The 144179-nt window shown below is 34.0% G+C and overlaps 6 protein-coding genes and 1 long non-coding RNA gene across 13 annotated transcripts; 4 read left to right on the forward strand and 3 right to left on the reverse strand.

Annotated features, from left to right (window-relative positions):
• Positions 1-2238: 2238 nt before the first annotated feature.
• On the reverse strand, positions 2239-64789 carry hzg (CTD small phosphatase herzog). Of its 3 annotated transcripts, none has more exons than XM_070112032.1 (7): positions 64555-64789; positions 60394-61008; positions 5953-6188; positions 5610-5791; positions 5383-5536; positions 5056-5198; positions 2239-4324 (listed from the first exon to the last, which is right to left on the reverse strand). In XM_070112032.1, the coding sequence occupies exons 2-7, from the start codon at positions 60464-60466 to the stop codon at positions 3973-3975; spliced, it is 1140 nt and encodes a 379-aa protein (XP_069968133.1). In that variant the 5' UTR covers positions 60467-61008; positions 64555-64789; the 3' UTR covers positions 2239-3972. The 3 variants fall into 3 exon arrangements, with proteins under 3 accessions (XP_069968133.1, XP_069968134.1, XP_036214369.2); XM_070112033.1 differs by having other exon boundaries at positions 60394-61027; XM_036358476.2 differs by having other exon boundaries at positions 2239-4285; positions 64555-64788.
• Positions 62246-64560, forward strand: LOC138857917 (uncharacterized). The gene is made up of 2 exons (XR_011397130.1): positions 62246-62705; positions 62843-64560. It is a non-coding gene; the product is annotated as an uncharacterized lncRNA (long non-coding RNA).
• A 3389-nt stretch (positions 64790-68178) lies between the features above and the next one.
• Positions 68179-69423, forward strand: mRpS26 (mitochondrial ribosomal protein S26). Of its 3 annotated transcripts, none has more exons than XM_014242470.3 (4): positions 68179-68285; positions 68351-68440; positions 68547-68787; positions 68855-69423. In XM_014242470.3, the coding sequence occupies exons 3-4, from the start codon at positions 68579-68581 to the stop codon at positions 69348-69350; spliced, it is 705 nt and encodes a 234-aa protein (XP_014097945.2). In that variant the 5' UTR covers positions 68179-68285; positions 68351-68440; positions 68547-68578; the 3' UTR covers positions 69351-69423. The 3 variants fall into 3 exon arrangements, with proteins under 3 accessions (XP_014097945.2, XP_014097947.2, XP_014097946.2); XM_014242472.3 differs by having other exon boundaries at positions 68351-68432; XM_014242471.3 differs by lacking the exon at positions 68179-68285 and having other exon boundaries at positions 68292-68432.
• Positions 69424-69496: 73 nt separating this feature from the next.
• On the reverse strand, positions 69497-72065 carry Polr3D (RNA polymerase III subunit C53). 2 transcript variants are annotated; one of them, XM_014242466.3, is made up of 7 exons: positions 71644-72065; positions 71178-71575; positions 70715-70804; positions 70382-70530; positions 70252-70317; positions 69992-70186; positions 69497-69929 (listed from the first exon to the last, which is right to left on the reverse strand). In XM_014242466.3, exons 1-7 carry the CDS (start codon positions 71802-71804, stop codon positions 69783-69785), a joined length of 1206 nt encoding a protein of 401 aa, XP_014097941.3. In that variant the 5' UTR covers positions 71805-72065; the 3' UTR covers positions 69497-69782. The 2 variants fall into 2 exon arrangements, with proteins under 2 accessions (XP_014097941.3, XP_014097942.2); XM_014242467.3 differs by lacking the exon at positions 70715-70804 and having other exon boundaries at positions 71644-72063.
• Positions 72066-72541: 476 nt separating this feature from the next.
• Positions 72542-89759, reverse strand: ms(2)34Fe (male sterile (2) 34Fe). The gene is made up of 12 exons (XM_036358368.2): positions 89649-89759; positions 89425-89584; positions 89002-89372; positions 88833-88918; positions 84891-87147; positions 83856-84042; positions 83724-83791; positions 82975-83666; positions 80737-80891; positions 80456-80672; positions 73227-73334; positions 72542-73159 (listed from the first exon to the last, which is right to left on the reverse strand). The coding sequence occupies exons 1-12, from the start codon at positions 89676-89678 to the stop codon at positions 72679-72681; spliced, it is 4812 nt and encodes a 1603-aa protein (XP_036214261.2). The 5' UTR covers positions 89679-89759; the 3' UTR covers positions 72542-72678.
• LOC106626372 (uncharacterized) lies at positions 73776-76092 on the forward strand. 2 transcript variants are annotated; one of them, XM_036358470.2, is made up of 5 exons: positions 73776-74316; positions 74926-75094; positions 75160-75340; positions 75413-75468; positions 75540-76092. In XM_036358470.2, exons 1-5 carry the CDS (start codon positions 73913-73915, stop codon positions 75951-75953), a joined length of 1224 nt encoding a protein of 407 aa, XP_036214363.2. In that variant the 5' UTR covers positions 73776-73912; the 3' UTR covers positions 75954-76092. The 2 variants fall into 2 exon arrangements, with proteins under 2 accessions (XP_036214363.2, XP_036214359.2); XM_036358466.2 differs by having other exon boundaries at positions 73777-74316; positions 75160-75468.
• Positions 77543-79976, forward strand: LOC118680106 (uncharacterized). Its single transcript, XM_036358465.2, has 4 exons — positions 77543-78101; positions 78171-78339; positions 79139-79459; positions 79513-79976. The coding sequence occupies exons 1-4, from the start codon at positions 77689-77691 to the stop codon at positions 79930-79932; spliced, it is 1323 nt and encodes a 440-aa protein (XP_036214358.2). The 5' UTR covers positions 77543-77688; the 3' UTR covers positions 79933-79976.
• Positions 89760-144179: the final 54420 nt, after the last annotated feature.

Here is a 144179-nt window from a genome sequence, read left to right on the forward strand (position 1 = left end):
AATATTACTGAAATAATTTTGATGTATGCTACCGAATATTGAAGCCTGGTTAAATTGAAGTTATTCAAAAACAATTACGAAAACTTACCAATCCTTAATAATATATGAAATAAAACTAATATTTCCCCTCATCATATTTATTTTTTCTTATTATTCATTTTATTTGATCGTATAATAAAGTTAAATAGTTTTACACTTAATTATGCAATGAAGATAAAATTAAAAAATATACAGTATAGTTTTTTTTATGTTTTTAAGAAATACATACATATATATATGTATGTGTATGAGTTGCATTGCCTGTTACAAAACTGCAACTGAATAGCGGGTGCTAAAATAATCGTACAGCGTGCAGTGAAGGTTATCGATTATTTTTTGTAATCATGTCGAAAGGACAGAAATATGGAGTATTTATATAAAAATTATTATTTTTTGTTATCACACATTTTATCGCTAAATGAAGGGGTTTTTTAATAAAACGCTCCCACTATTCTCTTGCAGTATTGCACTTATATTTTGTTTCTGTCACTTTTCATATTTTCATATAATATGTGTGACTGTCAGTATTTTTTATTAAAGTTTATTTCATTTTTTTCAAATCATTAATGATCAATGATTTTGCTTACTATTTTTAAGCCTATGATATATTTTTTATATATTAATATTATGCTTTGGGATATATAAAGTATAATATAAAAAATAACGTTTACAACGTTTATACGCTTTTTTTTTATAAGTTTCTATTTTTTACAAAAATGTTTTTTTCATATTATGCAAGTTTATTTTTTATAACTTTTGCTTTAGGGTTTCTTTTCTAGTTTTTGTATATATTTCTTTCTACTGTTTTGGGCTGGATAAGTGTTTTTATTGATTTGTTGTGTTTTTTTTTTTGTTTTTTGTTTTACTTTTCTTTACATTTAGACTTTTGAGTTTTACTTTTATGTTAAATTCCTTAAATTGTCGCCATGCTAACCGATTAAAAATGTTGGCGCAGGAAATGTTTACATGCAAAAAATTTGTTAGTGTAAAATTAAGTGTTTGCGAGTGCGTTAAATGGTGTATTTCTTGTTAAATAAAAATGTAAATCGCATTGGCAAAAATATAGTAGTGTAGTACAAGGATGAATTTCTTTGTTTATTGAAATACATTTTATGTTTATTGTATAAGGATATAGGGAGATGGAGGTAGTGAGCGCAGCGAAGAGCTTTGATGTATATATGTATGTATTTAATATTAAATATTATATTTTACGAGTTTAGGTGGGCCGATGCATATTTACTTGCGCTGAAATTTATTCAGCATTTGCAGTTTTTTACAAATATGTATATGATATACATATATACTGTGTTGCCTATGTAACTCAGAGCAGTGTTGTGATATTACGCATTATTCCTTTATTTGAAAGTGGCAATATTTTTATTTTACAGTTTTATATATTTTTTTTTTGCAAATTTGTATAATTTGTTTGTGTGTTGGTTAACCTACTTCTAACATTTATAAAGCTAAAAAATTGTAGCAGTTACAGATATACATATGCACTTATACTAATTTTTACAATGCTGGTAGATTTTTTCCACGAAGCTGGCAAGCTGCGCTCGATTGCATTAAATAATATTCTTTATAAAAAAATTAATTAAAATATTGTTATTTTAAACTGCCAAAACACTCTTGTTAATCGACTTTGATCGATAGTTCGCTGAATGCTGTCATAGGTAAATAACGGAACCGGAAACACATCAGTGACAGAATTTATTACAGGAATAATTACCGCGTATTTTCATAGTTTCACTATAGTAAATTAAAAAAAAAAAACAATCAAGAATAAAGGCTTAATACAATATTGCGATTTATGCAGCAAAATAAGATCTTATAATTTGATTATAATAAGTATGTGGTGCTGATATGTGATGGAAAGTGTGTAAGTAGCATTTGTAAATCTTTATTTTAAACGAAACAAAGAAATATACTTCTTTTTAGTGTTTGGAATAATTCTTAAACAAAAACCCAAACTGTGTTTAAAGAATTGCCGTAGAAAAAACGTGTTTGTTAAATCCTGGTGATGACGAAAATATGCTTACTGCGAAAAGATAAAAATTTAAAAATAACGTATAAAACAAATAAATATTATGTGTTCACCTGTAATTGTAGTGTCAACACAAAATACGTAATAATATATGTATATAATAATAAAAATATATTTTCTTTTATTAAATATAATGCATACGAAATAAAAATTCGTTTTTTTTGTTTATTTAAGTTAATTTTTTATTGCATAAATTAAAAACAATTATTTTTTTTCGCTGGTTTGTTGTAAAATACAATATAAATTATTTAAAATTAAATTAAATTGGTTTACGTAAAAATTATTGTTACAATTTTTCTTTGTAGTGTGTAGTATTAAAAGTTTGCAGAGATATGGTGTCAAAATAAACTTAAAATTAAATGTGTAAAAATCGTTTCTTTAATGTACTTTATATATAAGTATGTATATTATAAAATTAAAACAAACAAAACTTGTGAAAGAAAAAGAAAAGTTAACATTAAACAATAAAAACAGTTAGAATACACTTTTCTTTAATTGCAACTATTAGCTAGTATAGAATACAAATGTGAGTAAGGGTAAACTGGTTGGTTGTACGGTGTGTAAGACACGGTGAGCGCGAAAATAGCAAAAAACATTGAAAAAGGTATGTCAAAAGCTATGTTGCATACATACATGATGAATGCGCGTTGCTATATATCCAAGCTGATTACGATTTGCTTGTTGTTGGTCTATGTTTGTATGAGCGGCAGGAGGGCGCCACTTTATAAGTAGTTAAAGTGTACCCTTATTTAACATTATTAGTATTTGTTCGATCTTGATTTTAGTGTTGCTTTATTTTTGCATTTTTCCGCAGATTTTCGCATACTCTTTATGTTTTTTTATTATGCAAATGTCGGTGTATGCTAGTTATATTTTAATAAAAAATTTAGATGCGCTCGAATTTACAGGCATTTACGCATTAATACATATGTATGCATATTTTTATTTTTGTTCGTCATTATACTTATATGTATGTATGTATGTATGTGTATGCTTACTTAACACTTCGTTTGCCAATCATTGCTCATACAATGTCGCTGATTATCTTTTTTAGTTTTAATTTTAATTTTTTTTGTTTGCATTCGTCTTTCATTTCGTTTTTTTCGCTTACACGCACACGTCTGCACTTTTCAAAGAGTTCGTTTCACACATTTCACACATTTCACACCTACAGCTATAATTTATTACACGCCGCTGATTCTACTTTGCCCTACTATCTATTACTTTTACTTTTTGCTGCTTCTGCTACTTTTGTTTGGTGGTTGTGGGTTACATTTGTATGCATTTGCCTGACTTATTACTTGTATGTATGTATGTAGTTATGTATGTATGTAATGCTTTACAGCTGCACTTAATAATAATTATAAACTTGTTCAGCATCTTCTGTTAATTTGTTGTTGGTATATAAGTATGTTGTATGTACTATGTTTAATGTGTTTGTATATGCAATTCTTTGCTACATACTTAGCCTACATGTGTGTGTTTGTATTATTTATAAATACATACATATACTCATTATAGCATATTTATATCTTCGATTTGTTTCACATTTGCATGTGTATATATGTATATATATAAGTAGTATTAATTCAATTTCTGTTTTTTTTTTTTGTTTTTTTCTTTTTTCTTAATAAAAAAAATTGCAGCAATTGTTATAGGAAAGTATTTCGCGGGGGAATAGGTAGCGCGTTAATTTGTTTATTTGTGTATTGTATAATTTCTTGTTTACATATAAATATATATGTATGTATATGTCTATATAATATTAATATTATATGTTTATTATATACATATTTTTTGTTTTGTATATATATGTATGTGTGTCTGCTAATTTATTTAAAAGCAAAAAACGTAAATTATATATTAATAAACATCAATTCCCACTGATGTTACGTTTTATTACTTAAATCGGGCGGATTTGGCGGACTACCTTCCAGCTGCTGCTGCTGGTTTGTTTGCAACTGATGATGTTGTTGTTGTTGCTGCTGTTGCAACTGATGTGGATGCTGTGTCGTCAGCAATGTCGGTACTGATATTGTAGTCGCTTGCGTAATTACCGTTGTTGCTGTGATCGTCTGTTGCACTCCTCCCTGCTGCTGATTCTGTGGATGTGCCGTTTGTATTTGCAATTGTTGCTGTTGTTGCATAGTTTGCTGCAACTGCGACTGCGGCATGGACATTTGCTGTTGATTCGTGTTGTTACTGTTTCGGTGGAAGAGCAGCGTAAAAATGTTGATAAGTCTTTATGAATTTTCAAAGGAACATTTTAAGATAAATATATTTAAAATTTTATTTAAAATTATATTTTTCATAGTAGTTTGCATTTTTTTTCAAATTATTGAAGAACTGAAAACAAATTTGATTAAAAATCATACGTCAGAAGCACTTGAGATAAGGTTAAGACGCTGATGCTTGCTAAATACTAGACCATCGGTTGGTCCAAAGTATCCTATACTGCTCTGATAATTGAGAAGAGAGCTAAAACGGAACGCTCTTTAACATGTGATCCCCAGCTGAATTTCGACCCCGGTGATGCGGTTAAGGATGAATTTAAAACAATCGGATTTTTTCATTTACTCGTATATAAAATGCCTATATTCGAAAATATTCTTTGGAAATTTGATGTTGCTCTGGCCATTAGTTTCGAAATTATGAGCGTATTGTTAACTTTTTTAACTTATGTTAATCGGCTCCCAAAACTTTAAACGTGTTTTTCGCGAAACGCTAGTTTCAGCGTCGGTGAGCTGCACCATCGCCTTAAAATTTTCACAATTTTGGTTTTTTAAACCGCAAGTGTAAATTTTGTTCAGAAAAAAAGATTTTTTTTGGGAAATTTTGACTTGTTCTTTGATCATTACCCTATAATGCAACACAAAGGGTTATTCTTCATTACCTGATTAAGAATAAGAATGGCGTCGAGTAAAACATTTTAAATTTTGAAAAAAAATAAAAAGCATTGCAAATGCACTTACATTTTCGCAACATTATTCAGCGGATTATTGGAATTGCACAGAACGCTATATACAGAATCGACTTTGCTGAGCTTTTCAAACAGCGGTATCAGTTCAAGCAACTCCGAATCGTTCGTGTCATCAAACCATGACTTTACAGGAACCTGCAACGGAAATGAAATGTTATTAATCAAATGTGTATATGTAGGTATGTACATATATTTGTATATTCACAATGGAAATTTTGACATTTTTTGTATACTAAAAGTAGCAAAAAGCTTTAAATGTAAATTGGTTATGAGCTTTGTGCTATTTTCTTTAACATTTTTCGCATTGTTGCCGCCTTACCGCATTATCTGGATGAAATATATAACTCGCTGGTGAATTATCAACAATGACAATTTTTTGTAAATCACGTCCAAGACGATTTAAATCCTTAATATAATTTCCCCTGTAATAAACGCACGATTCCCTAAACAGTCTTGCGCGAAACACATCCCATCTGCGAACAAAGAGGGAATTAATTATTTAATTAAATTGCATATGGTAGAAAAATTCATTTAAATCACACTTACTTGTCTAACAGATCGGCAACGGGATCCGCGTATTTGGCTAGTGATGCTGTAAATAAAACACACTCGTACAATTCGCCCATTTTTCGCAGGAACTCATCGACATAGGGCCGTTTGAGTACATAAACTTGATGGATGGTGCCATCAATTTCCACTGGTACAATAAAATCAGCATTTGGAATCGGCTGTAATTCACAGTGTGTAATAAAAAAGTGAAAATTATATAAATAAACAAAGTTAATTTTTAGGTCATAAAATATATTATACTTTTATACTTGTATGTATAATTTTAGGCGCTTAACACTTTTTAATTTTAGCATGTATGTATGTATATATTTACGCTTACCTTAAAACTACTGTGCACTAATGTCTCATCCAAATCGATGACCATGCATTTTTTATGCATATCCGAGTGCCTAACCTGAGGTAGTAGGTACCTTTGTTGGTCCGGTAATGGTGGCGGTGTTGTGGAACCATCGATTGATGTGCCATTTTGATTGGTTTTCGTACGATTACGTCGCCAGCAGCATAGAAACGATTGAAAGAAGCCGCGTTTTGGTGGTTTCAAACGTTCAACATCATCTGAAATATTTAAGAAGAATCGGTATAAGTTAAGGATTTTCAAAAATTCTGTCTTTTACTTAATGTTTGTACAATTTACATTTAATTAATAATCACTGTATCAGCTTTTAATTAGGAATATATAATATATATATATTTTTTCTTTTTTAAGATTCTGTTTGCACTTCTTCATATGTAATAGATCTGTTTTGTCTGTCAATTCTTTTAAATATAAAATTGTGGAATCGAATTTAAAATCAGTATGATATTTATTGAAGTAAACTTAACCTAATAATTGGTTTCAAAAGAACACAACTTCGCTATTTTCTCAAGAAAAAAATCGGAATCGATATCAAATTCAAAATAATATTTACTGAAATTTTTAAAATCATAACCTAATTTTTTCAGGAACACGATTGGAACATTTTCATCAAATAATTTTACCTGAATTTTCAAAAATCATAATATTAGTAACTTGCAAAATAAATCACATAACGAAATATTTGCTTTCAAAGAAACTTAACCTTACTTTTGTGTATACAATAAAAGAAAAAAAAAAAACAATTATATGAAAAACCGACCTTTCGTTACCGTGACAATCTAACCGTAACCTATATTTGACTAACTTGAAAGTAGTTGAAAGCAATACACTCAAACAATAACTTTATGAACCTAAAAAGTGTTTATTCTATCGCCGTTTTTAGCACGAATCATACTCTGCAGAATTGGTAGCCACTTGAGCTTGACTTTCGCGACAACTTCTCTGCATAACTTTACATATTTTTTTGCTGTTTTCAATTCGTTTTCATGCAAGTTGCAAGAATTTGCATTTCCTGTCCACGTCTCGCCGCTGCGAAAAAACAAACCGAGCGAACAGTCTTAATTGCTTTAATTGTCAATGACCTGTCGTTGGACGGTGAGGGCACAAGCCGTCGCACCCATTCGTACTGCAAGCTTTCGCTTTCGCTGAATTTGCGTTATTATGTAGTGGAAAAACGAAAAAAAGTATTGTTAATCCTATGCTAAAATGTTTTGTCTTTATATACTTGTATGTAAGAATAAGGTGGATTCGAATGGTTGCTAATGATATGCTGAGGTGAGTATGCCTAGTATTATGACTAGTGCAGAACTAGTACATACCATTACAAATGAAGGCTTATCGGTTTTAGACCCGAATAAAAGATATATTTAAATTAAATTTTTATACCGAAATTGAAAGTAATTTAATTAAAGTAGTATATACAAAGAAACCAAAGGAAAATGTTCAGTATAGTATCAACTTTGATTCTTATGGAGTGACTTGCCATGTTTTACTATTTACCCATCATATTTAGAGAGAATAATTTTATTGAAAAAAATTATTGGAGCATTTTAGTCTGTTTAAATGCCTTCTAATAGTTAAATAACTCCTACTTAATTTTTTTAATTGTTTGAAAAAAAAAACAGGATATAACAATACAATACAAAACAGTCGGTGTAGTTAAGAAATAATATTTCCTATTCAAAATAATATTACAACGTGGGAAGGTAAAAAAATTATTAGCCTTTCGAGCTTATTTTAGATGGAAAAAAGATTAGTAAAGTCCGAAAATGTATTTTTAGTTGTAATACTCTATTAAAAGCCAAATACTTTCTGTCTCCCCCCCTCGCTCTATTTCTCAAAAAATCGATTTGTTTTAAACTGTGAAAGTAGACGACCCCCTATTTCATTTTGTTACAAACATAGACGTTTACTTTAATATAGAATTATGGCGTTCTAAGAGATGAAACTACCCAACACTGGTTTTATAACCATTTTTCAAAATTATATTGCTCTGGTAACCCTCTTTCACGTTTAGAGGATATTTGTTCACACATGCAAAAAATTAGAAATATTTGAAAAAATTTATATTTTTCTAATTTTTATAATATTCAATTCAAATTGTTCCATAGGCTTACAAAAAATCCAAACCCAGAATAACTACTTTTCTGCTAACTAAGTATATCAATAACCAATGCTCTTTCTGAGTACCTTGCCAGAACTAACTGTGGTTTGTATAAAGCTTGTAGACAAATAAACACTTGTTGCTGCCGAAGCTCACCATTTTCGTCAAGACGCACAGAAAATTCAGTTCAAATGGTTCAATTGACCACAGGTTAGTAAACTCACACCTACAAAAATACGAACGTTTACTACACTTTTTCTTGGAAAGCAAAAGTTTTGTTGGCTATGAACCAAATTAGAAACAAATATAGACACTAACCTAGCAAAACTTTGACAACTATTGAATAAAGCATTTCCTGTTTTGGTATATATATTTTTTTGGAAAGCTATTCAAACATTGCTATCAACGTGTTATTTATTTATAGTTATTATGTATATATTATATATCAAGTATGTATTTATATACATTTGAACTTATGTATATAAACGCTTCTATACATATGTATATTCAAACCCTTTAAGCACTCAGGCAAAATTAATTTCCTGTTGGATAAACGACCTGCAACCAGCAATTTACATCCCTATATACATACAAACAAACATATATGTAGATGTGCATGTACTCGATTTGCACGAAAATATTGTTAAGTAATAAAAAAGTGTGCAGAATAGCGAACTCGTAAAATTAGCAAGAATACAAGCAAGTCGACTGGTTGACCCAATTTCGTCTGTGACCCGAGTAATTCAAACAAATGCATATAACAACAACAAAAACAGTTGTTGCATTTGTATATACACAAAATATATATGAATAGATATACATATGTATATATGCGTAAGTATATAAGTGTATGGAGGCACATACGTTATAAATAAGTCGAATTGTGTTGCAAGAGCAACAGTTGCCATTATACAGGGTGATGATATGATAGCGTAACTATTTTTATGATTTCAAAAATCGAATTTTTCGATTGCTCACCTACTAAAATGTAATCGCTCGGCTTCAACAGCTTAATCAGTTTATTTTTAAACGAATTTTTTCGAAACAGCATTTTTCAAATTTGCTGCAGTGTTTACGGAAGTTGACCTGATGTGTAATATCAAATGAAAGTACTAAGAGTCAATAATAATGATTCTTACGGGTCGTTTATCTGGGTTATATAAGTTAATAAATAGCAATATTGCGACGCAATAAAATGAATTTGAAATTGAAACCTCCTTCATTTGAGGTTAGGCTTGAAAAACATATCAGCTTTAAAACTGAACCTATTACCATAAGTAATGTAGTTAAACAAATATTAAATTTTCAAAAATTAAAGTTTTAGAATTTTTGGAATTTTTTTTCTATTTTACCATTTTTTTTATTGCAATTTTGTGCTTAAGTAGAATTTTTAGTCCACAAGAAATTCGACGCACTGTATATACAAATATGTCGATACAAATATACATACATATATGTATGTACAACATTAAGAAATAAATAAACATATATGCACAGTTAGGTATATAAATATATAACCTATAAATGTTTGTATCTATGTACTTTTATACATAAGTGCACAACTCACAAACACACACACACCTATTGCTAAAAAAGCGGAGTAACGTTTGTATATTCTACGGACCAATGCGACCTACATTGCGGATACGCGTTTATTAATTAATACATATGAACCACACATGTACCTAAACACATATGCGAGCATTTCGCGTCACTCATACGCAGCGTACACCAGTGGCTGCGGTTGAGATTTGAGAGTGCAACAGAGTAAATATAAAATAGAAAGGCAAAAATGCATACAAGACAAACATGTTATAGCAAAAAAAAAACAAAAACAATATATATTTATAAACATAGGTATACGTATATGTGTAATACATACATATCTGACATATGCACATACAAGCTTTTACTCAGCTCGGTAAAGCAGTCGAATTCGACATGCAAATGCATTTAATATTATTAATAAGTACATATGCCCCAATAAATGCATTCATGCATGCATACATCGCGCACTTACACACACACATATTTTTTTCTTTATGCGAGCACACACAGACGCCTGTAAGTACACTTTCACGTACCAACAAATATAATATAGGCATAAAATGGGTGCATAATGCTCATGTGTCTGTGTTGCAATGTGAAATTTACAATTTGTCTGGTTGCTGTTGTTGTTGTTGCATTGCTAGTGTTGCACACAGGGTGTTATATGTAAAGTATTCAATACGCATCCATCGCATAGGCTCATGCGAACATAACTGCAATACAAGCTCCATGCATATGCAATAAACGATGAATTGAGTACACGTCTCGACACACACACACGCATTAAATTATGAAATTGAAAGTTTTATGCGTTTAATTGATGTTGAAAGCGATGTCAACGCTGTTAACACTCTTGTTAGCGTAAAGTCATATTTAGCTAATGGCATTTGCAGTAATTAACAGAGAGGCGCGTATAAATTCATATAAATGTAGGCGAAAGAAATCAAGAATTATTGAAAGGAACTTATATTTAGTCAAAGAATATAACTGTTTGAAGGCTTCATTGAGAAAAAACAAGAAAATCATTGATCGGTCAGTTTGTGTGGCAGCTATATGCTATAGTGCCTCGATCTGAACTATTTCTTTGGAGATTGTACCGTTGCCTGAAGATGTCAAATGAAAAAGTTGTTCATACAAGCACTTGATTCCGATAGTTCAGTTTGTACGGCAGCTATATTTTATAGTGGTCCGATATCGGCGGTGCCGACAAGTGAGCAGATTCTTAGTGAGGATACGACGTGTAGAAAATTAGATAGATAGCTTAAAAACTGAGCGACTAGTTCCTATATATACAGACAAACGACAGACGGACATGGCTAAATCAACTCAGCTCCTCATGCTGATCATTTATGTATGTATGTATATATTTTTTAGGGTCTCCGACGTTTCCCCCTGGGTGTTACAAACTTCGTGGCAAACTTAATATAGACTTCATGTAAAAAAGAATTAGCCAACTTTTCTTAAAATCCTGTTCGGGCTTATAATCAAATCATTGTTAATGCCTTAGTATTATTCTGAAAATTGATAGCCTCTATTAAATAATTCCGGACAAAAGGACTTTTTTTAAATTTAGTGGTTCGGTTTTGACTACTAAGGTAATCATTTTCTATAATTACTTCGGCTCAGCACCCATCACATGACATAAAAATGCGAAAATCCACTCGACTAAGGTCACTGCTAAAGTAGACGATTAGAACACCATATGAACGATAAAGAAATTCATTATATATAAGTACGAAGTAGCCATGCATGCCTGTATTTATTAATTTACATCAAATAAGCATTATATATAAAGCAGACAGCAATAAACAGTCGTTAAAAGAGTAAAAGCATCAAAGCTCTAGCTTTTGTATATTTTATTTATTTTATATTACCATATAATTTTAAATGTCTTTATTGAACTTGAAGGCAATTTAAAAAATAATAAAATATAATTTTTGCACTTGAACTTGTGCCAAAGAAATAAAAACAAAAACCACAAAAATTTGCAAAATGCAAAAACAAAAACATCTATAAAGTACAGCAGAATACATACTACATTGTCAAAGGCAACGCTGGGGGCCAATTAAAGTATAGATATAATATTATATATTAATATATGGGAATATTAGTCACAATTTTTGGGTATTTCGGAATAACGCTTAGGATAGCTGCTTAGTCATTAGGAATCAAAAAAAAATATTGAGATTTAAACTTTTTAACCCCACACACACAGAGGTAATCAATATATAGGAAACTAGGACATTTATCTAGGAGAGATGAATACTTCATGAGCTTTTGAAAGATTAAAACCCAGTATGGGAATGATTTTGGAGAATATAATTAGAGAATTAGATTAATAGGCGGATTTTGGATCAGTCCAGGTATTTTTTTATAGTCCAAAAGGAATGCATTTATGTCTGCAGAATGACTATATTGACATCGGATAAAATTTGGTATCCGAAGTCATTGACATCGAGTATAATTTTAGGGGAATTGGCAATTTGACTGATCTATATCGATGCAAATTTTTTTATTGTTTCCATCTTTAATCCAAATTAAATAGAAGCTTTGAAAAATAAATATACGTAGTACTTAAAATCAAGACAAATACGTATGTTAGTTTGTATCTCTTGTGAGAAACAATAACAAAAATGCAATTTTCTGTACTATTTTCACTGCAAATTTAAAAATAATTGCTTTGCAGCTGCAACGAGTAGATTGACAGTTGTGGATAAAAGGCGAAACATTTTTCGGTGAATATGGATGGGAAGAAGTATTAATGTGCAAAGGCAATAATGAGCGTTCAAGCAAAAGGCAGCAAGGAATAGTATGAAAAACAAAAACATAAAATAAATTGACAGCACGGCAGGCAGCAGCAGCAAACATTAATTAAGCGTCTAACAACAGTCGACGATTTTTTGCGCAATTTTATCATTTAAAATTTTTGGCTGCATTTACATAAACGCGTTCAATTTTTTCTTTGCACTTACTTATGAAAACAATGAGCAATTTACTATATGGCGACTGTCGACAACATTAGTGGCAAGTGTTTGCGATAAAATTTGCTGGAGAAATAGAAAAAGGAGCGTTGTAAATAACTTTACGTGGCTATGTGTGGGTATGCACGTCTTTTGGGTTTAATGCGTTTGACGCTTTACTAACAACTGCGACGTTTTCGTGAAATTTTTTTTTTATTTTTTCACTTCCATTTTCCAGAGTGTTTACGGTACTAAATAGCTGCCATGGAAAAAAGAGTGTGGCTGAAAAATTTTTAGAGTGACATAAAAAGTGGCCAGAGCCGACGCATAGGCTGAGGCGAAATAATGAGAAGCTGCGTAGAAAATACACAGTGCAAGCGTGCTTGTGACTAATTGCTTGGGTTGTTAGAGAAAACATAAACATTTAATTTGCGGCGAAAATTACAAAATATTAAAGCTTGGAGCAATGCGAAATGTGAAAGTAAAATCATGCGCGGTTCAAACGGAAAGTATAGCAGAGAAATTCGTATTAACATTTTATGACAGCAAGGGTATATGGAGCGAGGTAATTCTTTAAGAGTGAATTGAGCAATTTACTCATTTCTTGCATTAAAAATAAATTCCGTAATTTAAAATTTTACACTAACTTTTTTAATTAAGTAATACTGAATAGCATAATAAGTGGGCGGGTAGGTGATTGTCTAATTGACAAGCGTTAACTTTGGTTGAACCGAAGCTATAATACCCTACACAGGTGCATTTCTTATATTTTTTATTTTTTATTTATTATTTATTATTTTTTTTATTATTTATAATTAAAAATTATCTTCTATTTTTACAATATTTGTTTACTAATTAATAATTTCGCACGCTCAAAACTTGTAACCAGCAACCCATGGGTCATTAAGGCTTGTAAAAATAGCAATTTCACAAACAAATACAACAATTAAGTGCCAAGGACAACTTCAACAAACAATTTCTTACCAAAAAAAAAGTTTTAATTTACGAATATCGCATGAACTTTTGACCAATGAACCTGCGCAGCAGCTAACCTACCACAATGTCCTATCGACGGAGTGTTGTCAGTTAATTACTTTTGGTCATAAGTAATTACACAGAAAATTATAAAATCCCACGCGTAAGCATGGCGTAACCACAACGCATTTACGAATAAGCAGACACGACGACGCACAAACCACAAATGGATCTAACTTTTCTCTATTTGTATATTTACAGAAAGTTAGCACAGCATTGAGTTGTGTAAATAAAAGCCCATACGCTTCGACGCCTATTTGTATGCTATATCTTTTTGATTTTTTTTGCTTGCGTTTTCGGTTGTTTTCCTTTTGCTTTTGCATGAAGCAACAAGTAGACATTGTGACGAGCCTAAAATATAGCGGCAACCACTATACACACATACATATCCAAAAGCGCTGGGTGTACATACATATATGTGTCGTATGGTGCTCTCGGTGCATGCCGCGAGCGGTGGCTCTGCAAATGTATTGCGTAGAAGTATGTGTGCATTTACATACGAGTGTGTGCGTATTTAGTTAGTTGTGTGTAGGTGACCCACCAGTAGTCACTACATTGAGATGTGTTGGGAGTACAGTCGCCGTAATGTCTGTAATTGTTGTTGCTGCCACATGTATGTACGCGTGTGCGAGTGTGCGACAAACAGCATCCTTATGTTTTCAAACAAAACAAATACAAAGCCTATGCTGATATGTGCATAACAATACGGCCATGAAATATGACAACTAGAGCAAAGAATAAAAACAAAAAATAGCGCCGAACCTAAAGAGTGGTTGTAAGCGGGTCACTAGCGTCACGCTGCAAAGCCTGAAAAATAGGTCTTTGCTATTATGACTTGCTTTTATAATATTTGTATTGTTGTTATTGCAGTGAGCTTGCACGTTTTACTCATTTTTATTTATTTTTTTCTAGCAACCTTGTATAAGCACTTGCATCTTCTATAAAGTATCTGTTTCCCTTTGATGGCAATCCCAAAAAGTTAGTTTTAACGTGGTCGTACGACAGTTTTTGATGAGCCACACTCAGGTGCCTGTAAACAGCTAACACAGAGTCTACGATATCTTATTTATACGTAACCGTTGCCATGGGAGAAAAAACTATCGAAGGAGTGGACTTCGGTTGCATGTTTTGGAACTAAAATATATCCATTTATGTATTTACATTTTCATAAATATTATTAAAGATATGCAAAGTTCGAGTCAACGAAATTAACTAATAAAGTCTTAAGCACTATTTTAGGTATTTTAAGTATTTTAACTGAAGCCGAAAATTAATGTTAAAAAATATCATAGTACACACTTCGAAATCAGGCAAACAAAACCAGTTAAGCTAATGAACTAATGGATAGTTTGGACCAACAAAAAAGGTGTGTGCTTTACACATGTCTCTTCATATTATTAAGTGATAGTGATAATCAATATCAATGTAAATAAAGCACTGTTATTGTTGTAGTAATTGACATTGTGCGCTTTCGATTTTTTGTTGTTATTTTTTACCATTTTATGTTATTGTTGTACCATTTTTTCGACATATTGCCGTTTATGCTTTTGTAACCGTTTAAAAATGCAACGAATCCAGCATGAAACATTTACTTAGAGCGATAAGATAAGTCATAATACGTTAAGCAAATTGTGTTGAACGTTGCGACATTTGAAAATGGCTTTGACTTTGCATGTAAAATATCAAATAAAGGCGAATCGAAAACAAAACAATAAGAAAGTAAAGTCAAAGATTTACAAATGTGTGGTAGAAAGTGCGATGGCATTAAGTATGTATAAGAAAGTATACAAGAAAATAGTATAAAAGATAATAAAAAAAACGAATAAAAAAATTTAGAAAATAATGGAAGATTGAAGCCACAAATAATACTGGCATTGACATTGCCAGACGACGTACAGACATACATATGTAAATATTAAAACAAGGATATGTGTGCACATGTGGCCGACAGCAAGCAGACAGTAGCAACGGCATTTAGACGCTCTGTGCGCTGCGTAGATACCCTCTTGGCCTTGTTTGGCATTTCGTTTTATGTTTAAGAATTATCTATAGAAACTCTTCGACTATGAATGACTCAGACGAGAGTTTACGGATGTGCTGTTGATGGTCGACAAATTTATGATAAATGTGGTAGAAAGAGGAAGGAAGGAAATCGTTTCAAGGTCGTGTAACTATTTGGAAAGATCAAGCGACAATTTGAGGGTCATTTCGAATTGAATATTTTTAGACATGCATAAATATACATATATAAATAAAATAGAAATGTATGCATAACATTAAGAAAATAATTTAATATGCGGAACAATTTCTTTTTACAAATTTATATATAGTTACATATACGAGTATATATTTGTTTTTGAAGGTTATTTTTAGGCTTATGATTTTGAAAAGTAAGGGTTGATTGTGGCAAGTATTTAGACGAAGATTAAGTCAAGTAATAACCATAGTTTACTAGTGAATTAAATATATCTTCAAGTAAATAAAATAGAAAAGTTTAACGGAGACTTTAACTTATGGTTAAAATTTAACCATAACTCCATATGTACTAGACGAATTTTATAATTTTTTTAATAATTTCCAAAAGAGATAACAAGCAGCACTCTTAACTAACGGTTGATGAAAGAATTTAACCACTGGTTATAACTCAATATACACACTTTTTGAACACATCATTAAGAGAATACCAGTGCTTTTATTTTTTGTTATAAAAATACATTTAAAATAATTTTTAAAATGATATATAAGATAGAGAGAACGCAAGTGGCAGTTGAAAATAACTTAAACCTTCAGCAGTAAACGGTGACTCAATAAACGCATTCTGAAAGGAAAATTTAAAATTTTTCAGTGAGTACGCAACAAGCTACCACGCAGTGTTGACTTATGCGCTGATTTTTAAATACAATTAGACTAATTTTCAAATAACTTAAATTAAATTTTAAACTTAATAAAAATAGAAAAGTGAAAATTAAATTGCAAAGCAAAAATTGTGTAGAAACATCCTACGTGACCACTACAACGAAAATAGTTTATAAACATGCCAACACTTTTCAAACTAATCAAATTAAGTTAACTGATAACAAGCGTAGGCGTAAAATTATTTACACACATAGTTTTCCGGCTCGCAGTGTACTGGCCAACACTATAATGAGTTCTTTTGAAATGCAATGAGGTGGAAATTTCACAGACTTCGCAAAAATAAAATAAAAAAATAAAAATAAATTAAAAGAGAATCCTAATAAAGTGTTAAAAGAAAAACTTTAAACACAACTAAATGCCTAACAACAGTTACGAAGCGTTGGAGTGGTGTTCAACTACGGCGAAACATGCTAAAAAAAGAAATCCTTTTATCCCTTGCAAAATGCTGGCAATACGTAAGGCGTTGAGAGCTATAGCTAACCCTGCTGGCTGGCTGTCAGGCTGATTGGCTGTCATAGCGGCCTTCAGCGCTTATAAAAACACTGTGCACATATGTTGGTATGTGTGTATTATACGCTATTCTATTTCATTTCAGCGTTAAGTTGGCAGTGAATTTAAAAATAGCACACAAGAGCAGCGTTTATGTATATAAAAGCAAAATATAGAGGTTCAAAGGAGCAGCAGCGAGTTGTGTGGCGATAAATTTGTCTGCTTAGGAAAAGAACTTGGTTATATGCGAAGTGAAAACACACATACCGTACGTACATACATTTGATATATTTCTAAAAATACCAGCACACTTTTGAGCTTAAGTATAACTGAAACACACCCATTTATGTGTGTATATGTGTTTGTGCGTGCTTTGTGGAAAGGACATTTAAAATTATGCGAGCATAAATAAACAGGAAATCAAGCAGACAGCTATTTGACCTTAGATGAGTTTCAAAACAATACTCGAATAAAGTTAAGACAACTAAAGCAGACATAATTCGTTGGAAAATTTAATTATAAAACAAATTCTTTGACGGCATGGATGTTTGTACATATGTCAAGTGCAAATATCTTAGTCGAAAATTTCAAAGATTTTTATTTTCAATTAAAATGCTAGTAATTCGAAAGGATATTATTAGATAGATAGTGGATACATCTTTAATCCATTAGTATTCTGCTCGTTTTGCGCTCTTTATATAAAAAACAGGTCATCGCGTTAAAATGAAGAGAAGCCAGTTTCTTTTTCATTATGTGAGACTATTAGATTTATGTCAGTTGCTCTATTCGCCACTCTCCAAGTTGATGACAAAGTAGCTGCTTTACCGCTACTCTAAAAATATTTAAGACGATCTTATCGATAGTACGAGTTTATGATATACGAAAGAGTTTTTGTATGATTTTGTGTCCGTCAACGAAACATGGATTCATTCATACACATCAGAGATCGAAAAACAGTCGAATCAGTGGAGTGGCTAGGACTTTCGGATCTGCGATTCACAAGGTGTGATCTACATTAGTTATGTGGAGAATGGTAAACCGGTCGCAGTGCTTTATTATACCGAGTTATTGGCTCGCATATTCTTAAATTGCAGAAAATGGCCCAATTCGCGAAAAAAGGTCATCGTCATATTCACGATATTCATTAGATTTAAAAAGTGCGCTTTGAAAGAGACAGTGTTAAAATAAGCTGTACGTAACGTGATTAAATATACGTATACAACAACAATATAGACAATAACAAAATATCCTTTGCAATTAATGGACTTTTCCGTTTGTATTATTAAATTTCCTAGCACAGCTTTGTATCGCGAACGAATTGAATGTAAAGGTGCAAAAGAGTATTTTCTGCAATATTTTACAGCTTTTTCCAATCACAGGAAAGATATGACGTAGAAGAGAAGCCTGCAATTACACACAGCCATATAAGCGAAGGTAATGGATTGCGACAATGTCCTACTTACAAGCGATATTGACCATACCAACAGGATATGATTGTTCCCTTTTAACATTATCATAAAAAAGTGAATTATCGACTTCCATTTGTGCGACCGCAAGTATTTGCTTTTGCACTTTGTTCGCATTGGCGAGTAGGTACTGCTCAATACATAGCGTTTACAATCTACATATTGCTAGTATTTGACCACATTTTTATTTCTTTTGCACCCAGACACCCAGCTCGAGTGGGTATGGCGAATTCATCACCTCTCTTCCAGTCCGCAACGCTTTACTTTACTGCTAAGTATTAGACTTTTTCCATAATATTCGTTTTTATTTCATTTCCTTTTAATATTTCCTATGGCCTTTTTGTGAGCGAGGATCTACAAAGTGCTAGCTTGTGTGCGTCTGTTTGTTTGTATAAAATTGATGGTAAATTAAATTATGCATGACAAAGCAGTAAAGCAAAGAGTAGTTCATAAGAAATCGGTGGTCGGCAGCGGCCATAACAGGAAGTTGCAACACTTTTAATGGAATGTGCGCATAAAAGCATATGAAATGCGGAAAATGTTGATGAAAATGAAAAATGAACTAAAAAAAATATTGCGCTGATTTCGCCATAGTAATACATATGTCGAGGTCAAAAGGCAAGTGAAAGAATATATTTAAAACACAACTCTTGTTTGAGTGTTTAAGTTTATTGGGCGCTTTAAGGGGCAGCCAAAGCAGGGCAAGGGAAGTAACTGATTGAGTACTGGAAAGGGTAGGTGAAAGAAGGATCCTGTTGCTCGAATATTGATTTTGGTGGAGAGCAATGTAGTAGGAGAGAGGTTACTAAAAGATATCGTTTGTTACTAAGTAAACTTTACACACGCTTACCACCAAGTAAAGTAATTTGATTAAAATTGTTCTAAAGAATTTACAACACTATGCCAAAGTATCTATAAATAAGTCAATATTAGCTATGAGTTAATATGAGTGTAAGTGTAAATGCTAACAAACTGAGTATAAGTAAAAATGCTAAGTACAGCTATACGTCGGAGAGAAAAACAGATACTGATTCCCGGCTTGAGTCCCAACATAAATATAATTTCCTTTAACTCCTGTTGGAGCATACGACCAAAAGAAAAATTATTATAGAATCACGGCTGAAGTTTTGGCGAAAGTGCAAGTCGAGCTGTATATAACATACATCGAAGAGGAGGATATGAGAAGATTCAGCGTTACCAGCTTAGGCTCTCAGATACATTTGAAATTGTATAACTAAAGTTTATAGCGACATCTTAAAGGAAAGAATGCGCAACAGCATACTGCGTCATAATATGGTTCATATAATCCGAAAATATTCATACTCATATTAATAATCAGCTTCTTTTTATTCTCAATGAATTGAAGAAATCATTCGTAGAAGTATAATTCGATTAATGATTTTTAAAAATTAAAGTTTTAATTAATCGATTAAGCGAAAATGTGAGAATTTGGTTTGCTATACATATGTATTGGTATATACTCATATTAATTTATAACTCAGTGATATTCTTGTTCACTCATAAATATTAACGATACTCATATTAAGATTGATACTCGCACTCATATTTATACTCATACTATCCAGTACATTAAATGGCTGGTAATAATATTGCAGGATGTTACAATGTATCTCATATGTTCTGTGATATAAGTACTTCTATAAAATTGTACTCGCATTACCACAGTCTGATATTCGGTGTTTATGGGCATAATATTTAATGTTATTTCACAAAATATTACAACTGTACAACATTGAGTTCACTTTATGACGCTTTCGAAACCACAAAAATGTGAAACTGTTCAGAAACAAACAGAGTACAATTAGCAATAAAAAATATTAGTAATTAATAATTAATATTAGAGCAGGTGAGAACAACACTTTAATTTCACGGTGTGATGGAAATGCCTGCAGAAAAGTAAGAAGCCAGACATTTATGTTGCAAAGGAAGTTTAGATAATAATTATTTGGAAAAATAAAGCGGTATACTGCTTCGAAAAGTTAAAAAAACACATAATCTCCCCATCTTACGGTCCGGTTATTGAAGGCCAACTATTTGGGTAGCACATCAAAAGAATACCTACTAAGTCGAGTGATGCATATTAGCATGAAATGATCTTTGTCATGCCTGCTACCTAGTAAAGAGTGGGGCCTAAATCCAGTCTCCTGCACCACTTTTTCTCATATTTCTAAAATTGTAATCTTTGACTCCAAAATATTGTTGCATGAAATGTAATCAAATTCTAATAAATATTGTAATTAAATCGAGAATTTTCAGGCATCGATAAAAGGAGCTACGATCACATTTAAATCGTTTCAAAGACATTCATATTAATCCAGAGTTTCTACGATAGCACATACTCTTACATAAGTTCTTAGAACCAGATTTGTGAACAATTCTAAGGCAACGAACAAATTACGCTTAATAGCGTTTTTTTTTAAAGGAATTCGATATGAATTAGATGTTTTTTATTAACATGCAAAGTGCCTTCGTCATATGCAAATATTGACTAAAAGAAACAATAATAATAAGAACAGCAAATATTTAAGTAATGCAAAGAACACATTCCATTGTAATAAAATTTCAAAGAATTTCGTTTAAATAGAATGTGACGGAGCTTTATAAATACACGTACATGCACATAAATGAGTACAGACAAAGCTTTTTAAACATGAAACAGGTTTTCGCTTCAATACTCAGTATTTTCAAAGCAAAGCGTGAGCGGCGCTAATGAATTGCGGCATTCCGAAATGTTATTGTTGTTTGCTCATGCTTTTTAAAAAAAAAAAAACATTTAACAAATTAACAAGGTCAACAGAGTTTGACAGCAGCATATGATGCACGAGAACAGAAAAAGGTCGACAAACATGCATTTCAAACTATGTATGTAGGTGTGTGTGTTTAATTTAAAAGTACATTGTGGAAATTAGCATAGCAGACCAATCGAAAAGTTTTTGAATTTTTTCATAAGTGCACGACCGCGGCAAAAGTGAATTGAACTCAAGAGCCGTGGTCAAAGCTAAGTTGTGCAAAAATCAGAGATTTGCATAAAAAAGAAGTGATGAAGTAAAAGATACAACTATATATATATACATAAATGTATATAGTGTATTTATAGATATGCAACAATAACAATATCTTTCACTTCGGCTGCACCAAAGCTATAATACGCCTCACACGTGAATTTCTTATAGCATAAAAGTATCTCGTGAATATATTTTGCCAAATAAAAAAGTTTTTCATACAAGAACTTAATTTTGATCGTTCAGTTTGTATGGCAGCTCTATGCTATACTTGTCCGATATCGGTGGTTACGACAAATAACAGTTTCTGAGGGACTAGTTTGTCTATATACAGACAGTCAGACAGACGGTTATGACTAAATCGACTCATCTCGTCACCCAGATCATTTCTACTTAGTACACTACTTTCAAGGCATAAAAAGTAAAGTAAAGTACTGGATTTCGACCGTCTAATGGTGTATACATAATAAATGACATCAATTTAGTTTATTTAACCTATTTAAAAGCAAAGTTTCCAACGACTAATTTGTCTAGTAAACAAAAAAAAAATATTGAGTTAATTGTGCTTGAAAAGAAAAACTATTCATCATGGACGATGAAATAAATGCAAAAGAATGACGTAGAGAAAGTAAAATGAGCCACAACAAAAATCCAAATAGTAACAAGAAAATTATTAAGCGCCGAGAAAACGATTATGTTTTTGTTTAAGCAGATAAACAACGATATTGCTGCTGGTTGTGGAACGTATTAAAAAAGAACAAAAAATTACAAATACAAACGGTTAAAGCAAACAGCTGTAAAAATCACAAAGGCAAAAATAAATGGCCCACAATTGTCAAGTGCCAAATTAGTTTCGAGGTCAGAAAGCAAAACTAGCAAGATATGTCATAGATAAAGAAATGTGAGGAAATAAAAATAAAAAAAAATTAAATAAATAACCAAAAAAAAAAAAAATGGATTTCGCAAAAGAACTAATTAAAAAGTAACAAAAAAATAATAATTAGGCAATTTAATTAATATTGCATTGCAAAGAAAGCTGAAATTTGAGATGTTGGCCGAGAGGCGAAATGTAAAACTTTTTAGCCTGGATAAGCGAAGTTTTTAACGAAAATATACAGACGGATTTTTTGTCGATTATAGTTCTTCTACCAGGGCAACAGCTGGTCAATTAAGAAGCTATTAAAATGAAATGTGCTATTTAAAAGCGATACGAAATCCAAGAAAACGATGGTATAAGGCTAGTTAAAGTTTTAAAGAAATAAAACGTTTTAATGTACAATAATAAAGCTAATTTTGTGCGTGTTAACATAGTATTTACTTTCGAAGATATATAAGATATTTTTATATTTAGATACTTCACTCCATGCCATATATCATGATTCTAACTACATTTGACACTTTTATATTTAGATACTTCACTCCATGCCATATATCATGATTCTAACTACATTTGACACTTTTAACTTTGCGCCTAAAAGCAGATTATGTTGAATTGGCCAATCTAAAGAATACATAATTTATTTGGATTATGCTTTGGCAATATGAAATTCAATCAATTAATTGGAAGATATATAGAGAAAATATGTTTAGATATTTAAACCGACGAGATTAAAGCATAAACGGTCTAAACTGGTCTAAATTAGGAGTTTGGCACTGTAGAGGATTACCTGCGAAAACCACCAAACATATAGCAAACACTTTCTGACCGTCAAACCTGATTTGCCCAACATTTACGCCGGTTGTTACAGTATCAAGATCATAAGCACCATTCACATTTTCAGTCGCTTGAATTTGGCCTTTATCAAAGGAAAATTATAAAAATAGGCGTATTTTATCTTTGCTAGTGATCATCTTTGACGCCTTTTAAAATAATACTGAGTTAAGCAATTCCAAAACTGTCCGAACAGTTTTGTTTTGGAACGAAATCTTATCGTCCTCACGCCATATAGCGTTACCCGATCTAAGTTAAGCAACACGAGATACAGATTACTAAACCCTTCTAAAAGAAAAATAATGTATTTCTTTTTTTTAGATCATAATCAATAATAGAAACAATATCCGTTATAAGCAAGTGATATTGCACATTCTCTAACATTTTTCCGCATACAATTAATAGCAATTACTGCTAAACTGATAAACGCCATAAATCTAAAGTCACTGCCAACAAATTTACCGTAAAAATTAGCACAGCAGCAAAAGAAAAAAAACGATGTCTAACCAGATATCTACTCATCGCATAATCAGGCGCTTCTTCACTTTTGCACTCGTAAAGACATAGGTTTATTAATATACGCTCAAGTATGACTAGCATCAACGCCAGCACGAATCTCAACGTCATTGAGGTCAATTGCAAAAAGGAAATAACATAAAATGCCATAATGAATGCAACAAAGTACTTTTGAGAGACATATGTAAAACTCATTTACTCATATCTATGTATATATGGAGGTATGCCATAGCATATGCAGTGCCAAGTGTGCGACTTATGTGGGCATTCCCCACATTCTTCGACAGAAAACTAAATAAACTGCTCCACCAAACAACAAGCCAACCAACGAACAAACCAAGCGACGAACCACAAACTAAATAAAAGTGCTTCCCACCCATAACACATTGTCTTACTGTGTGGCAAACACCCTGTATTTAACTGTAGCAGCTGCTACTTCTGCTGTTAAAACCATATTCACATTCCTAGTCAACTTTCAAAGCCTTTCTTTCAGCGTCGGCATTATGAATGTCATGCCCGGTACACGCTTATATGTCACACCATTGGCAAATTGACTGTCTGTCGTGCCGTCTCTCTGCGGTTTTTCAATGCGCGCGCTGGTGTGTATGTTTTTTTACGACTTGTTTATGGTTTTGGTTGTTTTTGTACATCTTTGTTCGCTTGCCGGCTGGCTACTTATTTTCTTGTATTCATTCATTACCCACTCATTTTGCTGCAGTTTTACAACCACCTCACCTCCGCACATGAATGCATAATGTAAGTGTAGATATGTGGGCGTGTGTGTGTGTGTACGTGTACCTTCTTCTCCTCCACCGAACAATATATTCTATTGCGCTGTCATTCGTGTTCCGGCGCTTAAGTATGTATTTTGTAGGCGCCAGTTTGCGATTTTTTTCTTATTTCGTTTATTGTTGCAATTGTAATTAGTGTCAACCTGTACATATATACGTATGTACTTGTAAATATTAAATATTCAGACTTACATATGCATATAAGTTACAATTATTTATTATTATAATTTGCAAGCTTTTATACCCTGAACCCCACGCAAACTAGATAGTTCCTCAGTTTTTGAGATATCAATCTGAAATTTTTCCCACGCCCTTTTCTCCATAAGAAGCTGTCTATTTGTCGGAACCGCCGATATCGGACAACTATAGCAACTGATCGAACAAAATCAAGTCTTTGTATGGAAAACTTTTTTATTCGACAAACTATCTTCACGAAATTTTGCATGGATTATTGCCCAAGACAGTGTTACAATCTCCGATTATACTGTTCAGATCGGATCACTATAGCATATAGCTGGCATACAAACTGGCAGATAAAAATCGGGATACAGATTTTTGTATACCCTTTTATACACGAGTGAAGGGTATTATAGCTTCAATATAGCCGAAGTTAACGCTTTTTCCTTGTATTTGTTTTTCTTTTTTTGCTTTTTTACTTTTTTAATACAGGGTTGCCATTGTAATTTTATTTGCTACTGTCACTGTGACTATCATCAATGCCTGTACCATATAATTAAATTCACCACATGAGTACTGTTCACACACACACAAATGTAGATATATCGCTGTAATTAAAATAGCGGGTCCACAAGGTCACACGATTAGTTCGCTAGCTGAACCGCGTAGCAAATTAAGTTTGAATGATCGCCTAGCGGAAAATGTGTAACTATTGTAATATATTAAATATGGATATTTATGACAAGACAAACAACACTTGACAAATATATATGTATACGGCTATTATTTACAACATTTAATATATAAACATATTTTTTTTCCCTTAAACAATGTTCTCAATGGCACTCGATAAATATTAATTTTTTCCGATGTTCTCAATAAATTCAGTAATTACGATTGTAGCCAGGGTGCTACAGCAATCGTGCCAGTCATCTAGTTCTGGAGCTAATCGAATATAAAGCTTTCTATACAAAACGCCCTTTTAGGCAAATAAAATTACGTAATATAGCTCCAGATCTCAAAAAAATCGTTTTCTTTTTGAAACTTAGAGCCCTTAAACACTATTCAATTTGTAAGAAAAAGAAAATATATTCTCAGGACCAAACCTCTGTGGTGTCGAAGCGCTTGAGTCAGCCAGCTTCAGGACGTAAAACTTTAAATCTTCTACTCGAAACTGCCTAATTCAAATTGGTCGACGATGGCACTCGCTATAAATAAAAATTTAGACCTTGGGCTAGACTAGTCTAGTCCCTTAACACTATTGTTCAAGATTACAAAAGAGATATCGATTTCAACGTGTGAATACTTTTTTTAAAATATGGACACAAACTCTCTGAGTGGTATCAAAGTGTATAATTGCAATTCTGGTATAGACTACGCAGAAGAAGCTATTGAAAATAACTTTCATTTGGCTTAAAAGACATTACAAATATGTAGGGAGTCCACAATATATATTAGCTCATTTATCCAGACATTAGCCTACCATTAAAATGTATCAATATTTTCGAAATATCGTTCAACGTTGCATCTTATAAATAACAAATTTATCAATTCGCCACGATAACTCAAAAATACGTATGGAACATTTGTCTCTTTACTCAAAACTTGAATAAATTACGTTCCCCTTGAAATGGCTGTTATTTTTCTATATGTTGATTTATACTGAAAAAAATGATTTCAAATTGCTAACATTTATAGATTTTCGTACACTGTATTCGTGCATATGTACATATATCAAATTTCTATACGAACCCTTACGCCTTTTATTTATATTCCAAAATATTACCTGAAAGAGACAGAAAATTATTATTTTAGTATTTTACTTTTAAGATATTTTTTAATATATTATATTATTATAACATAAAAAAATACAATTATAAATTTTAAAATAAACAAAATATTAAATAGGTAGTTATTGCACAATTTTAGTTAGACCCTATAAAGTCGATGTACAAATATACGTTGTTGAAATAAATTATAAAAGTTGGCTTATTTCACGAATTATTTGGTCAACAACATACATATGTAAAAGTAATAAGTAAATAGAAGAAGTCTTTATTAGTGGCTAGGCTTATGAATATTTTCACAAAAATCTACCAGTAGTTTGCGCAGAAACTGCAAAAAAAAACTTTTACGGTGCAATTTGGTTTTTGATATATACGGGTAGGTGTATGGTATGTATATATTATATATATTTTTAATTTTGCAATTTTTCAAAAATATACGGTTTGAAAAGCAAATTTACAAAGCTCATTAATCGTACAGAGTCTAGCACAAAATCAGCCGAGTATTAAGGACATCAAATAAGTAGATCGTTCACAACGCGGTTCCAAACGCCCAGGGAATTTAGAAATTGCATGAAAGAACAGAGAAGAAGCTTTTTTGGCTACTAATACAGGACATAACATTTAATATTAATAGGTTAAGTTCATCATATGACATTTGCTCATGTAATTCTAGTGCCAAAGGTTAGGTGAAACAAAATCAAAGAGATTTAGCGCTTGAGTTGAGCCTGCTCAAACACTAGGACTTAAACGCTGATCGCTTTTTAGCCAGTTGAGACGGAGTAGTATACCAAACACACCGCACACAAAGCGCTCAAATATTTCAAGTGAAACTACATCACTCATACGCACTGTCTCACCCTTTTTTGTTTTGTTTACACAAATTTAAATGCATTAAAAATAATGCCACACACTAATTGAATTGTAATCCGCTTTTCATACACGATACGTGTAATTTATTTATTATATGTAATTGCATTACTTCACAAGCGCATTAAGCATACTTTGCCCTTTCATTTAATTGGCTTCCGATATAGTTCGAGCCACTTAAAAATGCATAAATTTAACAAATTGATACGTATATAGAACAACACGTGTGGTGGCGCACTTATGATTTTGAAAAACAAAAAAAAAATACAGACACCACAAAATTTAATTATACACATGAACACGCATGTGTACAAATCAAAATGAAACCTGCATTGCATAAAAATTTGTATAACAGGTTTGAACAAATTCATGGTCGACACATATTTTTTCGTACAACAATACCTAGGGTTTAAGCTAAGACAACAACAAATATCGAACGATTATTAACGCTTTCGCTGCTTGACCCGCGCCAACAGCTTTAATAAGCGATTTTCCTACGAGCTTGCGGTACTAATAAACAATCCACTTGAAATGACAGCGTGTGGCAATCAGACAGGCAGGCAGGCTGGAGGCAGCGACTTGCTGCATGCAACGAAAATCAGCGAGGCAAATAAGCAAGTGCCTTGCGGAGCGGTGGTAAAATACGGTGGTTTGCCGGCACCGCCGCTGCTGTAACGCCACACACACATCAAAGGCCTTTAAAATTATTTAATCTCTTTGCGGAACAATAGTGTTGCAACGGCGTGTGGCTGGCGTAGCCGAAAACAAAAATTGCAAGCTGGAAAGGAAAATATGAATATGTAATATGCGAGTAAAGTGGTAAAAAAAAATAAATAACCAAAACAAAGCCAAAAAGCAAAAGCAAAATAATGACATGTTAGGCGCGCATTGTATCTGTAACACCAGCTAGTAAGCAAATACATATTTATGTAACACGCTTCACTTTGTTTCTCTTCTTTCTGTTGTTGGCATTGACGGCTAAGTCGATTGCATATTGTCAGCTGGGGATTTGACATAATTTCATGAAAGCGGTAAGGTTGCCTAGCAATGAGCGCAAGTGTAGTGTTTATGAATATTCATTTGTGGCGGAAAATATTGCGGCTTTTAGGTTTCCAGGTTGACGGCTGTTACGAAACAGCTGCGTGTATGTAGAAATATATATAGCTATATATGATTTTTCATGGTTTAGAGGAAGTAGATATCTACAAAAGGATTCGTGGCAATTCTTGCAAATTTCAAACGATTTCTGGTGTGTCGAAATGAAATTGAAATAACTATTTAACTAAAGAGAAGTAAAAAATGCCTGAAAAAATTAGCTTATGTATTTTGAATGAATGTATTCTTCGAAAATTGTGTTGACTACGTTTTGTTTTTTTGTTTTCAAAATATACAAATATTTACAAAATAACTTTCTTGTTTTCGAAAATGAGGAAACCGATGATATTTAAGTAAGTCAAAAAGTATAGAACTGAGGATTGACATAATTGTATTAAATCTTAGATAAATAGTTTTGTAGAAGACGAAATCAATATTGTGTTTTTGTTTGAAGATTTTTAAAGCCACCCTGAAATTTTTTTTACAAAAAACTTTTTTTAGTTGTCAAAAATCAAAATTTAAACTATTCCTTTGATAATTAACTGTATTTATCTACAATAATAATATAATTTCGATTTTTGGATTTGAGATAATTTTAAGCAGAAAAATCTTCCTCAATGCCAGACACTTTTTTGTGTGGTGCACCTGGAGATCGACTACGTGATCAAGTGAATTTTCCAAAAGTCTATCAAATAAAATGTCACTTTGAAAAAATTCACAAAAGAACACACTATAAATAATAATATAATATTGTGCAAAACATAAATTATTTCTTCTTGTAAAAAATATATTCCCACTGAAATTATTCTGTCCAAAAAACCTCAACCCCTTGCATAACTTAATAGAAATACGTTCAAGAAATAACAAACCGTGGACTGCCTGCCAAAATTTGCGGGATCGCTGCCAATTTTATTTCTATCCTTTCAAGCTAAATGTTTTCTAAGCCTCGCTTTTGAACACTTTTCAGCAAAAACTTTGAACTTCAACTTGAAGTATTATGTTGTTTGGCGAATTTTTTTTCGTTCGCAAACATTAATTTCCAACCACTAGCGAACATATGTACGCACTTAAGATTAGAAGTGTAGCAGCAACCCACATTCAGCCCACTTCATAAATTCAGTGACTATGCGGCTAGAAAATTATTCACATGTGCATACTTACATATATTATATAATATTATATATTTATTTAAGTATATATACAAATACCTTCACATATATTTGCGGAGTTCTATTATTATGATTTTTACAATTTTTTTCGCTTACAATATCTGCTGCGAGGCGTTAATTTATCTATAGCACGCTCGAAAGAGCTGACGTCATGTGAAGAACGCGCAAAATTTATATAGAAATGCATATAAGTGTATATATTCACATATATAAACATACCATATACATTTTTATGCACGACAGAATGTAATGAACGCAACGGAATTGCAAAAAATAAGCAACAAAAAAGTGGAAGCAATATTAAAACAAAATAAATGTTTTATATGGAAGCATTGAAATCACTGGTGAGGCGCACAATAAAAACAAATGATAAGTGAAAATACGTAAATAAAAAGTCATTGGGAAAGAGAATGGAAGGTGGGAAGAGAAAATAAAAACAAAAACAGTTGAAATTGTATAAATGAACAAATTAGAACAAAATTTAAAAAATAATTTTGGACAAAAATTAAATTATATAAAAATTTACATAAACTTTGGCAAGTGTGTTTATACATTATAAATCTCAATAGGCACAGATCTGTTAAGCGTATGGGAACATAATAATAAACTGTTTTAAAACTAATCTACAGGCATGTGGAAACACTGTCAATATTGTAGCTCTCAAAAAACATATGTTATTTGTGAGCAAATTAACTATTTAACTAATTAGGTTAATTAATTAAATATTTGAGTTGGAAAACACAACTGATGTGTAAAGTGTACGAGTTGAGTCTAGATAAGCGAAGCGATTGCCCCTTAAGGGGTTATATCCACTTACGAGTTAAAAAAAAGGTAGGTTTACAGCAAATCTCATGAACGAAAACCATTTTTTGTAAAAGATAAAAATAAATAAAAATTTATAATGTAAAAAATTTTAAATCATAAAAGGGTTGAAAAAATTTAATTTTGCACAAAAACACCAGCAATTTTTGACAATGAGCAAGAAACATTTTTTTTTAAATTTAAAACGTTTGTTTAATATTTTTTTTTATCTCTTAAAATGTGTGAAAAGATTAAAGTCAAACATTCTAGTTAAGTACGCGTGCGATATTGTAAAGAGCCAAAATATAACAAAATAAACAAAGTGGCATGGTTCCCACTGGTTTGGTTTATATGTAATAATAAACATTTTAGTGTAGTTGTTGAACATGAAATGTGTTAAGAAAAACTAAAACAATGAGAGATTATGGAAAAAATTACAAATAATATGAAAACAAGGAAAAATATGAAGAAACTATGAAACAAAATAATATAAAAAAAAACGAAAATAAAATAATAAAAACAAAAGCAAGGTAAGCAAGAAAAAAATAAGTAAAGTCAACCAGCAACACTGCCCCTCAGTTAGTCTGTCCGTCACTGCTGTTTTGCAAAAGTTGGCTACAAGAATATTATATTATTGTTTACATGACTTTTGTTGTGTATTTCACATGCTCGATACAGTAATACAAACACAAAACCAGCATTAATGGTTACATACATATGTACATACATACATAAAGAGATGTATAGAATAAGAAAATATGAATTAAAATAAAACACGTTTATTTGTTTAGTTTTTTTGCTAAAAATCTGCCGAGTGGTTTGCGAGGTTGGGAAACTGTGAGCGACAATTAAGCGAAGCCACAGTCGAAGGGGCGGGCGTATGAGTGACGGATACCATGGCAAAAATATAAAAGCATTCATATTTACAGCAATAAAAATTCGGATGCCATAGATATGCCAGCAAAGTCATTTACAGTTGCCAAACAAGCTGGACGCTTGCGAGCAAAATGTAAACATACGCAGACAGACGTGTAGACCAGGCGCTCAGTTGAAAATAATATATATGGATACATTTATATATATATATATATGTATTTTTGTATGTATGTAGGCATGTAAGTGGTCGCATGAGTGTGTTTGCACTTCGTAGGCGTGTGGGTCAGTGCTGTTCAAGTATATAAATTCATATAGGCAAGGCATGAGCTAGTATGTATATATGTAAGCACATGTGCTAGTGGGTTAAAAGAAGAGTAAATGTAAAAATAATAAATCATAAAAGAAGAAAAATATATTAAAAATTAATATTGCAAGATTCAATTAAATAAAATGTAGTAAAATAAACACACATGAATAGACATTAAAATTCTAATGGAATTAAATAATATACAATATTATTCAAATAATATTGAATTGTGAAAGACATGAAATTAAAACAAGTAAGGAAGGGCTAAGTTCGGATGTAACCGAACATTTTATACTCTCGCAAAGTCAAATGGTATACTCGTTTGAGATTTCTGTGTGGATTGACTGATATTTTCGGTAGAAGGTCAACTATAGGCACTGGGGTCCACATATTTAGTACTTAGGGGTTTGAACAGTTTTGGTTCGATTTAGACAATTTTTGGCCGCAAGGTGGCATACTTTAATTGCATTATTCACGTAAAGTTTTACCCAGATATAATCATTGTTACCTGATTTGCATAGTGGAAAGTGAAAGAATCAGATGGAATTTAAAATGGTGTTACATGGGAAGTAAGCGTGGTTGTAGTCCGATTTCGCCCATTTTCGCACAATGACATAGAAACATAAAAAGAACGTTATACACCGAATTTGGTTGAAATCGGTTGAGCAGATCTCAAGATATGGGTTTTCACCTAAAAGTGGGCTGTGCCACGCCCACTGTCTAATTTTGAACGCGGTTCCTATAAAGTCATCTTATACCATCTCAGAGATAAAATTTAATGTCTCTGGCGTGTTTAGTGCTTGATTTATCGCGCTTTTAGTAGTTTTTAACAGTACCGTTATATGGGGAGTGGGCGGAGTTGCCACCCGATTTCAACTATTTTCACACCGTCAATAGAAGTGCTAAAAACATTTGCTTCTAGTGAATTTTGTTATTATAGCATTAGCGGTTTAGGAGATATGCACATTAAACCTATTAGAGGCGGGCAGATGCCCCTCTCTAATGTGATCCTGTGTACCAAATAACAGTCTTGTATCTTATTGCGGAGCTTAGTTATGGCAAGTTATTTGTTTTTGATTAATGGCGTTTTGTGGGCGTGGCAGTGGTCCGATTACGCCCATCTGCAATACCAACCGTCTCACGGTACCAAGAAACATGTCTACCAAGTTTCATAAAGATATCTCAATTTTTACTCAAGTTAGAGCTTGCACGGACGGACGGACGGACGGACGGACGGACAGACAGTCACCCGGATTTCAACTCGTCTCTTCATCCTGATCATTTATATATATATAACCCTATATCTAACTCGATTAGTTTTAGGTGATACAAACAACCGTTAGGTGAACAAAACTATTATACTCTGTAGCAACAGGTTGCGAGAGTATAAAAATATTTGGCATTTATTTACGAACTATCCCCTAACACTTTTACTCGAGGATAGTCATAAAAAATAAGAGGTTTCCCTTCTAGGGGGCATCTATGTAACAGCAAAAGCTTTATTACTGCTTTAACAACTCTGAGATACACAAATATAATAACTTTCATAATAAAACAGACAGAAAATGGAATAACTGTCTCGAAAAAAATCAAAAAGTATTTTACAAAAAAAAAATCATAAAAACCAGTAAAATGTGTCTCTTTCTTTATAGAGTTCACAAGGCAAGTTATTATATTTCCATGGGTATTTTTTCAGTTACTTCAAATTAGTAAATATTGTTAACCAACAAGCAAGAAGTTAGTTCTCTTCACTATTACAACCACTTTCATACTATTACGAAATCTTATTTACGCACATCTATGAATTATTAAGATTAAGAGCGTAATTTCGTACACCCAGCATAGTAGTGAATCGAATAGTAGAATCTTCTAGTAGATTAATTAATTAATTAAATTAATTTTTTTCGACCGTAGGTTATTGTATAGACAATATCTTTTAGTATAACATTTTTTTAGGTTTTCTCCATGGAGAAAGCCGGGATCACAGCAGTGGAAGACTGTTAGCCGAATTTGATGAAGCTTTGAAATCAACCTTTTATTCGATACTTTTAATTTTGTTAAAATTCTTCTGAACCATACACATTTAGTTTATAAATTTTAAGCTACATAATTGTAAACAAATTCAGTATGTTAAAAATATTTAAATCAAAAACAAGCACAGTAAATAAATAGAAATGAAATTCTTCCTAAACTTCATAGTAACAAAATCTCACCCAACTCTCAGAAAACATGTCTATATCAAAATATTCAAACAATACGAATCATAATTACATTGCGTTTTGAGATTCACATGATTATAACCTCACTTAATTCGAGTACAATACAATTCATCACAGTTGACATATACTCCCACCGACTGTCGCAAGTCAAATCTCTATATGAATGCAAATATTTTCGGGAAAACATTCGTCACTGTAGTATTTTGTCATTAATAAGCGAATAAAGTGGTTGCGAAAATGTTTACGCTTTGCGCACGTACTCAAATACAAGTACGAACGTGTATAAGTACACGCGCATTTCAGCTGCGGCGAGTGTATGCGCGAGTGATTTGACAATCGTCTGCCTTACCATTTGCAATATCCCACCATAAATACTGTACGTAATAACGTAATTGTTAAAAATGGAAAATGGAAAACAGAATTTATGAAAACATTATCTGTGTAATGATGCTGTTGATACTGAAATATTTTCACTGAAATAGCGATAATTAATTACAATAAAATTACGATTTATCAGCAACAACAATGGGGTTTGCACCATTGAAGGTGAAAAGTGGCAAATGAAAATATTTTTATTAAATTGAGCGCTGATAAATTACCTTTCATACATGTGGTATAATGGCACCACATTTACACAATTTAATATTGAAAGCCAAACAGGCAGGTTACTACACCGGCAAAATGTGTCAATCAAAGGCACTGCAGTTGTGAATACCCTCTGCGACTTGAACACTAAGTGTTGCTTTTATAATAGAGTTGACAGCAGGTATGCTATAGTATAATGACAAGGAGGTAAACAGGCATCTGCGTCATTACGCTCTACTTTACCGAACTTAAGTCAACTTTGAAGTAATTTTTAAGCTATTAAAATTTATATACATTGACATTTTATAGAGAAAATGCAGTCAAAATGCTCTATAAGTGGGTCATTACTCAATACTAACTGTGAGCGTGCGGTTGGGGTACCACTAAAATTGAACTGATAGCTGAGCAGTTGCAACCCCAAGCGTGACTGTACGCTGTGCCTCGTGTGACACATAAAAGTGCGTGGAGTGGGGTGGTAGACCAGACCTGCCGTTGTGGGAGTCGAAGTGCAAGCTTTCAATTTTTTAGGTTAAATCCCCAAGTAGTGAGCGTAATGTTGGCGAAAGTACAATACATTTTTTATTATAGACCTAAAATTGATACAGTGTGCACACGTTAAAATGGATAAAAAAAATCAAGAAAATAAAAAAAAGTTTGTTTGTAAAAAGAGGTGATTCGGAAGATTGGCTTGGTAGCCTTTATTTTGTATTAAAATGTCAATATACCTATAACTTTTTTAGACATGTAAACACATTTAATTTGTTTAATAAGGCCTAAAAGAGAGAAATTCGATTAATTTTACTTTTTAAAGTTAGGTCTCTTTAGGACTTTAGACTGGCCTAATCTAACTTAATAGACTCATATTCTGATAATTTACCTTTTTTTCATATATGAACGCAAAGTCTACAAATCTAATTTATTAATACTATAAAATAGATGAGAACTGCAAAACTGCGCGAAAAAATTAAACGAAGTTCTAAGCCAAGAGTCATTTTGAAATATTTTCCTTTACAAATAAATTTGTTTAATAAAATTTCGCATCACACTCCATTACCAAGCAACCCTGTACATACGAATCACTACACAAAACATGTACTTACAAGCACTTGCTCAGAGCCAGCGTAAGTAAGTTGTGCTCAATCCTCCTGTTAGCCCCATTCACGCTAACAATTTTGCTAAAGCATTAGTTGGCACACAGTTTGTTGTAGTTGTAGCTTTGTAAATAATTATTGTTATTGCTTTTACATTCCCTGTGCTCAACTACAGACGCACACATATTTGAGAGCTACAAAATATACACACATTAACTTGGCAGCGGAAAGTTATCAGGTCAGACCAAGCAGACAGGCTTGTTTCAAGGGGTAAAGTGATGTCGTCTTCGCCTGTTACTTTGACTCATGATTGCTAACGGTGCGCGAAATGTGTCGTAGCAAATCAATAATTTACCAAGCTACCTGCACATCTTCCAATACATTTACTATGCTTGCGCGCCTTCAAGTATGCTACACTGAATTGTTGGAGCTTACGGTTGATGGCTTGCAAATATCGGCTACATCCACCTCCCCGAATTCATACTGAAGTATAGACTTTTTATGACCAAAAGTGTATCAGTAAACTGCTTACAAGTAGCAGTAGTCGCCGAAAACCGACCGCCAATCAATCGTTTGACCAATTGTCTGTCTAATAATCAACTGGCCTGAAATCGCCTCTGCAATATCGTACACTTGAATGGACAAATGTGTAGTAATGGAAACGCTATGTTATGATATTGCTTTCGACAAGTGCATAAATGTTTATTATTATACCCTAAGAATATATGGATGAGTGCGTTTATGTGTACATGTATGTATGTGTGCGTACGCCACTCGCATTTCCCTACTGTACGAGCTGTTTGCGGTTGCCTCCATCGATTGGCGCGTGCAGAAAGGACGATGTTTAATGCTAACGGTAATCTGTGTTTCGGTCAACCGAGCATTATGTGGAAGCGTGTGTTGGTATACATATATATATAATATGTATGTATATATTTTGCACTTCTCGTAACAGTTGTTCATTATATTATCTTGTTGTTGTGGGCTATGTTGTTGGTTTATTCTACGTATTCGTCCTTGATAGATTTCCTTGCATATCATTAGGCGCGTGTTGCCGTTATAAAAGAAATAATGATTTGTTTATTTTATTGTTTAGCTTAAATTGTGCAAATGCTACTCTTTTTGCGGTTCAATACATTTTTGGTTTTGACAAGGTTGAATTCTTTTGAAAATGTGTAACAATAATGAATTGATTTCAAGTGAAAGAAGCATTGAAATTTGAAAAGAAGAGTTAGATTGACAAATATGTAAATTGTTGTTTTATAATTTGATTAGCAGATGACCGTATGCCATTATAGCAGTAATTTATTGGAATTGAATAGATGGAAAGGAATTATTTGTTGTTAAAGAGTTGAAAGGAGCTAATCAATTGAAAAATGTTTGAAATAATTTTGAGAATTGAATAATGGCTAATTTGTGTCTTTTTATTTTTTAATATTCTGCCGAAAAGTAAGATTAAAAGTATGATATGCAAACAAAAGTATAAGCTGTTATTAATTCACTGATAGCATCTGATAAATCGTCTAGAACTTGATCGGTTAGTTTGGGAAACACAATTGACTACAACTTAAATATTTTTAATCAGTAAAGACAATCAGAAAGCACAAGAAAATGTAGGACATCCATTGAAACAATATACTCCGGTAAATTATTAATATTACCATACTTAGGAAAATATCTGTCGACAATAGACGCTATATTAACTCTGGATGCTCTATTACCAAGTAACTTCATTACCAAAGAATATAAAAAAGCGCCATGTTTAATTATTATAAGATTTTGAGATGACAAATCTAGTGGACAAACCTTAGTATTTTGGTAAATCAGCATGATTATCGCCCAAAAAAATTATGTGTAACAACTTTAGGAAACCCTGTCCTCCTCCGGTGTAAACGGCAGTTTAGAAAATTTGTATTCATTTTTCGTGGAATATAAACAGCGGGAAAATTAGTGGAAATATGTAGATAATGAAGTCCCACTCTGTTCTTAAGTCTCTTTCCACTAATCATAAAGGTATAACAAAAAAACTCTCCCGCTAAAAACACCCTTCTTATATGTATATGGGAGAGACTTTGAAGCGCTCTGTCGATCTTTTGAACGGTAACTAATAAACGGTTAGGCAAAACTGGAATTCTTCTATTTGGATTAAACGTGCATTAAAACATAAAATTTTATATAAATTATTAATTAGCAGTTATGAGAAATACTTTTAAAAAGCTTTGCTCCTCACCAGGGTCAAGTAAAGGTATTAAAGAAATAGCGTGCTGCAAATGAGACTCGTCAATAGTATAATATAATATATACATATATGTATGTATGTGTGTATATATCGCAATTTGACCGTTATATACGAAGCTTATGACCTAGCAAATTGCGACGCATAAAATCGCATGTCAAGATTTCCCTTAATTCTTCCTTCGCAAAGTCAATAGTGAAATTGAAAGATCCATAAAAGGAATAGAATGAAGTTTCCGCAAAAACAAACACATAATAGAAACTTAGCTAAACTTAAGCACAAAACGGAAAAAAAAGAAAGTGAAAAATAAGAATCAAAATAATAAAAAGAAAAGGGAAATTGAAGTTCATACTTAAATATGCTTGACGCCGGCTTTAGCAGCAAATGGGCGCTGCAGGCCGGATGTGGTGTAGCGCACACTGTAACCATGCACATACATGTGTGTGTGTGTGTGTGAAAATAAGGTCGACCACTGCCGGTGGCTAAATACCGCAAACTACATGCTATTAGTAAGCAGCAGCGAATGAAATAATAATAAAAAAAGGCAGCAATATTAGCATACGAGTCGATTATTGCAGCAAAAGAACAACAACGAAAACAGCAATCAATCGAAAAGAGGGCAAGTCGGATTATGGGTTGGAGCAAAAGCGCTAAAGTAGAAGTGAACGCCTACTGTGGTCGGCGGCAATATTTTCTTCCGTCACTTCAACTTTTTAACTGCTGTGCTTCCTTCCTGCCACACATTGAGAACCATACAAACGAGTATGTGCATATATGTATGTCTGCATATGTGAAGTATGCCTGAAGTTGCATGCAAGGCGACAACATCGAAGGAGTAGCAGCTTGTAAATATAAATGCTCTAAGGTCACGGAAATGAGGTCACTTTTACCTTAGGTTTCACAGGTTTCGATTTCAACACATCGTTTGCTGCCAACAAAACATTCTTATTTTTTATAATTTTTTTTTTTTTTATTAAAATACATATTAGTGTAAACTTATATGTTCGTATGTGTCTGAAGGAAACAAAAATCGGCTTTGAGCGCAATTTTTTCACCAGTCAATATTGTTTGGTTAAGTATGACAGGTGTCAGTGATGGGCGGTGTCAAAATCGCTGTTTGTGTATGTGTTCGTGGAAGACTAACATCGCCGAAATGACGTCAAATTAATTTGGCATGAAAAGTTGTCGATATTGCATATTTGCGCTAAAGTTTGAAAATTGAATTACACTGAAAGCAAAAGTTGGGAAAGCATTATGTACATATTAAAGTGCTATTAAAAGTGATTGAAGCAGTATTTGAGCTTCCAGTCAGTTTTGCAGTATGAGCATCGTGCTACTTGTTTAAGGCGCACACCTAGTATGACAGCCTTCAAAAGGGTATATTTGTATATATTTTAAGAATACACAGCAAATTTTTTGAAGTAAAAACTTTAATATTTTTTGAGTTACACCCGATCTTCGAAGGCGCTCCGTGAATGAAACTTAAAAAAAAAAAGCTTGACTTGAATATATTGCCTCTACAACGAAAAGGTCGAAAAGAAATCAAATAGTGACAAAATGACGGCGTTAGAAAAGAGGAATTTTTGAGATATCGATTTAAAGTTCTAGTAGAATCTATCGAAGTAAAACAAGATCGATGTTTTTCTTAAGTTTCCACCACTAGATGTGCCTCTTAATTTTAGGTTAGGTTTCGAGGATAATATAAGAAAACTAAATGGCAAGATCAAATATGCACAAAAATAAGTTTTGTTATTACTTGCTGCCATTTTGAAGGCGGTTTCGTAATGCCACTCTCACAAAAAACCTCGTCACTATTTTCGAAAAAAAATTGGATATTCGATTCTCACAAGCCTCTCTTGAGGCAAACTTTAAATTTTTTAATTAATTTTCTGGTGCCACATCCGGACTATAAGGTAGATGAGAGCCTCCAACCAACCTACTGGAACTTCTGGTGAGTCACTATCAAGGTGTGTGGCCTGGCGTTGTCCTGATAGAACCCGATTTTTTTAATATTGAACAAAGCTGGCATCTTTTAGGCGAGCTCTTTCTTTTGACGTTCCAATTGTGGTACAGGTCCATTATTAAAAGTTTGGCCGCAATAGAGCAGTAGAGCAATAGTCGTAGCTGATTCCCTGACAATCCTACCAAACACATGACAAAACCTTCCTGACCGTCAACCCTGACTTGGTCACTCTTTGCGCCGGCTACGATCGCGATTGCTTCGCTTCACGTTGTGGGTAGTGGCTTATTTTTCAACCATATTTTTCTTTTTACTAGACCTCATGCATACATTTTGCTAATAGCATTGGTGTCTTCCCAAAACAAAGTCAAAAATTGTAAAGCTTTTACTTAAATATATGTGAAAATTATTCTCAAAGTTTCAATAAATTATATTAATTTTTTATACTCAAAAAATTAAATTAAATTTAGAAATTGTTAGGTTATTTTTACTGGAGAATATTACACATATGTATATTTTGCTTCTTAAAATTTGAATGATTTGTCAGTAAGCTTCAAAATAATATATATATTATAGAAAATTAAATATATTTATACAGTTAATACGTCATATGCCTGGCTTAAATTTAGACAAAAGTTCACTTAACAATAGGTATGTATGCAATTTGTGCGCATTTCTGCTTTGCTATATTTTCGTAAAATCATATGGTACATACATACTGGCATCCAGTCGCCTGAGAAACAATCAATTTCCATTGACCAGCACGCATGCAAAATTTTCATACGTAAGCCAGTCACACCATCAGCTTAAAGCGTGGCACAGCTTTTAAATGTCAAATGTCAAATGATGACGCACAGAGTGGTAGCTGACGCCAGCAGAAACATATACCTACATACATACATACACATAAGCTCTTTTCGGGTGGCAACGCCGAAACTCAATCAAAACACAACCACTACCTTCCGCAAGCGAAATTAAATCGCCATAGAAAAAGTCAACATCAAAGCCATAAATGTAAACAAAAATAGCCAAACACGAATAGGAAAATGGCATGGTTCGTGCCGTGACGTGTGAAGTTTTTCAACGCTGGCTGTGTGTGTATATATATCTGGTGTTTGAGTGATGATACAAATAAAAAAATCCGCTTGTGGCACTTACAGTCAGTTGATTGTGCAAAAAACAACAACAACAACACTTCGAAAACGAACTCAAACTGCAATTACAAGAACACTTGAATGCGCACAGCTTTGCCGTTTTCATTTGGCACTCAAAAAATCGTTAATTTTGTTATGTGTATTTCGCAAAAAATGTCACACGCAACACAAGTTCGTAGTAGCAAAGGTCAAAATAATTGATAGTTTGGAAAACCAAACACTTAAGTGACGGCAACAAATGTGCGTCATAAATTCCACATAGGTGATTTCACCGCAAACAGCTCTGGTGTGTTGCGAAAATGCCGTTGATATACATATACATATACATATGTATTTAAGTATGTAAATTAATTACGTAGAAATGTGTACGACATTTTCTGCTTTTTGCCGAAATATTCGACTCAACTTTTGCTAACGGAAGTACATAGTTGCATTTGGCGCTGCATGTGACAGCACTATGGATTTTTACTAACCAAAAATAGCAAACACATGAATGTAGCATTGTTTAAAGCAGAGTAACATTTGCATGATAGTATTTCCTATTTTTCATTTAATGAATGCCGGATACAGTTAAACAATGGATGTCTAATGGAAGTTAAAAATTTTACGACTCAAATGGCGCACGAAAGTAACAGGCAATGCGGTTGAGTTTGGAGCAATGACGCCACATATGATTTCCAGTGTGATATGGATTTCTGTTTAGATATTATATTTAAACACTAATGAGTCAATTAAACCGCTTAAGGGCGATGTAATGTCACATTAAAAATTAAAGCGTAATATTGGGGCTCGCTGCCGTCAATGTACGTTTATATCGCTGGCAGGCCAATTGTCGAAAATATTGTTAAAGTAATGAAAATCGTCGGGTTGTCATCATTAAAGCACTGTTTTGATTGCCCAGGAGCTAAACATTGCGCAAACACTCATATGGAATCATTTAAATACGGCTTAATACACAAAGAAGATCGATGCATGGGTGCCACATGAGTTAATGCAAAAATACAACCACATGGACGGAATTTCCAGACGAGTCGAACAAAATAGTGCATATTTGACCTAAATCAGATAATGCTAACTATGCTCAATGAAACCTTTAATTTAATTTAAAAATAATGGATATATTTTTACTTGATCTTAGACAATTCATTCACAATACTTTAGATATAATGATTTTTGTTCAAATAGAAATAAAAAAAATATTTTGTATTTAAATTTATTATAATACATACACATGTATATTTTATTCTTTGTGGTATTTTAATTGCATTGATTAATTTATAAAATTTTTAATTAGCAAAAATTGCCAAAAAGTAAATTTATTGGATTTTTTCACGTTTTTTTCAAGCGATTTAGGTATTAGAGGAAATAGTTTGCATATCTTTTTGATATCACGTTTCAAGCAAATTCCTTTTATAATTAGCTACCCCATAAAATGACAAAAAAGAAATAATATAACAACCTGTAGCTGTGCCAGAGTTCCGGCTGAGAACCATTGAATCAAAGTATTTAAATATGCTGTGTACTTGCCTAAACTCATTTTAATGTGAATAATATTCGCAGCACGCTGGCGAATTGGTTGCAAAGGCGTCAAACGTAAGCGACAGCAAATACAGCTAAGCAAACAGCAAATTTAGGCAAAACGAGAAGAGGAAGCAGTAGGCGAAAATTGAAGACCTGTCAGCGGGTAGCGATAGATGAGATAGAGATGTCAAAAAAAAATTTAAATATATATGGACGAGTATTTACTCTAAATGCTTACTCATTTCGACTTTAAGACAAACTGCCAAATAAAAAATATTAAAAATTTACCTTTATGCAGCCAAAAAGTGGTGAATTTTGAGTATTGTCAAGAGTTGCTATTTTATAATAAAAAATATCTCGCTTATGCATTGCATATGTAAATACATCTACATATACAATATAGAGCGAAGACTTAATTGGTGCCATATTGTCTTTGAATGACAACGAGTATATTGGTCGGAACGGGCGACAAGTGACGACAAGTGAAGCAATGCGTATAGAATGGCAAAATTAGACGTTGATGAAGGCAAAAGCAGTTGCCAATGGCGTTCGTTTCGTCGTGGGTGATGAGAGAGAGTTGGCAAGGCTGATAACGGTAATATGGTGATGGTGTCGGTGATGACCGGATAACTAACCAAAAGTAACACTTACACACACATGTAGCACACACCAGAGCAAGTAACGATGACATGAACCAAACTGACAAAAATAAACAAACCTACAGAAGATAATATAATAAAATAAATAAAAATGAGCAGCAAAAAAAGTGAAATAAATGAGAAACAGCTGAACGAACAACTGAAAAGCTAAAATTGTCAAGTGAGCTAACGAAATCGTCACGACAGGCAACAACAGTACGAGCAGCTGCAACAGCACAGCTAGTAAGCCAGTCAGTCACTCAGTCAACTAGTCAGACAGGCAAGCGGCGAAGGCAAACGTCAGTCAACAGCCAAGAGCCTCGACAACAGTCAACGCTGACGCTGGGAACTATGCTGCATTGTTGTTGCGGCCGAGGTGAGATGCGCAGACAGACAAAAGAGAAATAGTAAAGGAAATGAGTAAAATTGTTTGCCGCACTGTTGGGGGAAAAGTTCAATGAATTTTTGGTGTCAGTGGCTCTGAGCCGCTGCACAACGAATACAAACGTACAGCGGTATATGTATGCCTGTGTGGGTATTATTAATGTTAATGTGTATGAATTTGAGCATTTCAAATATATTTCAAGCGCGACAGATGCACATCAGTGGGTGGACGTAAATAGCATTCGACATAAAGGCACAAGGGACGGTAAATAAACGCGTAGATATGTTTGTGTGTATGTATGTAAGTGCAATAGTAAATATATAGATAGATCAACGGATAAATAGGTGGATGTTGCTGATGTTAAGCGATGGGGCACTTTGATGTTGAACTGAATGATAGACGACTAAAGCCACGTCTGGATGAGGAGTATGGGAAAAAGTGAGTGAGTGAATGAGGCAAATGAAGATGAGTGAATTGAAAAGAAAATAAAGTGAAGTAAAAATAATTTTAAAATACGCACGAACCCCAAACGCGTAGTGAAAATAGAAAATTATGAAGTAGGGTAAGAAAAGGAAGCCAGGGTATGTAATACATACATATGTATGTATATACACAAAAATAGACTTAATAGCGTACCAGATGTACGCGTAAGATTTTCGAAGCCCAAGTATAAAAATAAATTACGAGCGCAAAATCAGTTGGCAGCGCAGCAATAAAATGGCACTACTTATTTCCCTACTGACGAGACAACAAAATTCGTAACGAAAGGTATTAAATGAATGCAGCCGGCAAGTGGCACATAAAACAAGAAAAAAACACGTTAACTTCAAATGCATTTGGATAAAAATATATGCCAATTTTCATGAAAATACCTTGACAAATAAAATAGTTTTCTATATAAGGATTTCTATCGGTCCGATCTGAACAATATGTTCGGAGATTGCGGTGTTGATTTGGGACAATAATTTATTCCAAATTTTGTGAATATAATTCGTCAAATAAAAATGTTTTCCATATATGGACTTAATTTTAATCGGTCAGTTGGTATGGCAGCAACATCATATAGTTGTCCGATCTAAACAATATGTTAAGGGATTGTAGGCTTGCCTTGGACAATAATCTATGCCAAATTCCGTGAGGTGCTATAGTGGTTCGATATTTCGAATACTATATCCAAAATTTCCATATAAGGAGTTAATTTTTATCTCCGACTTTTCCTTCTGGGTGTTTGTCTTTGTGGTAAACTTAATAGACTCTGTTGAGGGTATAAATATATGCATATACATATGTATGTACAAACAAACACACAAATGCTGTCATGAGTGTGTAGGTGTGCTTATGTATGAGTAAAATATACGCTAGACAATCGGTTCGCAAGTGAGCCATGTGTTTCTATGCCGTTATTTATAGCTTTAAGAGCAAACAATAACAACCAAACGCAATTATTAGTGCAATAAAACGCACAAATTGAAGATGTGCACACAGCAATTACATGTGTGTATGTACACATCTAAGCAACAATAATGGCCCAACGCCAAATAGCCCGGGGTACCTAAAGTAGCCGATAGGCAACAGCGTATTTACTTAGATAGGTGTTTGAAGCTTATAATCATATGCACCCACCCACATTTAGACCAGCAATAATCTCCACACATATATACATACGCAATAACGCAGCCAATGCATGGCAGTCACTTAAGGAGTGGCCATTTTTATTGCCTAACAAAAGTGACAAACATGTCAACTGCGTTGAGGCAGCAGTCAATCGCATTGCACAGACAAACCGCAAGCTGGAGAGACGATGCGGTTGAGGTTATGTATGTATGTATTTAAGGAAGTTGTTGTTTGTGCAAATATGCGGTCACCCGCAGTAACAACAACACAAACAAAATGACAGTATGAGGATGTCAGCGTGTGTCAGACATACATACATACATACATATATGAAGTAGCGAAACTTTGAAGCGCTGCAAAGTGGTATCTCTGCGAGCGTCTCAAAAGGAAATGACAGCAAACGACATTGGCTTTTTTCGTGTAGCCTGAAAACGAACGGAGACATTATGGAAATTTGAGGCAGCAGCAAACTTCCAACACAACTTCCGTTTCCCCTTTGGCTAAGAATCACAATTTTTGGCTTATCAAAAAATGTTTTTGACAAGCTCACTTTGATTGCGCAAATTTGTTTTGGTTTGTTTTGTGGGTAGCATTGTTTTTCTTTGAGATTTCAGTAAAAACGACAAGTCACTTAATAAAATGGAAATCACAATCGGAGCAAAGAAATGGGGAAAAAAAATTACTTTTAAAATTCTAGGATTCGCTAACAGTTAAACTCGTTGAGGTATTTAAGAAGAGAGTTTTTTGCCAAGTAGCACATTTTTGCTAAAAACAAAAAAAAACTAAAAATCTTAAGCAAATAAATACACATGTTAAGATAAAATGAGGTAGCCGATATTTTCAATTATTTCAAATACAAATTTTACTTGTTTCGATTTCAACTCAGGATTCTAGTTAAAAAAAGGTGCAAACTTTTATTAATTGAAAAACTTTCCTTGTTAAATGTTAGGCCAAAAGGGGTTTCTAACTTTAATCGCCATAATTTTGACGTTTTCCAGCTTTCGAAAACAAAATAAAACTCCTGATATACTATAAGCACATTTTCCGTACAAGCTCGCTAAGGAAAAAATTACAAAAATGTATAAAAAAAAACATTACGAAACTACAAAAAAAAAAAATAAATAAAAATATCAAAAAAAGAACAAAATTAAGACAACAAAATAACAAAAATGAAAATAACAAAATTCAAATAATACAAAGAAACCAAAAATATCAAAACAAAAACAAAAAATTTGATTTAAAAAAACTTGCAATTGGCTGTCCATAACGCTGCTAAAACAATGCAAACACCACGCCTACCAACACATTCCACCACTCTGCCAGTGAGCGCGTTTTTAGAGAACAATAACCAACTAATCTAACTATGAATTTAGCTCGCGGCATATTCTTGGCCGCCTGATACATAGTATATTGTGGCATGACTTTGTCACCAGTTGACACTTCATTTTCCTAGCGAACGGTTTATTTATGTTTAGTCTGCACTTTTGCCAATTTTAAATGCTTTTGTACCGCTACGCAGGCTGCCTGTGTTGGTACAGCGACAGTGCAGTGCAATAAATCAATTTGTAAATTTTTATAGTAAATTTCAAAGTCAAGTTACCATGTGTCATATTTCGAATTTCATGAAAGCCGCAATTATCTTATTCTAGCGCAAATCTCTAAAGTTTTCTGCTGACTGCAGGAAATTAGTCATACCAGTAAGCACAGACATTGGGAGGTCTTTAGAGAAGGCTTGCGAATTTACTTTTTAACAACTTCGAAATAGCAGCTGTCAAGAATGTTAAATGTGATAAGAGGCTAAATGTGTGTGTTTAATGACAATAAAACAAAAAAATTCCACAAAAATCTGTGACTTGCTACATTTTTGTTGTAGCGAAGTACATGTACACCTAAGATATGTCAACTTTTCAATAACACAAGCGTCTTTGATAACATTTAATATTTTTCGATGGCGCTACAAGTTACGTACATACATATATATATTATATGAGAAAAAATTGCTTATCTGTGACATTAATCACCTGTTAAGTAGCGCTGCCAGTCAACTGTACTGTTCGCGTTATCTGCTGTTGTTTTAATTTGGCTTAACAGCGGATATTTTGGTTGGTCAGCATACCATATGTTGTTTATCTTAAGAAAATATACAAAGAGGTTTGTTGTCAAGGTGAATATAGGTAAATATATATTTTTTAGTACATGTCATCATCGGCAACTTATACCATGCTTCTAGCTATGTATATTTCTATGAAGAAAAAGTAACTCATTAAAACAAGTAGCCGTGCGGAATCGGATTCAAACTAATCCCTCCATTTTTTGGATAAATCTGCATAATTTGAAGACGATAATACATTTTTGTATTAAAATACGTCTAGATTTTTTTTTTTTGACAGTCCGGGTCATATTTGATCTGATGGTAGATATTTATATTTACCAACTGAAGGAAATTTCACAAATAGAAAACAAATAGTAGATATGGATCGTCAAATTATTTAATAACGATACAATAAATAGGTTTAACAGTTTAATATCTCGATGAGTCTACCACATGAGAAACACATAGGAACAAAACGTCATAAATTAAAGTAATAATTCATAATTTACACTTATATCCTTTCATTAAAACAACTTCACACTACTTGTACTAAGTGACTTTCTATTTCATTTGTCGGTGACAGTGCACTTGTCATTTCTGTTTTATTATGACTGCAACACTTGTTACAAAGCTTCGACTACGACGCTCGCAGTTGTATGGCTGCTTTGCTCGTGTTGCCATTGTTTGCGCAGACAACTGTATTTGTATAAAAAAAAGTTTGTTTTTGTATTATTATTTATTGGCAAATGAGTTGACATCAGTTGATAGATTGGTTTTCATTGACTTGCTTAGCAACCTGCGCGGTTCAAATGTGTGCATGAGCGTACTTGAAAGTACTTGCATGGATGTTTGTGAACACGTAAGAAAAAAGAAATAAAGTGACGTTGTGCACACAAGCACGTGCAATGGCACTTTAGAAATGAGGCGATATTGTGGAAGGGGATCACAGGTCACCGACAACGACAACTTGCTGCAAATTTGTAAACAATAATGGCGTATGATGGCCGTATGCATGTATTTACGTGCAAATGAATGTCGGCTGATAAGATATAGCGACGAAAATAAAATGTCAGACACGATTGGCAAATTCAAAGGAAATGATAGAAAGAGAAAATTCGTAAAAAATGTACAAAAAGGTACATACAGTGATGACACTTCACAATAAAGTAGCTCTATTCAGCACTGCAATACATGGAGAGGGTTAAATTAATGTAGACACTTTTTTTTTTTTTTTTTTTACCATGCATGCACTTTCAGGTGCTATACGAGTTTGAGCAGGTGATTGACCGTTTATATATTCATGTCCTTTCCTTGAATGGCATGTAAAAAGCAAAATAAAAATAGCAAAAACAAGCAAGTAAGAGCAATAGCTTTCAGAGAACAGCAAAAGTGCACTAAAATAAGCTTGTGCGAAAAACAAAAAAAAAAACCTAGGCAGCTACTAATACTTTTCTATTTACGTGAACAAAGCGAGATGTCACAAGTAACTGCTTGTTGCAGCGCAGAGCGCATTAGGTTCATGCTTGCTTTTGGAGTGTTTAAGTGCACGCCCCAGTTCAAATACCGCCGACTTTGCCGCACCCACAACAGCCCACCTAGCGATAGACCTAAAGGCATGTGCCTCTCTGCAACATGCGTAATAATGTGTTAGCATTTTCCCTATTATTGTTGTTGCACGCCATTTTGCATTTGAGCATTCATACATCAACATGTAGCGCTTAATAATAGCAACTAAACAGTCATAACTGTAGCAAATCAGTGACAGCAGTATACTAGATACATACTTGTATATTATATTGCAAGGCAACAAATGTAATCGGAGAGTAAAAGAGGGGAAAAACATGTTGCAGCAACATTAATGTCAACAGTGCTACTACTGAAAAATATGAAACAACAAAAGAGCTGTCAACGATATTTAGTGTAAGTAAAAAATTTAAACAAAAACCAAACAAAAAAGTACGAAAATGGAAAAATCACAGAAATGCATTAGTTTTGTACTTGTTGGTTGTTATTTCTATGTTTATGCAAATTAATCAGTTGGCTTGGGGTAACAGTAAAATGTCAGATGCAATGTATGAATATAGCGCACAAAAACTATGAAATTAAAACAAATGAAGTTGAATAGCAAACCATACAAAAACATAGTTAACGAGTGCTTTAAAATATCTTTAAACTCGGTTACAACTATTTAAATATAAATATAAAAAATATTTGAGATAGCTGTTCTACGAATTGCAAAAATGTTTATTAGTTTTTGAGGATGTAGTTATGCCTTATCGTTTCTTATAAAGGAGTGGAAAAAAATACTCGGTAAAATAAAAAAAATGCTTTAAAACGATATTAAAAAAGAAAATGGAAGAGAAAACTAAAATATACAAGAAACTAGTAAATGAAAGGGGAAAAATCAAAATATGAATATATATAAATGAATTCAAAAAAATTAAATATATAATAAAAATAATAATACTAAAATGAAAAAAGGCAAATTAAAATAAATTAATTACAAAAATAAAGCAAAACTTACAAAAAAAAAACAAATTACATAAATTTAAAAACAACAAAATGAAAGGAATAAAAACATTAAAATATGAATAAAATTAAATTAATTGAAAACACATTAAAAAAATAGAATATAAAAAAAAAAATTATTTAAAAACATAAAAAAAAATAAATAATATTACTATTACAATAAATTTAAAAACAATAAACCAATTTATCACAAAAAACAAATAAATGAATGAATAATCTAACATAATAAGTAGTTCCAAGGCAAAGAAACATAAATTAAGAGGCTGCCAGAACTTGAAACGCATTTTTCTCTGGCTGAACCGATCGACTTGAAATCTTCACATGAGCTTCTTAGAAATATTTGTCAGGTAACGTAACAATACATTTATATTGGTTTTTGAATTTGTAAAAATGTTAAGTAGAAAAGTTTTCACGCCGCCAGACACCTTTTTCAGAAGACTTTCTGAAGATCAGCTACGGGATCAAGTGAATCCAAAATTTAAAAAAAAAAAAAATAATCGCCGATTAATAAAGTACATGAAATTCTGAATTCACCAAAAGGTGCGTTTTTCTGAGTTGTAAGTGGATATAACCTCTCAATGATTAAAAGCAAAGAAACAAAAATTAAAGCCACTTTAAACTACTTGTTGTCGAACAGAGCATTTTTGGTATATAATCATTAATTTTGCTCTACAAAATTTAATTTTCACAAAACTGTAAAAATCTACATTTGACATATAAGTCACCCTGTACCCACTATATTACTGGTGTTAAGGTCAGTTGCTGAAATGGTCTCAATTTAAAGCACTTTTGCGGTAAAATAAACACGGGAAATACAAATTAAATATTTTTATTGAAAAAAATGTTATAAAGAGATTTACAACATGACTAGAAAAGGAACTATAGGTATGTAATACATACTTTCATGTTATAACGGATTTAAAAGCGTTAAGTGTGGCAAGAAGTGTACCATATTAAAACAAAAACGATGAACTACTGACACACTAAACACATTAAAATTAAGCAAAAATGTCTGTGCAATCACACACAAATAAAAGCGGACAACAGAATTCGCATAGCGACAAAACTGAAAAAAACAATTAAAACATAATAGTTATTATTATTTCTAGGAGCTTAGAGACAGTGTATGCTTATGCTATTTCTCCAAAGACACTCCCCAAATTCACTCCACACAAAACAGTGCTTGATGCCGAATAGTGTGTGTGCTCGGCTACTGAACGCTGTTAGCGTTAGGGCAATTTAAAGGCACATGTGCAGTCGGGAAAAGATTAATTTTTGCGATAGTGTCAGCGAAATAACAACCTATACAGACGCACACAATTTCAAAAGTGTAGTCTGCAACTGTATGCATGCATACACACATATATGTATGTGAACTTTTTTGTATTATTATTTTTGTAGATTTCCAACAATAAATCGCGAACGGTGCTCGCAGTGTATGCGAAAATTATACTACTGACAGTTTTAAATTAAACAAAAAAAAATAAACAAACCGAAATGTGTGTAGTATCAGCATTTTTGGCTCGTGTGTGGGTTGTATTTATAGCACAGGCGACACTGATTTTCCCGCACAACAACAGAAACAACAAAAAGTGATGAGCCATGTACAAGGAAAAATATGAAAACATTTTGCGAATATTTATAAAAAAAAAATGTAATGATTCCTAATTAAAATGCAGCTAGTAGAAGAGTGCAATAATTTTTAATGTGAAATGCGTTTGGAAAATCCGTTAATGCTTAATCTTTTTATATTTATAACTTTTAATTAATATCCGGATAATTTTTTAAAAATAATTTTGCAACTTAATTGCAGTGAAATTTCCGTAAAATGTTTGAATATTTTCCCACTCAAACTACCAAGTCAGCGTCTCTACTATATACATATGTATGTATGTGTATAAGCTTTTCTGGGCTGTTCAGCTTTGCTTTGATATTCCAACTCTGTGTGCATGCAAATCTGAGTACCGTGCCAATGTTTATATTCGCAAATGTCTGGGCTATTTTATTTTGAATTTCAAACAAAACATTCGCCCATTTAAATCGGTGGCTTCAGGTGTTGGGAAAACTATATATTAAAAAATGTTGCTAAAGAATTCAACATCCATTGTTGGACAAAACCGAGTGGGTTACAATCAAATTTGTATATCATTCACTTATGGATCATAGGCATGTAGCAACATGTTGCAAGAGTATAAAAAGGCCAATTAAAATGAAAGCTTTCCGTATTATATAAATATGTATGTATATAATATATTTCAGAACATAAAAAGTGGTCAATTAAGTGAAAGATTAAATTGCTTACGTATAATAATACAATGAAAATAAGAATCAAATCAGTCAAGTAGAAGAAATTCCTTAAAATACATAATAACATGAAAAAAGGTGAACTTCGCCTACACCGAAGCTATAATACCTTTCACATGTGCGTTTCTTATAGCATAAATAGGTATAAAGAGATCTTTGTCTTGATTTTGATCATTCAGTTTGTACGGCAGCTATATGCTATAGTGGTCCGATATCGACGACTGCTTCTTGAAGAGTAAGGGACGTGTGCAAAATATCGAATCAATATCTTGAAAACTGAGAGACTAGCTCGCGCATATAAAGACAGACAGACGGTAATAGCTAAATCGACTCAGCTCGCCACGCTGATCATTTATATATACTTTGTAGGGTCTCCAACTTTTCCTTTTGGATGTTACAAACATCGTGGCAAACTTAATCACCCTGTTCAGGGTATAAAAATACTTACAACGTAGTACGTCTGCTGCCCTACATATTCAGAAGACAGAGTGGCTCAAATGCACAAAATATTATATACTATTACTTTCAGTGCGTGTATGTAAGAAATGAAGACTAGAAGAAATCATAAAAGCAAATGCGGTTAATTTAAGCACCAAAAAATGCGAAATTTAACAAAAAGTCAGAAACAAAAAAAAAAAAACAAAAAAAACGACGAACAAGATAAAAATGTGAATGTAAAAATAATATAAAAATCAAAAAAAAAGATTGCAACAAGAATGTGCGCTCAATAAACAGCTCCTTGCCGACAACGACGACGATGACAGGCATACCAAATATTCGCCGCTAGCCATCGACTAAAATTTTTTTCATGCGCAAACATAAAAAGTAAAGTGGAAGAAGTCATAAAAAACAAATAAATACATATGGAATTTTTCTACAAGAAGAGAATTAAATAATGAAAAGAGGACCTTAGGCACGCAAAGACAAAAAAGTATAAAAAAAAATTAAATAAAAATTTAAGAAATAAATTTCGTGTGCTAAAGAGCATATGGCAAATAATCGGGCTTACTTATGTGCGCTAAATGAAAATTTCTGAAGTATATGTATGTATACAAGCAGGCAACAAGTGAGAGTGAGTTGTGGGTATACTTGACTGAACCGGAATGGAACATGTAGACAAGACGCAAACTAAACTGGCCGCATAGCTGATTAAAATGCCATTAATAGAATATATACATACATACATATATTAGCACCTGTAGGGCTAGAAATGATGCCTGAATATGCTGAATATATGAAAATAAAAAAGTAAAACGCTATATCTGTATTAGTATATATAAATACGAGTATATATAAATACATACACACACATGCTGTTAATGTTTCTATGTAAATTCGTCAAAAATGAATGAAAATATTTGTCAATTAGAAGCAGACCGCAAACGAAATAATTTTAGTGTTATAGAGCATACAAAAGTACAAACAATATTTCAAAGGTGTGTAAAAAACGACAAACAATTTTAATATAAGTTTTGAGCTATTCAATCACATTACATAGTTCATGAGCAGCAATATACAAATATGATTTATGTATTTTTTTTTTCAAAAAATTAGGCAGCAATAAATACGTGACATGTAAGTTATGATATTACATAGTGTCTTAGGTCATCGCAAGCGTTAATTTGAAGTGCTAATAAAACCTGATATAATGTTTTTTACACCATTAAACCTGATTTTGATCGGTTTGTTTGTATGGCAGTTATATGCTGTATTGCTCTGATCTGAACAATTTCTTCTAAGGTTGTAGCGTTGCCTTGGATAATAATTTATGTAAAAATTCGTTAAAATATGAAAAAAGTTTTGCTGCTAGTAGTGCGTCTTCCAGGGATGGTGGAAGACCCAACGAGGGCAAGGTATGCGGAGAAGCGTGTATATTAGATTTCAGGTCTTTCAAATCGGCAAGACCCGTTACAGCAGTCCCAGCTACATAATAACCTGGTCAACAAGCATTCTTAAAGGGGCGTTGCAATTCCCTCGTTATGGAGGAAAGTCAAGATAATATATATAAAACAAAAACCTCGCGGTCACATATTAGTCTAAAGGGTGTCAGACCAATTAGTCTTTCTTCATTCCTCTTAAAGCCGTTGGAAAGACTAATAGAATTACACATAAGAAACAACTTAAGCAAATGACAATATATTTTTTTTTATTCTACGGGTATATGAGAGCACTATAAATAAGCAAATACGATATGATTACAGGAAAAAAAACTATAAATCATTTCGATTATTAAAAAAATACACGATTCATTTTATGTGCAATATATACTGCTACTTTAATCAATGTCAATAAATAAAATTTTCTTTAAAAAAAATTATAAATACCAAATACGTGTTTGAAAAAGTTAATTGAATGACATTAAATATGCAAACAATGCAGGAAACAACAAAGGTAATTCAAAAATCGATAACTCTGCAAACTGTCACTTGCGACACTTCACTTATAATGGGTGCAGACTTTCATTTACAACGTAAATAATTATATAGAAATATAAGAAATAACGTGTGAACTTTTACAAGCAATGACGTTCTGGACTAGTTTAATTATATAATAGAGATAGTGAAAAATACCTGGAGTAAATAAAACGACATGGAAACCATTCACGTTGGAGAGTAAAAAATCCATATTAAGCATGGTTGGTTTTTAGATATAAAAACTTACGCAAAAGAACAATAAATTCTGTAGAAAATTTAATGAGAGGATATTCCATATATTTTGAAAAAAAGATCCCACATAATTTAAGTCGGATGTGGTATCTTAGAAAATCGGTACTACGTAGCAAAAACAAAAAAAAACACGAGTAAATAAAACAATATTAACAATTTTAACAGGTTGAAGAGTATAAAATCCATATCCAACATGATGGTTTTTAAATATCTGAAACATTCGCAAACGCACAAAAAATTCTGTGGAAGATTTAATGAGAGGTAATCTCATAAGTTTAATCGGACTTGATATCATAGAAAAACGCTTGAAAGCAATATTTGAAAATATAATAGATACATATACTTGTATACCCCGACTTACAACGTAGTATGTACAAAAAAATTCATATAAAATAAATAAGTCACTGTTTTCAGCCGAAAAACTCACAGAGACTTACTATGTACATATTTATAATAATAAAGTAAAAACAAGTAAAGAATGGCTAAGTTCGGGCGAAACGAACATTTCATACTCAAATTAGCAAAACCATATATTAAAAAATGTTGCGAAAGAATTCAACATTCATTGTTCGACGAAATCGTAAATGAATTACAATCAAATTTGTATCTTATTATCTTATAGCAAAAAGTTAGTCATAGGCTCTGTGATCCACATTGACAATTTTTACACCTGAAATAAGATACCTTAACGGCACTATTCGGGCAATGTTTTAACCCGATGTATTAATTGGTGCGGGCGGTGCAACTCGTTATTGCAATTCGTTGTATCAAATTACAGTTTTGTATCTTAATTTGTAGTTTAGTATGGTTTTCGATTAATGGCGTCTTTAAGGCGTGGCAGTGGTCCGATTACGTCTATCTACGAACTCGCCCTCCCTTTTTTGCCAAGGAACACCTGTACATTTTTACTCAAGTTTTAGCTTGCACAGACAGACAGACGAATGGACGGGCAGGCAGACATTCGGATTTCAACTCGTCTCGTCATCCAGATCATTTATATATAGTATATATGTATATAATCTCGATAAGTTTTGGATGATACAAACAGCTTTTAGGTGAACAAAACTTTACACTCTGTAGCAACATGTTGCAGGAGTATAAAAATCACTCCTTTTATAAAAATCAATAGAATATAAAATCGCTAAGTGCTACCCAAATATCGATAACGAACACTAAAGAATTCCAAATAAAAATGGCAAGAAATGATTAGAGATGCGAGGCGGTACACGCCAATATTTGCTGTCCATAGATATCTGAAGGCAAGCTCACCTGCGCAAATACTCTTACATTTTTTTGAAGAAGCACATTTGTAGAGCATGCATGTCTGTGTATGGTATAAAAACTGATTTCTAAGGTGCGGTGAAGCTTAACTAGTTCAAATCGAACGTAGATACTTGTGTTAACTGCGCAATGATATTTTTTACCGCTGATAGCATTATTGATACAGCTTTCAGAGCGAATGTATTTTTGCTGTCATTTGATTGTTTACCTTTTTCGCATTGTTGTTTTTTTTTCTAACCTCATATGTACATATGTATGTTGAAGCATATGCGGTTTTTATTGTGCATAAAAAGACAAAACAAGTTCAAAACAACTTTTTTTTAATACAAGTATACAAATACATATGTATGTTCATACATATGGGTACATATGTGAATTAAATACGAAATAGAATGCAATTTATAAACATCAAAAGATGGCAGACACCACCAAGCCTCCCAGAAAATTATTTTAGTCAGAGTCTTTCACAATTCGAATTCAGTGAGAAATTGTGTAGACTGTGGAATCATCCAGTGCGTACAAGAGCAAGCGTAGCTTGACAGCGTTTGAATGAGAGTACAACTTAAAGAGCGTGTGATTGTGAAATTATAATTTTTATTGCATATGATTATAAAACTCGTATTTATATGCGATGTAACTGAATTAGCTTGCACACATTTGCATTTAATAATTTTGTTGATTTGCATAATTCTCAGAATTATTTAATGTGAGTTGGCATTTATTTCAAACTAAAAGCGCCTAAACATTTGTAGCTTCCTAAACAGAGTTGCAAATTTCTAATTTAAAAAATGTTGCATTAAAAATGTAAATTTTAACATTTAATTCTTATTTTGAAAAATGTTTATATTTTATCAGCTATTAATTTTGATTTTTGGAATTATAATTAAAAATTAAATTTTCAGTTTTTAATTCAAATTTTGAGAACCTTTTTTATTTGTTTAATTTTTAATTTTGATTTTTGGATTAAAATCTAAATTCGATTTTGGAACTAAAATTTAAATTTTTATTTCTAATTTCAATTTTTGGGAATTTTTTTTACTGAATAAACTTTTAGTTCTCATTTTGGGATTTAAAATTAAATTTTCATTGCCAAATTTCTAATATTGGAATTAAAAATTTATAAAATATTTTTTAATTTAAAAATTGGAGTAACAAAAAATAAAATATAAAAAAAAAATAATATACAATAAAAAAAAATATAATATACAATAAAAAAAAAAGTATATTGAAAAATAAATTTTTTACCGCCGTCGCAGATCGTTGTGTAACTAAAAAAATATTAATTTTTTTTTTCTCAAAAATTTAAATGAGTATTTTCTAAATATGTACATACATATGTATATCATTTAAACTTTAAAACCATTTATATAGTGACTTTTGTATTTCCGAAGTCGGCTTTTTGAGGCCCCTTAATTAATTTTAAATGCGCTGGTTTGCTGCTTTGGGTAAAGTTATGTACATTTATATAAATTACGCATAACTTTGAAACATACATAATTTGAAAATAGTGGAAAACACTGCTTGTTATTAATTTTAATTTTCATTCATCAGAAAGAAATCGCGTTAACAATGTGTAATTGAAAATTATTTATTATAAATCCTAATTAATATTTTTATGTGCATTTTACTATACTTTCAAATCACAGCCAATCAACGTCGCAAGCGAGTAGAGAATTTTAAAGCGCGTTTCACCCTAAACTGAAACGTGCTCGGCACTAATGCTACTCGTGATATGTGTGACCGAGTGCATGCCTGGGCTTGACTGATGGCCGGTGCAATGTGAAAGGGGTGCAACAAATTATAAAAATGCATTGCGCCCTATTATTGCGTTTTGGTGCTGTTGTTGTTGTTTTTTGATATAGGCTATTTACAATTCCATTTCATTTGCACTGCAATGGCGGTAAAGCAATGTGTAAGTGCAATTAATTGGAAAATAAATTGGTAATAGAAAAACACACGAACGCGAACGCACCAGCAACAACAACAACTGCAAAATGAAGGAATTCATTTAGAGCGGCAGTAACATGCCTTTACACTTTACTTAAATGGTTAAATGACAGGAAAATAAATATATAAATGGTGAACAAAAACAAAAAAAAATTGAACAACAATTTTGAAAGCAGTGCTTGAATGACAGTGTGCTGAGCGAAGCAAGTGGTAAAATGACGAACAGGCGAACGACCTGCAGTTGAAACGAACGACTAGTAAAGACGACGCGTTCCATATAGGTTTACCAGCGATAATGTTTGAAAAAAATAAAAATCGAAGAAAAAAATGCACAAAAAAGTAATAAAAATTATAAATTATCAAGTAATGAAATAAAAAGAGAAGAAGGCATTGCCTAAGTACGCGTGGATTGGAGTTACAAAAGCGGCGTTTGCAAGTTGTGATAGGAAAAAGAAATGAGCTGGAAATTGTTGTAAGCCTAAATGGATATCGGAGAAAGTAAATGCATATAAGAAACTATATAGGTTTATAAATATATTTTGGTTTTGGTCGAATTTAATCACGTTTTTTTTTTTAATTTGTAGGCATGGCTGCTAAAAATTCACAGTAAATAACGCTTGATCTGGAAGACAAAAATTCTTTTGATTTTAGTTTTTTATTTTACATTTTTTCATTATTTTTTAAAACTTTATTATTTTCTTTGCGATTACCACATCTATATATAAACAGCCAAAATGTGGAAAATGCAGCGAAAAAAGTTCAATGTCCTTGAGTAGCGAAAACAAACGCAACTCAAATCATCCCCGTTTTGCCGCTGACAAGCTGTACAAATGAAAGAAAAAAGCAGATCGAAGGTGAAATGTGTTGCAATCGGCACGGTGGAGATGCGAATGTGCGCAAACAAATAAAATAAATAAATAAACATAAAACCAACATAAACCTGCTATAGCGTCGGTATTACTGCATACTTGGACTGTTCAATTTAAGCTGATTTGAGGTATGCACAGTGTGTAAATTACAACAATTAAATTGGCAAAAAAAAAAAAATTAAACTAAGATAAAACTTTAACTTGCGCTACATCACAGCTATAACCCTTCGCAGGTGCATGTTTTATAAAGATCTTTATCGTAATTTTGATCGGCGAGTTTGTATGACAGCCCTACGCTATAGTCGTTCGATCTATACAAGTGTATGCGAGATTCCAACGTTGTCTTCGAAAGTTATCTATGCAGAATTTTATGAAGAGATCTTCTCAAATAGAAAAGTTTGATCTAGCAGAACTTGATTTTGATCGGTTGTTATTGTTGTTGTTGTAGCGGCAGAAAACATTCCTGAAGTAATTTCGAGGAATGGTGCCGAGTTGACAGTCCTTGGCCGGATAAAAATCCGTGTCCGTTCCGGTTACTTAGGCCTGACTGTCGTGGGAACGGTTTGTATGGCAGCTATATGCTATAGTGGGCCAATCTGAACAATTTATTAGGAGATTGTAGCATTGTCCTTTACAATAATCCACGATTTTCATCGATGAGTTTGTATGCAGCTATATGTATATATTAATTAATTTTGTCTAAACGTAATCAGTTTTTGAGACGATGTTTGACTAAATCTATTTCATAAATAAACATATCTACATATATGTAAATACGCCTATTTAATAAATAAATTCTACAACAAAAACAATATAAATATATTTTTATTAACAAAAAATAAATGTTTTCAACACCACCGAGTACACAATTATCTCACATATCCTTGTAACCATTGCCTTGGCAGTTGCTACATATGTGCATATATTGACATTGTACTACGCGAAGTTGGTTGTTCAACACACAGACGTAGAGTTGCCGATGACTCATTTTGTATGTCTGGCAAAAAGAAAAAAAGGGCATACATACACCCATGTACATATGTATATGCAGCATATTAAATGAAAAGAGGAGCATGCAACCAGTACAACAACCCGACAGGCAACTAACTCGTCCAAACAAATCAGGCTTCCCACTTGCATTTGTTGCTCCCCTTTCAATGACGACGATGACGACGACAATGGCAACGCTGCCTTTGGCAATGGCGTTGATGGTGATGATGGGAAAACGCTGTTGCTGTGTTGCGGCTAACAGCCAGCGCGCGCATGTCGCGTCTTTATATACACTGGCCGACTAAATAACTGCCACTGCCAACCCACTTGTATTAACCAACAAACAAGCAAGCAGCCTGCCTAACAGCCAACTTGTCACATCTACACTTCCTTTGTTCCTTGCATACATACAAGTAGCTTGAAATATGTAAGCATGAATATTATATTCATATGTAACTGCTTTATTTCGTTTGTTTGACTTTATTTGATATTTGCCAAAGTTCTTAAGATAATACTAATTCGTGCTAATAAAAAAGTTTTTCATGTTTTCGTATTAAATTTTGTTTTGTTCTTATTTATTTTATTTTGATTTTTCATTATCTAAAAATGTAAATATGCATATATTTTTGACTTATATTATGTGCTGTGTTTGTATTTTACTTTATTTTTATTTTCGTTTGACTCACCTTTCTCATTTGGACACACGTTTAAGTGCTCATCGTCGCGTGAGACTTGTGTGATTATTGATGTTGCATCCATTTAAGCATAAATTTTTTACTTCCCTCTCGGTAGGCAAATATAAGAGTTTGCCTGCCGCCGCCGTCGTTTTGTGTGTTCGTGTTTAAAACAACAACAAAAATTGGCAAACAAAATTTTTTTTGCACGTACAAAATATAAATAAAAAAACTAAAATCTTATTCAAAGATATGTTTCACACACACGTTTATTAATTTATGTATTAATAATATTTTTTATGTATGGCTCTTTGAATTTCGTTTCACTTATCGGCTTTTGCTGCTTTGCGCGTGTCGTCGTTAAATATAAATTATTATTATATATATTTTATTTTACTTTTTTGTTTGTTAAAAAGGCGTTTCGCTTTACGGCGAAATTATGCAATAATCTTTAATCTTGTTTTGTAGAAATATCACTTTGTAAACGCAAACGCTTTCTCTGTTCTGTGACTACAAAAATACTGTTGTTGTTTGTGTAAAATTATGTTAAATAAACTTTTATATATTTTTAAAATGTATTTTTCAGCTCAAAGGAACCACAGCAAACTTGGAGAACAGAGACAAAACCTGAAAATTAAAGTTAAAACTGTTTTAATTATTTGATATAATAGTCTTTGTATTGCATAAACAACAAAATCTATTCATTAAATATTTATTTAATAATTTACATAATTTATTTGCAATGAATAAATGAATATATAATACCCTTCCCATACTAGAACTTTATATTGATCGGTCAGTTTATATGGGAGCTATATGTTGTAGTGGTCCGATCTAAAATTTTTGTTGGGAAATTGTACCGTTACCTTGGACAATAAATAATGTCAAATTTCGTAAAGTATCTTGTCAAATATTAAAATTTCCCATATAAGGACTTTATTTCGAGCGATCAGTTTGTATGGGAGCTACATATGTACATATATGCTATAGTGGTCCGATATTGACAGTTCCTGCAAACCAGCAGCTTCTTGGAGAGAAAAGATCGGGTGCGAATTTTCAGATCGATATCTCAAAAACTGATGTTGATGGCATCTTGGCTGAATTTGTATATATATTTTATAGGGTCTTCGACGGGTCCTTCTTTGTGGCAAACTTAATATATCATGTTTGGGGTATAATAATTTTAATGACAATCAGGGGAAACTAACAAACGAAAACTGTTCCAGCGACTTAGACCCTGTATATGTCCGTTCATATAAAAGTCGGGTTTACGTAACCGGAACTGATCCAGATTGTTTCGGGCCAAGGACAGTCAACTCGGCAAAATTCTGCCGCTACAACAACCCTGTATATGTATGTATTTATATTCACATTCGGGCAGACATAACCCGATTAGTTTCAGGCCAAGGACTGGCAGCTCGGCCGATTTCCTCAAAATTATTTGATAATGTATTTTACCGTTACAAAAATAACAACAATCGATTGTTTGAGGTTATATATTTAATATATATAAATATCGAGGCACATAAATACATACATGCATATGTACTATGTATATGCGTAAATATTTTCAAAGCAGTCTACAGTTAAAAATTTATAATCTGTAATCTTATCTTTTCCATTGAGCGTATGACAACTACTTTACTATAGCCAAGGTGATTGATTGTGTATTATACCAAAAAGGGTATAGGTAATATTTTTTATAATTTAATTATTAAAATTATTGAAAATTATAATAAATAGTACTAATGTAAATAACCTAACATAAAAAATGTGTACGAAAAGTCTATGATATATTAAAATTTTTTTAAGTTGAATCAGTAAAGGCTAATATAACGGATTGCGCAGATAGCAAAACGCTTTACACAATTCATAACAATCACGCACACATGCAAACTTTTTCACATAAATACACATCGGGCAAATTGCGAAAGAGTTCGTCAAAATGCCTATCTGCGACGAAGCACGAGATGCAGCGCTGCCTCAGCCACTGCTGACGAGCAAGTGGCACTTGCGCAGCGCAACTTCGTATCAACACGCATTGACTGAACAGCAGCGCAGTCAAATACAGTGTACCACCAGAGAAAATAAATGAATGTTGTTTTAAGTTCTCTGGTACAACTGACTTCGCACGATGGCTTACGAAGTAGCAGCATAGCAATGCAATGACGTTGTAGTTGACGTTGAGTATGACTGCAGCAACTGACAACTCGTTTTGAATTTAAATTTTTTCGAACTTGACGTAGGAATATAGCAAAGAGGAATACCAAGCAATGATAAATCTAAAACAGAATGACAATAAACTAACTAAACAAAGGAAAAAAGTTCGTATAATAGTAGTGTTAGACGCCAAATAAAACTAAATATTTAACATAGATAGTAGATATGTGAATTACTTTGCATGATTGCTGCCCCTTGAGCCCACTCTTTACCGCAACAACTTACAAAAACTTCATTTCAGCACACTCAAGTCACTTTGATTGCCGTCGTCAGCAGCTTTGCAACCACTTCACCCGATTCACTTGACTTCATCAGCGTCGCGGACAAAGCAAAGTAGCGCAGCGCGGCATAGTATAGCAATGCGTATGATTTGCATATAAAACAAGACGACGCGTGCTCATTTGCAGTAAAATGAAATTGTTTTATGTACTACTTCGCTAAGACAAGCAAATATGTACATATGTAGTTGATGATACTAAAAGTTAATATATACATATATATATAGTAAACAACTGGGTACAGAAATCGCAATATGCACGATAGCGACCATTTTGCTGTGCTTGTGCAGTGTTGGCTACCACAACGGCAACGGCAACGGCGGCGACGGCTGTAGAAGTCCCCTCAGACATTTTATGCTCTGGGGCTATGTGTTTGTTAGCTTATTTTTGTCACTTCCCTTTGCGGTTTACATTAAGCTGCTAGTTATATTAATAAAAATTTATGCACTCGTCTATTTTCAGACACAAAACGAGGTTGTGTTTATTTCTTGCGGTTTTAAGTGGAATAATTTATTACATAGAATTCATTAATATAAAATTTTTATACAGAATCATTAACATATTGTAAATAATATTATGTTATAAACCTATTGAAAAAATAACTGAAATTAATTTGCACGATTGATCAAACATACTGCCCCAAAAAACCTAATATAGATTCAAAGGCAAGAATACAGAAGAGCAGACATTTACGATGCTGCTAGCGTTGGGTACGTTGACGCCAACGTCGACGCGGAAACACTATTGTTATGCTGCTTTAATTATAATTCATTTTTGATTGTTATCGCTCCCGCTGTTAACCTTACACTACATTTGAGTATTTGAACAAGTACTTTACTCGAAATGCACATTTATTTATTTATTTATGGTGATTTTTCAAATAATTGCGTATTTATGATTTAGGTGGTCAAAGACTAAACAAGTGTTAAATAAGAATGACGTTGTAAAACTTGGAAAAATTGTCTATCAAACAAAAGTTAACTGTATCGAAATATATGCGCTTATACTCAATATATTTATGCATAAATAACTCATATATAATGTCTGCACACAACTTTTATGCAACTCTTTTTCCGCAAATAATTTTTATATGCAATATTTTTTGCCGCGACTCCGTTCCTTTTCATTTCGCATATTATTCCTGTCTCACTGTGAGAAAACTCTATATTTCTAATAAAAGCATAAGCATTTTACATATATACACGTATTATTTTCTATTCCTTTCTACAGCCACTTTTATCTGCTTTTGTTGCTGCTTCGTCTTTTATCTCATAACACTCAGTCACCGTCTTCGCTTCCGTCTCCATCTACACAAATGTCTGCTGCTACCTATGTATTTACACTTTTATTGTTTTTGCTTTTGATCGCGTTCAACAGCAGTCGCTGCCGGCGTCACCGCTATTGTCGATTCTGCTTCTGGCACCGCGCTCGTCGCCGTTCAGTGACTGCTTTTGGCTACCAGCCACTTTTAAGGTGTGCGCAACAGTTCGGAAAGCGGAACGCACACAAATATATGTATATAAGAGTCAAATACACACATACACTCATTACCGCTGCACACAAAGGAATTTTTGGAGGCGACGATTGAATGAACTAATACGCTTACACTCTCTATTACATGCATACATATATACGAAAAATATTGTAAAAATATAGTGAATTTGAAAATATTTACACTTCACTTTATGCGTTTTCCACTTTAACACGTCTATGCTTTATAGCCGGTCCTTTAAGATTCGTTTTATTTCGACACTAACTAGTGTGTTTGATGATTATCGCACTCGTTTCGTTTCAAATTTTTATATAGTAGAAAAAAATAAAAACAAAAAATTTCCGCCATATGCAATCGTACGCGTTTAAACCGTATAACACAACACCTTTTCTCCTTGTAGTCTAAAAGAAACTGAACAAATTACGAACAATTTATGAAAATAGAACCAGTGAACAAAAGTGTGCACAATTTTATTCAAGAATCACGAACTAAAGCAGAGATGTGAATAGAGTTGCCAACTGCTCCTATCACTGAATTGGCAGTACTGAAAAAATACAATGAAGAGAATGTAAAATCAGAGAATGTTGATGAGTAGAGAAGGAGCAAATGTTAAATGAAAACTTTTTGAGTACTAATTTGTAATTCCACAAGAGGGAACATCGAAAAGTATAACTTCGAAAAAGAAAAATACACCACACAATATGCGAAATGCTATAAATAGACACAACGAATATTCCTATATGAAAAATCGTTGCGCATACCTATTTAGATTTATGTTTTCAATTTCTATGATATGACAAATTTATAATTATGAAAAGCCTTCTGAATTAAAAATCTGTATTACCGGTAAAAACCCCAGAATTCATAATAAAATAAACATTTAATAAGCTAGTTTTCTAACTTATGTATGTGCGTTGCGTAAGCAATATACTTATTAAACAAATGATAATAATAAAACGGTGGCTAAGCGGCCACGTTTCCACTTTTGTGGTGGCTTAGGTCGTAAGCGCGAAGAAGTTAAGCTCATTCCGAATACGAGCATATACGTTCGAATCGTAATATACATAAAATTAATATTGTATTTTATTTTTTTATTTTATTAATTGGAATCTAAGCATATCATAATTCAATTACTTTAATAGCATATTTTACTTCCTGATATAATTAAAATATATCAGGAGAATATGTTCATATGTTTAGGTTTATTGAATATTTCCTTATTATGCGTATTTACACAAATGTGATAATCACACATACATTCTTAAATACACGTACGCTGAAGCTTGCTTCTTCTTGCTCCGCACAAGCAATGACTTTTGTCTACACTTTTTGCTTTTTGCGAGAAACAAGTTGAACGTACATAAGCAAGAAGGGCTCAGGGGCGCACTGCCACATAATTATATCAGATATATATTTTATTTATCGAATTTAAACGAAAAACGATTATAGGTTTAAATTTATTGGTATTTATATTTTTACATATATATTAATTATATTAAGAAAATAAATCATTAATGCATTAGTACTTTTCAATACAAATTAAGCAACATATTAATATATTATGAATCCTCACTTGACACGCCTCTGTGCATGGTGGCAAGCCAAGAAAATAACGGCGAGTTCGCGCGGACATTATGTTGAAAAAAACGAAAAGACGACTTTGTCGACAATCATACATATTCACATACATGCATACGAGCTCGCATACATATTGACACCGAATATGGCGCATCGTGGCGGAGTTGGCAAAATTTGTATCAATCGACAATTTTGCGACAATGTCGATCGGCTATGTTGTCTCGTTTGTCCTTTTTGCAGGGCTTTGCTGTTGAAAATTGACTTATGCTCTTTTGAAATGCTACGATTAACGATTGGTCTGCATTTTCATAACGTCGTTTTTAGATAAAGTGGGCTAAATCGACAAACTATGAAATAATGATAATAAGTAAACATATAAAAGTACTATATGGACTGTGCTTAGAATATATAGAAGTAGTTAATGATTTCATATGAATGGCAATTTAATTTAAATTTTGTAATTTAATGCCATAAATAGTGCATAATATGCAAAAATATAAATATTATTTAAACTCTCTAAGAGGTCATGTTGCCAATTCTCCTTTTTGAAGTGAACATCAGACAAATTCTTCAATTTCTGATTTTTAGCAATTGTTGTGAGGAAGCAGCTTGTGGACATACAAATGCGAGGGGGATGGTAGGATTTTCAGTGGTGGCTGTCAAATTGTAAAATTGAAATTTTCTCGTTTTACTCAATTTCATTCATTTATTTCGCATATGCGTAGGAATTCTATATGAAAACCAAATGTGGCTTACCAGGCGCACAGAAAAAATAGCGCGGCGCAGAGTTATGAACGAGCGCACCTTGCTTTGAAGCAGACGCACGTTCCTTATGAATGAATTTGTTGTCGTTGTAATATGAAATACTTAGAAAATAAGCCGCGAGTTCGCTTGAATATTATTGGCCGATGATGGTGCGTCCAGAGAACTTAAAACAATGAGAAGGTGCAAATTGAATTTTGTATGATGCTCGATTGGTTGGCTGAAAATTTGAGATCAAGGAGTTCACCACTTTCTGTACAGTTTTGCTGTTATTTAACAGAAATGAGAATGTTAACAACGTTCTCTGACAAAATACGTATCTACCAATATAAAGAGAAAAATGAAATGAAATGAATGAGAAAACAAGAAATACAAGTGCCACTTCACATATGCATGATTATTTTTTGCCACATAAACACAATTCTGTACTTTTATGACTCCATAATGGTATCAAGTACAATTAATGAATTATTTTAAGAAATATATCAAAATACTTTATTAGTAATAATTTAAAAGTATTTTGAAATATTTCTCATAATAAAGTAAAAATGAATTAACATAAAATAATTTAAAAAATAATAAATAATAGTTCAATAAAAGGGAATATATTTCAAATGGCATATCAATATTCCCAGTTTGGCATACACATTATATTCTCTTCAATATTCGCCGTTTGGTTATGTTAAGAGAGCGTATGTTTACAGATTCACCGCTGTTATAAAAGCGAGAAATGTTATTTGTTTCTCGTGCATGTGTGGTGAAATCCTTGATAAATTCCTACAAAATGTTCGCTGTCGAACCTGCACCTTCTCATTGTTTTAAGTTCTCTGTATGAACATTGAAGCAAGTAAACAACAATAGCCGTTTGAGTTCACAGATTAGACATAAGAGTTTGAATATTGTCTGTGGTGCTGCTTGTATAGCAGACTTCTTTATTGCAACGTGAAATATTTTGCCTAAGTTCAAATCCAATCATATATTATATAGTCCTTTTTTATTTTTATAACCCTTTTTTATGAATTGATATTTGAATTCTATTTTAATATTATTTCCCTGATTATTAAATTTTCCTGTCAGAAGTCAATTTCTTTCGTTTTTATTATTTCAATTTTTGTTTATGCGCATATCAAAGAACATCTGTGCATATGTATGTATATACATTTTGCTTATAGAGTGGTGTAGTTCGTTGCGTAAATTGACAGCTGTGGTGACATTTTATTTTCGAACTTGCGCGTTTTCGATGTTCCTTCTTAGCAATTAACATTTTAGTACTGCTAACATTTGCTCCTTCTCTACTCATCAACATTCTCTGGCAAAACTATACAGAAAGTGGTGAACTCCTTGATCTCAAATTTTCAGCCAACCAATCGAGCATCATACAAAATTCAATTTGCACCTTCTCATTGTTTTAAGTTCTCTGCCTGCACCTTCTCGTTGTTTTAAGTTCTCTGATTTTACATTCTCTGCCATCTGTGTTCCAATTTTCATTATATTCCTTTTGTCACATGAGTTTAGCAATTATACTATTTTGTTATTTTCAGCCACATGCAGTGAAATTAATATTTAGAACTAAAGTAAACAGCTGAAACTTGAGATTTATCTAACATTAAAATATTAATTAATGCTTTTATTTGTACAGCATTGTTCCACGCATATTTGTAGCCGCGAATGTGATATTATCATCGAGTTAACAGTGTGAAAATTGTTAAATTGCTGAAGCGGTAAACATGTAATTATATAATAACAGTGTTATTTATTATATATTAGACTTAATTCCTGACAAACTCAAATATTTTTGAATTAATTATTATAATAATCTATTTTTTTTGTTATAGCGTAATTATATAGCTGGCAACTGTACGCCATAATGCTACGTACCACAACCGACGTTTTATCAAGGCTCACAATTAATGAGTCGAAAACTAGCAGCTCCGCTTTTGCATTGGAATTCGTGCGTTGGCGCCGAAAGCCACGTTGGTTACCAGTGGCAAAGAGTAAACTATATCGCGTGCCCGAACGTAAGGAACAAAATGCGGAGGAAAAAGTAGAACTCATGCGTTTGCATAATAATTACAAGTATGCACATATGCACATATATTTAATGTTTTTTATATTGTAAATATGTTTTTCTTTGCATTAATAGGCTGCAAATGCGCTCTTTACGACAGTATCTACGTGAAGAGGTTTTACGTTTGAATGTAACATCCACGGCTGATCACATTGTGCTTACGCCGGAGCAAGAAGAAGCCGAATTCGCACGTTGTATGCAAGAGAACGAAGCATGGAATCACAAAATTTCGGTCGAAAGAAATGAACGTTTGTTGAAGGAGCGTGCGCAACAAGCAGCCAAAATACGTGAACGTTTAGAAGCGGCACGTGTGCGTGAAGAGGAGCGCATGGAACGTATTGAGGAAATAGTTAGGCGTGAAAAAGAATTAGCGAAAACATTTATAACCCACGAAAATCTTGAAACTGCTATTGAACAGGCCTTAGCCAATACAGTTGACTATAATTTCTCTATAGATTTACAGGGTAATATCTATCGAGGACGCACCACTCTGCCAGATGGAAAAGGTACGCCAGCCAACAGTGGCGTGCCAGATAATGAAGTCCGACAAACAATTGAAGCTAGTAATTAGTCAGTTAATGCTTTAAAATTATGTTCAATTAATAAAGTGGAAAATATATTGGCCATTGTCTTACAAGTAGAAATTCGTGAAAATTTTAATTTCAACTTTTTTCGACCTTTGTTTAAATTTAGCTTAAGTGTTAAAATAATGAGATGTTTTTCTCACTTTGTTCTAACTCACAGTTTAGCTTTATTTATTACACATGTACATGACATGTACAATACATATGTTTTTCAAAGTAAACAATTACCTTTTAACTTTTTATTTTACAAAAAAAGGTATCAATTGCTGATAATTTCTTAACGCCTTCCCAATATTAATTTCACAAAATTAGCTTCAGGGAGCGCTTTCTCGGCTTAAACTACAGTAACTTAGAAATAGTCGCCGAATTAACATATAATTTATAACTAAATTTATATAAAAGTTATAATGTTCGCAACGCTATGCAGGTTTTGAACGCTGCCGTCGATCTTCTTGTTCCATTAAATGCTCCCAGTCGGGCGTGACTGTCAGTTTCGCTTGTATGGAACCGAGATTAATCATATTGCCACTACGTTCTTCTCGGTTGGTATTGATGGACATGAGGTCCTGAAATATGTAAACGTAGTTTATTAAAAAATACCAAATATTTTTCAACTAAAACTACGTACTTGTAGGAAACCAGTTTCAATGCCCATATTTAAATCGAAATACGTATTGCCTAAAACCAGCTTTACTTTCCCCGACTTGTAGCGTAGTAATCTACCAATTTTACCCTCTTCCAAATCTTTCATCGATGTACGCTTCGTTGGTGGTTTTGTAGCAGGTGGATTTTGTGATGTAGAGGGTGTGTCTGCAGTAATGTTCTAAAAATAAGAATACATTTGTTATTAATAACTTTTCTAATTATAAAATTAATAATTTCAAAAACCTTTTCATGATGTGGCTTTTCGATAACTTCCTCCACATCGTCTTCACAAGGCAACACATTTGGCAGCTAAACAAAAAATTTGCAATCTTAAGTAAAAATTTGATTTAAATACTTGTGTTTAGCCACGCACCTGCAATAATAATAGCTGTGATTGTGTTCGGTCTAGCAGTTCAGCAACGGACTCTGGATATCGCTCCAAGGCACCGTTTGTGCGTTGTTGCTGCTGCTCTTCTCTTACAACCTGCGTTTGCAAATTTTGTGCAATAGCGACAGCGGATTCTATGCAACAAATAAAATTAAAAAGATGTTAATAAAATAAAAATAATATAAATTATAATTACTACTAATCTTAGTTACTATATGGTATGATAGGGTTCAATAAATTTTCTTGTAAACAGTGCGAATTTGTTGCTGTTTTATTTTCCTCTTTAAATATTGTTTGCAATTATTCTTGCCCACTCACCGATATCTTCACAAATTTCAGCAGCTTCATCTTTTACTCCAGGCTCTACTTTCTCTTGCTTAACTTCAATTTTTATAGGCTTCCACTTGGCTAACGGGCGCAAGTGTAAGTGTATGATTGTTTACGTTTGCATGTATGAATGTGTGCAGAGGGTGAAAAGTGTATAAGACAACCCAAAAAAAAGTAAACATTAAAAAAATGTAAATTGATTAGGGTGCTGCGGCAGACTTTTTCAAACGTCAAACGAAAGCAGTTAATAGTCGTAATCTTCGCCCTTGGCGCACAATGAACAAATGGCTTACTTAAGCGCATTGTGTCACCTTTGTTTTTATACAAGCTCGCAATATTGCTAATATACCAAATGAACTTGTCCAAATCGAGTATATACACATGTATGTATATTTCGACTTTTCACACCTTTGGTTTCCACAAAATGTTATTTCACAATTTCAAAAATACTTACCATTACTGAGTTTGACCGGCATCATTTCTAAATCAGTCTTTTCATTTACTAAATCATCTTCATCTGTATCACCAAGTAGTTCACGCAGTTGCTCTTCATCAGCTTTCGTATCAATTTTTTTCAAATGTTCCTGTTTTATTATTGTTGGCCGACGCATTTGTGAGGCGGCATCATCGACATTTCGACTGCCGAAACCTGAGCCGCCTGAGCTCGCTTTCCGTATGTTTATAGCACCAGCACCTTCTGAAAACACACCAGTAGTTTGTATGAGCGATGAATTGGCACCGCCAGCAGCACCACCACGTCCACCTCGCGTTCCACTGCCGGCACCACGTCCACCTCGCGCACCGCGTCCACGACCACCGCGGACTGTAGTGTCCTTTGATGTTTTGACATTGCTAAAAAAAGTATTGATTACAACTAATTAATAAATTTACACAATTTACTTTCATCCTTTACAACTCACGTGTTCTTGTTGCGCACCACATTGAGGTTGGGCGTGAATACCTTTTTTGCTGCATTAGGACCGGCATTGCCACCACGTCCACCCAATGTCAAATCACGAGCCGGTTTTAAAGAAGTTAATTTGTGTAGTGTTGGTGTAGTTGCTGACGAGCTGCCGTTCATGCTTTTTCTTTCGGTTGTTATCTTTAGTGTGTGTAATACGTTTAGTAACAACCGCTTTATTGTTGCCGGGATCCAGTTTTTATGATGTGCGATATAAAGCTACCGTTCGTTTTTGCTGCAACTAATTCTGCTTTTTGGTCAGATGTCTCTTAAATACTTGTTTTGATTCTAATTTGATGCACATTCTCATTCTCAGCGGACATGTGGCAAATAAATAGCACCAGATCTGTAATGTTTGTGGTTTTTGTTGTTACTTTGATTACCTTCTTCGCTATGTGTCAAATTCTTATAAACTTTGCCGACATTCACAATAGGTTATTTTTCTTTCGTCTTATAAACGTTTACTGTTGAAAACAGTAATTTCAATCTTGTGTTATTAATTATTAAATAAAATTAATACATGAAATAATCTTTATACTTGTTTTTTTTGTAAACTTAATCCAATACTCAAGTCGAGAGTTTTAATATGCGAGGACAAAATCACATTGATATGTTTCGATAACGATAACACAAAGTTCAACTTTCTTCGTTTATAGTAACTGAGAAGAAATTAAGAAGAAGAGCGCTTCAATTTTAAATGAAATTATACTTGTAAGCCGGAAGTAAATGATTCCGTAAATTCAATCCAACGATATCTGTTTTGCAGGGATAATGACATTACAAAAGTTTGAAACATTCATAACCATACCTACGTATTCTCTAAGAAAGAAAAGTTATATTTAAATGAAATAAGTAACTTGCGTTATTGAAAGACTCAAATCTACGATTGAGGTAATTCCGAGTTTTACGATTTAATTCCATATGTACATACATGTATACATATATACTCGTATACACATAGTCTATAATTGTATGTGTATAAACAAAATTGTTTTTATTCATCTAATTGATCAGTGATATGCGTTAATGTTGTTATACATTTGGGTGGTGTTCGGCCACGATATTTTGCCATTGAATGTCTCAACTGTAAACCACCTTCGGTGAATTTTTGTTTTGGAGGAGAAGAGGGCCCCATAGGTGGTGGTTTTTCGGTACTTGCTCTCGGCTCCGTTGCAAAACGCACTTTTTCTGTAGTTTCTTCAGTCTTACCTGCTTCAGTTACTTCGGGTTTATAGCAGCGCAGTATTACAAATTTGAAGAAATCAATATCCTTGACATGACCGTAAAAGTCCTCCCGGAATTGCCAATATTTGGGGTAGACCTGATGACGCAACATTGCCGTATACAGTACAGTGCGTTGTTGTTCGCGAAATATACGACGTTTATGATCTTCTAGCTTGATTTTCCAATTATTTTCACTCCAAAGTTGAGCCAAAGCGATACGTATACGTGGTCGTAAATAATATTCGATAGCACTACGTGTTGAGGAAAAAGAAGAAGGTTATGAAGGAAATATTTTATATTAAAAAGTCGTTTAATTACTCGCGTAGGTGTTGTTGTGTCCTCTTAAATGTGTAATCTTCAATGGGCTCCACGAATTTATGTATCTCTGCCGTGTTGCATAAAGCTTTTGGAATCTTGACATACGTGCTGACATACATGAAATATATGGTTAAGGTAAAGGGTTAAAAGCATACAAAAAAAAAATTCTATTGAAATTTTGGCTTAAATTTGTATTTGGTGCGGTCAGAAGAACGTGCTGTGTATGATATTATTTCGACAACAACTCGTCAAATTAAAGCGAGCGTTTGCCGAAAAAATTCCCGGAATTTTTTACTGTCGAACTCAGCAGGATTTCTAAAATGGTTTCCAACCGATCAAAAAGTTTAGAAGTTGAACGTCAAAAAGAAGACTTTATTACATGCCTTTGAGAAATAAACTATACATGTACATATGTATATGTATCATATGTATTAAACCCATGCAAACAGTTCAGTTATCGCTGACACACAATTCTGAAAGCTTCCAAAAGCTCAGTCTATTTCACCATTGTTTATTGCAAAAATTGAACATTTAAATGCGCCAACTACTTGTCGAGTCTCTCACAGCATATTTGGTGTTAAGTGCATACGACGACGGCGGATAAACTTACGACGTACAAAAAAAAAAAACAACAGCAATTAAGCACCATAATTTAATAACAATAACAATAAAAGCAAAAAACAAATATGACCACTGAAATCAACGATGTTAGCGTCTATCCCGACTATTTGCGCGAAAAGTACTTCAATCAAATATTGTTACAGTTATTTGGTGAAACGGTAAAATTACGTGATTTACAAGTGATACCACAGAAATCATTCGGCAACTATTGCAGTGATATCTATCGTGTTGCATTGAAATATGCACTGAATGATAACAAACGTAAGGACGGGGAAGTGGTTGCGATGAAAGACGAGTCCAATGCACAAAATGCAGTTACAAGAGCGGAGGAGTGCGTGTTGAATGTGCTCGTCAAAGACTTATTTGAGAATTTGTCTTCGATTTCAAATGAGCAATTCATGTACGCACAGGTGCTGCCCGAAATCAATAAGATGCTGCTTAGCTGTCGACGCAAACCGGTGTCACCGACGTGAGTATTGTAATACTCTCTTTTTCGGATTCGCGAAACTTCGTGCTGCATGCTGCAATATGCCATACTCCTACTTAACTATAATCGACCCGGATATACCGAATCCATGCCATGCATGCAAAGACTCTCCGCGTGACACTAACCACCTTTTAACCTGATCCATCAAACAAACTCATATAACACTCGTTTCCATATGGTTTTACTACATAGAAACAAGTTGTTGTTGTGGTTGCGGCGACAGAAACCGTCTTAAAGTAATTTGGAGGAATGCTGCCGAGTTGACAGTCCTTGGCCAGAGACCGTTCCGGTGATGTCTACCCGACTGTCGTGGAAACGGTTCGAAAGAAGTCGTTTCCCGGGCTTTTTGCTAGATGACTTCGATGGCAATCAACTTGTGCCCCCAAGGAGTGTCTAGATACTTTGCTACAACCACAATTCTATCCTTTTCGAAAAATTCATAGCTTTATGAGAACCCACCTTATAACAATACATAACTGCGGAAATGTGTTTTAAAAAAATGTTTTTCATATCCCTTATAAGCAGATTACCAAACTTATTGTGAACCACTCTACAAGCTCACGTTTCTATATAATATTTTTTTCGTTTCAGTGTATATCACGCTATTAAAAATAACCGAGAAACACATTTCTTCGAAGATCTAACACCACGTGGCTATGTTATACAGCCACGCACTACTGGGTACAACGAGGACGAGACACGTCTCTTATTTAAACGCTTGGGAGAATATCATGCGGCATCGCTCATCTTCAAAGAATCGGTAAGTACCAACCCAACAGAATTTGTTTTTCCCAAAAAAGCACTAATAAAATTGATTACCGTTAGCACCCTGGGATTGAGGGTAAAATGCGTGAATTCTATGCAGTCAGCGATCCAGCTCTAGAACTTTTCATTGAGAATCAAATGTACGACAACATAGAGTATGTCGTTAAGATTATAGAAACCTGGCCGGGTTATGAGAGCATCATCGCGAAAATGCGTACAAATACACGAGAAGTGTTTAGCGGTAAATTCTTGCCATTATTTGATCGGACGCAGTCTAAATTGAATTTGGTCTTACATGGTGATATGTGGATAGCCAATCTACTGCTGAAGTATAATAGCGACGACGGCAGCGCAGAAGATGCAGTCTTCGTAAGTGGCTAATGCCAAAAATGTGTGTGTGTATATAATTATATCGATAATTGTTCCCTCTCCTCTTCTAGTTGGACTATCAGAACAGCAACTGCGGCAGTCCAGCCTTCGATATACACAATCTTTTCATGACGAGCGTGCAATTGCCGGTGATGGCGCAGAGTTATGATGATATCATTGTCGATTATTATGTCGCCTTTCGTTCAACTCTACTTGCGCTCAAATATTCTGCCGAGCGTGTGCCAGTTTTGCAGTGCATTCTTGATGAACTTCGTCGCACCGATTACTTCAATTACTATTTACTTATATTTCCATTCGCTCAGACGATGCTCGGCGATGAATTGGTAAAAGGCATGAATTTCAATACTCTCCATGATGAAAAACGTATGGAAGCCAATCGTGCCAATATCTATAGCAACGAGCGCGTCCTGGAGACCTATAAATATATGCTGAAGGCGTTCGATGAGAGAGGCTTGCTGGACTGATGTGATGTACTTATATGAGATGAAATCTCTTATTTTCATGACAAAAACACTATGCGTGTATTACAATTACAAATTTTTTAAGCAAAATTAAATTTTTAATAAATTATTAATATAGGCCAACGAAATATATTTCATAGCAGTGGGAGTTCTTTTACCTCCTAGCTTTAACTACTCATCATATATGTATTAAGCAATGCTTTTCTGTAAAGTAGGTCTCAGTGGTGGTGATAACATACTCATTGCTCTCATATTTTGCCCATGTGAATGAATATTTCAAGTTTGGATACAAAAATAAGTCGCAAAGATCAAAAACTGGAGAATACGGTGGATGGAGAAGCAGTTTCTAGACTATATTGATCAGTTTGGCCGTAGATCACATCTTTTGAATCACAGAAAATAGAGGCCTTTATCTTTCTGAGCGTGATCCGAGTTCATGCATCTATTATGTGTCTGACGTTTTTGGGAGTCCAGCTTACAGTTAAATATAAAAAAGCTCAGTATTCTCGCTCTAGGTAAACGCTATTATAATGCCCATTCATTCTATTATTATTAGTATACACTCTAATATTAAGTACCTATTTATATTGACAAGATAAGGTTGCAATGAAAATGCATGTGTCATAAGCTTAATAAATCAATATAAAGATTTATCAGTCGTACATAAGTATGTACAATATATATATTCACTTTAAAGGAACAAAGAAGTTTAAATAAAAACACAACTATTTGTGATATTGTATTTAAAAAAATAGTAGTCTGAATAACTCACATTTTGAAAAATTCTATCTTACCTTCTAAGAGGTACAGTTGAGTCTATAAAGCTGGTGTCTGGTGTCAGTTGACGTCGGAAGGTCTAAGGTAAGTCGTATATCATATGTTGGGATTCCGAAGCCTATCTTATGATCCTAGGGTCTGTTCAAAAACGATGTGAATAGTTGTTAAATGACCTCCCGATCATCTTCTTTATGTCGCGCTGATGATGATGGGACCCTAGATAGGCTTGATGATAAATGGCTTATTTAGGTGATTTCTGAATATGCTTTATGCAATATTCCTCTAACGGTATAAAATTTAATTTAACTAGATCTTAGAGATATCTACAAGGATCACCCTTAAATACTTCGGAACTTATCTAGTAGATGCGCTTTTATTATGGAACCAGCTATGCTGTTGGTAGTTGGGGTAGAAAAAGATGATCCTCGCGTTAGTATCTTAATTTCATCAACTTGTGAATATTTGCGTTTTCGATAACAGTGTATAGTACGATTTCCAAAGCTCTAAATCCATACTTATTTCAATTCATACTAAATAAGTATTTTTTTTTTCAAAAAGTATTCGTTTTTGACGCGAAATTGTTTGATAATATTTGATAATATAATATTTTCAATTAAACAAAGTCGCAATAGACTTTTGAATTAAAAAAAGTAGAAGTGTGGGCGCGCTTATCTCAATTTCACAATCCCAAGCATATAGTGAGAAGAGAGCGATAATGACTGTTTATAAAAGCTTCGCTAAAAAGCTCTTCCCATAGCTATGTACAAATATACAAGTATACACATATATAGGGTTTGGGATGAGCACCTGCAATATTTGAAATCAGTTGGAAGCTCACTCGTGCACCGGTGGTATTGTGAGCGAACGTTGAACGGTAGTTTGGAAGAGCGTTTGCTAAAACATATATAGTAATATATATAGTAACAAACACGACGTTTAGTGCGTAAGTAACTATTTAAAAATGTCCACAAAGCAAACCGAAGCGACATTAATATCGCCCTACCTCAATGCGGACTTTATTAAACATGCACTGGAACGTCATTTTAATGGCGCGCTAGATGGCAGCAATCAGGATAAAATCGAAATGTTGGAATGCCAATTTGAACGTGCCACAGCAGAGGGTGAAAACTTTTGTAGCGTCATCTATCGTGCAAAAGTACAATTTCGTTTGCAAAGCGCAGGTGCGGAAAATTCGAATGAAAAGCGCGAAATAACGGTTATTGTGAAAGATGTATTGGGAGAAATAGCCGAACTCGGTTCGAATGAGTTGGCTATGTATAAACATGTGCTGCCGGAAATGCAGAAGATACTTGACCAAGCCGCCGAGAAGCATAAGATTGGTGATGCGGTTGCGACGCAGAAATTTTATGCCAAGTAGGTGTAGTAGTATATCAAAATAATAACAGCAAATTTGAATTTTTCATGTGTTTTTTGTTAATTTAGTTGCTACTTTTGTGAGCGTAAGCCACGTGAGATTTATGTTTTAGAAGATCTGAATGACGCCGAATATCGCAGTATGAACCGTTACGTTGGTCTGGATTTAGAGGAGACGAAAGTCGTTCTGAAAAAGCTTGCAATATTCCATGCCGCCTCAATGAAGTATATAGAAAAGGTAAGTGCAGAATGCAGAGAGCAGAGAAGCGTAAGCTTACGTAACATACATGGTCACAGCAGAAGCTTAAAGCTATGCAGCTAATGACTTTAGTGGAGGGGTAGCCATACAATTTCCGTGAAGTAGCCATAAAGTAACAAGGTGTTAAGGACTAGCAGAAGGGATTTTTGATTCCGAAAGCGCGATAAGTTTTGAATTTGGGTTTCGAAGTGGGAAATTAATAAAAAATAAGACACTTACTAAAAAAATTGTAGACTGTCACTGAACTATATATTTATATGCCGGACAATATCCTACTTAATGGACCCCAATGGCATATATTAGAGTTGTCCACAACATTCCTTTCCTTAGTAGAAGACGTTGTACTGTATGACTAGGAAAGAGGTTATTACCAAGGTTCGAAAGATTCTGTCTACCCTCATACGTGTTTATGCTAGACCAGTGTTCATTGAGTAGCTGCAATGTCCATCTCTTTCGAAGAAGACAATACTTCGGTCGAGTAGTAAAATTTATACACAGCAAATCGACAGTGGCCACAACGCTTTCTACAATGTGGTATACACTTCCGATCTAACTAAACAAATGATTAAATATTTAGTTTATAGAATTTTTTCCATCTAGATTAATCCTATTCTCGAATCCCGAAGAATACATAAATGTTCTCGAATCTCGTTTAAATTGAAGACATCTATATTCATAAGAAAGTATTATAAACACAAAACCTCGGGTTTAACACAAAGATTGTGTTCCATCCCTACCGGATCATTTTTTCTCGACTTAACCTTACACTTTCTTTCAGTTCCCCACAGAATCGGCTGCGCTAATGCCTTCAACATTTACGGTAACGGCTAACGGTAAGAACGAGGATGTCTTCTCCAATGCTATTTTTGTGGGTGGCATAACAGCGGCGACGAAAATTGTGGCAGAATGGAAAGATTTTGAAGAGATCGCAATGAAAATGCGCACATTTGTCGAAAAATTCGACGCATGCGCCAAGCGTGTAATGCGACCGGAACGTTGCCGCTTTAACGTGATTACGCATGGCGATCTCTGGGCAAATAATATACTAATGAAATATGCGTCAGTAGATGGGAAGCAAGTGCCACACGATGCAGTATTTGTAAGTGGTTAACAGATCAGCTTTCAAGTTTATCAATTGAAGTAATTTTTCAGGTCGATTTTCAAATGGATTTTGTTGGCAGCTGTGGTTACGATCTCAATTTCTTTCTAAACACAAGCGTTCAATTGGATGTCTTGAAGTTACATCGCTATGAGTTACTGCGCCATTATTACACACATCTAAAGGATACACTGAAAATCTTGGGTACCGAAGAATCGGACATACCCAGTGTGCAAGTGGTTATGGAGGAAGTGCGTGATTTGGAATTGGTTAGTTACTATGCGTTGGCATGTGAATTGCCGATATGCTGCATGGATCGTGAGGGTTCAGTAGGTCTGACTTTGCATAGCTTGATTGATCCGACAATCAAAGAAGAAACACATAAGAAGATGTTTGCCAACAAGCGTGTATTAGATATGTTGCGTTACGGATTGGATCGCTTGAACGAACTGGGTGTTTTAGATTTATTATGAATAGTTTCAAAATAAATACAAAATTCTTATGAATTTTTACAGAATTTTCATGCAGTGTATGGTATGTTAAGAAATTCGTTTTGCCCTCTGACATTATATGAACCGGACGAAATTGCAGTCATGTTTGGACTGATGATGAAAGTCTTCAGTTTCGTTATTAAAATAAAATTACTACCAAGTCGAAAGATTTTATCAATTCGAACTCCCATAAAGCATTTCCCTTATAAGGTTAGATGTGCTAAGATGACGAGCGGACCTCGTAAGAAGTAAGCCCTCAGTAGTTTTTGATGCTGCGAAAGTAGATGTATGTACTTGTATATATCGACCTTATCCAGCTAAGATTATATAGTATGGATTTAATAACTTCAAGTAGGGTTTAAAAACATCTTTCTTGTTTGAAAAATGTACAATAAAAGCGCTATATAGAGTAAAAACCTTACGAAAAAAGATCGGTTTTTAGAATAAAACCCGAAGACCCAAATGTCTACACACATACTATTTTTGCATGCCATCTACTACTTACTTGGCAAGCAAAACGAATGGAAAAGTGTCGTTTATCGGTGGCGTACGTTCTCGTTTCGAAGGGAAACGCGGAAACTTCTTCATATCTCTCTCGAACCAAGGATAATCATTTGTCATTAGTTCCTTGACGTTCTTAAGTTGTCTCAGTTCCGTAAAAGTGTTGCCAGCGGAGAAATTATATTCCAATGGTGGCGGTAGCTTACAAAGGAAGTGGTATCCTGGTATTAAAGAAGGGATATAAGAAATATATAGTTTGAAAATGAAAATACTTAAATCAGTCACCTGTTGTGTGACACTCTTCATTTTGATGCTCCAAAAAATACAATTCACATGATTTAGGCTTTTGATAGTTTTTGAAATTCGATATACGATCAACAAAATATTGAAAGAGATCGGTAATATTTTGCTTAAACTCGAAACGCATTTCCAAGGTGTCGCTGTAATGAAAAAAAAATAAAAAATATTTTATTAGCTAATTAAAATAACAATTAAAAATTAAAACTGCTAGTTTATTAAATTAAAAAATCCTACACATATTCGTATATAATTTTTTTTTATAATTAATGTAGTTCGAGCGTTCGTTGTCTAATATCAACTATACCGCAGCAATTTTCCAGTTGATAAAGCATTTTCATTTGCATAGTAGTAATAATAATAAACGCAAATAATATAGACGGTTGTATGTATGTTTAATAATGATAATAATGCTATGAAGGCAACTACGCAGTGAAAAGGAATAGCAAGCTTCAAGCTCAATGTTGCATGAGCCATGCAGTGCATTATAGCTTGCTTGCACATTCACCTATATTTAAAGTACCCTGCAGGAAATCTAACATTACTCAAACTGGTATATTTTTGCAAAATGTGTACTAATTGGGGACGGAAAGGTAAGAGCAGAGGATATATATCGATTGGATTCATTGTGGGAAGAGGGCTTTGTATGCAGAAGTTTGAAAGTTCGGGTTGCACTGCCACTCTCAAAATTATAAATATGGAGTAATTAATAACAAGCAAAAAATTTAACTTCCGCTGCATAGAAGCTATATACCCTTTGCAGGTGCATTTTTACAGTATACAAATATGTTCATTCTGATTTTAATTGGTCAGTTTATATGGCAGCTGTATGCTGGTTGGATATTAATCTCTGTAAAATTTCATGACTATACCTCGCCAAATGAAAAAAAGTTTTGCATCCTCCACTTAATTCCTATCCGTTTGTATGGCAACTATATGCTATAACTAAAACTATCAGCTTTTTTATGAAAGCGAGCTTTTGACACTTTTTGATGTCTTACATTGCAACTAGTTCGCAAGTTCGCAAGTGCGCATTTTCCTACAGGGTAAACTTATGCATACATTCATTCTGTGATAGCACTAATCATAAATGCAAAGTACCTACACATCACTAGTATTATCGACGACGTTGCACATCTTCTTAGCTACGAGTACTATGTTCAGCTGTCTATTACGTTTGCGAGTGGGCGCTTGGTGCGGGTTTGGTATGTCAAAAAGCTATTGGACTGAGTTATACGGAAACGTAGTTGCAGTTGAGTGAGGAAATGTCTATGCCAATGTCATTGCATCGTTAACGAGTGAAAGGGTTTAAGCTGCATGTGTATGAAGTTTGCGAAAGGGAGTTCAAGTGGTGTCTTCTAGCCGATTAGAAATTCTACAGCGTAGTGCTCAACCAATTCGTGTGTAAAAATCTTGAAATTTCTTTTATTGAAGAGTTTGCAAGTGTGGCTTTTGTTGACTGTTATCTAGTCATTTGCACGCAATTTTGCGGTGGAAGCTCTAGTTCAGTGAAGATAAGTAAAAGTAGATTGAGAAATTTAAACATTATTTTTGCGCTAAGATATCCTATATGCTTTTTAACGGTACGTTGCAAAGAATGGACGTGACTAGGTAAGTAATGTCTAGAAGTGGGATTAAGTTTAAGTTAATACTATAGTAGAAGGGTTTTGAGTATTACTCTATAAAAATTTCTAGAGCTTTATTTCCGAATATTTTTTGAGAATTGTTGATGTAGATTCTTCGTTCTCAATAAATTAGCGTTCGCAATTTGAAAATCTTAATCTAACAAAAGGTCGTCAGGTATAGACAACTCTGTTCTGTAGAGGTACTTATCTTCAAAATTCGAGAAAGTTTGCCACTATGTCACAGTTTGGACTATCTTGTAGGCATTTCAAACGTCCTAGTGATTGTTGTGAGTCTTTCTAACAACTTATGTTCCTCCAAAGCTACTTCCTGTAAGACGCATCGAACTGGACTTTGTTAATTTGTTGGTGTTGTATGCACAAATCCTCGAGTTTATTCCATCTTGTAATAGAGTTCAGCTCCAACTTGAGGTCGAAAGAAATTTCGTTCCTCAAATGACGGATGTTTTCATAGGTTTTCATAATGAACTTATGTATATTTCCTCTTAATCAGGATCCGATTAAGCTATTTTTTTGATACTTATGACTTTCTAACTTTTGAAGTCTTCATAGACTTGCACAAGATTACGCTTATCAAACTTACCGCACGTTGTTATTCTCCTCATCATAACGCTCCAACTCCAAGCCGAGTTCACACGCTTCTTCTGTCGTTGATATATTCAAAGCATTACCGAAACTCACTTTTACTACCGTCTGCACGATAATTTCCTCCTCAATCGTATATTTGCCCGAATCAGACATACGCGGTTCACTGCCAGCTGTATAAATTGAACTGCTCTTAGTAGTTGCAGTATTCTTGTGGGTTGTAGTTCCCGCTACATTTTCACCCCCTGTGGCTCGAAAATTTGGTACTTGGTCCTTGTATTGGTCCAAATTCAAATTTTCAATTGTGGGTAATACTTTGTAGATATATGCCGATATACCATCAATGGCCATTAGAGTGATGACAATATTATTCACCGGCACTTCGTACAAGTCGATTTGAACTTCGGCATACTTTTTATGTAACATATGAAAGCTACTATAGCGGCTAGTCACATATGAAGGATCATCATATTTACGTGTCTCTTCACCTTCGCCAGAGATAAAATAGTGAGACATTGTAGATAAAACACGTGAGTGTGGGGATGGCGATTTGACATCGGACACTTCACGTTTAAGCTTTTTACCAGCTTTATTGGATGGTGAAGTCTTTGCAGTGAGGCTCTTATGGGTTTGCTTGTGCGTAGGTGAAGTGCTCTGCGAACGGTGGCCAGCTTTTAGATTACGGCTAGTCTAAAGTGAGGGGGAAAACAGTTAGAAGAGTTAAGTAAAAAAATAACAGCGTCTTACTGACAAACTGTCGGAGTATTCGCCATAATCCTCATCCATATGCGAAGAACTCAATGTGACAGCAGTGTCTGAAACATAAAATTCAGATTTGCGAACCGACATCCAATGACAATAAAAATTTCATGCACTTACCAGCGTCGAAACCGAATGATTCAATCTTCTCCTCTATCTTTGTTAATAAAACGGTGCCATCTTTGTGATAACACTTCAGAGAGTCCGCAGTCCAAATCATGCGTACACCATCACCGCGTTCTGCATAGCTTTCGTTCGCAAAATAGTCGTGCCATTCTATAGTAGGCTTAGAGCGACCTTTGTAGACCTGGAATAAGGTAAAGTATAATTTATTAAAGCAAAAACTGAGGGTTCCTCCAAATATGTTAAAGAAGAAAAGCTCAAGTTGAAGATACATTCCCCCAATTGGAATAAGAACCTTCGCATATCTGATCTTATTCAATTCAAATCCATTTCCTTTGATGTTAACGTTTTTCTAAATTTATACATTGTCTTTTCGACCTGCGACATGTATTGTAGTATTAATAATTGGAAAACTGAAAAGTTTTAGGGAAGTAGAAGATTCTAACCCACAACAAATCTTGTGTCCTTTAATCCCATCCATAGGCAGATAGAGCCAATCTGGTTACAGATGCTCTTGGTATTTTCAGGTTATTTGCGGCTAATCAACTATATAAGTGGGTTTAACAGGTAGAAGGAACCCCCAAAAACTTTGTCCAAGATAAGTGAGTTTTTGGCACCTTAGCAGTATTACATATTTTCCAATATTTACTGTAGGCCTTCCTGAATAGTTAAAAACCTGCTTCTGTCGACATGAAATCCGACATAGTTGGTCTTATTCCTCGGGACTATTGAGTTCTTTATCTTCGTTTTGCTCACTCATAATGTTGTTCTTAAGTATATATGTATGTAGTTTTGAGCCGCCTTCGAAAGACAGATCGAGTTTAAGAAAAGCTGCCGAGCAGCGATGTTAAAAATATTTCTCTATAATTTTTGAACTCATCGGTACTGTTAACCTACTTTTAACTGACACTTAAAGATTTGAATAAAATTTAGCCTTACAAGATGGCCCTACAAGTTATAAGCCGGGGTTAAAATCAGGTGCTGTTTAAACTCCACAGTAAGGACCACAGTAAGGACAACTACTCTACTCACCTTACCGCGATGTGTGAGATTCACGATATTTCCATTTGAGGTAGTTACAATTAGATGCAAGTACTTGAGCGAATACTTTTGTGTGAGTTCGTTGAGAAATCTCAATTCGTTGTCGATTGATTCAATAAGTAATTCCTTACGCGTTTTGCGTTGAGGATTTCCGAAAGCCACTGATTTATGCGATGAGGCCTTAGAACGTGCTGAGGCTTTGACTGAAACTTTATCTTTCGGATTTTCTCCTTTTTCTTTTTCTTTTAGCTTAACTTTCTTTTTGCTTTTATCTTCACCCTTTACTTTCTCATCATCCAAATCTTTATCTCTTTTCGTATCGCGTTTTGTAAGTCGCGCTGTGTCTTTAGTTGCAGTGCTATCGATTTGTTCGATTTTTAGCGATGAATCTAATTCTTCAGTCATTTCTTGGAAGGCTTCTTCCTCACCCTCCGGAAACTCATACTGATATAAGCGATAAACTTCGCCATTATAACGCATCACCGTTATGAGTTCGTCGTTTTGGTAGTGCACAACAACAGCACCTTCGGTAATACACAAACGACTCTTTTCTCTATTGAACGAGTCTAGTATATGCCATACCTGTTCGACTTGATGCTCATTGTGATAGATGGTCAAACCATTGGGATAGTTTATAACAATTTTAGCGCATTCGTCCACAGTGTTTAGTATACGCAATGAGACATTATTTTTATTAGTGAAACGTAGACATGATGAGACTGAGGTGTTCCAAAAACGTGGTCGAAATATATTGAACAAAATGTCATTTGCATTTAACAATAGGTTTTTATTCATATCGGTGAAGCACCAACGTTCCTCGTACAATTCTACGCGGCCCTCTTCGAAATAGTATTTGGAGCTTTTTATCTGTATCTCCTGACGTACATCTTCGAGATTGTACCCTTGCAGTAAAGGATGATTGTAAGGTAGTCCAGGCGCACCTTCCATATGTGAAGACTTCCTTTGCACGGACAACTCTGTCGGTCTCAACTGTGGCAGTAGTGGTATTTGGCTGCCAACAGCTTGACTCAAGTGTGTTTCCATGTAAGCTTTGAACTTTTTCCATTTCAATGATGTCGGTCTTATAAATATCGACATATCTATGCCTTGATTATCCTTGTCCTTTTTACCTTTTTTCATTAAACTTTGCATGGACATATAGCTTTGCTCGTACTGTGCCTGTATCATTTCGGGCGTGACTAAGGCATCAATGAACTCTTCCATTTGAAAGAGCGTAAAATCGCGAAAGCACAGAGGCGATGGCAAAACCACAACCTGTTGCTCTTCATTTACTTCATTATAGGCGCGTTTGAAGTGATACAATTTGCAGCCGGGCATAATTTCATCCACTTCGCAGGTGTTATATTCGTTGACCCATCTTTGTAAATGTTGCTTCACTATATTCTCGCCGAAGTACATTTTCGCATAATATGGCAACTGAAAGAAGTCTCTGTCCGATAATTCATGGTATTCTTGTACCTGGAAGATGTTTTTCAAACAACCGTTATCTATGTACGAACGCATCAAATTATATTCCAAACTCGTATAGTGCACCGTTTCGAATGAATCGATATTCGTGTAGAGCAGCAGTTCGTGCAGCAGCAAGTTATTGGCGGCAACGCATAAACGTTCAAAGTGTCGCACCTTCAAAATACTATCGAAAGCTGTCGCATAAACATCGCGTAGTTCTTGATTCAAGTCTATGGCGCTCGCCTGTTTGTAGGGCAAGGTGCTGATTTGTGCCTGTTGCGGCGTCAGCTTGCGCACGCGCTCCGCAATTTGATTGAGCAGCCCGTCAAAGTAGATGGCAACCGTTGCCACGTCGCTGGCTATAGCAGGCAGTGGCGCGGTTAAATAGGTTCCCTGCAAATCTAACGATTCGGCGGCCTCTTGTAGCGCCTCCACATTCACTTTCAATGGCATTTCGACATCTATGGTTTGGAATGGCTTTCTATAGTACTGTTCATATTGCTGCAACAGCACTTCGATGTCGAACAAATAATGACAGAGTTGTTCATAGATCTGGTTTGAGTACTTCTCAGCGAGGCAACGTGATATAACGGGTAAATAATGTTGCATATAACCCACTGGTTTTGTTAATGCCAATGCGCGCATTTCAAAGATATCCACCTGTATCTGCTCGATAATGCTCGCAAGTTGTTCTTTGGCTTCCGGATGTGGTAGCAACATGTCGTAGCCGCACTCCTCGGGCAGAAAATGTATGATAGCTTGGAGTGGTTCGCGAGCGCTACGTGGAAGAAACAAAACGAAAATTTGTATACTTGAAAGAATCGGTGGAGTTTAAAACTGTATTATATTGCAAGTAGGCGTAGTTTCCTTCTGATTTCACCTAAATTTCATCCTCATCTTTTACCTAATTATGCTCGTATATGTATAAATATAATTTTCTAAGATAGTCGCTGTGCGAGTATAGAGAGATTGCTAAAAATATGTGCATCAACTGACATTTAGGTTGTTTTTAGAGATAAGAAATTTCCTCGAGGGATAGTTGTCAAACTAGGTGTCAATAATGTTCAGTAAACTTTGGTAAATTTCTATGCATAGGCTTACATTTCCACAGTGTTTAAAAATCGTGGATATTTGTTTTCAAAATTCAGGATAAATCCTGAAGAGACTATCTTGAATTCCGAAAGAGTTAGAATCTAAGTTTGTAGCACGTCTAGGAATTTATTTGAATTTATTTGAATATGTAGAAAAATTCCAATACCTCGAAAGTAAACACCCTGTATGCCACTAGGTTATCAACATTATAACAAACTAACTTCCTTACCGTTATTGGATATACTACACACAACTGAAAGCCGAAAGATATGCAAATGCGAAAGTGTGACTATAATACCGGCACTTACGAGTAGTATATGCAAATCGCGTTAAGCTGCCTCAAGTTCTACGTTCAAGTAAGTAAGTAAATGCGTAGATACCGATATTACATTGCTTACATCCAACAAATAGTTCTACGCACATGTCGGTATGCCTTTCGGGTTGCTTGCGTATGTATGTGTGAATGTTTTGCAACTTGGAAATACCATAAATTCGAATGGTGCTACTGCAATTTTATATTGCACTTAAGCATGATGCATGTGTTGCAAGCTTTTTGATAAACTCTATACATCTTCCCAAACGAGTCTTAATAGTATATTGTACATACTTGGCATACTCTTGGTATTTATACTCGAGTTTCCTTATAAGTTTGTAACAAGTTAAGAAATTGTTTGTGTGTTGCAAGTAATGTTAGAACCGCTTGGAAATGGTTATTTGAATGAGTAAGGAAAACAGTAGCGCCGTTAGAGAAAATTTATCGGTTTAATTTTTTATGGGTTCTTGCTATTACAAGCAGAGGTGATATCTCTATTTTCGATAGCAAAGCCTTTTGGGGCCCTCGTTATTTAGATCCTAGAGAAAAAATATAGTGAAAAAAGTGGAGCTCTTCATCAAGTTTTAGAAAAACCGAACTTTTTTTCAATAAATCCTTTACAAAGAAAATTTGACTTTGTTTCAAAGACCATAGGATATCAAAGATCTTGTATCGGGTTGTTTTTGTTGGAAAAATATTTTTGGAAGGAAATTGTACGAAACACCCCTCTCTCCTGTACCACTGCTTGTGTTTTGTTTAAGAAACAGCTAACAGTGTCTAAGAATCGATTAATGTGTGAGAGTGCAGTGGGTATTATTGACGGCATTTAAAGTGCAATTTATTGTTTTGCAAGTGTAACATTTGCATTTCCTCGCAGCTGACACATGAGCTTAAAATTAGTCCTAAAACTGTTTCAAAAGCTTGCAAGCGACTGTCAATGCCATTTGTGCGTTTAAACTTGTAAATCGTGCAATGCGTACTAGTAAACAAAAAAAAAATAAACTAATAAAATTATATAAATAATGTAAGATTTTCTAATTTGAAAAAGTTTCACATACCTCAAGAGTTTCACATAGAAGTCATTGTCCATATCGCCAATGAGGACTATGAAAATTTTCGAATATTCCGGTTCGTCTTGTATGTACTGCAAGAAACACAGACAGAGAGCGAAAGAGAGAAAGAGCTCAGTTAATTTTAAATATTACTCCCTGCCTTGCCCAGTTTTACCTTCCTTTTGGACAACGGCTCAGGCCGTCCAACTGTGTTGTGTTGCTTCGGCGTCAAATGTGGACATGTTGGAAATGATAACACGGACTTTTTCTTTTCCATCTCCACTCGTGACAACTTTGACGCTTTTGTTTGCTTCGGTGGTGATTTCGGTAAAACAGGTGTCTTTCTGGATGCCCTCTTGTTCGACTTACGCTGCTCTTTGAGTAATGTTGCACCGGTGGGCACATTTAGGTTATCCATCCAATAATCGATTAAACTGAATTTCTTCTCTTCGGCAATTATATGAGACGTACGGCGGTATTCGGCTAAACACTCTTCGATGGCCTCCATAGCGACGGTGTAATTGTCAAATCGTTTCGTATTGCGTACTAATTGCAGAAGATTGAAGGTTGTAAGTTTTCACAAGCAATTCAAACTCACCTTTTAGTGCCAGCTGCTTCGCTTCTTCTTCGAGATCAATTATGAAGATACGCCTGCGTAGGCCCGACTGCACGCGCTTTTTGAATTCTTCACATATTGAGTTTAAAGAATTCGTTTGAAAATTAATCGCATATAGCTTGTAGTCATGGAATTTATTTGGCTGCACCGGTAAAAAAAAATTTTAATTGAAAATGGTAATTGAAATCGAATTAAGGCTAACCAACCGATTGCGAATGGGTAAATCTCGTGGACATTTCACGTTTGTATAAAGAATTATTAGAAAAAATTGGTTGAAAATATATTTTTATATTTATTTTTTTAGTCTCTCAATTTCTGATGTTTTCAAAAGCTCTAAAAATATTTGATATTTATATTCAACACAAAATCAACACTAATATTACAGGGTTTCGATTCTCAAAAATAATGTGATAAGTCTATGTCTGTATATCTCTTAGATAATTTAAATATAATTTGTTTTTAAAGAGAGCTGCTGTTCTTCTGGAAACTATAACCAGACGTTGGCCATAATTAGAAAATAGTCCAAACAGCTATTTTCATTCCGATACAACAATTAATATGTATACTATATATCTGGGCCACCGAAATCTAACCATCGTGTTTGACTCGTAAAAAGTTTAACTTTAGATTCCTTTTTGATTTTAGACAGTCCCTGATAAAAAAAGCCTCGCTTATAGTACTCGTAATAGCTGACTACTATTCAACACGCTCAGAGTGTGATGTTTTGCTTAGGAGAGAGAGGAAAAGTGAGAGAGAGAAAGCGAACGAGAGAGAGAGAGAGAAACTGTGATAGAGAAATAGTGAGGTAGTGAGAAAAATAGCGTGCTGTCACTCGACTTTTTTCTCATTGTATTTCTTGTTTTCATTGAAGGCAAGAAATAAGTTTGTAATTCACCACTGGTTTCTTTTAAATCTCTTCTAGAAATATAGTTTGGAAATTGACATTTCTTGGTTTAGGCGCGATTTTAGTATAACTTGTGGCTTGTGCAGTGGTTGAACAGATGGTTTCTGTAGAAAGCTAACAGTTTTAAGCTGTCCATGAGCTCTTCATGGATTTCATGAAAAGATTTCTTTCAGAATTCTCATAATTCTTTTAATGGAAAATAAATGCAAAAAACTCCTAAAATCAAATACGAGACTTCTCACTCACCAATAACTAAGAAGCGAGCAAAATGCATTTGAAAGAGATAGGCTGACAGATAGACAACTAAATAAATATGTAAACAACGTATTTTGAATCAAGAGCCCAAGCAAAAAAGCATTAAAAAGCTTGAAGCAAATCAACACAAACAAACCATAGTCATATATCGAAGTTGAAAGAGTATAACGGGGTTGTCGAAGATTGGAGATTGGAGGAGGAACAGTGCCGAACAAACAAATCAAAGATATGCAAAAATGCTTTGCGGGCAATAATTGCATTTTACTGCAACACAACACTCAGATTGCACTTTCAATTAGACGTAGCAAGCGGAAGTTGAGTGTTATGCCACCACCTGCCCACCCTGAACGCCTGTCATATATTCTGCACTGGTACTATTTGTCTTGTCTACTGCCGTAGCCGTCAGCGTAGAATACTGCAGGCGCTATGGTGCGCTGAGGTGTTCCGATAGACGAAAGCGCGCCAAAGTAACAGAGCGGAAGTTTCGGCGTGGTAGATGCGGGGATGCAAGCAACTGCTTGGAACGGAAATGAGTAGCAACAGCATTTTAATTGAAAGGTGATGCCATATCAAATATTGCAAAACAACAAATGCGCTTATGGAAAGTGGGAAACAGTGGGAGGGAAGCAAAGAAACTGCTGCAGGGGAGTAATATTTGGATACTTGGATGTATGTGTTTGGCATTTAAATGCACTTTGAAACCTTAGAAGTTTCGGTTGCAATACTGCTTAAAAGTTTCGTGGTATAGCTTCTGCTGCAGATTGTGTGGGGAGAGATGTTGCTTTACGTGAGTGTGCTGAAAGAAAATTTTACTATTAACTAAGGCACCGTTTGTTGTGTTTGTTTACAGTAAGGTTAATGCATTTCAAAATTGATTTATGACTTTTGCGACTATTTCTTTAGCTTAGAAGAGACAAAGCGGAGTAAAAGTTAATATTAATCATGCTTTTGAGTCACGTTGTGGGTTGAGTATAAGTCAAAGGTTTAATTACAGAATGCTGATGAGTTGGTAAATTAGGTATTTGGGAAAATGCAGTTTAATGTGAAGGATGAGACAGTTGTGCGAGGCAAGTAAAGCAAAGTTGTAGTTGGGAATTGAGGGATAAGTCATAAATATCGTTGTGAAAAAGATATTTACTTTTCAATAATTCGGCGTATATGGTAAGATTATGAAAGTAATGACGTTATTTGCATTTTGGGAATTAAAGACTTTTCGAAAAGATAAGACCAAGTTAACTGCAGTTTGACAGAAAGCTTCTCATACGACTAACGCCTGGATCGGCCAGTTTATATGGCAGCTATATGTTCTAGTAATTCGATCTGAACAGTATGAAAAATAATCTGTGCCAATTTCGCAATTGCTGCTGTGAAGCAGAGTATCGAAGAATATCAGAATTGTTTAAAAAAAAAACAGCCTTTACTTTATATGGTCTCTGACGTTTCCTTCTGGCTGTTACAAACTTCGTGGCAAATTTAATATACTCTGTTCAGGGCATAAGAAGAGGAGAATTTCAACCAAAGACGTAAAAGTTACTAATATTATACTTTGTAAACTGAAACCCCACTGGGGCTCCCACAAAACTTATACCGGTTCGAACACCATAAAGAGAATTTGTTTATACAAGTAAATGCCGAATTTACCGAACCAATTCCCCAAATCGAGGTGACTTCGCTGTGTCGAGGACGAGTTGAAATATTTCTCGACAAAGTATACAGATTCTCCAATATTTTGGCTTCCAAGTTATTGCTAATGGTTAAAACTTAGTAGTTGCAGATAATTTCGCCTACTTTTGATTCAAAACCGAAATTTTTTTAATTCAGCAAAATGAGAACTAAATCCGTTTCAGACAATCAAATCTTACATTACATACGGCTCTGCATGATGGTTATTCGAAAGATTTGTAGAGGTTTCCGCCTTGACAACGGCGAATATCGCTTCAGATGGAATAAAGATTTATGATGATATCAACAATTGGTGAGGATAGAAAGAGCGCGAGGCTTTAGAAGTAAACCCAATATATATTTTTATCATATGTATTCCTAGTGATTGCAACTAAAAGCGAAGCAATTCCTTTTGCTTCTTCCACTTAATACTAATTACATCGCAAAGAGTTGTAGTACCATCCAAACCTGCTTGAATGGTAGCCATTAGGTCTGAAAGCCACTTACACTTATTACGGTTACGCGTGTAGCCTACATATCTACACAGTCACCATAAAGTAATTGTACGAATGCCGGCGGGATTTACATTTGCGTAGGCAAATAAATGTCAGGGTATGCATGATATTCAGTCTAACCACATATCCCATTTCTAACACAACTCTTATATCATCAACAATCTGGATGCGCATCTTGAGCGTAATTTAAACAACAACAACTCAAAGTGCTGTAGTAGTGCATGAAAAATGTGTGCGTTGCACAATTATGCGTATTGCCTTGCCGCCAACTAGTGCAGTAGTTAAGGACGCTGGTTCATATGCGAGCATGTAAATAGGTTTGCGTACCCAGGATCATTAATGAGCCACTAAACTTACCAGCAATTGAGTACTTTGCAAATAATTACGCAAGACTTATTAACTATGTGTGCATGAATTGAAGGAGTGAAATTGGGGTGGAGCAGTAGGCTTAACTAAGTATGTTCGGGAAAAATTGCAAGTGATAGGCAGATTTCATGTTAGAGAGGTCACGGTAATGCGGAATGGATGTACGTCATTTATGGTAAGTCAAGCGAATAACAGAAGTTGTTGGAGGTGGCAATATATAGTATATCAATATCAGCAACAAAATTATATATTAAAAATATTTCTATATATAATTTTATCTACGTGACTTCCTGAAGTATAATCTAAGCTAGCTATCGTTACTAACTAAATATATTAGAACTATTCTCCGCCAAACTGTGAATTTCCGCATGATTTTGTATTCTCGCTTAAATAGCGGAAATATTGACTCAGTTGCATACTTTTTTTTCATTACCAGGCTAAAGGTTTAGTAAAATTTAGGGGAAGAGAGTGGGAGTTTTCAAGAAATGAGAGAGAGAGAGAGAGAGAGCTCCTTAAATGTACCCTATAACAAAAAGTCTCCTCATTTGATTACGCATGTCTGGGACACTTGCGAAAAGGACTACTTGTAAGAAAGACGCTAACCGGCGACCAAACTATTCTGGTACTGTCGTACTAATAATTAATATCTCAATTCTAAAAAAGCTTCATTCTAAACATTTTAATTGCAGCATAGAAAAGATGGCTAAACTCACTGGAAGAGATGAGAAGGAATACTTGAATAAGACCTGAAGCAATTTCACAATGAATTTGCCAGAGACGTGCTGGGCTGAAATTTTCTCTATTTTCAGCACAAAAACCGGCAGTTCTTTTATTTATAAAGAGTGATAAAAGAGAGAAACGAAAGTCATTTGCAATTAGTGAATTGCCCAAAAAAGAAAAGACAAGTGAAGAAAGCCGAAAAACCAAGAAAGTAAACCAGCAAGACAACATCTCTTAATGACAGCGCTTGAAGATTGTGGATAAAATACTTTTGAAAGATTAATTTTTGTAAAAAGTCAAAAAAAGAGAAGAGGATGTGCTGAGAGCTCACCCAGTAGTTAGGGCAGACTGCCTAATTGTACCTTGCATACGTTGTTGAAGAAAAACGTGTAAGAAAAATTGCAAAAGCCAAAGTGTAAATATGGCAAATATACGATTTAGCACTGTTTACGCCTCTGAGAATTGCTTTAGAGGTGGTCAGAGGCTGCTAGAGTAGCAAAAAATTGTGACGTGAAAAAATCAAAAATAAAAGTAAAAGAAAGTGAAGAACTAACGCAAGGAGGTGTGACGAAGCAAGTTGAAGTGAAGTGACAGCCAAATTGAAACATAACAAGTGACAACGCTCAAACGCAAGCGGAAGATAAGTTGAGCTTTTCAATGGGGTATGTACGTATGTTTTCTCCTCACAGCTCTTTGGAGTTTTAAGATATCTATAGTGGCCAGTATTCGTATATGTATGCGGTAAATGATAAAGTATTTAAGTAAAAATGTTGGGGTGGCGCAAAGCAGGCGGAACAAAATACTTTTAATTAAGAGAAGAAAACAATGTGGCCGCGTAGAAATTAATGGCAAAAGCCCCAAAAAAAACTAGAAAAAACGTTAACTTCGGCTGCTATAATACCCTTCACAGATGCCTTTTTTTAAAACACAAAGGGTTAGAAAAATACTTTTATCTTCAGTTTGATAGGTCAGTTTGTATGACAGCTAGTTGTCCGAGCGGTGCGGACAAATGAGCAGTTTCTTGAAAAGAAAAATACTTCCTTCTCAAAATTTCAGATAAATATTTTAAAAATTGAGGGTCTAGTTTGCATATATACTTGTACATGTATGCACCTTATAGGGTCTCAGAAAATTTCCTTAGGGTGTTAAGGACATCGAGACAAATTTAATATACCCTATTAAGGGTATAAAAATAGTCGAGAATAATTGCGGCAACACTGAAAATTACATACCCTGCCGCAAGTTAGTAAAGGTCTTCACAGCTTAAAGTCCTGGTATACATAAAGTTGGCCTTTTGAAAATTTTTCATTTGCTATAAAAACTGAAGGTGGTCTTTTCTGAGTTTCTTTTTTATGATGTATTTGGAGCCACACTAGTAAGGTTATAATAAGATCTGCAACTCGATATCATTTAGAGATCACATGTTCTCGAAACATATTGAAATTTCCTTGTTTTAACAAAATCCCAATTTTTGGTTAGGTTTTCACGGACCAACTTTTGATAAGAACAAGTTTAGGACCAAAGTCCACAATACCACTTTTGGGCTACCAAATGTCACAATTCAACAAAAGATACCTTTGACTTTTAAAAACAGAGGCCGCCGTCAAGCTATGTTAAGTTTAATTTAGTTGGATTAAGATAGTCTTCTTACTGAGTCTATATCATCTGGTAGTTTTTCTAAAATTTGTTTTTGTTATTGTGGCGGCGAAAAACAACAAATAGTTTTAAGAAATGCTGCCCAGTAGAGAAACCATGGCTGAACAGAAATCGGGGTCTGTTCTGATTTAGTGGATTCGATACCTACTATTTCTTATAGGGCATAGAAAGTTCTAATACTTGCAAGAAGTCGCAGCGCTTTTTCCAAAGATTTCTCAAACAATTTTACTAAAGATTTTCCATCGCTACTCGCTGTTCCCGTGCAGCCGCCAGCAACACCCGAAACTCATTCAAGTGTAAGCAATACACGGATCCAAGGGAAAAATCATCAACATACAAACAAAAAAAGACATACAAAGCAATTTTGCTGCACGGAGTTGGTGTAATTTTTTGGGGTTTGAAACACTTGATGAGTTTTCCATCAGATATTCGCTTGACATTTGCAATGTGTCTGTCTGCTTGGTCGCCTGGTCATTGTTGTCTTGGCTAACGGATCAGTAACAAATAAAGATGACATTTACGGATAACGGACGGAGTGAGCTGACTTGCTGACACGATGGCTCTGTATATTTGTAACGGTATTTCACATACACTAACGTTACATTTAATTGTTGCAAATATTTGTGCGACGAAAGAATTTCATTTGACTAAGTTGAAGTAGTCGTCACATTGGATATGTTAACAAGTACAGTTACACGTAGAAGGATATACACAGATACATAATTATTTTAACATACATACAAACCACATTCCACCCTCACTCTAATGCTGTTCGAAGAACTCGTCACAAATCTACACAACAACACAACTTATTTGGGGGCGTAAATGCAGAGGAGTTGACGCATACACTTATTTACCTACAAGCGTTACCGTTAGTCGTACTGTTTTCCTCAAGCATCCACAACGTAAGAGACTTTTACTTATTTGTATTACAGCATTTTTTCGTCTTCCACGATGTTCGGTTCTTTTCATTTCCGGCTTTACAACTACAATATAGTATAATAAATACCGTTAAGTTGTGTATTGGTGGAAATTAGAAATTCTCATTAAAATAAGTGGCGTTCTTCAACGTACACCAATTGACTTTTTCTTTCCTCCATTTACCGTTCCACCGTGCATTCGTTCGCCCATATTCCTTGGACTCTGTTGGTCTCCATTCATATTCTTTTCTTCATTTCGTCCGAGATGATTGCAATTGTTGCAATGACAGCAATTGCCCCTACCAGCAACGCATTTGAGTTGCTATTTAAAGTTGTATCAATAGCATCAGCATACTGCTTTCTTTGGAGCATCTTCTACTTCTTCATGTACAGCGCCGCGTCATCGAAAGGTGCTCAGCCATGTCTGTTATGTATTGAAGCTTTGGTCATCCTCCATTTGGTTGCTTGCTCATTAGTTACGCTTCGTAAGTAAATAGTACCCTCATATTAGTGAGGTCTGAGGGGTTGCTAATATTCCATATTGTTTCTGCTTTAATGTAGCCTTGAAATCCTTAGCAGCTTTTGTCTCTAATTTCCGGTGGGAGCGAAATCGTTTTGATACTTTGCTGATTTGAATTTCGTCGTAAGAGCTTGTCAAGCAAGTCTAGTAAGAGACTGCGATTTTTTCCTATTTTTCATACTATTTGGTTCTTAGATATATTAAAACGTCTTGTGATGATTTTGTGTTATGAGTAATGAAAAAGTTTAATTGAGTTTTAGTTTAGGTATAAAGATATTCTTCAAAATTAATAGTGTTTCTGTGCTCTTTCATTCTACGGTGAATGCTTAAAAACATATTTCATCTAATTCGCTTCGACACTCTTCGGCTCGTCTGAACGCAAGTCTTGTTGTAGGTTATTTTATACATAATTTTTTCAAAGTATTATTAGTTTCGCTAAAATTCAATACTTCAATAAGTAGTTTCTTTACTTTTGTTTGCATCTTCCGTAGCTAAAAAAAACAGATGACGTTCATGCGTGTTTCTGTCGAAATCTGGAATAGTCTTTTATTATTCCACAAAGTTTCTGTAACTAAAATTCAATGACAACTAATCTTTTTAATCTCAATAAAGAACGTCTAAATTAAAATCCACTGGTTAGTATTATGTGAGGATCAAACTTATTAAGTCAGATCATGTTCAAGAAATATAAAGTGACGCTAGCTAAAGAGTGAGGATGAAAACTGGCTTTAAATAATTTTAGAATGTAGAAAAGTCTGTGTCCATGCACTCTCGTCTTACTCTCGGTTTATGTGTCGTAATTCGCGTAAAATTTCAGATACGCATGAGGAAACTATTTTATATGTATGGTTAAGAAACAAAAGCCATGCAAAATACAAGTTAGAGCTAAAGTTTGGATCAATAGTTATTTTTGGTTAAATTCCTTTTGAAAGTCTAGCTCAGAAACGAACATGAGTAAACCTTATATGCTAGAATGATATGATAAGTAGTGCTGTTGGGCATCTTTATACTTTTCTTAAGGAGCCCGGATGGGTAATAGTTTATTAGATCAATTTAAAACAAGTTTGAGATGGTAGCCAAAGTCAACTTTCTTCTTCTTGTGACGCCTGCTTCTAAAATCTACGAACAACTTATGTAATATGATATTTGATATTGCCACAATTTCAAGAATATTAAAATCTCATTAAAAATTTATTAATGGTATTTTAAAATTATGTTTCACTCGTGAAACGCCGAAAACTATTAAATAAATGGCGCGCATTTGGCACAGAATTTAATTAAATTATTTATACATACCATATATATATATATATATAACAGAAAAAGCAACAAATGAATCGGTTGCAAAAATGCGCCAATGCAAATAAGTACTCAGAGTAAATTGAAGCAAAAAACGTTACACTTAAACTGCTGGCAAGACAGCCGCATTGCAACATGTGCGCTGGGAGCAGTAAAACTTTTGATAGCATTTAAAAACTATGCACGCCAGCGTTTTGTTGTAAATGCGCGCGTTTGATTTTGACGGAAATTGGCTTAGAATTATGGCAGTTTGACGATAGTAAAAACTAGAATTTATGCATTTCGGGTATGAGCAATAGCGAGCAATACAAATATAATCGCAAAAACAATTACAGCAAGTGCTTTACAAAAACAAAATTGAAAACGTAGAAGAGAGATGGTAAAGGAGAGAGCGGAAGTGCAAGATTTGTGTGTTTTTGTTGCGTCATTTCACACTTTGAAGTCAACGGCCGCACGAAGAGGACTCTATTGAAAGCAATGACATTTGTGTGGCATTGCCACGTCAAAACCGTTAGACTGTCAGCGCAACCGACAGCCACTGCGTTGAGTTGTTGCAACCCTACCGCAATATTTTAGTATGATTTTCATTGCGCACACATGCGGTGCACGGCAATAACAACAAGAACAACGCAATTGAAATGTGTAGCTTTTATTGTTGGTTTTGTTGTTATTATTTGATTTTCATTTATGGCTTAAATTTTATGGTTTCGATGCGTTTTTATGGTGTCGCTGGTTTTTCGGGCGAAATCTCGTAAAAACATGATGTGCATGTGTGATTAAGCGCCTCTGCGTATATGTGTGTGTGTGTGGGTGAGCATGTGGCATGCACAGACAATTTATCAGCGCCGGTAAATGCCATTGACAGCGGCGACAACTGTCAGCAACGGGCTGTGAAATGCGGCGAAACTATGAATCCGCATTTGCATGTATGTGTGAGCAAATGTGTATGCGTGTGTGTCTGAAAAGGTGAACGGAAAAGGAAGTTAGCGACCGCAAGTGGAAAAGTTATAAGAAAAAACAAAAATTTAAGCCATAGCTATAGTTGAAACTGTAAGCTTGCAAGTTTTGCGCATTCACCGAAGTCTACTTGCAGGCGCTGTGACGTTATTGCAGTCAAAAAGACATTAAAATTTTTGAATTGAAATTGGTTTCTTGCTTTTGTAGCAGTAAGTGATAGTTAAAGTTGGAAAATACATAGCAGCACACACACTTAGCGGCACACATGTGACGCAGGGCAACATAACGTTTTGACACGCCTCGGCTGAGCGCTGGGACACAACACCACAGCAAGTTGCCTTACAAATCGTCGTCGCAAGTAGTAAAATTTTAATAGTTTACAACGTTTCAAGCAATTTTATTATTTATTGCCTGCCACTGTTTACAAACCAGTTGTAATGCCCTCACTGCGCCTGAATGTATGCTACGTTGTCTGCATTGCAACTCTGTCGCCGTTGCTGTTGCGTCGTTAGTTAGCAGCTAGCTGGTTGAGGTAATTAGTTTTAGCCAATTCACCAAATAAGCGCTCGTAAAATGTTACATTCCGCACACATACACGCATATCAGCAACATTTCCTTACTTTCACAAGTCTAAAGTATCTATCCCCTTTTTAGCAAAAGCAGACAATTTTCCGGCGTACGTGCCATATCTGCAAAAGCGGTAATTTCGAGCGCGTGAAAAGCTTGCAAGTGCAGCACACACACACATTTATCAGTTTTAGTTTGATTTTTGCATAAAGTAGATAAAAGCCGGGATTTGTTTAGAATTTTTATTGCGCAAAAGTCATAAAAATTCGTAAATGGCATTTCCTCGTTTTGATTTGACGCATTTACGTATAGAAACTAAAATAGCGATAACAACAACACACATACAATTTATATAGCCAGAGTCCTGCTTGTTTTTCTACTTAATATCCCACATATGTATGTGTATTAGGGTGCTTCAAAAAAGTCTGCTTTTTTTTACTTTCCTTTCTCAAATACTTTAATTTATGTGTAAAAAAATTCCTCACCAAAAATGTATCTTATTGCTCAACTCTAAAGACTAGCGATTTTATTTCAGTTTATCGTATAAGAAACAAGGGAAAAATTCGTCTTCTTTATAATAATTGAATTTACATATAATTAATGCATTTATTTTATTCAAGAAAAATATATTATAAAAGATAAGTCTTTGAGCTTTACTCAACTCTTAGAAAAAGTATGATGACATTTAAAAACTACTAAATTTTTCGAAATATCAAAATTTCTCCAAACTTTAACCATTTGAGAGAATAAGAGTTAAAAAAAAATTAAACTATTTATGAACCACCCTAATATGTTTGTATGTAATTGTGTGCTGGATTTTAATGCTTTTAGTGTGATTGCAAATGCCTGACGAGTATTGTTTTATTTTATTATAATAAATTTAGCAAAGTCATAAAATTTGTATATTGCATTTGCGTAAGATTATTTTTTTATCGTATGAGTTAAGTGGAAATTGTTTTAAATACTAGTAAGTAGCATGCATGTTTGTGTTATAGCTATAAATATTCTTGTGAGATAGTTTAAGATTCAAAATTTAAATTTCTAGCCACTAGCCTTTGCTAAAGTCGATAAGGTAACACTGTGTTGATTTTAAAGGTGCTTTCATCTTAAAAAAAAATCATTCCTCAGTTGAATATTCAAAAAATGCTGTGAATATATTTGTTGACCTTTTTGAAGTAAGATTGCTAAAGATCTAAAATGCTCACATATGTAGTTATGATCTCATATATACCATAAATATGTTTTAATTTATCTGAATTACGATATAAATTAATAATAAAACCAATTTAGTCTTCGAAATGTTACTGCATCTCAAAAAAAATTTGAAATCTTAATTTCGGTTTCGTTTTATCGAGATTAAGAGCAATACGGATGCCAAAAAAAAGCTAAGAGAGATTTCAAATTCTGATTCTGCGTGCAAGCTCCTCTGGATTACTGTTGAAAGTTTATTTAAAGTGGAGTGATACACTTAAGCTCATTAGCCGAACTTTTATCTCCCTCTCGTAATTATTTATTTACACACAAGCAGTGAATAAAGAATATTCGTAAGAATATTTTTAATTGAAGAGTGAACAAAAGCAGCAAAGAAAAATATTTTTGGAATATTTTTTTTCTCTAAATACTTAAACGAAAATGTCATGTGTAATTTTGCATTTGTGCGAGTTAAAAAATAACAGCGCTCAAAAACAATTAGCTAAAAAAATAAAATGCATCACGCCACCCTTTAGCTTGAGAGGTAGATAAACAAAATATGAAACAGTTAGCTTTGTACATGCTCGTATCTAATATTATATTATATATTTCCATAAAGCTGTTTTTGTGGTTCTCCGCTTTCAATTAAATACTTTTCGTATTTAAAAGGGTTGTGTCTCTGAATAACTGATTATGCTCAAAATCGTTGACAACGGTAATAAGTGAATACACAAATTTTTTGTGGTTGAAAAATCAAAGTGCAAATTTTAATCCTTTTTAACGTTGTAAAACAGTGTTCGGGGCTTTTGAGCGGCAATAGACCGTGCAAATGTGGAACTATGGAGGAATATGTGTATAAAGATAACTAAATGTGTGCGTGCAGTAAGTGGTCAAAGGTGCGTGTTATGCTCTTATTTTCCTTGAAGAATTAAATGTGAAGTGCTGTACATTTTAAGCTTATTTAACAAGCGAAATGAGATTTTATGATAAAAATATATATACTAGAGCTAAATACTCACATATGAATCAACTTTTGTAAGATAACGCAAGTTTTTATTAATTTGAAATCAGCAGGGTTGCATTTTTTTAAATAATTTAAATGACAAGTCAAGTGAAAGCTTGCGGGAAAAGCTCTTATAGACTCTAATGTTTACACGGGATTTTATAAGTTGACAAAATTGACCCTTGAACTAAAGAAAAACAATTGTCCAAGAATCCAGCACACTTTTAGAGTTTACTAGTCAGGGCTATAGCAAATAGCTGTTATGTTACAATCTAAGAAGAAATAGTTTTGTTCGGACAACTCTATAATATACATAGCTGCCATACAAACTGACCGATCAAAGTCAAGTTCTTGTATAGAATCTTTTGTATTTTTGAAGTGTAATATAGCTTCAGTGTATTTCTTGTTTTAAATATTTTTGGTTAGTTTTCAAGAATTGGACCCAAGACCTAAACTTTGGTCATATCCTCCTACCATAACGTAGCGTACCTCTAAAAGTGGAGCCATCTCTGAAACATTTATTTTAAGAATTGTTGTAGCGAATAATTGGTAAAAACTTGCAGAACCTCTTAGACGTATTTTATTGTTAAAAGTCACAGATTTTTGATATTAACCTCAAAATCTTTTATTATAGACCGGTTGATATATTTAAATATGTCTAATAAAACTTCTAGATTTATCTTAAGTGCTTTTCCTATCTTTTCTATTTCCGATATTATCCATAAGTTAGAGTTATCAACGTCAAACGTCACGGCGGAGGCTAAACTATTGCTTACTCTTTTCCTCCACAGAAAACGAAGTTAATTAAGTATACCTCTCTAATGCGTCCTCACTTTCTTGTATCCTGGTTTTATTTTTAATATAACCTCAAAACATTTTTGTTGACTCAAACATTTCAAACGCGTATACTTTGTTCACAATCTTTAGTAATTAACTGATTATGTGTTTTTAATTCTTTTGCTCTGTTAAATATTGGATTGATATGTAAATATATGTATAATATATCTATCTAATATGCATTTATGCTTTATATGTATTCGTATGTGTATATTTATTTCCATATGCCAGATTCAGGTTTTCTATGCGCCCAGACGAACAATTAAACAAAGTAAGCAAATTATTGTTTAATCGGCTTTTATTTTCCATATGAAAAATCAACAAACTTAGCAACATGCAGAGAGGAAGTAGGTACTGAGGTGGCTGCAAAGTTGAATGTAATTTGACTACAACTTCTTTGGCGCTACGGTCAAATTGCTGAGTAAATACGGTCTGCCGGACTTAATGTAGCATAGCAAAAATAATAACTCAAGCAATTGTTATTTACACGAGCTTGCAAATAATTTTCATTTTTTTTTTTATTTTAAACAGACAAACGAATATCCTTGCTATGCATAAAGGATATGTTTTTCGCTTTCCTAGTATATTTGAACAATTGTAAAATTTTGCTGAAAGCAATAGCAAAAAAAAATTACCAAACACATTCCTGTATATGTCTGTGTGTGTGTTATAAAAAATTGCATAGCGGAAGTCAGTGAAAAAAATACCGTTAAAACATGTAGAACATATGTACATTTATCCTTGCGGCCGCAACGCAGAAACAGATAACCATTAGAGAATACTTAAGTGTAGCAGTTGTTGGCGGTGTGAAACTGTAGCGGGACAGCATGAAATGTGAATGGAGTGTACAAAACGGAAATTTGTTTCAATTTAAAATATTGCAACCGACATTAGCCAAAATCATGCGCCAACGGTTCGACTGTGAAAAGTGAGCAAAAAAACACATCATTGAAAAAAGGTGCACATATGAAAGCAAGGCATACGGTTTAGCAAATAGCTAGCATTGACACTGTAAAAAGGATAGCGAGGCAGTCAACAGGAAGCGACGAACAGCAGCACAATTCTATTTATTTAAAACGATGAATCAGTTAAATGTGCGGACGCAAACCATTGGTCGCCCACAATATCAGCTCCACCACCACTCACGTGTGGTCGGGTGAATGGACAGTTGGAATTATTTGTATGTTCAGATATTCAGTGGTTGGCATGGAAATGGGTACACATGCCTATAATGTCTAAAAACTGACTATAAAAAGATATTTTCTTAATATTGGACGATAGTTGAAAGAGTTTTTAGTTATAAATTAATTAAAAATTAGCCAATTTAAACCCTCAAAAATATAATCTACCCACAATTTTGTTGTAGACTGCTCTTTCAAATTATGTAATTAAACCACTTCGAAACTATCTGAACTAATACTCTCCGGAGTTTAGAACGAACAATGGGAGTTGGCATACACATAACACGATGCCTAATATTATTTGAAAAATGTATCCATTACGACAACCTTAAACGCAAAAAATCATACGTGAAACCAGGGCAAAGAGCCAAATCAACAACAAATCCGAATATCCATGAAACCTCTGTATTTGTATTTACAAATTATTTTTGTAGTATACCTGTATTATATAACTTTTTTAAACAGATTAGGCAAAGCTGAATTAGCTAAGGGGGTCCTCATCATATTGGATTGAATTTGAGCTTTTAATGCATGTAATTATTGTTGTTGTTTTTAAATACATAATAATCTAAAAATATTTTTGGAGAAAACTACATGGACAGCAGTTCGACTATAAAATCTCCGACCGTATTTTTTTCGGTACTCTGGTTGCCTTTGAGAAATTTTAGGATCAAGCTTGGTTGAGATTGCTAAACATATAACCTAATGTTGTAAGTCTTAAGTCATTTTCCGAGAACTGAAGAGTAGCTTTATCATGGCAGAAGCACACTCAAGATTTTGACTGGCGCCAATAAGAAACTTGTTATTTTATTTTATATCCCTTTGCGATTGTACAATAAATATTAGATTTTATATTAAATAAATTTATTTAAGTTTTTATAAATTAAATATCAAATTAAAACAAAATAATAATTTACAAATTAACAGAAACTATTTCACTGCACACCACCGTACATATCAGTATGCTTAAAGCCTTCCTCCACATGTGCTCTAATTCTATTTATCTTCTTTCATTCATTTCGACAAGCATAATGATGCTTCTTAGCGCAAATAGCCAAAAATATAGCAATATCCCGCCGCAGCACAAAGAATTCCATAATAGATAAAATAAAAAATTATATTAAAGTAAACAAATACCCGCAAGTATTATAAAATCATATGGGTATCTGCTTTCCTTACTTCATCCACTTACCCCACCACCCAAACTGCGTGCCAAGCATAAAAAATGATGCCAATTTAACAATTTTTCATTTCTTCCTTTCTTTTCATTTCTTTCTGTTGATTTTATGAAAAAGCAAATGCATTCAATTTTTTTAAAGCAATTTCCGTAAATATCATTAGACGGACGTATGTCGAGCTGGTCACTCAAATGGGTTGAGTTAGGTTAAGTAATGAATGATACGTTTTTATGGTGGGTTTGTGTGGCTAGTGGACAGTGAAAGCAAAACGTATGCGTTTGTCGAAGTTGACATGAAAAATCGTTGTCAAATGAAGGCAATCAGGCAGGAATTTGCTGCGAATTAGTAAAATTTCACTATATCGTGTAAAAAATCATGCACTAAGCTTTATAATAAATTATTAGTTATTGTCAAAAATGACATTTACTTGATAGCTTGTGGGCTAGAAAGATATAAAGCGCTGGCTTTTATTTAAAAATAAATTTAACTTTTACATTCAATATTATTCTTTATAACGAAAGTGTAATAAATTAATGTAAATATATTGATGATGAATGAATAATAAAGTGCTATTGATAAATGTTTAAGAGAGATTTTTAAGATGTCTTCAATAAAGTTCATAAAAATTTTAGAAAGAAAACACTTACAATTGCTAAAGGACCAATATTTTAAGTCTCGAGCTCCTTTTTTATAAAAAACTCTCAGAAAAAATTGAAAAAAATTCTATTTATTTTAATCATGTGGCCTCGGTTCGGCTAATCGCCGGTTACGACAAACGAGTTCTCGCTTCTGTACTACTATTTTCTCAACACCGCTCTATCTTACTGTCTTTTATGTGATCGCATAGAAGGTCAAACCTTACTAGCTATGTCCTTTTCGAGATTTATTTTTTTAACGTCAAATCTTGACTAATTCAGCTTTTGTGCTACAATAACTTTATTAGCAGCTATTAATATCTGTGAGATCTTTTTTCATAAATACTGAGATGTTTTAGAACATTTAAGGACATTGGTTTGGCTTTCGGCTCAAAAATGAAATAAAACTGCGCTAAGAATGAAGTAAATTTTTGGTCTCCCTACACCATGTTAATTTTGTATGCTGTTAGTCTCTAGCTTAACTAGTGGTTTTGTAGTTGTGATTTTTGTAATTACAGTTCACAGGCTATCAAGGAGGCTACATAGTTGAAAAGGCTTTGTTCCTGTCAAAAATTCTGTTTCTCGTTAGCTACATTTTTGGACCAGGTTATATTTGAGGTGTGTTCAAAAAATAATGGTAATTTTTGAAAAAAATATTTATTCAGTCATCTATGTGTAGGCGTTAAGAAGTATTTTGTGTTGTAATAAGATTCGCACTCTAGCAGATTCCGTATATTGTATATTCCCATATATGTAAATACATAAACCGTAGTTCATATATGCATTCGAACATAGACGGAAATTTGAACTTTTCCATATCCTTTTTCATGATTTCTTTTTACAAATGCACGGAAATGAACACAAAACTATAAATCATGCGCTATAAATATTTGAAAAAAACTTAGGCAAAGAAATTGCCAACAACGATACATATTCAAACAATTAAAAGCAATAAATTCTGCATAGATAATTAATCAAAAGGCCAAGAAAGCTGATTAACAACGATAACGCTGATCAGTAAGCGCAGAAAAAATTTTCTACTTTCTCACATATGAGCTTTGTGCTAAGCGCAAAGTAAAATAAATTTGTGACAACGCCTAAAAGCAAACTAAGACGCCAAGGAGCTGAAGGAAAAGTGAGAAAAAAGTGCAGTTGGTCACTCCGCTGTTTCCGGTCAAATATTTATACATTAAGGATGAGTCAAAAAAAAAAAATTAAATAAATTGTTAAATCACACACGGCACATCAATATCATCCAATTCAGGCACGAAAAATTATTGTAGGTTAAAATGAGCCTATATGCAGCCCTAGCTCTTTTTTATATCAGTTACCTGATTTATACTCAGTTGGAGACAGAGGGAATAATTGGTCCATACTTCTTCAAAAATTAAGCTGGCCATAATGTTACAAACAGTGAAGAACGCAACAGAGCCATTTTTAATACAATATATTAACCTATAAATTCGACATAATTTTTTTTTGGCTCACCCTAACATACATACATATATGTATATGTAATACATGCATACATCTCTTATGGTTTACAGCTACTTTTGCTATTTCTTATACATTTTTTCTCTTCCTCCTCCTGTCTCAGCGCCACATGTGTTATTAATTGTGCCGCTGACAATCATAATTAATGAACACGAGCACTTCCGCTGTCGCGCTTGCTGAGCCGAAACTATGAATATGTGTGCTTGGAGTTGCCAGCTTGATGTGCGCTTTCACCCCATGTGACTGCAAGTATTTCTTGTTTGACTTTTCCTGTGTGCGTCCGTTCGTTCTGCTAGTCAGCAAAACAAATAATTCGCACTCAATAAATCTCATCCGACAACAAATAACATATATAAATAGATATAAATACGCTTTGGGGCATAAATAGTCGTAAATAAATATAGTTTTAGCATTTGCCAGCAATTTCAATTAATTAAAAGGATTAAAATCTAAGAAGGATGCCTTTGGGTGTGTGTGTGTGAAGAGAAAAGCCAAAATTCACAAAAAAAAAATACAAAATTAAACAGGAAGTGGATTTCTTTGACTGCTCTTTGTTTTTGTTGGTCTTATGAGTAGATAAGTGTATTTGTGTTATGTCAAGCCCGAACTCCGAAGATTTATGCGCCACTGACCCTCTAACAGCGCAAAGCGCTGAGGCTAATGTGCAGAGTAGTTTTAATGTACTGCTTAGACTACAGGGTAAGGGATGAAAGTAACCTCGATAGTCAAACTACAGTGAGCAATGAGCTGCATGAATCGAGTTAATGGGTGGTTGAATTGCTGACCAGTGAAGTGTACGCAGCCCCCAAAGGATAACGCCTGGGTATAGTAGCAGTAGTTGTTGTTGTAGTGCAAATCTACTATTCGGCATACATAAATAATCCGGTGTGTAATAAATTCGAATAGCATTGGCATTACGAGGCCACTTAATTGCAGTTTAATGCGCTGAAATGGATGACCCATTGACCACTAACGATCACTGCGGCCGGCAGCAACGCTACCTGTGTGCCCCAAAGCAACATGCATAAGAAATTAATAGTTTAATGAAAATCATATGAATACAGATGAGTGGGTGTGGAAAGTGTGTAAGTTTGCGGAGGCAAAGAAATTTATGCATATGAAAACGTTAAATGGCAATATAATCATTTCGAAGGTATGAGGGATGTGTGCTTAACTATGCGGGTTTTGAAATATATTTTACTTGGTTAACTAAATGCAGAATTTTGTATGACATTTACAAATGAAATGTGAGTATAAAGATGTACCATATAAAAACTTAGAATCTTTTTTGAAATGTATATATTGTGAGTGAAGGAGTTTGCAGCCAAATATCAATTTTTTATAATAAGAAAAAAGCTATGTGACACTGGTCAACATTACACTTTAAAAAAAATAAATAAAAACATATCTTCGAAAAATTCAAGTGAAATCAAAATTATATTTAATATAAGTAAGACATATTAGGGTAATTCCAACTCACTTTAATCAAAGCGAAAAGCACAAAAAAAAACGTTAATTTCGGTTGCACCGAAGCTTGAATACGCTTCACAGGATAATTTTTTATAGCACATAAGGGTAAAGATCATATCTTAATCTATATCTTGATTTCGATTGATCAGTTTGTACGGCAGTTATATCCTACAGTGTTCCGATATTGGATTATCCCAGCAAAAACAGCTGTTTATGGAGAAAAGAACGTGAGCAAAATTCCAGATCGTTATCTCAAAAACTGACTTCACATATATACAGATGTGCTCATGAGAACCTCAATATTTTGGTGACAAACATTAGCACACTTTTGATCTCACTTACCTTAACACCGATTTCTAAAAGCCCAAAGAAGCGCGAACTTGTGCTATTCTTGCAGATGATTATAGTTCTGAGCCCATTGCTTAGTGTTTACTAAGGTATTAAAACTCTGAGAATTATTACTTAATTTTACTCTCCTATAAATTTACGAGGCTCAGAGAGTAGGCTTGTAGACAAATAAAATCCTAGACATATTGCCACTCTATCGTCTGAACAGTATCATTTTAAAAACTACATTCGTTGAGATCTAATTATCTTAGGAGACTCCAATTCAGGACTCCAATTTTAATAGTATGTCTAACCTGCCGCTCTGCGTTCTATCTCGTCTGGGGCTTTTGTAGTGTGAAATGTGATAAGATGAAAATTCAATCTATTTATTAAAGCGAGAATGGACGGATCTTGTTCCTTTTCAGTTGACTTTGAAATTGCGAATAGTAAGGTGAGGGGTATAATTTGTAAAATTGTCTCGTGTTCCATATTTATAGTACTAAAACATACATAAATATGGTAATTTCTCATTTTCGAACTAGGATCAAAAACTAAATTCAATAGATGGCGCTGTGGTTGTGATTTTAATAAATTGATTTCTTTTTAGTAGTCATACATATGGATTTATGATCGACAAATTATACATGATATGTCATCACTCATATATATTAAAATTGAGACCTTGACTTGACATGCCCACAAATAAGGCGTGTGAGCGAAGAATCTCGCAACCATAGCTACCAAATTACTTATAGTATATAAGCAATTTCAGTCGACACAAATACTACAGGATCTTCAATTAAATGTTAAAAATTTGTATCAATATTTTCTAAAATACTTCTAAAGTTGTATAATATTTGTTGATGAGTAATCAAACGCCAGTAACCAAGTATACAAAGCGCCGACTTGTTGTCGTCCAGTGACATGCAAGGAAATGCAAATATTGCCAGCGATTTATCATTTTAATGGCAAAACATTAATAATTGCACAATAAAGGAAGTTACACACACATACCCATACCTACATTTGCAGCACATCTAGAGCATAAGCAGACATATAGAGAAAAGACTATTTGGCAAAGTGTTCGTATGCAGTTATATGAGTTTCACGGAAAAATGATGTGCTACTTATAAATATACACATATACACGCACACACCCACACCATTGCATGCACGAAGAAAAATGGCAAAACATTAGCTGGGCATTGTCAACAATGGGTTAACCGCGTTGCAAATGGCAACTCGTTAGTTGCAAGTCAGTTGCACACAATGCCATCAAAGTGGCAGGATATGTGTGACAGGATATAGCTAATACCTACACACCAACATATGCATGTGTGTGTATTTGTATTGAAGCGTTTAATTTGCATATGAATAGCAAAAATGTAAGTGAATGAGCCAGAACCATGGCGAATGCTAATGAAATTCAATGGCGGGAGATATTGTATGTATCTTGTAATATATATTTACAAAGGATATTTGTGGTAGACAAAAAATTGGCAAGCAATCAAAGCCAAAAGTGTGCAGCAACCCCACAGGAGCACAGCATAAAAACACTGGCGTTGGCAAAGGTGGCTTTAAAAAGTGGTTGGAGACAATGGCAAGTTAAAAACAGCAACTTATATGGTGTGTATATATTCGTGAGATGTGGGTTCGTGTATGTGTATTTTTTGACTAATGAGCCACGCATTTGTCAGCGCCCAGACATTGAGACGATCTCGCACATTCATATACGAATACTCTTGGCTTTGCAAGAGACAATAAATAAATGACGCTCCAGCGCGACAACACTTGCGAAGCATACGCAAAGGCGCTCATATGAAGCAACTAAGCACATACATATGCAAATAACGGTACCTACCCCACCAAATGTGGCATGGGTTGTATTAAGTGTCTGCGTTAATTACTCATTTGCCATTTGCAGTATTGTTTCGTAAGAAATTCCTAATTTGCATATGTGTTGTTGTTGTGCTGCCGCTAAGCTTTCACACTTCCTAATTTCGTTGGAAACTTTCATTTAGTGAAAGTGGCTTTTGGCTTTGTCATCGCTTTTAAATATGCACACATGTGCTGACAGCTGATAAATGGTTTATGATTTTTGTTAACACCGATTCAGCAGGTTTTTAAAGTCCTTTTTGATTATCCTTTTCGGTTGAATGAAAGTCTAAATGAAAGTGCGTCAAAGTGATTAGGCATGAAAAATTGGCGTGATTCCTTTGTTGGGATATGTGTGAAGCGGTGTGATGTTCCATAGCGTGTTCAAAATCTTTCTAAAATCCTGAAACCTTGTTCAAATTGGTTTTCTTTTTTATATAATATTTTTCAAAATTTATATTGAAGAACTTTTTAATAGTATCTTAGAGCTTTCTAAGCGCATTAGGTAATCCTCAGTATAACCGTAATCTATTAATAAACTCTAGATCATCTTTCATCTTACTAATTTCGGTATATCTTTTAGTACTGCTCGTTTTCCCTTGTGCTTTGGTGACTCTATCGTATTTGCTATAAGAATTCTCTTCTGTACATCGAATTCTATTAAGAAGTAAATATTAAAATTCGTGTTTTTTTTAAGCCAGAGTTTTGTAATATTGTTCAATTTTCTGTTCCAAGAGACCCTTTGTAAACATTTTCTGTTACAGTATCATATAAGATTTGTAAAGCACATTCCTCCATAAATTGCCGAATTGAAATGTGAGCTTACAAAAGTGAAGTCTGTAGATGTTCATAGTGACAGTCTAAAATATCATCATTTCCTAATATGCTTATATAAATATAACTGAGTAACTGTGTGCTTAAAAAGCTGGAATCTCGGTATTAACTTTAATTATTCTTAATCATTCCTTCCTTCATCTGGCCTGAACTCAGACTCACGATTGATCATTTAAATTGATTGAAAAAAAAATTTATTATTTCAAACCTTACACAAAATTTGATTTAGCCTTTGTTCACTTAACCAACACCATAAGCATTTCTAACCTCACTTTTTGTTAATCACATAACCTCAAATGTTGTCAAGCAGAAAAAATCATTTGATGGTAACCATGAAATAAGAACAAAAACCCAAAAAATCATACAGAAACCAAAACCAAAATTGCGGCTTCACTAAATAACCGCATCCTATGTCAAGAGAGCTGCTCTAGTGTTCAATCTACTATACCACAGTGGTACGAGTAAACGAGAAAGGATGCAGCTGAGGAAGCGGCAGATGAGCGCACGATTGTCTGCCACGCTGTGAACAAACACGTGAAACCCTTCAAAGGCATGCACTGAACGATAAATGCCGGACAGTGGACATATGAAACGAAAAGTGTGGAGAAGTGGTTGTAAAAAAGGGGTAATACAAGGTGGACAAGCTGTTGAACTACAACCGTTGACGACTGGTGGCTTCCTTCTAAGGTGGGAGTAGGTGTGTGAAAGAGTAAAATTTCCAAAAATGTTTAAGAAGTGACGGAAACGTTGTTATTGGTGGTCACTCATGTGTGACCGGTGACACATGTGATGCCAGCTTTGAAGTGGACCACATTGCGGAGTGTGTGAGATTAAGTTGGTAAATTTGAAAAAGATTTGATCCAGTTAGGACTGTGTAGAAACGCTTGATTCACTGCAAGGTGATTTTGCTTTGAAGATACGGCGTCATCGTGGTAAATTAAGCGACATTTGACAGCTGTGAAAAGTTGAGAAAAAGTTAAACTTAAAGTAGTTTAAGGTCTGCGCTTCGTGTATTCAAAGCGATAATAGAAAATAAATATTATACTTTCCACATTTTGATTGAAGCATTATCTCTTCACTCCTCATACTCACCACACCAGCCACCGCATATTCAACTCACGCAAGGCTTCTGTAGCCGCCGTCTCGCACATATGTTGCCAGTGGCAACTCTAACGGTGTGTGAGTTTGCAATGCGTTTATGATATTTCGATTAAATTTATAAATTGCCAATGCTGTAGCATTTTGCATACGCACATGTTGAGCAATTTTTTTGTTTTAAAATGTTTTTTCGCCGGTTAAATTTTCTTGCGACAACGACAATTTTCGCGCCGCAAATTTAAATGAAATATGACTGTCGCTGAAGCTGGTGGTTGCCAGTAACATCCGGTGCGTGTGATACGCACGCAAATATTCATACAATTCGAGTATTTATATGTACAGTTTATTTGCCTCGTTGAGAGAGTGTGAGTATTTGTACAACATGGCGGTTACAATGGTTAACCGCACATATCCTGTCACTCAAGGATGTCGCTGGAGGTGGAGTGGATGGAAAAATTGAAAGTAAGCATGAGTTTGGTCGGATTTTAGTATATTTTTAAAGACTTTAATATTTATGTTACGTAATACTTAAAACATTGCCGAACTAGTCACAAATCGAATGGACATTATTTCGCTTTCATCTTGTCATGAATTTGATCAACTCTGTATTAATTTAAAGTGAACTAGGTAATATACGGTTGTACGCAAGAGTAATGGAATTGTGGAGCTCGCTAGTGAGGACTTATCTCTATATTTGAGGGATCAGACTTATTATTGAATCTCAGTTCGACATTCTTCAAATAATAATAAATCATATATATTACTGGATAATTTACCTCATCTAGTTAGGATTCTTCAGTTAACTACTATTAAAAAAATAATTTTTTCAACAGAACTGTTTTAACCGGGTGGAAAATTTGTTGCTAATACTTCTGTATCATATTTATATCCAATCTTGTCAAAGAATATTTCGCCGTCGTTTATATCGAGGTCTAGTTTTACTACATCGTATGTGAAATAGAATTAAGAATAATAGCGTTCCTAAGATGGATACTAATACTTCGAAGATGAGAAAACTAGAGCAAGAATATAGATCTAATAATTAGACGGAATCCTTTGATGATGTGAGAGCTATTGCAAGAATTAGGATTCAATAACTTGACGATATTAGTTTAACAAAGATTATAATCCTTTGTGTGAGCCACACTTGATACTAATATCCAACACTATTTTTCACAGTTCAAGCTGACTTCGAATTTATTTTCTCTTGCTTTTATGATATTTTCAATAAACATCAAACCTTGTTTCTGTATTGCATTTTGATAGATTCATAAAAAGTTCTTTCCACATACAAACATACATTTATATTTTACAAATATGAGCAATAATTTGCATAAAATTGATTTCCGTGTTATTTTTGCGGTTTGCTGAACATTTATTGAAAATTCACGGAATTCTTTCCCCTTTCACCCAAACCTTATCAGACACACATTTGATTTTTTACCAATAACAACTGCAGCACGCAATGATGGGCGGTTGTCATCCCTCATGGCAACGTGATTTAATTTGCTTTCAATTTTTAATTTGCCAACGAATTGTTTGCCTGCCTTTGTGTGGAATAGAAATTGGATAAAAAAAACGTATAAAAGTAAGAAATTGAAAGACAAAAGCAAATGCATAGAAATTGCAGCGTTTGAACATCGTTGTTTTGGTTTGAAGGAGTGGGTGTCATGTCACGCACACATGTTCACCACAATGAGTTGTTATTGGAAAAAATTTGTTTACAAAGGCATGAATATTTCATAAAACAATTTCGTTGATTGGCGTACAATGATGAAATCTGTGTTATGATGCGCTTTTGAATGTCCCTGGTGTAGGTAGAAGGGAATAAATAAGAAAATAAGTATGTATATTTATGTAGGAAGAAGTGTGTAAGGTTGAAGCAAAAGTCAAGTTGTTTTGAAATTATGATAATATAGTTTGGGAAAGATGAACGAAACACGTTTTCATAGCTGTTTCTAAGCATATAGTCTTTGGGAGTAATTTTCTATAAACAACATTTCAACTAATCTACATACTTCTCTCGAAGTGCTATCTTCAGAAAGAGTTTCTAATACCGATTAAGACCGATCTTTGGCAGAATCAGATGACAAATTCAATCAATGTTTTAATAAAGATACCTTACATATAGATATATAAAATGAATAACTGCCTCAATACAGTGTAGTTGTAATCCTCCTTTTCGGTGCTTCAATTTTACTCATCCAAGAAGATTGTGTGACTTGACCTAAATCGCATTTATAGAAAAGTTGTTTGATATTTCATGGGATGTTGTCCCAGTAGCTAGTCAAAAAAAAATATTTCATGATGTTTAACCTAATTAATCCCCAAAAATCTTTCCATATCAGTATTAGCCGACAAGTGTAGTCAAGTCAGAAAATTAGACACCGAAACCTAACAAATATAAGGTCGTCTGAGTTATTGCGCTGAGATTGACTCATCTCAGTGGCAAAGTTGAAGGAAAAAAAAGAATGAAAGAAAAAATAACATTGGATTGTACGACAAACGATTTGGATGAGATGCTAAGGTGAGCTTTTATTACTTTATATAAAGAAATCTCCGCTCCTTGTATAAAATTTGTTTAAAACTTTTCATGAACTCCACCCTTTTAATTGCGTCTTTTAATTTCACTTTTTTTTCATCTGTTTTAAGTATTTTGGGTCCTCTGATTGCCACAACTCTGCGCCTTTTCAATCATTTCTTATCAATTCCAACACATCACCCGATGTTGCCGTTAAAAGTACCGTAAAGCATAAAATTGCCAATTAAAATGAAAGCAACTCAACTCAACACATCAACTCGGATTCCAACAACCGCTATTAAGCGAACAACAACAATTTTTTTTAACGTTGATTAATGAATACTACTTGATTGGATTTAATTGTGTTGCTTGAAATGCCAACAACTATGAATAAAAACAACAACCAGACAATCAACTTTGACAAACAAATACAACCCTTTCCAGTGCGCCGTTGGCAGTCACCGCAAGCAGGGTTGCAATGCATTGAAGCTGCTGTAGCAGCGGGCAACTCGAAAGTAAAGTCACATTATCAGTTTGCAACTGTTGCGACCACGTCGGCAACCTTCGAAGATGGATGACACTAATGACATGCAAGAAAATTATAATTGCCTTATGGGTTTACCAAGCCAAATGAGATAACCTTACTTTCATCCGATGGCAGCAGATAATGCGCGCTGTAATGACAGACCATCGGGTGGCTTAAGGATGTGCGTTGTGGGTTTGGGCTCGAGCCGTACTGGCGGTGGTGGCGGTTTGCATTTAAGTGAAGAGTTAAGATAAAGTCAGCTGTCAGTTGGTTTGTCAGTGCGCTTGGTGTGGATGTGGGCGATAAGTAATAGATAGCCCGAGGCTATACTAAAAAATTGTTGGCTGGTAAGATTTAATTGCATGACGTATGCTTTTAGGCGGATGTGCTATGCTTACCTCGTGTTAATATGTGGCGTATATTTTTAATTCAGGATTAAAGTGTTGCCACTTGCTACGTTTGTTGCCTTAATAGTTTGCTAAGTGCCTATGCGCATATATACATATGATATATCATGGCATATGTTACCATATGTGTGCTAAATATGTCGGGCTGGAGGTATCCACCCTTATACAATTTTTAAATGCTTATTTATCAACACCAATAATTTCATCCTACAATGTGACATGTGTGTTGTTGTGATAAATGATGGCTCATTATCAGTAGGCTGTCATCAATTAAGTATTTTTGCTTAAAAATTTCAGAGCGAGACATTACTAAGTACTCGTTGAACTTTGCAAAGGATTGTTAAATGGAAGGGCATATCTCATGGGTTTATCGGATACTTCTTCGAATATAGCAAATACTTTCTTCTCTCAGTTTCTAATAAATCATTGCATATTTATCTGTAGCATACTATTATATTATAAATACTTGACATTTATTTACTGGCTCTGTTCTGAGCTTATTTAATCTTCACTAAGTATTTTGAATCCTGTAACTATTATGTAGGAATCCTGTAATTATATTTTTTTAATAATTAATCATAATTAGCAGTAAATCTACTCAAAAAAAGCGGATTGGGGACAGGTAGAAATGCTCCATTGGCTTCTAGTGGCTCACTACTCCATGGGTGGTAATCGAGCAGTGACCGCGAAGATCGCTACTGCTAGGGATAGACTAACCTTACTGATAATCCAGGTGGTCCTTAAACCAGTTCAGTTGTCATTGATCCACTTCTATAAGTAAAATTTATCCTTATTTATAATTTTATATTTTACTACAAAATAGGTCGTACTATCGACTTCTGACTGCTCGAAGGGATGTTTAACTTCGATTAGGTATTTAGTAATTTTTTTTCGTGGTAACATGTTTAGATTGAATAATTTATTGACATTTAAGATATACCATTTTTCATTAGCACTTTTGATTTGACGCCTTTAAAATGAGTGTCACATAAATTCGAACACTTAACCTTATGGCGAGTTCACACTTTGGTATTTAACACTGCGAAGTACGAACAAAATGTCACTTAAATTTGCTGTCAAGTGCGCTGATGAAATAATTCTACAATTCGATAAAAAATGTTGACTACTTAAAACACAATTCGGAACTAAAAAGCGTGACACATTGACAGACCGCAAAATCAAGTGCTTGAAATCAAATCAACCCTGCCACTACAGTCACTCAATCGCTTATTGGAAAAGTTCGTGTACTTAATCATTTAGGTAAATACTTAAAATAGGTTGAGTGTCACATTTAACACTTCAGTTGCCGCTTTGACAGCAATGAAAAGTAAAAAGAAGTGTGAAAATTCTACATAAGTATAACAAATGCTCTCTAAAAGGATTTTGTATGAGCGCTTGAGGAAGTGAATTGTTTTGAGAACTGTAAGTGAATTCAGAAATACTCAATGAACTTGCTGACGTACTTGAATCGTTAAGAGTACTATGAAGAAAGTAAAAACCCCAAGAAGCTATGCAAAGCCAGCATTGAAAATATTTTAAAAGACTTAAAGCATCTTCCCAAGTTTGAAATCCTTCATGTCAACTGCTTCACTATATTTCAACCTGTATTTTGTTATCAAAATATCTTAATTAAGAAACCTTTTAAGATTTTCCCATTTATAACAACTTCTGCTAGTTGTTTTCAAAATGGTATACAACTCTGATAAATATCTCTAAGAAAAAAACTGAGGCCTAACTGCCTTGATCATAATTTTTCAAATAAATATAAATTTTTATCAACACTTAAGCAACTTGTATTCTATATACATTCCTACTCTCATTTCTGTCATCCCTTAATTGCTATTTACAAGCAGTAGATAAAGCAATTTTTTCTCACGAATTTCATTCAAGGTGATCGCTTGAAAAATTGTGTCTTTAAACTACTATTTGAGAATACTTTAAACGAAAGTTCTTCAGTGAGATCCAACCATGGGAACATTAATATAAAAGACCCAAGCAGCAAGAGCCCTGTAATATACGTACTGATATCTGCTTGTTCCTGGTCCCATGATTTCGAAACGGCTCCTTTTTTGAGCTTTCCGTTAGATGATAATTATTGGTGAGGAGATGCTAAAGTTTCTAAAACAAGTCCTTTGAATATTATGATCGTAAGGCTGAGTTGTCAGAATAGGGATTTTACAAACTGATTTGGAATAAAAATTAAGTATTCCAGGAAAAATGGCTTGATCAATTTATTCTGTATTATTTTCAATTCGAAGGAAGATTGATCATAAAATCTAACTTGAACACTGCGAAATAATTGTATTTAATATCGCATATGGAAATTTGATTATTTAAAGAAAACCACTGATTTGACCAGATCTTTTATTCACTCAAATATAATTGGACCTCTAAAAAGATATAGATTGATATCTGGGCTGAGCTCTAGATCTCCATTAACATATTTCAATGGCTAGAAAATAAAGGAAGGCGTTATACTTAGTCACTGGAAAGTTCGAAGGAAAAGTTTATTTATAGCAACTTTACCTCCTACCGCCACAAGCTAATTTCTCACAATACCATACCCAATAATGCGAAGCACACATTTATAGGTAGTCTCATTTGTTAATCACCGTTAAGAATTTTTCTCATTAATCGTAAGCGCAAATTACATTTGCAATCAAACGAACTTTCGATTGTCACTTTTCGTTCATGAAATGCATTTTATGTAGACAAAAGATGCCAGAAATTCTTCGCACAAATTGACAGCTATAAATTTCGCAGTTTCATGACCGTCACAAATCTGCGAAATGCACACTACTCGCATGAAACACAATATTTGCGAGCAAGTGAGCGCACGAACGCTTATATATGGCGAACAGCCCCAACGATATTGACAATTGTCAAGGTAATAAAATTGGCCGCATACAGCAATGAGTAAGAGAACGTACACATACCGACATATGTATGTATCGCCTTGGAGGGTGAGTAAGTATGCAGGAGTAGACTCTCCAGCGCTCGCTGTCGTATGTAGTGTCAGTTTCAATTAAACTTGTTGACAGCTGCCACTGTCAACGCGATTACTACCCAACACATACCGACTGACTATCAATTTCGGTTGACTACTGTACTGTATTGCGGTCATTATTGTCAATTTGACATGCATGTCAAAAACGCGTACGCACACAGACTTGAGCGGACGAGCAGTTATTGTGGTGTGATTGGTACTCGGGATTACTGTTTGGCTGTGTAGTAATTTTATTATTGGTATGTTCGATAATTTTCTTGGCTTTCAGTGGAAACAATAAATTTTATTAGCGCAAAAAAGTGATAAAAAGGAGGAAAAAAAATAATACTCTGCGGAAGTTGACAACTTCATCAAGCGATATACCATCAATAATGTGAAATATGGGACACACCAATAAATTTGATAAAATACTTGGATGTAATATGCTTTTTGGGAAGGTCAGCGAACAGAAAGCTGGTGCCCTGCTGGAATATACTCATATAGGATACTTGAATTCTGGCTATAGCTTCTACGACTATTAACCTATAATACTTACGGGTTTTCTCTTTTAGTAAGATATCCTCGCACAAAACACGATCATGTGGCTTAACGAAGTCGAGAGTAGATTAGTCAAAGAAAATGATATTGTACATTGAAAAATGGATCTACAGGACTCCAACCAAGCCGAAGTCTATGTCTACTCCAATAAGAGAGTTCTTACGGGCATGAGTTGAAGTAGTTGTAATTGATAACCAAAAAAAATACTTTTTGTGTAGTACTAGTTACTTACTAAAACCTTCGTTTAATTCCACTGTAACAATTTCTTATTGGGTATTTAACTTACAAACCTGTATTCACACATATCAGTTATATATTGACAGTTATTGGCATTTTCATAAATACTACGTATGAAAATATATTATCTTTCAGATTATATGCATGCACAAAGTACATATATGTATGTATATATGAATGTATACATAAATATATACGGCCGACTAACAATTTTATTATCCTTCGTATCAATACAAAATGTTTGCACATTTCACCTACTGAATTAAGAACTTGTCGTGCTGTCATTGAAAATATGCTCAAATCATATTTACAGTTAGTATTTTAGCAAAATATCCTTGCAGCCATACACATACACACACAAAATAATGCACTTCAATATTGTACTTTGTGGCTTAAGCTTTTGTTTTTATATTGCTCGCATGTCCTGCCAATTTTATCATGCCTGCCAGCCTGCTCACTGACACATGTGATTACTTATGATTTTATTTTATTACTCTTACTTACTGTGCAATGTGGAATTTTCGCTTAAGGCACATTTTTACTTAACTCTTGTGTATTTTTCATTGTAAGGAGTTGACGTCTGTATGCTTATTGTTGTTGTAATATTTCGGATTTTCTATGGACACTTTGTAGGGTCGTAAATTGGTTTTTGTGTCTCAATTGTTTTGTCTTACGTGCTTTATAGTGATATGTAGTAGTCCTTTTCGTTACGCTACTTTTGTACTGTGAATGGTTGAGTTAAAAAGGTTTACTTATTATAAAAGAATTTGCTAGAATTTAGTACGAGAGCTTATGTGACCATATCTTTTAAGACATACATATCATTTTTTTAATTAATTAATTTATTTATTATTGCAGCAAATCAGACCAATTGATGATTATTAATTTACCTGATGATTTCTTCATTCGCCATCGCTTTTTATACATGTTTCACATTACTTATTTTAAATACGGAACGTGATTTTTAGATATATGAACGAGAGGATGGTTACTGGTGATAAAAAGTGGATCACTTACGACAACGTCAATCGAAAACGGTCTTGGACGAATCACGGTGAGTCGGCCCAAATGGTGGGTAGCCAATATTGTCGGTCAAGATAGTTTTGGGTATGTGCTTGCTGGGATAAGCAATGAATCGGCTACTAGAAACTGCTCTCCTAAAGCCAAACTTATAATTCGGTTTAGGGTTTTAAAAAAGGATATATTCGTAAAAATAACGCTTAACTCACCTAAGACTAAAATTTACGCTCAGCCGCCTAAATCTTACCTGTGTTATATACAAATGTTTTTTGCATTAACCTGTATTGTATTCAAAAACTATGTGTATCACTATTTATAACAACAAAGTGTAACCACTTTTCACAATGCAAACTTGACTTCACCTGCATGAGATTATCGCAGATTCACACGCTAACTTCTTTTACGGCTTTCCAGCTGCTTTTGACTTCCGTTACAATGTTGCCACACAGCTCACCACTCTCTTACACTTCTGTACCGATGAGTATAACATCGTTTTCATTTAGTGTGGTTAGCCGTTTGTTTTGTGGTTCGGCTTTATTGTTTTGAACTTTGACTCAACTTCTGCCTCGGTTTTGCAAATGTGTGTATGTATGTGCAGAATGTTTATCATTCGGTTTTAACATGTGCATATGCAAAATTTTTGATAACTTTTAACTGAGTTCGATGTTTAACTCGCAGGCCATATTACTAACGCCACATTGTTGATGCTAACAATAGCGAAGTGGGGGCTTTGTTTGTTTTGTTGTGGCACAACAGTGGAATTCTTAAACACATACATACTGATATAACTTCATATAACGGTTTCATGTCGTTGCTGCGGTTTAGTGAAAATACAAAATTGTTTGCTTCTCCAAAAGCTTTTGAATGCAACTTTGTTGTAAATGTGCAGAAGTTTCTGTGATATGTTGAGCTAGGATAGTTAAATGAAAATATGAGTAAACATACTTGGATTTAGTCGAGGAAGGTAATATTTTGAGTAGTAAAGAGGGTTCTGTGGTCTGAGTTTAAAATTATTGATACATAAGTCTTTAAAAAAATTAATAGTTTAAAAAAAATTAATAGTTAAAACAATTTAGTTGATTTAAGGTTGATGTTTTGGCTTTTTAGGTCAAAACGATTCTCACAGGATTTTTGAAATAATTATGAAGAAGTAAGAAATAACGCCCTTACTACTAAGGAATTATGCTTGTCCGATTTGCTATAAGAAAGTCTAAGGAATGTACAAGAATGCTATGCTGTCTCATAGAAAGTATATTCTGTTCTTCTTATTATTTAGTGTCTTCCGGACTTCGACGGTAGGGCTATATTTATTTTGAAAGTTATTTGATCAAAGCTTTGTTTTTCTTCTCGACAAATATTCTAATAATTTCACTACATTGCTTTTCGCCTTTTTTTCTTATATCGCCGGTAGTATTATCTCTCACTCTCAGTTATAACAAAGAGAGACTCGATTCCATATTTCTATGTATATTTGAGAAAGAAGCATTGAGTTATGACTGTCGAGATGTTTCAGCCCCGTCTTGCAAAGGCTGGCTAATGGATAGGAAAATGCTTGAATCTTTTTACCTCACCTTTTTCCATACAACTTTGACAATTCACGTCCGACTGGATTTTTAGCTTTACAGCATTAATAAACACTGGACAATGTCCAGTAAGATCTTCTACGACTGCGACAAGATTAATTTAGTTAAAGGCAGGCAGTTGAGTGAATCTCAGAAAAAAAGCGACGTCAACGCTAATATCGCCGCTCTGCTGTCGGAGTTATTTAAAAAAAATTTCATCTCAGGAATATATGTAAAAAGATGGTGTAAAAATTTGAGACCGATCGGTTAAGCAATTTCTGAGTGATCCTGATATCACTCTCACTTTGAAAATATAGTTTTGAGATTAACCTGTTTAAAATTTCAAAAGTAGTTTACACATACATAGATCAATTTTTTTATAAAGGATTTATGTACATCTAATTTAAAAAAACCGTGTTTTTGAAATTCTAACTTCGTATAACCCCTAAATCTCCTCTCTACATGATATTTTATAACACTCCTCTCCTCAAAAGAAAGAAAATCAAAATCATTCTAAAGACAAGATGCTTAGCTTGATATACTTTTGTTAAATTTTGTTAAAAAATTGGAGGGACTCATAACTTTGAAGGCTATTCAGAACGGCTTAAGGTTTTTATGAGGAACTTTTTCTATGAAGAAGAAACATATTGGGGTTATATTTATTTAAACGATTGAAGTTTCATTCAAAAAATATTTTTTATTTTTCCCATCACTAATTTCGCTACTTACAATTCACTAGAAAATACAGACCTCAAACTCATTAGAATAAATACCATAAATATCCTTCGCTCACTAATTAAATTTTTGAATGCTCTCTACAAATTGCAGTCTAATAGATTTTTACGACAATCCTTTAATGCATTTAATTTCCTTTCTTAAACGCACAAATTGAATTTTTGTAATTGCGACCCAACAAAATGCTAGAAGAAAGTAATAAAAAAAATTGCAAAATATTTAGCACACGAAGCAAATGATAATATTAGAAAGGACAATACATACAAAAGGACAACCAAAAAAAGATAACTGCCAGTGACGAGCAAATTGAACAATCAAATTAGTTGCAATTGTTGCAGACAAAACAGAAATATAGAAAAACTGCACAAGGCACAAAATAAATAACAAAACAAAAAAAAAACTTACAAAATACTCCCTATTTGTGAGTAGGTAAAAATGCAAGTTGACAGCAAAAAGGTGCCACTGATTACACGAAACAAACAAGCGACTGTCTCCAGCACACAATAACCGTTTTCACTTTAATTACACGGACGGAATGGAAGAGAGGATGGAGCAAAATGTTTACCTGTAAAAATTACAACAAGCACAGCTTTAATTAAAAATGCGGTCTCTGCGTGGCTGGTGAAATTTTACTTTACTCCAAAAGCGAATTAATTCCCCTCTCCGCATACATCGTTTGACCTATGGTATATTTGTAGTACCTTGTAGGATCAAAGTAAGAGAGAAGTTGTCAATGTATAAGCTTTTGAGATATCGGACCATTAATCTGGTTAAATATTTTGGGTAATGATATTATTAGAAAACCTAAAAGGGAGTTAGGAAACCGTTAACCTAAATTAAGTTCAAGGTTTGTCGACTGGCATATAGAAAGTGTTGGTTTCCTAAAACATGGATTAATGTGGGTCTCGCTTGGGCTCTATTCAACGTGAAGCACTTTAGCTATTTTATTTCTTTGCCTCCATGCGAATATGGCTCCTCAAAATTTCACCGAAACCTGAAAAAAATTTTGTAGAGCCCAATTACTTCCCTACAGGTTCTGCATACTATGTAACGGTACGTGTTTTGCATTTATTGCTCAGTGCGCCTTGTGTGCAATTATTGCATTGGGGACGTCACTGTGCGCTTATTGTACTTTAAAGTTGCATAGCATACGCTTGTACGAGTTCTCTTCTCTCGTTTTTTATGCGAACTTCCGCTGCAAAGTTGTGCGCTGTAATTAGCCAGTGTTGGCAGCGTGTGGACAATATCTGCAACGATTTTTTCATAATGCGTATTTTCATAAGCAAAAAGTCTGAGTGGAAGCTGTGGCTCCAAGACAGCTGTTGACTATCAAGTCCCCCACTTTCAAAATAGCTAAATGAGTAGTTGCCTGCCTTTGCAGATGTTGTAGCAGTGAAAATGCACAGTAAATTTGCTGCACTGGGAATAATTTGCTCTCTTCTGGCAACTGTCTTTGCTGTATATTTTTTGGTTATTACAAATAAAAAGTTTAGCTTAACATTTGCACGCAACAATTTGTAATTTGCAAGCGACTAGTACACTAATTCTCCCACTTATTCCTCTTTTCTTAGGGGTGTCGGAGGGCAGCAGTGAACGTGCGGCAACGCATGTTGCAGGAATCAATGTGCGGTGAGTTTTTTTAATGAGATTTAAATTTTCTTAACTATTTTGACCAAAGCTGTTCGGAGGGTATTTTAAATATTACTTTGCTAAAAAAATATTTGTTCTGACATAGAGTAAGCTTTTCAGTCGCCTACAAAATTTAAACCGATTCGATGTAGGCCAAATATGCGCGTATGTTGGAAAATACATATAGATATAAAACATAAGTATGAAGAACAGCTTGAATAACCGTAAATTAAGATATGTGAAAAGGACTATAAAATCAAGTAAGCTGAAAATTAATCATAAAAATTAGGGAAGCAACATTAATTATAACACATAGAGAATTATTTTCAAGGAAAATTCTATGATGCTGAGTTTAAAATGCAGAAAATTCCATACTTTTCGCCATAAAGTGTGCAGCAGTAATACAAATTTTTATTACATTTTTATTGATAACTATAAAAATGCTAGCGCCGTTAATTGCTGCAACAACACTACTTTCTATTACGCGCTAGAAATGCCATAAATTCACAAAAAAATTTTGATGCATGAGAAAAGTGTGTATAAATCAACAAATCTGCATATTTTTATGGTTGCCGTTAACAAAAAAAGATATATATATATATAAAATAAATTTAAAAAAATGTTTCTCCCTTTTTGCATTTTTTTGTGTGCATTTCCGCTTAATTGCGCCTCAATTTCATTATAATTTGCATAGTCGTAAAAGTAACGCCCATAAATCGACGGCATTTTTCCGCTTTTAATTCACTACGGCTTTGTTTACATTGCGTCTCAAGTGCCGAAAGTGTTGTTGGCATAAGATCCACCTAAGAAATTAAGTCATCAGCGAAATTGTGTGTCATTAAAGTATGTACGAATATGCGCTCTAAGTTTTATTATAATTTTCGACAATTAAATTGCAGCAAAAATAAATAAACTTTAGAACGGCGAACGCACTCTCATAAATTAAAGTCAGATCGTAAAATGTGCGTTTATTATGCAAAACAAAAAAAATATAGCATTAGAATAAAAATATAAACAACAACAAAATATGCATCAGGTTATAAAAGACCAGCGCTTTATTAATAATAACAGCGGTATGAAAAGAACAGACGCTACAGCCGCAACGCTTAGCCGCTTAGTCTTAACCCTTTTGTTTGCACACTGAAAAGTCATAAAAATATCAAATTATAATTACTTACTCGCTTTTATGTGTTTGTTCACTCGCTTGCTTAGGCGCTGTAAGAACTTATGTATCTAACTGCGTTTGGCAATTCATTTGTAGCGCTCTCTTGCCCGGCACATTTCATTTCATTACAGCCATCATTCAAAAACATGTCCATGTACACAATTTTACTAGTTTTGTCATAAAACAGGTTGGCTGACAAAAAATTTATTTCTATATTTTATTACATTCTCATATTTTTCTTAGCCACAGGCGCTGCCTGGCACACAGCGCTCACTACCACTCGCTGCTTTTCGTCACAACCCTACAGCTGGTTGCTGCTGCATTAATTATGCGCCGCTTAACCCTTTCAGTTGAGCCGCTGGGCGTGCAATTTTAATTTCACTTTTTATTATTATTGCATAAGCGCACCGTTGAAAGATGAGTCAGAGTTGCTTTTCATATGCTTTTGTTTGCATTACCAAATCATATCTATTTGTATTTGCTTAAACATGAGTGCTTTGCCTGGTGTCCACAACTCGGCTATCATCAGTCAGCTAGGACCTACACTTAACCTCAAAGTTTATTTACTTTTATACACATGCCTCTGTAGTTTATAAGTAACTTCAGCAACCCGCTCCAGACCTCTATGTTGCTCATTAAAAAGGCATAAAAGTTTCGAGTCGCCAAATGTGACTATTTGTGACAAATGTTTGCTTGCGAGGGTGGACCGAAAACCTAATGGCCCAGGGAATACAAGGCACGCTTTGTAGTGTATATTTTCACTTTCACGAAATTCGTATGCTACTAATGCGCCCACTGTTTGGCTCACTTCTATATAGCCTCATATTTTTTATCATCCGTAACATTTTGAAACCATTCAAGGGATCAAGAACCCCTTATATTATAGTATATTTACTGTCGTTACTGAAACCCTTTATATTATATTATTACGAATAGATTAAAAAACAAGTCGTATTAGGTTCTCGTTGATAAGTTTAGTTATTTTTGGAGCTGATTGGTTGTCAATTAAGCGTGAGTAAGATGAGGCTATCACATTTGAGCGATCGTAATGGTCCTTAGTAGAAATAGTGGTAGATTTTTAGAAACACTTTGGACCAACTCATTTAATATGGAACATTGAATAATTTTTATGCCATGAATCTTTTTATTAAGAGCTCAAAAATAATAACTGATACTTCAACCTTCGTAGTTTTTGGTTCACCCTAGCATCTCTATTTGCTTAAGTACACCCAAACTTCACTACACCAAATGAGTATGATTAATTTCGTAGTTGAAAAATTTATGAAAACATTGCAATAGATAAGAGCAAGTTAACGAGCATAGCTTTTTAATGATTCGGCCAGAAGCTTCTATGAGGAAAATAATACTTACCTATGCTAAGGTTAAGTGTCCCAAAATAACCCTCACATTTCATGGAAATTAAAGTTTCATAATTTGTACATATTCTAATTGAAAGTGACCTTTATTTGCTTTTAGTGTGGGATAAAGTGCTTCTTAAATTAGCTACACAATAATTATATACGATATATCATGACCTTTTGATGGAGACATTTATTTTAACCTAACAATTTATGTAAATTGATCTCAAAATTTACGAAAATTCAAACGAATAGGTAAAATAAGTTCATAAAGCTAATAAACCGATACTCGTAAGTCGTTTGTGTTCACTCAAAACTCAATGTGAGGTTACTAGTTACTTAAATAACAACAAATAAGTTTTTCATTTATTATATAAATTCAAACCCAAAAATGAGAATATTATTAAAATATTGGGAAAAATTATTTTATACAATATGATAATTCTATTTTCATTATTATTTTTTTTTAAGTCGATTGGACCTTTGTGTGGTTTCAACGTTTTATAGTTTATAGTTTGGTTCCTCAAGAAAATATATTGTGTTGCTATAATTAGAGAATAATTAAATAATTGGGCAGTTAATTATTTTGCATTAGCTATATTGAGGTTAGACAAATTTGCGGTCTAGAAGTCGTCTTAGTCAATTAGATTGATTTTATCAAATTTCAAAGGTGGCTCGGAGGTGAACTTCTGCTTTCTCCATATGTAATAAAGTTATAAAAGGATGGGGTTGTCACTGTGGTGGTTATTTTCCAAAACAGGGTACCAAGATACTTGTTTATTGTGCTTAGATTTTATTAAGATGTTCTGGCCCGATCCGCCTTTTAAAATTTAAATTATACCGAAAGGATGAAAGCTCAATATTTGAATTGAAATTGGTGGAAATTCTCTCACCTAAGCTGTAAAAAAAAAATGGACGGACTGTTTGATGTATCACCAATAGCGATGTTAAGACAGTAATTTTAAAGTTTGTGGTTTTAAACTTATTCTCCATATATAGAAATAAAGTCTTCGATAGCCCTTAAATTAAATTTTGGACTTTTTTTTCCATTTAAATTTGGTCACCCTGTATTAAATATTTATACTATTTTTAACTGAGAAAAGCATGCATACTTATTATGAAATATAAACTAAAAAAAAATTTCATTTCAAAACTCGCTTATAATAGGATTACCAATTGATTACATATGATACTATTTGATTACCATCAAATTCTTTCAACATAGCTTTAACACCGATTAAGAGGATGCTCAATACATAAAAGCCGTAGTCGAACATATAAATACACTTTTACACAAACAATCAACTAGAAACAAATATATGCTATACCATAAGTAGCACAAGGATCGGCGCCACCTACCGCTATAAGAGTGACGAAGCATTAATAATATACAAACACATACATTTGAGTAGCTTCGAGCGCTGCATTTTTACAATAACACAATCAGTGCCATAAATTGTTTTGTTATAACGCCTTTTTTCACGTTAGACGATTTTATTATCCTGTTTGGGAATCCTTTACGCCCAGTTTGACTTGCCGTCTAGATGAATGAGAATTAGAATAAAAGAAATAAAAGTGGAAACAAATAAAACGAATGGAAAACATAATAAAAACCTGAACAAACAAGGAAATTCGCTCAACAACACGGACACACTTAAGGCAATGAATTACATGCTAACGCACACATGCTTAAGTAGCGGAAACACATACACACAGAAGCAACAATAAATATGCACTTTTGTATGTATTGGTTATAAATGCGAAGAAATAGAAATTGGCGCACCCGTTTGCACATTAAAAACTCATAAAAATCGCAAATTGAATTGAAATGCCAGCGCTGGAGCGGTCCGAGAGCGGAAAAAAAACAACAAAAATTATATGAAATAAATGCATGAAAGGACGGAATGTAGTAGTGTAATGGCAAATAAAAAATATGTTAAAATATCCGCTAAGGAAGGGGCGTGGCACAATAGAAGAAAGTGAAATAAGTTTCCAATGCTATAAAAAATAATTCCAACTTGGCTAGGCTGCATTGGGAGTAGTGAAATAAAATGGAAGCAATCAATTAAAATTGGCATAAATCGAAGAATGTGGCGCACATAAAAATTCACAAACGCACATACGCTATCATAAGCACTACATATACACATGATAGAATAGATCACGTAATGCGAGGTTTAAGTTTTTTCGAAGCTTTTTTTTCATACATTCAATATAAAACTTAACGAGCGCAAATAAAAAAAGCAAAGTGCTGGAAGACGATACAAATGGAAATTCGAGTAAGGGTGAGAATAAAAAAGCGATTAGAAATTGCTTGATTGGTTTCATGATTGTATTGGAGTAGTAGAGTGTTTAAGCTATTCGAGCACATGGTGAACAAAAAATCCAATTATTACAGTTTTCAGTTAAATTTTGATACTTCGCCAGTTATTGTGCAAAATATAGCGGCATTTCCATTAATGTGAAAGATTTAACGTCTTCGAAAGGCACAAACAGAGGTAGATGGACGACTCCCGTAAGGCAAGTTTTCAATGACTTCACGACCTTCACTGAATGCTTTAAGTCACACAAATACGTATGTTCGTAATAAAGTGTGATACTCCTTTCTCATTCAGAACTTACTTCCTCAGAACACTTGTATTGGAAACACCTAATTTAAAGCAAATTCGTTTTAAGTTGAAAAAGTGGAAAAGTTGCTTGTTATATTTAAATTACTCACATCGATTCTGTTTCCATATCTTTTTTTTTTACTTTTATATTAGCTATCAGATTCTTTACGAATTTCCGCCTCACATCTTTTTACTATCCAGACAATAATTGGCGATCGTCCAGCATGACCGACAATCTTTTCCCTCTCTCCCCCCGTTATCGTTAATATCATATTGCGAAATATCCACCCTTTCACCCATACCCTCCGGTTCTTATCAATTCTACGCGCTGTTACGCTTATTTTACCGTTAATTTTACAGCGAAAATCATAAAAAGAATACATGAAAAGTAAAACGCTTCGCTTATATGGTTGCATAAACGGGTTTCGCATTTTTTGTGTTTGTGTGTATTTGTGATTTTTGTTTCCAATTTATCAATTCGTTACGCTTCTTCAGTCGTACGTTTATTGCACGCGCTAGTGTTATATAATTTTTTTATGTTATTGCCGCCAATGTTGTTTCGTTATTTTTAATTTTTATTATAGTCTGACTTTTTTTTTGTTATTGCTACTTTTTGGGTTGGCATGCTTTTAAGCGTATTCTTCGTTCTGTTTGCCGGCATTTTCTCTTTGTCGTTGCTCGAATTTCGTTTTTCCGTTTTCGTTTTTAATGGCAGCTCGTAAAGTAAGAATTGTAAAGGTGGTGTGGGGTCGCTGATGGAGGATATGAGATGCATATGTGATTGATAGGATATAAAGCAGGTTTTAGTTGGGTTTCACTGGTTTTGTATAGTAAAAAATTTTTGGCTCTCGGCTTTTCCAAACCAGCGAAACATTTTGTGAAGAGTGCAGATTAATTTTGCGTACATAACGGTTATTGGATAGCAAAATATTGAGCTAAATATAGTGCTAAGTATACAAACGTGATCAGAAGAATAATATGTAAATCCATTATATTCTGCAATGCTGGCTGGTTGCCAATGGTGAAACCTGGGTAAAGAGTGATATGTGCAGTGTTGCTTTGGATAATCTTTTTAAATAAAAAAGTTTTCCATATATAAACATAATTTTGATCGGTCAGTTTGCTATATGCTATAGTGGTCCGATATCGGTAATACCGACAAGTAGGCAGCTGCTTATGCAGAAAAGAGTGAGTATAAAATTTCAGTTCTATAACTCAAAAACTGAGGAACTAGTTTGCGTATATTCAGACTGACAGATCTTGTTCCGGGTATACAAAAAAATTTACATCTGCTCGTTCGACTTTGAAGTGCCTAACTCGATAATACGTCACATATTTCTAATAAAGCTTTTGAAACTTTTCATATTTATAAAATTTTACAATATAAGGCTATATTTAGCGTTCGGTTCCACCCGAATATAGACCTCCTTACTTATTTGTTACACATTTTGAGGACAACACGAAATTTTTGGATCTATTTGTATTCTTAAATATGTAAAAATATATTTTTTTAAGTTCCGCCCGAAGTTTGTCATTCCTTATTGTTTTTTTCACTTTCTCACTTCATGTTTCGAAGAATTTTTTATTTCGCTTAATAAAAATTGCCGGAAAATATTTTTTCTGCGCTAACAAGTCTTGTCGCGCCAATAGGTACAATGACAGGCAAGGAATGGCATAGAAAATACCGAAAAGCTGGAAAATTTCTAAGGAAAAGATTGTAAATAAATAAGCAACTAATAAAAATGCTTCAGAAGTTCAATGTGTGCATGCAAATTATGACTTCCTTATTATCTCGCCTGCAGCACATGTCGCCATGTCGACACGCCTCAACGCGCTCACAACCCCTTGCCCATCAAATTGACTCTACAGAACTTGAAAGCGCTTGTTATTGTAAAAGAAATCTACATATACATATGTATATATTTATCGGCTATAAATGTGTGCGCTCGCATTGAAAACATTTTATTTGCAATAAAGCAATGAATAAAAATCAACGCAGATAATTTTTAGTCTCGTAAATTACGGTATTGAATTTCTGTGTGCGCTTGCACTTGCGTTGGTTAAGTGCGGCCATTGCTGTCATGGTTTCACTCATCCAACAATACCAACGCAAGCAGCCGCGTTTTCACAGGCAACAATTGAACGCTTGTGAAAGAGTGTAGCTGCAATGATTATCTCCTTGCTTTAACTTTCTATCAAGCATTCGCATTCTACCTTAATGTGTGTATGTGGGTGAGTGCATATTTTAATTTTCCTTTACTACAATTTTGCCCTTGCCTCACTCATGCTTTGTTACATTCACTTGCATTAAATTGAAATGCGCTTAACAAAATATATTGCCGCATTATATGTTGAGAAGTTAATGAAAAGTTAAATGCATATATGTGTGCGTAGATGTAAGTGTGCGAGGGTGTGTATTCTCACTTATGTAAGTGAAGTGTAGTTCAATTAAAAATCCACTTTGGCTAAATTAAGCCGTTGCACTTCGCATATTTATGTATACTATACAAATGCAAGCCAGGCATACTTGAGTATGACAGGAATGTATATATTGGGTAGTTTAAAGTGTTTCTTAATGTAGCCGCAAAGCTCGCATTTTGTAAAGGCATACTTTTAGGCGGCTTTTTGTTTCGTGCAATGGCAGGGACTGTACTGTAACTGCTGTGTGTGTATAAAGCAGTATAGTTTTGCTGAAGCAATTTTTGCGAATATTCACTAAAACAAGAAAAAGCGTTTACTTCGGTTCAAGAATACCCTTCAGAGATAAAAAAAAGTTTAGATACAAAAACTGGGTTTTGATCGGTCGGTTTGTATGGCAACCATAGGCTACAGTGGTTTGAGCTGAACAATTTGTTCGGATATTATAACATTGCATATTTTGTCAAATAAAAAAGTTTTCCATACAAGAACTTGATTTTGATTCTGAAACATATGGCAGCTGTATGCTACAGTTCGATTTTTTAGTGATCTGAGCCAAAATAGAACTACCTAAGTTCGAAGAGCACATTCATGTATTTTTTGTATTGATTGTTACAAGAACTGAGCAAATTAAGATTCCATATTTGTTTTTCTTTTTCTCTATTATATTGAAATATAAGTTTTTCGCACTTAAATATAATTGGCTTGTATAAAAGAGGACAATTATTTAACGCAACGAGAAATGCCTGCAATTTTTAATACTCCTCATTACATTTTTATATTTTTTATATTTCATTGAATTTCTTTTATCTTGAATGAGAGCTGCCAGCGTCAAAGAGTGTTTAAGTTATAATCGATTTTATTTATATATAAGAGTATGTCCTCAGCGAAAAAGAAAGCTAACCTTGCATGAAAATAATCTACTACACAATTGTTACTTTAGGATAGCTACCAACAATATTTGTTCATAATCAAAAACATCGATAGTTGGTGAAAACAACGAAAATGTGATGGAAAGAGCTTATTTCTACGCTACAAGCAATGTGGGGTTATGTTTGAAAACTTTAAGGGACATTAATAATATTAAATAGTTTTACCATATTGAATTTTCTTTCAGGATCATGTATTACTGCTGTCGTTATTTCTCGCCTACTTGTTTTGATGATTTCTCTGTAGCGCTTCGGTGGCGCGTAATGAACTTCCGTTTCCGTATTGAACTCGTTGGGGAGCGCGAGTTTGTAAGAGGAAGAAAATGAAAAAAAACGCACAGAGTAAAGAGCTTGCCTACTAAGTGTCATGCCAACAAACGCGCTACACAGCTACTGCCGAACAAATAGACTTGTACGCATTGCAATGCAATTATCCAGCAACAAATATGCGCTTAACCCCGACGAACGGCATTGCCACGCTTACAACTTTACCTTTCTTCCATTCAACTGCTAGTTGAGCTCATTACTTCGCTTTCGCATAGTACTGCTGCAGTTGCTTGTTGGCGGCAATTTGCCAGCGCGCATTATCTATCTGCTGCCAGGCAGCTGTTTTACATCACTCATACGCCCCGTTGTTCGTCGACTCTTTGACAAAGCACTTGCTGTCGTGGCAGCGTTGCCAACGCTTCGCTGTTGTGTAGCAAAAGCGTGTGTAATTTAATTTTTTCTCGCTTGAACAAAGCCGTGCAACAACAAACACAATAAATTGTTGCTGTTTAACTGGGAAGAGCGCAAAAAAGTAAAAATAAACTCACTCAACTGCAGTGGATCAAGTTGCAGCGATCAAGCGAATTTTTCGGTTGCTTGTTAATTTAAAAAAATGCAAAAAAGTACAAAAACAAATACAAAAAATATTTTGTAAGCAAAGGATGCTAACGTTTTTTGTTGCAATTTTGCAAATTTAAATTTTCCATTATTTCACTGCTTTTCGTGTAACATTAGCTCTTGCGCTGTGGGGCTCGTTGCTGCCAAGGCAATACGGGTAATTTACTTGACTAGCTCAATTTGCTTGTTTATAAATTGGCTGTAATGCAGCAAAAGCGCAGATGATACCCACTACAGTTTCCGATTTCCCTTTTCTCTCTCCCTCTATACCTTCTACACTTCCTCAACCAAATATAAGCAGTTTTGGCAAATAATTTGCAAGGGTTTTGTATTAATTAGCCTTTTGTGCACTGCCAGGCGGCGCGTTAAAAGCGCAACAGCCACGTCCTTTGCTGCCTGCAGGAATAATCAAAAAGCTTTTGAGCACAAGTTAATCTAAAAAGTTGTAGTTAGCATGCTGAAAAAGGTCGAAAATTGTTTGCAATTTATTGTTGAAAAAATGCATAAATGACGCGGCAGAAAAATGGCGCCTAATTAGTGGCTGCATTTTATGTTAATTTGATGTAATTAATTTTTGCTGTGTATAACAGATTTGAGTTTAGAGTTTTTTGTAATTTCTTTAATAAGGTGGCAGCTCTCAGTGGAATTTCGTTATAAATAAAACGATTTTAATTTTTATAAGCTGGAATTAGTTGTTTGAAAGTAATATTGAAAATATATTTACTTTGATTGATCTTAGGTTAAGCTGAAAATGTTGTATCCAATCAAATATGAACGGTATGAGAAGTGATACTAACTATTTACTAATATTAATAAAATTTTAAAAAATAAATGTACTACTTTCTTTAAATATTTTTTTTTTATGGCTAGATATATATATATAGATAGCTCTCTTTTACTTAACTATTAACCACTTCCTGCGGAAAAATCTCGAAAATCTTTCGAAATAATAAAAGAAAAAAAAAAAAATTAAATATTTAAGAAATCTCCAAAGTCTTGCCAAACAATCTAAACGGATTTCCATAGTATAATTTTATTCACTCCGTCACTTGTATGTGCGAATATTTTACTGTCTGAAATTCTCACCTCTGAGATTTAGTCACAAGTTGCACGAAAATTTATTGCAAAATTTGTATTCATGCCTTTTGCTGTCCTCTCAACAACTTTATCTCTGCCTTGCAGTGTTGCATTTTTATTGCTACAGAAAAGAGCTTTGTAAGCAAAGTAGATTGATTTATTTATCTCGCTTGTTTAGAACAATTGTTTTTGGCAAAAGCTGCTGTCAATGCGATGGAGGTGGTGAAGACGAAGTGCAGTGAAAGGAAATATGCATAAATTGTATGTTTGTATGTGGGAAGAAGTGTGTGGGGAGGTGAGTCTACCCAAATATTTGAAGTAAAAGTGTGTAAAATTTTAGTTTTAAAATTTGTAGAAGAGCTTTTCAGTATTAAAAAGGAATTGAAGGGTATCAGCACTTTAGTATTAAATTCCTAAAATTCTACTTGTATAATTTTAATTTTTTTAAACTCCGCTTTCAGCAGCTTGAAAAAAACATTAGATCTGGTATAAACTTTATTTTGTCGCTATTGTTTTTTGGTTTTGGTATTTCATTTATTTTGCCAGCCACTTTCAGCCGCCGTCTTGTCTCTGTTCAAATCGTATAAATTTGGCTTTACGTTTAAAATAAACTGCACAAAATGATAAATCCTCTGATGTGAAATTCATGTGGGGCATGCAATAAGGCATTTTTTGTGCGCAAGCTACACTGGAAATAAAACATGCACAATTTAAATTGCAGTTTTCTTGTAGATGCTTTACCTTTATTTTAAGCAATGAAACTTTAAACAAATAAAGTTCGAGAGGGGATGAATCAAGAATTTGACAGGAATTATACCTGATTTGGTGATTTCTCTCTTGGTGTTCTCTCTTAACGATTCTTGTTCGAAAAAGTGGTAAAAGAAAATGAGCAATGATAAAACTTGAAAACGGAGTATGATCATGAAGATCATTTTAATGTAGATATAAGTATATGCTATATTACTTGAGGTTCAAGATCACGTTTTTTGTCATACAAGCCCAACACCACCATGAACTTAAAACAAAAATAAGTAGATGAAAACTCACAGGAGCCGTCATTAGAATTCGCAATCCAAATGAGATATTTTCCACTGTACCATTCTATCCAAAGTCATCGGCGTTCTATCTGATATTCACTTTATTGGTAATTTAAAGCTTTCAAGTTTGTTGTTGAAAAATATCTTTCAAAGGCTCACGAAGAAATTTAAGGTATTAAAGGTAAGGTTGGGCTTATTTATTACGGATATGGTAGTTTATAAGACTTTGACTTACGTCCCAGTTCTTCATTAGTATATTGGTGCGACAGACTCTGTAATCAATCATCTTTTGATCATGTTTTTTTATTTTATCAACTATATTCTCATACTCTTATCTTCTCTAAGTGCACTTAACTGCATTCCAAGAATTCTCTCTCTCTCTCTCTCCGTTTACACTTTCATCCGTTTTTCACATTTTGTATGTACTGGTAATCATTTGCCAGCTTTCACAGACAATTGTCGCAACTCGTGTCGACAAGACAAGTGAAACAAGACGTGGACGTGAAACATGTGTTGCTCCGGGGATTTCAATAGACACTACGTTAGCTAGAAAATCCCAACTTTTTACCAATGCAATTTTTTTATTTCAAGCTCTCTTTTGTATTTTTTAAGTTCCAACATATGCGGCTCCTAATATTTATTGTACTCGCTTTCGAGCGATTTGTAGCTTTATGCCTGGGATTTTGCTAACAATGTGCTATTTGTTTTCGCAAACGTCTGTCTTTGGCGCCAACGTCGACTATAAATTTCAATTAAAATGCCGTAAAAAGCGCAAATAAATTTCCTTTACCAAATTATAGTAAATAATTATTGCTTTTTGTTGCAAGAGAATTTTCAAATTAACTCATTCGCTGCATGCAATTTATGCCGTTATTGTTTGTTAATTAGAATACAGTTATTTTAATTAATGCTATTTTTTTTTCTTGTGACCGCAGTTAACAATTTTTTCACGCCTCAGGTTTTTTTTTACAAATAAATTTTTATTTGTTTTTATAAATTATTTCTCTATTTATTTTAACTTTCTGTCGTTTTATTGCACATTGGCAGCGTTGTTATTTTTCTTTTGCTAGTTATAAATTGGCACAATGAACTTGTTAAATAATTATTACATTTTTGCGCTGCTGCTGCCATAATTATCTGCCATCATTACATAACGCACAAAAGTCATGCGAAAATCACCAATCACAGCAATTGAAAAAAGAAAAATTATATTGAAAAAATATTTTTTATGCCATTTTTATGCATGACTGTGTATGTAATTTCATCGGCGTCCATTATGTTGGATAAATTAAAAATTATTAAAAATATATTTCACAGCCCAAAAGTTTATTTGCTCGGCATACAGTCATATGAAAGCAGCAGCTGAACAAAGTATTATGAATAAGTAGCTGCTGTAATAAAAATAATTACTTACAATTCGTTGAAATACGCATAATTTGAGTGTGTAAATGTGTATGAGCGTGTGCATTAAACGTAAAAGTTCATGTGTGATGACGTGATGGAAATAAATCGCAGTAATGAGTATAAAACAGTAGTGTTTGCACGCAGACAGAAGCAGAAACAAGTTTCAGCGAGCCGACTGTAACTCATTTGTACAAGTAAAGGGTGTTTTTTCAGAAGTTTGGTTTTCAAGAAGAAATTAAATGCATATAGTTTAATGTTATGGTCAAGAATCTTAAAGGATACGCCACAGACCCACGACGCAAATTTATGCGCTCACCAAAACTCTTGCTTTAAGCAAAGGTCGTCCCCATCAACATCCCGCAATGCAGTCAGGTAAAAGTCTGTTTTTTAGCAAAAAGTAATTTTCATCGCTGAACAAAATTTTTTGTGTAAATTATGATCTATAGCCATTCATCGAATGCGCGCTGTGCTTGATGTTCGTTCGGCTTCAATTCTTGCGCGAATCGGATCCTTCCTCACAATCTTCCATAAAGTGGATGAACAAAGCTCTATTTGTTGCGCTCGATGGCGTATGGACTCAGTCGGATCTTCTCCGATACCCTGCTCCACTGCAGCAATAGCGGCTTAAATTGACTGCTAAGGCTTGCAAATTAATTTCTGTGTGGTTAGGAATAATATAATTTGTTATACAAAAACTAAGTATATTTTAGTTGATATTTTGGATATGTACATACGGTATTGCCCCGAGACTCGTAGCAAAAGAAATATTCGATAATTAAATATAAAAGTATTTGCTGATCTTCCTCACTCGGCAAAATATACTCTCTGTAGGTAAATTTCAAATATTTGTTCCAAATAATACGCCGATTTATACTGTTGAGATCATGAAAAGAATTTCTGTGCGGAAACTGAACGCCATACAAGATATAGAAAGCTATATAAACAAGTTATCCAGTAAAATTCAATAAAAAATAGCATATGAATACCTCATTAAAGTGAAAACAGCCTTGTATTCGATTTCTATTTAAGAATGTCAGTCTCAAGGTTTTATGCTTATTGTTCAGCACATTGGCTACTCTACAAGATATGACGAATCGAAGACAGCTAAAAAGTTTGTTGAAGCGGTTGGAGTAAAGAGGACACGTTGCATCAAATAACTGCTTCTTCGATATAATCTCAAATTCTTCACATAAAGTAATTTTACTCTAGTACGTTAAGTATGTACATATGCCTATATTGCTCAATCCAATAAAACAAATAATACGCAATAAACACGCATAATAAGTTTGTATGTTTATGAATTGAATTTAGCCGCAAGGGCTGCATGCAACTGATGTGTGGCTCTGCACTTAATTACTGACGCATTTGTGGCGTATTAATAGTTGGTTACGATTTTTCGATTGTGACAATTGATTGCATCGTAAATTTAACGCAATCGATGAGCAATAATAACAAAAACAACAACAGATATGCCACATCAATATATAATATTTTTGCTAATATCGCAACAGAATTCCTCGCATTCACATTCTTTCCGGTTGCACGAACACTTTAGTTGCAAAGTTGCGGTTGACCGACAGACACCGCTATGTCCGCCACACACGATGATGACAAACAAATATTATAAAAGCCAGAACAGTAATTTAATCGCATGTTTTGTCAGCGTTAACTGCAACTAATTTCATTAGGCCATCAATTGCAAAATGCCACCAACTATATTTAGTGGCAATAATGCACATATATACATTTTTACAATTTACATATTTACATTTTATATATAAAAAAGTATTTTTGGTGTTGTTGCATGCAATATTATTGCATTTGATTAGTGCATGCAACCGCAGCGCTTGAATTTATGTGCTTTAAATTTCTGTGCGTTATTTGAGGCGCGTGTGAATTGAGGTTAGGGACGAGACTTCCTGCCATTAGTCACTAACCGAATTATTTGCGCGTGTTTGTGTATAAATTTTTGCACTTAAGTGTATGTAGTTGTGTTCTTGCACCGACAAATACATACGTTAATTGGTAATGCAAGTTAATTACCTAGCGATAACGAAATTAAATGTCTGCTAATGTAATTTTCCATGAGGAATTAATTTAAAGATGCTGCTGGGGTTGCTTGTGTGTATGTTGCGGTGGAAATCGAAGTGTAAATTATTAATTAGAATGGATCGAAAATATACAATACATACTATGTACATATCGATGAAAATTAGGGGAGTATAACTTAGCTTAACTTTAAGTTAAGTTTTTGATAGAGATTGGTTTATGTTTTTGTAAAAGGTTGTGTGTATTTAAGACATATTCAGTAAATATCTGCAATCAGCCATATAAACTCGATGACTGCACAGTGTTACTGCAAAACTGTATTAAATTATAGTTCATATCTCGACTTATGCGGTATGAGATTTAGATTATATCCAACTATGGCTATAGTAGAGATTGATTCGTACATAGATACATTTCCTGTTTTTGGTAAATGTGCATTGAACAAAGTTGCCGAAAGCCAGTTAAAGAATTTGTTTGCTGCCTGCTCTCATTATATTTGAAGAAGATCCTTTGAAATTGTTTTGTGGCATCCTTAACCTTACCCTATATATCAGATATTATATACATATGGTATCTATGTAAGTATGCTTTCATATAGAGTCTTCCTTCTGCAATATATTTTCTCAATAAAAAAATTATAATATGATTTATATAATGCCAGGAAATTTAATTTCTCTCCACGAATGGTCTATTTCCTCCATATGGCTGGTCTCTCACGTTTTCGACTTCCTTCATGGTTATCGCTTTTATAGTAACGTCGACGTATGGTGTTGCTATCTGGTCCACGCTAATTCACAATATCAAAGATCATATAATTTATTTTAAGCGGTAGTTTTGTAACTAAATTAAAGCCAGATTTTCAACTTCGAAACTATAAACTCGTTGGATTTTGCTCTCTACACTCACAAACAAGCAACATTGTTTTCATACAATACAGGTGTCGCCACAACGATTCAGTTTTATGGTGTCAACAAATGCAAATTTTACGCACAACAACTACAAAATGAAATGCATTGCAGCAGCAATGCAATAACAACAACATACTGTAAAACATAAAATAACAAGTAAAAGCAACTAAAAACACCGAAATATGTATATATATATACACATACGTCTGTATGTGTTAGTGTGGTAATGGTGAAAGGTGGGCTGCAATGCGTTGGCTGTTCCAGTTTATTGAACTAGCTATATGAGTATGTATGTGTATGTGTCAGTAACAGCCAAAGTAAAGTAGCGACAATAAGTTGCGGGCCAACGATTGCCAAAAGTGTCACAAATGTAGGGAATGCAACAAATGCGTATGCAAATGAAATATACAAATGTAACATATTCATATGTATGTAACATATATAACCTATACATATGTATATACGAGTACATTTTGGGTAGCATTCACTACGTTTCTACATACTTAGTGTATATTGTATATTTGTAAATGCGCGCGTCAGCTGGCATATTTGCATTAATTTTAATATTTGCCATTGCATTTTGTATGCAACATATTACAATACTAACAACAAAAACAACAACGACACATATTAACACTTGTTTTTGTAACTCATGGTCACAATAGTAAAGTTAAAATGCTTTTGCCAACACACTCACCTACATTAAAATTTTAATTTAAAGTTACGGTTATGTGTCGAATTGCCATACACGAATTAACATATAGAAGTACATAGAGACACACATAAATATGGATATAAATTTATACCAGTAGGGAATTTATGTCATTAAGACCATGGTAATGAACTAATATTTAGAGTTTCAACCAATATAGTTTACTTATTCTAACTAACCTTCTAATTGCTACTTTCAAAAAATTCCAGTATATAAAGACTACATAACTAATAGTTCCAAATAATATATGCTTCAGTGTGTGGGAACTTCAGAAGTGTGTGAGTAATAGGAGGAGATTTGCGTTCCAACAGGACTACGCCAGGCCACGCATATCGCTAGCGATTTGCCAGAAGCTACGGGAGCTTGGTTGGAAGGTACATATGCCTCCACCTTATAGCTCTGAGCTGGCACCAAGTGATTGTTGACTCTTCCTATGTATGGCTAATGATTTTGCTGGTGAAAAATTGGCCTCCTGAGAAGCTTGTGAAAATTGACTGTCCCAGTTTTTTTGTCAATAGGGACGATAGTTTCTGTAGGAATGCCATTAAAAAATTACTTTTAAAACGACAACAAGGTACAGAAAAAAAAGTGAATTTTTGACTCAAATCTGATAATTTTTACTCTCTTTTTCCGATGACTTAGTTTAGTTTAGCTCTAAAATTAATCCTAAGCCACAACCTATTCAATCCGAATAACTCATTTTTTTCCTGGAAATCACCCCTTATATGAGTCTTGAGCTCTGTCACGTGTTTCAAGGACGATACCGACGACAGTCGATTCTGCCATACCAGTTGACCCTCATTTGCTCCGGTAAAAGAATTATTATTTCGGCAATCTAATTCTTTCAGGATCTGGGAGTCCTTTAAGATATTCTGGGGAACAACACGGCTGCCAAAATCTGGTCTTGGTGTTATGTGTGAAGACAAGCGATTTTCTGCAGAGTTCAAGTAAGAATCGTGCAGCTCTGGGAAGGATTGTGATATTATTTTCGTGGCTTCAAGATTTATGGATCCTGTAAATTCAAGTATTGCAGTTTTATGGTGCGAACTTCATCAGGAAGTTTGTGGGTTTAAATCTCGACAGAATTTAAAGAATTCAAACTTCAAGGGCCCTCGATTTCTTAGGGCTGAGAGCCGTGATCTTGGGCAAACATATATCTAGAGGAAGAAGTAATAATTTTTGCTATATATATAATATGTAGCCCTGTGTATGTTTCAAATGATATTTGCCGCTAAAAGCGTGCCACTTTTCTGCTATAAGTTATGTGTTTCCAAGAGGGCATACTCCACTATGCACTCGCTGCGTTCCATTTTAATTTTAATGTTTGTCAGCGGGTAAAATATCGCAGCAGCAAAAGCGCTGAAAGCGAGTGGCCTCATAAAATGGGGGACAGCTCCTGGGCTTTTAGTTAACCCACGCATATTTGCATGTGCATTTTTGTGTATAATGCAATATGTGCAATATAGAAACGCGTGTGCATGCGTGTGTGCATATGAGCTCCATTACTTCACAACGCTGCCAATTTCACTGTCAATTTTCGCATATTAAAGTTGTGGTTTTCGTTGTGGTCACAACACACCAGTGCACGTGCAACGAGTGCGCAGGGAATTCGCTATACGAAAAATGTTAATTGGCACATGCACAGTTGCATTGCACATTTTGCTGCTTGCGCGCCGGAAGGTATGCAACGTAAATTTTCAGCAAATGCACTATGCGTATGTGTTTGTGCGTGTGGCTGACTTTTTAAGTGTAGGAAAAGCGGATTTGCATATGTATATGGTTATGATCAGGAGTATATGCATATAAACATATGTACATATGTGTGGTTGTAGTCAGTGCAGTCATTTGCTTTGCACCTACTCGTATTGTTCGTCGTCCAGCTTAATTGTGTGATATGCTCGGCGCGTACGCATGCTGAGCTCTGTCGATAATGCAGTTTATGCTAAGTGCACATGCACTTATATTTTATTTTAATGCCGTAATTTTAAAGTAATTGCGCCATCAACACAGCATGCGTTAAGCTGCTGGAAGGAATCGAGTCCTTAAAGATTTGAATATTTGCAGTATTTAAAATTTTCTTCTTAATGTGATGGCTACCGAGTAGAGGAATGTTTAAAGTCCGTATATTAGTATAATGTTAGGAAGTTTAAAACTGAAATTTTTGGGATTGTTTCTCCTGGGAAATGATTTAAGAGAAGGCTCGGGCTAAGGACATGTACAACGACTGGCAAAGAATGACCAAATCTCTATAAAAAAGATACATAAGATGTCTTTAGAGAAAAGCAAATCGTATACGTTATAAAAGATTCAACTTGCTCACTTTGTTGTTGTAACTTTTAGCGAGAGACCAATGGTCCCGGTGAATCGAATAGCGCTTTACAAAGTTAGTTGAGGTGAATGACGAGAACCGACGGTATTTTTCTACAATTCCTTTGTTAGAAAGCCTATCTCAGAATCGGAATACTCCTAGATAGCTTTATGCTTTTTTCATGCTGTCTGACAGACTGACAGATACGGCGAATTTGAAAAAGTATTTTTTGT

The sequence above is a fragment of the Bactrocera oleae genome, chromosome 6 (assembly GCF_042242935.1).
Source record: "Bactrocera oleae isolate idBacOlea1 chromosome 6, idBacOlea1, whole genome shotgun sequence".
Taxonomy (NCBI): domain Eukaryota; kingdom Metazoa; phylum Arthropoda; class Insecta; order Diptera; family Tephritidae; genus Bactrocera; species Bactrocera oleae.

Coding starts and splice junctions, on each gene's coding strand:
- hzg (XM_070112032.1), bottom strand. CDS start 60,466: ATGGATGCAACATCAATAATCACACAAGTCTCACGCGACGATGAGCAC. Junction 5,537..5,609: donor GTTGCCGATCTGTTAGACAA/GTAAGTGTGATT, acceptor CTTTGTTCGCAG/ATGGGATGTGTTTCGCGCAA. Junction 5,199..5,382: donor TATTTCATCCAGATAATGCG/GTAAGGCGGCAA, acceptor TTTCCGTTGCAG/GTTCCTGTAAAGTCATGGTT.
- mRpS26 (XM_014242470.3), top strand. CDS start 68,579: ATGCTACGTACCACAACCGACGTTTTATCAAGGCTCACAATTAATGAG. Junction 68,788..68,854: donor CGTTTGCATAATAATTACAA/GTATGCACATAT, acceptor TTGCATTAATAG/GCTGCAAATGCGCTCTTTAC.
- Polr3D (XM_014242466.3), bottom strand. CDS start 71,804: ATGAACGGCAGCTCGTCAGCAACTACACCAACACTACACAAATTAACT. Junction 71,576..71,643: donor GTGGTGCGCAACAAGAACAC/GTGAGTTGTAAA, acceptor TACTTTTTTTAG/CAATGTCAAAACATCAAAGG. Junction 69,930..69,991: donor TTGAAACTGGTTTCCTACAA/GTACGTAGTTTT, acceptor TACATATTTCAG/GACCTCATGTCCATCAATAC.
- LOC106626372 (XM_036358466.2), top strand. CDS start 73,913: ATGACCACTGAAATCAACGATGTTAGCGTCTATCCCGACTATTTGCGC. Junction 74,317..74,925: donor CGCAAACCGGTGTCACCGAC/GTGAGTATTGTA, acceptor TTTTCGTTTCAG/TGTATATCACGCTATTAAAA. Junction 75,469..75,539: donor GCGCAGAAGATGCAGTCTTC/GTAAGTGGCTAA, acceptor CTCCTCTTCTAG/TTGGACTATCAGAACAGCAA.
- LOC118680106 (XM_036358465.2), top strand. CDS start 77,689: ATGTCCACAAAGCAAACCGAAGCGACATTAATATCGCCCTACCTCAAT. Junction 78,340..79,138: donor CAATGAAGTATATAGAAAAG/GTAAGTGCAGAA, acceptor ACTTTCTTTCAG/TTCCCCACAGAATCGGCTGC. Junction 79,460..79,512: donor TGCCACACGATGCAGTATTT/GTAAGTGGTTAA, acceptor GTAATTTTTCAG/GTCGATTTTCAAATGGATTT.